A 144,179-nucleotide genomic window follows, 5' to 3' on the forward strand; every position below is an offset into this window, starting at 1 on the left:
TCCATCCGAAGAATTGTTTGAGATAAATCATCCCCGGTGGAAGCAAGGCTTCACGTTCAGAGGGTAATGCATGTTGGCCTGCCTTGTTATACTATTTCCCTGATTGCCTCATGTTCCAAACATAGTCATTTGACATTGTTGTGCCGTATCCCCACCTGAAGCAGAGTGACGGCGGATTTGCTTGATTTCTTAAAGACAAGAGTTCAATCATCCCTGCAATCCCACGGTGTCACATCAGATTTTATCACACGGGATATTCAAGGGTATGCTGTGTGATTATCTCCTGACAATACAGATAAAAGCCCTCTCTCTCTCTGTTCCCCAAACACATTGCTCAAAGATACACAGACACCCACGATACGCGGTCTTGAAGGTTCCCACGTGCTTACGTACTCACACACACACGCACAATGAAAACCCAGCCTTTAACAGGGAACAAACCACCCTCCCCCCCTCCAGGTCAACAGAGAATACGGGAGCCCACGGAGCAGCGATTGTTTCAATGCGGGACCCGTAGTGTGCCCATTGTGAGCCAAGGCCACCGCCATCAGAAAGACAGAGGAGAGAATCATCCCTGAAAGAATGCCACAGATCACTTCCCCTCCCTCAGCTTCCTCTCCCGGGAGACTGCCAAAGAACAAGGCGAATCCATCCGATCGAATGTCACGCAAATACACAGCCCCCACGTCCAGCAGTCCTGTGATTGCTGTTGGTATACCCTGGTTATTGACCCGTGCTGTGTGTGATGTGTGAGTCGCACCGAGACTGTGTATGTTCGGGGGCCGTGTGTGTGTGTGCGTGTGTGTATTGTTTGTATCAGAGACGGATTGGAAGGCCATCATTCGCTGAGCTGACCCTATCTCCAAGGCTCGGAGGCTGCATGGAGAGATCAGAGCGAAAGCCAAGCCCACTGTCTCCTACTGTGATGGAGGAAGGATCTGTGTGTGTGTCTGTGTGTGTGTGTGTGCGTGCGTGTGTGTGTGTGTTTAGAGACAAGATGACATAGCCCAGAGCCCCTCTGCAGCCGAATCCAAAAGATAAGAGAGAAAGAGAGATGGGCAGCTCCACAGATGGTGGAGGGCTCTGGTGAAAGTGTTGGCGTGTTTATATGTGTGAAGGATGACACTTGGTCACATGTATATGCATATTTAAGCACATAAATCTTGACAGAAACTTAAAGTCAAATGCAAAATAGGGCATGTAGTCACTTCAGGCTGACTTTAAGGTGATTTTGCATGTTATATAAATAATTTAAAGGCGGAGGCTGCCTTTATTGTACACTTTTCTCACAGTCATCAAATCCCATGAATAGACCAAAACCAATGTTGCATTTGTTGGTCTCTCTATACTTTGTGACTTCCTTATCATGTCTGTGGCACTCGGCCGCTAAGGAAGCCTGTTTGTTCCTGAAGATGGTTCATTTCTTTAAAAAAAAAATTAATATCCAAAAAGAGTGGGGCACTGTAGTTTTCAGCAAGAGTTACCAAAAATTAGAGCAGGGTTGTGCATATATTGGGGACTATTTTCAGCTGCAGGCCGGTGCGACAGAGTGGCTGATTTGCGTGTTTTTATTGGTTTTGTTCAAACAATAGAGGGTTATATCAGCCTGGTTCCAGACCACAGAACCACCACCCTCAATTCTGCTTTGGTCTACGATTGTTCGCCCCGCTTCGAGAAAAAGTCCCCCAGTCAGAGTCATGCTGCAGAGCAAGCTAGCCGCCAAGCTACATGCAAGATGGTGCAAGGATGAGTGTGATGCTGCTGTGTGGGTCCGCTTACAGAAATGACACTCCTATAGTAGCAACCGCTGCAGCAGCTTCCGCGCCAGCAGAAAAACGATGTCAGCGGGACGGATGCGTGGTTCGGGCAAAACAAAGCAGAACACCCCAACTCCCAACAAGAAATTAGCGATCATAAACACAATGTCAGGCTGAGTAAATGAAGCAAATCGAAATGGCAGTCTGAAAATCAGGCTAATCAGGCTTTAGCTACGCAGGCAATATTTGTCAGTAGAATGAATTCATTGTTGGTCTTTTCAGTCAAAAGAGTTTTACTTTAACGCAAATATTTACAGCTGCGCGGCAGCTAAATCCGCCTCGCTGGTGTGCTGCCCATGCACAACCACACACATATAACTGTATTTTATCTGTTAAGAGAAACACACAAACATCTTGCAGTGGAAAGTGACTGGCACCCTGGGCAACAGCTGCTGTAGGCCTGAGGCTCCCCTCACAGCGCTGTCTAATCCTTATGCAGGTTAATCCAACTCTGACCTCCTCTAGTCCTCCCTGACCGATCATATCTCCACCTCTTTCTCCTCCCCCCACACACACACACTCTGCTCATACAGTCATTTTCAGCCACCCTTGTCTCCCATCACTCGCAATCTTTCTCACCCTCCTCCCTCCATCCCTCATATATGGCCCTTATCTCTCCCTCTCTTCCTCTCTTCTGCTTTTGACCCCACCTCGCCGTCTCCCTTCCTCTCCCCACCTCAGAGTTGCCTTAAGGAGATTTCAAAGCCCATTCGGCAGCAGTTCTAACTGCCAAACTGATGGCCAGATAAAGTCCCCATTTACCTTGTCCTCAGTTTCCCATTAAAGCCCATTTTTGGGGACCGTAACTTTAGAGGAAATGGGAAGGAGCGTGGAGAAAAAAGAAATCAGCCACTCGGCCCCCCTTAAGCCCTTCTCGCTGTTTATTTGCAGCAGCATGAAGGAGGAAGGGAAGTTTTTAGAGGAGGAGAGGAAGGGGGAGAAGTAGAAATAGGACTGGAAAAGGTGACTTGAAGTGTCAGTGGCCCTGTCCCCATAGGAAGGCATTGCAGTGCGTAGCTGCACCCTCGGGCAAGGTAGCTTCATTGGCAGCAGAGATGGATGATCCGGAACACTGTACACTGTGTGCGTATAGAAGTTACAGTCGTTTTGCCTGCACAAGGGCATAAGGCACTCTAAGTAGCTCAATTAAAATGTATATTTTCCTCATTTACTGCCCTCCTGGGTGAGCTGGAGAGATGACAGTAAGGTTTTCTAAAGGTTGCACGGGCCGTTGTGCATCAGGGCGTTTTGGCAGGTGAGCGCATTTAAAGGGGCATATTTTAGGGCAAAGGCAGGGGGTGGGTTGCTTGTTGGCACAGATATATAACCGTGCAATGGTGCATGCCACATGTGGTCCCCAGAGAGGCTGGGCATGGTGCCAGCCCAAGTTGGCACTGTCACCTTCAGTGGCTGGGGCATCACTGCCACCACAGGGGCCCCTTTTTTTTTTTTTTTTGCCAACATACTTGATCCCAGGGGATTGGCACGTTTAAGTAATTAGGTGATATAGTAAATTATTTTTGCCCATGAAGTATTGGACATACATTTACTCTGAAAACTGCTAACCTGAAAGCATTGCTGAAACTTCATTAAATCTCACTCCACTCAATTGCAGCTCACCTTTAACCATATTTTAATTAACCCATACAGACAAGGCGGTGTACACGGAGCATTGTGCATTCTGCAGTGCAACCTCGCACCTATCTTGTATGTTCTACAACCTGAAATAATTAGACTGCACTGCATAGTTTGAGTAATGACATAAAAACATTGCCCGAAGCAAGCCTTGCAAATGAAGGCTTTGTTGAAAACATCTCTTTTCAACGTTTACATGAGGCAAAGCTTACAGCTAATCCATAACCCCAACCTGTTGCTGTCTGTCCGGCATGCTAATGGCCAAATGTGAGCTTTTGCCTCCCATGTCTTTATAAACAGACAGAGGCTTCCCATTCCAGCTGACACAGGTCAAGTAGCTTAGGGTGCCATAAATACTTGCCTCATGCACAACTACATGCACGTTGTGTAGTTTCACACGATTTCAGCTAATGCTAGTTTGCTCTCACTACCTGTCTTTGTGCAGGTCTATATGGGTGCTCCTGCTCAAGAGTACTTTGTTTTGGGAATTGGACTAGAAACCCTTTGGCTGCATGGCAGCCTTGAATCAGCCCATCAGCCTGTGACCCAAAGCCTTAAACTGAGTGGGAGGATTTTTATTCCGTTGAAAACGGAGATGTGGGTTGTATAAAAGGTGCTGCAACTCTGTGTAAGGAGGAGGTCGCTCATATTCTGTACAGTTTCACATGCTGGTTGGACAAAGATTTTCAAAAGAATATTGTTGAAAAGTGTGTGTGTCTGTGTGTGTGTGTGTGTGTGTGTGTGTGTGTGTGTGCTGGCTTTTATGTGAAATCAAAGCCTCCTCGCTCTGTCTGTTCAAGGTCTTTATACCTTATTATTCAGTGAGATTGTTATTGATGGCCAGGATTAAGGTGTGAACGAAAAACCCGATAACCACAAACAATAAAATCAACCTTTCCGTCACACCCTCTTTCTCTTTCCCTTCCCTCACCTCATGTATGCACATATGTAGTCATACCCACAAATATAAATCTTAGCTGGGTCCCTTGGTATCAAAGGGAGACTATATTTGTCCCCTTGGGCTGTTTTTCTGTGCTGTGCAGCAATCAAGGGCCAGAGAACTGGCTGTTAGTCCAGGATTAAAGCTAGCCCTCTCCACATCCATCAGGGGATAAGGCTACGCACAGCCCTGCTACTCAGGGGAAGACCGACTCTAGCTCCGTCTTCGGACCCAGATTGATCCTCCGCTAGCAATTTTACAGATTGTAGGAAGTGGAGAACCGGCTTTTTTGAAGGAATGCTACCCCTGCTTGTCGGGTCGCCCAAGAACGGAGACGGATTCTCTCCAAGAAGTGCAGGCCAGTTGCAAGTCTGGAGAGGTTTGGTGCAAAACATAATGATGACATACTATTTTTTAAGGGATTGGGAAACTTGTCTCGCTATAGCATCACATGAATGAGAGGTTCATAATGGACGTCACAGCAGACTTTCTGCCAATGAGGTGTTTGTCGAGAAGACTAAGATTAATTTGACCTTTTTGCCTCATTAACTAGAAACTAGATTTTTGTCTGAAATGCATCCATTTAACTAAAGTATCAATGAGGAAAATATTCCTTGCACCTGCCCAGCCCATATATCTGCTGCTGTCTGCCTTTTTTATTTCTTCTACAGTCTTTCTCCATGCTATCGCTCTGTCCCCTCCAGACCTGGGAAAGGGGGATTACCGCATGTTGTCACTGAGCGCCCTTTGCTAACCTGAAACAAGCTTGCTTTATGATAGACCTCCCCTTTTTTCCTTCCTCCTCTACATACTGCCACATTGCCCCTTTCAAATGGAGGGCAAGCAAAGCAGATAGCCCGGTCTTATCTTATCCTCATTCCCTCTCTTCCTCTGACAAGATGAAGAAAGAACAGAGCGTTGTGGTGAGGGAGGGAGAGGAGCGTCTGATGCTCTAACCCTGTCCTATAGTAGCTGAGGCTCAATGCGTGCACTGCTTGCATGTAAGCACTGCTAATTGCACACTGACTTGAACGTATGATGCATTATGCATTGTGTGCACAGATAACTGGAGCCTTTAAATATAGGAACCTTACATAGAAACTTGCACGCGCACAGTGCGTCATGACCATTCCATGTAACATCTCTCCCACATGCAAGAACCTGCTCCAGTTGAGGGATCTACGCCTCAGGGCGCTCAAAGCCAAGAAGACCTCTCTTCCCCCCTCTACTCCTCTTTCTGTTATCCCACTCTTCCACTGACTTTCTTGTGATACATGATTGATCTATGTGCTGCTGGACTCAGGTGGGCTGTTTTTATGCGGAGCATTTCTCAGAGAAGACTTGCTCTTTAAATGATTTATGGCTGCGTGCTCTTTGAGTGGGGGTATCTGTGTGCATTTGTGTGCCTTGGCATGGCTGCATGCGTGTTAGCTGGCATGTTTTCAGCACTTTTGCATCAGGGAACATCTGAAATATATAATGAAGGCCAACATGAACGGCACAAGCTTGAGGACCTGAAGCTTGCTCATGTAAACAAACACACACACACACACACACACACACACAATAGAGATGAGTCAGGATTTTAAATTTATTGCCACAAGAGTAAAAGGTAGGTCTAGTGAGGGATAAGGTCTATATGGAGTTCCCCAAGGCTCATTCGTAGGCCCAATCACAAACTACATGAATCCAATCTCAGAATAATAATAGAAATTTCCCTCAGCTTGACAAGCAATGTCCACCAAGCTTAAGGTTCAGAGAGCTGCTTTGATCTAGTGCAAAGGTCCTGATCCACATAGAACACTCCTATCCATTAAAAGCCTTGTCAAAAGACCACTTGGTTCCCTACAGAGCGAGCCAAAGTAGGGCATGGTTCTCACTTATACTGACCACCCGCTTTTTGACAGTCCGCCAAGGAGAGAGTGAGAGACCCTTTAATGTAACCCCCCAAGCCCTGTGAATGAGGTCAATCCATTTCCTAGGTGTGTCTACTGTATGTCTGCATGTGATGGAGGGAGGAGTGTATGTGGGAGGGTTTCCCCATAAGTGCCAATTAGCGGCCGGAGGTATGAGCATCAGTCACACTTGGACAGGTGGAGTGCTTTTGGAGATGCCTGGGTTAAATTTCACGTCTTAAGCATTTCGGTGAATTCTCAGCTTATGAGAATCCATAACTATTTGATGATCTTTTTTAAGGTTATTTTTATGGCATTTCAGCTTTATTGGGCAGTAGCGCAAAAGCAATAGCAAATCGGGGAGAGTCGGGGAACGGCTCACTGCAGAGAGTGAGAGCGAGGCTTTAACTTCAGATGCCAAACTCAGACTCATAACTACACTATATTAGCCTTATTATCCATTGCGGCATGGAGCTTTCCCACTGTGATGATGTGTTCCTTGAGCCTGCAGTCCCTTTATGCCTTTTCAAACCACGTTATCTCCGTGGCTCACTTTTCCCTCTCTCTGTTCACGTCTGTCTCGACATGCTACGTGGAACAATGAGTCTGGCTGAGCATTCAATCCTTCGTGACACTGCACTTCAGTCCTGTTTTGACACTCCACTCACTCAGCATGAGAGAATGGCCACTCCCTCTCACTCAGCCCTTCTTCCCCTCGTTCTGTTCCCCCCGTCACCGCGAATCTCACACCTGCAAACACACAGGCAGCTCGGCATGCACCACAAATAGGTGCGTCGGCACTGTATTTGTTGGTACGTTTGAGGAAGGAGGGAGAGGGGGAAACCTGGAGTGAAAAGTAGAGAACGCTCTGATCAAGTAGACACTAAAGACACACAGCTACATTCCAAGTAAATGTCAGCCTCTTTGATATTCTGATGGTTCACCCTGATTTCTCTAAGCAGATGATGCGTGGCCACTGCAAATGAGAACATGTAGTGAAAGCGTAGTGTTGTCTCCTGTATGTCCTGCACTTAGCTGGCCGACTTGTGGGACCTGCATGAAAAAAAGAAAAGCTCGCGGTAACACACAGCACATCACCCACATAACTGTGGAACCAAGGGCAGACGTCAGGTGCGAACGTTACGGTGTGATCATAAACTTGTTCACATAAATAACTAAAATTCCTCTTCCTTCTACCCTTTGACATTTTATTCACTCATTTTTTGTTTTTTCCTCACAATGTATTGATGTTGACAGCGCACATTAATAATTCATAAAAGTGTCACCATAGGCTTGTTTTTTTTTTTAAGATTATAACATTATGACATTTGATGTTTTCTAATTTGAGAGCGCTCATTAAAAGTTAATGTACCGCAGTTAATATTCTGTGTTCAACAGTAGATCAGTGTGTTCTGGTTTAAATTTTATGTCCACTTATTTATTTATTTATTTTACTTTGTTGGTTCTTGAGTCCTCTGGTGGTTAATAAGATGAATATTAACTATATAAAAGAATATAATGAAACTTGAAGCAGTCTTTCACTGAAAATAGAGATGAAAAAACCATAAGTAAAGATTGTGTATATTTTGGGATTCTTTTTACACATTGAACCCTGATGACTTCTTGCTTCACTTGACTTTGCTTTAAGTGGCTTCATAGAGTGTTTATCTCACTTTATTTTGAGTCACCACCTCATGAAATGTGTCCACACCCATTGCCAGAGGAAAATTACCGATAATTAGCCCCTCGTAAATGAGAACACGTCGTTTACCAGGCATATTTGTATGGAGATAGAATGCGACTCTTTTCATCAAGTTGAGAATCAGGTTAGACTCAAGTCAGCTCATATTCTGAGTGTAAATTTTTCCTAATCCCGATGTGCACGTTCAGAAAAAGATTATTTTATGAACTGCGAGAGAAAGAGAAGAATCGCAGCAGGCAGCTGATAATGCCATTGGAACTACTGCTTCCCTTTGCCCTAGTAGACGCTGCCAGGCCGCTCTCTGCACCCCCCCGTGTCCCTGTCCCTTGCCAAAGTGTCACATCACTCACTCCATGTGTTGCCAAATGTTTGCGTGCGCGTGTGAGTGCATGAGGAAGAGGGGGGGCGGGGTATTAATTCCACCACTGTGAGACAGTCCTCTCGCTGCCTTTTTCTTTCTCCCTCTTTCCCCACCTCTCGTCTCCGTCTGGCCTGGCTCTGCTGAGCTCAAGTGAGCCAAAGTTCAGCTGAAGGGCAAACTGACTTTACAGTAGTAGGCAAGAGAGTCATGTGTCTCACAGGGGCTGGCTTGCTACACTCCTAATTGACCCCCTCCTTCTTGTACACACACACACACACACACACACACACACACTCGGTGATTTTTTTTTTTTTATCTGATTCCATTCCACCAAAGCTGGTGTTGACAGCACAGAGGGGTTTATGGGAACAGCACGTCCATTCTTTCTAACGCCTCCTAATCACTGGCACTCCTCCTCTCTGCTAAACCTGAGAGGGGAGAAATGAGGAGAGACAGAGGGAGAGAATCAAGGAGTATGGAATGAGATAAAAAAAAAAAAGAAGCAAGGGTTGAGTGGCAGGGAATACCTGCAAAGGACAAAGACAGGAGACTGCGAGAGACAGAGGAGATAAAGAGGAAGGGAAATGAACATGTCCTATTTGTTTTTGTTTTTACTTCTGGCGGGGCGGGGGCGGGGGCGGGGTGGGGGTTATTGTGGAGTCATATTTAGGGGAGGGATAGCGTGGGTGATCAAGACCCTGTCTGTTTCTGTTATCTACCCCCTTCTCTGCCTCCCCATTCCCCGTTCTGAAGCCAAGAGGTAAAGCCAAACCACCAGTCAATCTAAACAGATACAATAGCTGCAGGCCAAAACAATGCACAGAGGAAAACAAAAAAAAAAGAGCAGCGTAAGTAGGCAGAGATTGGGACAATGCGCGAGGGAGGCTGCTGTGAATTGCAAATGCGGTTTGGATGCTGATATGCACGTGCATTGCTCAAACACACACACACACAAACGATGACGATGGGAAGGAGCTACACATGCTGGAGCTAAGCTGTGTGTGTGTGTGTGTGGATTTGTTCAGGTACATGTGACCATGCTCTCTGTCACCCAACACATAAACAAACGCATACGCTTCACATGCACGTTTCCCACGTCCCTGCATGTGGATGTCGCCACATGCAGGGACACTGCTCTTGTATCTGTATGTAAATGTGAAGCTACAGCCAGCAACCAATTGGCTTTGCATAAAGACTGGGAGCAAAGGGAGGCTAGGTAGTGACGAGTTAACTAGCTAGTCTGGCTCTGTCCAAAATACACCTCCCAGCACATCTAAAACTCACTAATTAACACATTGTATGGCATTCATTTTATTTATTCTATGCTAAGCTAATCAGCTGACGGCTGTAGCTGTCCAGCTTTCTAGCTGTAGCTTTTCAAAATTAAAAACAAGACAAAACTAAACGCTGAAGTCAAAACTGATATTGAAAATAATCATTGCAGCACTAATCAGATTGCACTTGATGCCTCTTTAGCCAGTTTAGTGATAGAACTCATCCAGTCCTCAATCAGCCCCTGATGGAAGGATGAACATTTGACCCAGCCCTTCAGCACACAGCACACGAGCATATGCTCTCTTTCCAATCCAGTCTACCTTTCAAAGTAACACGAAGACAACTGCACCATGCAGTGAGCCCATGCTGCATGCAAAAACAGTAACACAATGATGCAGGTAAAGAAATATGGCATGCGACTTTAAACACAGATGCTCCTGATTTAATTTCCAGAACACTCCCCGCTACCTCAAACTTTGTGACAGATTCATTAGGCTGTATACATGCACACTGATCTCATGCTGATGCCATGGCTCGCAATACAATGGTTTGCCATCGCTAATCTGGCATTAGAAGCCAGGCAGCATATTTTGCAGTCCTGCAACGCAGCTTATGTTCTCTCAACAGGGAGTCGTGGGGTTCTGGCTGTGCTTCCTCTCTGTTTCTCTGTATCTGTCTCTCTCTCTTTCTTTCTGTGTGTGTGTGTGTGTGTGTGTGTGTGTGTGTGTGTGTGTGTCTCCCACCCTCTGAATCGCACCAAAACAAACCAAGGCCAAGAATACTGCAGTCTTGCATTGTTCCTCCAACTAATTACAAGGCAATGCATGCTCAACCTTCATTTATTAGCGACAAAAATAACACCAAGATAGAGAATCACAGCACTCATTTGGAAAACATGGTGAGACAAAAGGAAGTTAATTAGGACATGAGAGAAAAGAAATGGAGAAAAAGTGAATGAAACAAAAGGCACTCATCAAAACTATCCCTTCCCTTGACTGTGCAGCATGAAAAGGGCATGTCAAGCAAATGAAGGCTTGTGGGGGGGAAATAACGAGTTTTGACTGATTTCAACATTTTGACAGTTTTGACTGGCTGATCATCCTTTGCTAAATAGAAAAGTTGTTTGTTTTTTTTTAGGGCTAGCGATATTCAAAGAGTGACAATATGAAAAGTGAGCATGTCATTAACGAAGCCTGTATTAACAAGAAACCGGCAGACAAGAATCTCATCTTCTCCTCCCTAACAAGCAGCAGTTAATTTGACTGGCTATCTCCCCAATTTAATCTCCATTTGCTTGTATCTTCACTCATTTCTATACGTCTCATAATTGATTAGTTGGACTAATGGTACATGGGTCTGTGTTTTTAGATGTTAATCTGAATGAAATTGAATGCATAATTCAGAGCATCACGTGGAATCGCACATGAAAACTGTGTGCGTGGCGCTTTAAAAAAAAAACCTGCATATGAATGTGAGCTGAAGTGCCGGCGTGTTTGCTCGTGTGACCATTCCCTGTATCAATTATTCAAACTGACAAATGGCCACAGGCCGCCTGGTGTTTTGGCCAATTACAAACGGGCATACTGCGGGGCTAAACAGGGCCAGTTTTCGCCTCGGGCATTTCTCCTGACGCCTCTCACACAGTGTGACAAGTCAGGACCCAAAACAGAGTCATCGCCACAGGTGGGGTTGCCGCCTGAAGTCAACCAAAACAAACAATCCCCAAATGTCAAAAGTAGTGTGTGTTCGTGCATGTGTGTGTGTCTGCGTGTGCCGTACATATGAACACAAAGCCTGCATTTCTCTTGTGTGTGTGTGTGTGTGTGTCTGCACGTGTGTGGGCATGTTTGTGTGTGTGTGTCACGCCGCGGTGCGAAGAAAACTATGGGCCATTTCCAGGTGATTTACTTTGTATGTGTGTGTGGCATGCTGGTGTTATGACAGGAGTATTGCTTTCTTCTTTTCTTCCATAACTGATATTTTCGCCATATCATGACATTTTCATGAGCGTACCTCAAGGCCTGTATTTATGTTCCAGGGCAGCTGCTTTGTATGGGTAACAAGGCATAGGCACATTGACATTCTAACACAAATAACAAAACACAACTGGGCAAACAGCTCAAGTTTCATCCAGGAGAGCAAAGAAAATACGCCGTCTCTTGAGCAGACAGTGCCGGTCTAATCTGATTGGCTGGGCACATTTGAAGCCGTTGTAAAATGTCCAGTAAATGCGCACCTTTGACCGCATAATAGTTGATTTAAATATTAATGCACAACCCAGAAATCATCTCTTATGCCAGTGCTATAACTATATTGCTCTGCGGGGACAATAATAGTTCATACAAATATGACAGATCAAAAATAAAAGATTATGCTCTTTTTATATTACATCACATTACCTTTGTTACTTTTGTTTTATGGAAGCTGTAAGCCACAAGAGGCCACATATGAAATTTATTTTAGGACTGCTGTAACTTATAGCTTCATTTCGATGTGGACTCTTCAGCGAGAACACATCTCTCTCACAGCGTCTTCACTCAGGCTGCATTAAGCACCTCTTTCCAGCCCACCAGCTTCAGCGTCAGGTTTCGCAGTTGGTCCCTTCTATCAGTAACGAACGGATTTGCAAATGAGCAGGGGGTGGGGTCGGTGCATGGCAAAGAAGGGGGGGGTGTGGAGGGGATCACTGATCTCACTTATTTGCATGATCTCACTTATTTGCATGAAGACCCCTTCTGATTCTCATCACCTCGGACCCTGCGAGAGGAGGAGACGGGAGGAGGGGAGGGAGGGAGGAAAGGAGGGATGGGGAGACGAAAGAGGAATCCATCAGTCGTTCTGTGAGGCGTGGGAGTGGGAAAGCGTGGCCTGTCATGAATCACCTCACATTTGGCATCACAATGGAGTGATAGGTCCAAAACAGCTGGCTCTATGATCAGTATTGATTTTTCTGTCCTCCTCACAGTGTGTGTGTGTGTGTGTCAAGGTTTGTGCAAGATGAAATTTCTGATGCGTGTGTGTAGTGAGAGAGAGAGAGATAAGTGAGCGAGTAGGCGGGGGAGGAGCGAGCGTGAATGATTTTCTTCCCTCTCACGTCCAGCGCTGTGTGATTGTGTAATTGGCTAGTATTACTCCACCTCCGTGTATGAGTGCGCTGTACGTATGTGTGCTCATCACTCCACTATACTGTTTGCATAAGCCTGGGACTGGTGACGTCTGTGGGAGGTTAGTTCTCCTGGCCAAACAGCCTGTTAGCCAATAATTCAAATGGACTAAGGCCACTGTGGACTTTTACCACAGGGACGCTCAACCCCTGACCACCGGCTCGCTCGCACACATGACGCTGCATAAATGAGCAACAACTCCCAAACTTCTACTGCACGCTCTACTTCTGGATTTTTTTCGCTCCTCATCAGTTGTGTGTTTTCTTTTGGATTTGATTGGACTGTGGAGAAATGTCTTGGGATTATTAAAAATAAATAGCAACACCTATTCTGGGTTTATGAATATTTAAGCTCTTTTATGTCCTGCAGTGCCTCAAACTGCTACAAACTCCTCCAAATAAGCCTCATTTATATGCATTTTATTTTTTTTAAGTTTGTCATTAATTTTCTTTTTAGCCGAAGCTAATGTAATTTTAACATTGCATGGTTGCACGCTATGGGTAAATGCGGTGCAAATGATAAATGGCTAATTGCTAATTCCTTTCTCAGTCCACTCAATGGCTTTCAATGGAGCCTATTGACTCGCCGAGTCTCAGTCTGCCGGCTGGTTGGAGCACAGTCCCATCCTGACAGTCCCACACACACAAACACATGCAGACACACACACGCATGCAGTAATGAGTAACCTCTGGAGGTCAAGGAGTCAAGAACCTTCTGTGTGTGGAAGATAAACTCAACATGAGGGTTAATGACTGCTGGAAAAGACAGAGGAAAGGCAAGAGAGGAGTGCAAATGGCATTCAATGTAGGAGTGTGAGTGGTTCTCTCGATTTGTGGGGGTCCATGGTGTGGGGTCCGACAACTTTGCGGACCAAAATGTTGAACCCCATAATGTATCCCCCCCGAATCAGTAAATTGCAGGGTGAAGACTTGGGTTACGGTTTGTCTTAGGTTAGGGTAAGGGGTGAGGGTGAGGTACAGTAATTCTACAGCAAAGGGATGGAAACAGACATGTTTGTGTTTGCTGGAGGTGTCAGAATAGTTGCCTTCACTCCCCTTTCAGAAAACAACGTCGCTCTGCTTGTCGTTCGGCTCATGACCAATTAATAAAACAGGCTAATTTATCATGATCTTCTGCAAGTAAGACGAACACAAATAGAGTTTAGTCTTTTTTTTTTATTTGCGAGAAACACACTCACGCACATAAACAAACCTTTTGTCAGGTCCCTGGAACCCAGCAGGGCTGGCGTAAAGAATAGCTGTCTTAATTATGGCCGAGGCGGGATGATAAGTGTGTGTTTTGGCCAGAGCAGATCAGAGCAGCTGTGTTTTTTTTCAGGAAGCAGAGAGAGGGTGGGTGGCGTGGGGGACCAGGTGAAGTGAACATCAGCACAGAGCCCAGAAATAAGGCTGAGACCACCTGCCCTCCCTCAGGCGACAGATGAACCAACATTGCGAGGAAATGTCTCTCCTGCGCTCGGAAAACAGCCCCAGTTTCTGGCAGCGGCCTCTTGCTTCTCCTTGGCGGCGCAGAATTATCAGTGTGATGCTGATGTGAAATTCTGCCCTTAAAAGTTCAAGCATATAAACCATCTATAATAGGATTACACTGTGTAGGTTCTTAAATCATTCTCCATGCCCAAGCAGGAGGGTATACTGTACATCCTCTTAATACATCAAACAGAGGAATATGTATTCTTTGGGACTACAAAGAGAACAATGCTATCCCTGCCACATCTAATAATAGCTCAATTACCATATCCTTCAGGGCTGTATCTATGGGGAGATGTGTGCTGGCGTGTGCAGTGAGATATAGCATGAAGCATTGCTTAGCGTCATTTGAAAAGCAGTCATCTAAATAACACCAGCGCAAACAGACCTGTGACGCTTAAGCCGTCCCAGCGCACACGCCGCTCGCACATTCCCTTCCCGGCCTCCTCACAGGGCCTGTGTGCAGTTCCTGCGACAATGGATGCGCTGTTAACCCGGAGCGCCTGACTAAAGGTTGAAGCCAACGCAGTCCGGGACAAAAAAAAAAAAAAAAAAGAAAGAAAGCCACTGACGTGACCGCCGCCGTGTTAGAGTGCAGACTGGGTTGAGACAGAGGCACAGAAAGAGCACCACTGTTTGTGAGTCGTGTCAACTTGGATTTGATGAGTTTGCCTTTGTTTTGCTCTTTCGGAGCAAACTGTGCAGCGTTTATCGGATAAAATGGGCTCAATCTGGGCTTATCTCCACGGCCGCTGAACAGCTTTGTCACATTTCAAGATGCCCCGTCCTGATGGAGTACTTTTCTCACCCGCTCCTCCATTTTTTTTTCTCCTTCTTCAAACAAATCAATACCCCCATAGTTTAGCCTTTCATAGGAAAGATTACAGAGAAATGGCTATTAAGGGCTTAGCCTCTATCACTTCTCCCATCTCAAAGCCACTTAAAGACTCTGGCAGTCTTGGTTTGGGATCCGGGACCCGGTGCCCTGTCACACTGCAAGGGTAGTGAGCGAACCTGAGGATCACACTGACTCCGGAGACGCGCTCCGTACTGCGTGCACACGACCAACTTCACCTCAGGCAAAGAGCTTTGATGGGACAAATTCTTAGACAACAACAAGGACAGACAGAACAAGAATATTACAGAAATTGGCTTTTTACTGTCATTGAAGTGTCTTTTTACTGAGTCACCACACACTTTTCACTCCACTCAGATTGACCACTCCTTCAAAATGGCTTCCTCCTCCAGCATGCCCCGGGTGAGCGTGTGACTGGAATGAACAGTAGGTCAAACAGTCGGCCTCAGCAACCGCGGAATCAAAATAGCCACGATAATCGGCACAAGTATGGACGGCAGGTTGCGGCCTGCCTTCAAGAGGAAGCACCCCAGATGAGTGAAACAAACAGGCAGCGAGTGCACGGAGCAGCACGAGGGCTACACAGCAACTGCTAAAGAGCTACAGCGGCACTAATGCTCAACGCTGCCCAGGCTCCTCTATCCTTGTGCTGAGTTTTATTTTATTTTTCCAGCACGCAGCAATAGCCTTCTGAGAGTTACTCATGCATTGGCAGCGCACGCTTTCGCTCACACAATTAGCCTGCCGCAAAACGGCTACATCAGCTCTCGTTTTCTCGCAAAGTGATGAGAGAGAACATGAATCGCATATAATTAGGGATGTTGGCATTGCTTCCCTGTCTTCGAACTGTGTTTGTTCTATAGTCTTCCTTTTCACGAGCCCGAAAACGAACGACGTTCATTTGAACAAAAAGAACAAGATTTGTGTTGTTTTGGAATAAATTGCTGTGGCTTATTTGCTCAGTATTTCTGGCACTTGTGATTGGAATAGCATTGTGCGCTCTCTCTCTCTCTCTCTCTCTCTCTCTCTCTCTCTCTCTTACTCTCTCACTCACTTACACACTTAATCCTCATGATTTAAAGTGCAGCAAATAGGTTTTTCTCCCTCTTTTTCTCATTTTCTCACATAGAAAATTTGTTGTCAGAAATGAAGCATAAATGATCACCACCAGAAAGCAGTGAGGGGTAAAATGAAGCTACTGAACCACACTCATGGGCGGGATTAGCATGCAGTCAATCATTCACTGATATAGTCCAATGAACACTCCTCAATCAATAAATGGCCCCGCTCCCTCCAGGTGAAAACTTTTAGGGCGACCACTTCCAGTGACCTCAGCGCCCGTTTAAGCCACTAACCCTCTCTGAAAGCAGCCCTTTGAAAAGCAATGTGGGATTATTTCTGCTCAGAAGAAGGTTCAAGTGTTCAGCACAGGCATCACAGACTCAGGTGGGGGACGTAGCCCTTACTTTTATTTTGAAATCATAAGAAATAATTCCACAAATGTGTCATCAGGGTACCTTCAGCATGTGCTGTTTGTGCACTCTGCGCCTAGCTGTAAGCGTAACATACCAGTCGCAAATACGTGTGCATGCTGTGTTATACGGCAGCCTGCACTGACCAAAATAGCTAATCAGTGGAAAATATTATGTAAATATTCTGAGTTGGCTTGATGGACCACCATTGATTTGTTTTCTGGTTGGTACATTTGATTGTTCCTTGAAATTCTTTGAATTTAAGATCGATTGATTTGGTCAACAGTGTTCTGGCCTGCGTGGACACAGCACAAAAAAAAGGGACTTGTTGGAGTTTCGAAAGTTTTACCTTCTGGGAAATATACGTATTTAGATTAGTTCGATGAGAAGATATTGACAAATATGAAGCTACAGCCAGCAGCCGGTTAGCTTAGCATAGCTCAGTACAAAGACTGGAAGCAGGGGGAAACAGCTAGCTTGCCTCTGTCGATACAAGAAGTTACTTGGTGATCTTTATAGGTGCTGGCTGGCAGATTATGTTGAACACAGCCGAGCTAGCTGTTACACCCTATTTCTCTGTGCTAAGCTAAGCTAGCTGGCTGCTATGGTGGCTTCACATGTTGCACACAGACGCCACAGTGGTAATCCAGAAGGATGTGACACTCCAGCATGCAGCACAGCATCTCAGTTGAAACAACACTTTGGTTTAGCGACATTTTTGGTGGACCACATGCTAATCACCTCATTGTCTTTCCTCTCTTGTCATTGGCATTTTAGATATGGAAAGTGTACGCATGGAAGGTTTCTGCAAATGTGTGATATTTAAAGGCATAACTGTACCATCGCTGTGACCTGAATACAATAGCTGGCTCAAACCAAAGCCAGATGATCATTTCTAGAGTAATATTCCAACTTCCCAGCTGAAACCATACCATTTTGATCCAGCGCTCTCAGGTGGCAATATAGAGCAAGTCTATGGAAAATTGGGCCCTAGAGCAGTACACCACACTGGTATTATGGCACCTGCATTTAAGATTGGTGTTTGTGTGCAGTTTCACAAAGAAAGTGAAAGGATGTCTTCTTTTGGACAGTTTTTTTTTTGAGTGAAGGCAATGTCACAGAGTGGTTGCAAGCTGGACCTGAGTTGTTATGATCCATGATATTGCCAGATTTAACGCTATTTCCAGGATGCTTAGGTCGCTGTTTTTCTGGCATTTTGCAATCCTGCCTCACCCCGACCTCTCAAGTGTGGGAGTGTGTATATGTGGGGGAGAGAGCAAGCAAGAGAGCCTGACTTTCATGACTAAATCTCGCGTGTGCATACATGTGAACGCTGCAAACATCCACGTACTTTCGAAGAGGTTTTGTTCTAGCAGGCAAAATCTCGAAGGTTTGCTCTTTTTCATTCTCTCCTTTTTGGCTCCCCCCAAATCTACCTCTCCCTCTGTCTCTCTCTCTCTCGCTCCATATCCCCCTCTCTGGCTGCCTGTGGCTCTCTCTGGCCGGGGGTAGCCAGGAACACGGGTGCTGTGATATGGACAGCTGGTCGCTCCATCTCTCAGGGCCCCAGAAGGTGTGAAATCTGGGATACCTTTCATAGCACATTACCCTCATTTTGGCAAAAAGAGAGAGACAGCACAAAGCCAGGAGAGCAAAACAGAAGGGAGGCAGTTATTTATACTGGAGTGAAATCTCTTACTTCTTTAAAGGACCCTGGATCATGGATCCTGTCATCGATAGTCCCTCATTGACTAGTTTTCTTAATTGATTGAGGGAGAGGAGAGCTAATATTTGTCATTTTGACACATCCATTATGGCAGTGGAGCCTTGTCCACTGGAGCTTCAGATGTGTCAATAGATGAGAATGAATTGCAAGTGATAGCGAGCTTTCGGCTGACAAGCATCTGAGGACCCAGTGTCTGGTAATAGGGTCGTTTTGAAATGCTAACACTATTCATTGCAATTGCTGTTGATGGTGCGGTTACATGGCTGATTTGCAAATCGCAGCTTTGGAATTGTTATTTCAGTTGTGCACAGCAACAATATAAAATGTCCTTTCTGCAGCTTTTTTTTTTAAATCTCTGACCTTCTGGACATCCGAGTCAAAAGCAGTCACTCATCTTCTGTCAAACATGACAGGAAGGTGAAGTTATTTACTGGCCCACTACCCTTTGAAGGCTGGTCGAGAATGGCATTTGTACGAGTGCCTGGCTCACATTCTATTTCAAATGCGCTTATTAAGTTCATCGGCTGTCAGAGCTTTGTTGAATGGAGAAACCCGGACACCGTGAGATGCAATGGCTGGTGCCGCTGTGGAAAACAAGCCAGCGCGATGGTACCGCTTTTGCGTGTGTTCACGCTACACATTTCATAATGAAGGCTTTTGCCTCTTGTGTTTTGAAAACCCAGATCAAATCTTCATTTCAACACATTTGCCACCCCGGGTGTGTCAACTTCCCCCGCTGAGAAAGAGAAATGTGTGGTCGCACACACCAGAGCCAGTGGAGAGGGCAAATGCAATCCAATTGCGAGCAAATAGATGAAGATGACTTACCCCCACTCCCACCGCCCCTCCGGCCCTCAGAGCTTGCTCATTACAAAAAAAGATATCAGAGACGACGTTGGTGGCAGAGAATGCCAAAAGGGGAAAGAAAAAAGGACCAAAGTTTGCTGATGTGTGAAAGCAGATAAAGTCGGGAACAGCGTTGCAACTTTCTCTTATCTGATGGCGGACCTTTCTAAATGTATCGGGAGGCTCCTCGGCTCAGTGGCCGTCCGGCTCGAGAGAAACTGCACAAAGATTCTCCCGTCGATACGGTCAGTCTTCATTCGATTAGCGCACCCCTCATCCTCCTCCTGTATTTGGATTAGTGGCCGGACTGGAGCGGGTGTCGCACATGTACCGGGGCTTCTGCGTGTTCCATCCGCAGCTTGTCAGTATGCACGGGCCACCGTGGATCAGTGTTTATTGAATCATTTTCCAAATAGGGGAAACGATAATTACAAGAAGTGGCGGCTCTGCACATTATGCAAGTGCTGTGCCATGACTTTGGAGCCAAACGGGCCTTCTTATTAAAGGCGGCTGGGCCAGCGAAGCTCCTAATCTATTTCCAGGATTTCCGAAGCTTCAGCAATCCAGGGATTAGACGTTTTCTCACAGATTTAGACCCCTCCCTTCCCCTCCGCCCCCCACCTCTTCCTCTCCTCCACCCTTTCTGCTCAGGGCCCCCGTCTCTCTCTATTGCTCTCTCACTCGCGTAGTGTTGGCGTCTGCAGTTTGTCAACTTGAACCCTTTCTATTCTAACACATTCACACACACACACACACACACACACACAGACCAAGACATATCCTTTAAATATGGAACACACACACTCTCGCATGCCCGCCCCGCTTTGTGTGTGGAGTCATGAAGGCGAACGAATATGGACTTTGTGATAGCAGTATCAAAGTCACTGAATGCTAACCTGCTACTTGACACAGGCACATGTCACTAAACTGACCCACCACTTTTTCCTTCACAGCCCACGACCAATACATGCATATGCAGATGAGCACACACTCACAGTTGTGTGTCGTAGACCGGCAGACGACAGGAAGTCACTGCATCCAGCCAAGAAACTGCCACATGCATAAACTTAAAACCACAATTTGTTTTTTTTTACATTTTGATTATGTACAAGTTACACAAATGAGATATAATGTGTTAATGAGAGAACTTTAGAAATTCCAGTAAGCAGATTTTATTACCTTTTGGTGGAGCCAAGACTGTTTCCCCCTGTTTCCAGTCTCTGTGCTAAGCTAAGCTAACACAGTTTTCATGAGCATTCCATAAATACAGTCAAACAGATTTGTGATGTTATTGCAGCATTAAAACAACACTTGTATTATGTAATCAGCTATATTGACCTCTGCAATTAGCCACCAGAGAGGATGAGCAGCGAGAGCTACTTATCTTCTTAATAAGGGCCAAAATGGGGATTGAAAAAAAAAAAAAATGGTTTAGTGTGGGTGTAGTGCTAATTTGCTTCTGAGGTCCTTTGTTTTGTTTTCAGTTGGAGCAGTCTTGTGGGGAAATGACTCCCCTGGATGTTTCTCTACATCGAAAGCTATCATATTATCACGGTTTGAATATCAAACACCAAAAAGGTGCAAACAAAATCTCAAAAATGTATCCGCAGGGAAACAAAAAATAAGTTTGCACTGTAAAGGTTGAAAAACAGATCATTCAAAACCCTTGTGCTGTCATTGAGAAACAGTGAATACATCTGATTAGCATTTTATCACACTCGCACTTCTATTCCCTTTTATGGTGATGTTTTATTGGTCTTTGAAGGCACCATTTTGCTGACTAGCCATTGGTGTTCATTAGATGATGCGTTCAGGAGTAAATCAAAAAAGTCACTTAACCAGGAGGTTGAAGAAAGCTTAATCCACAACAACACCAACACCAACACTGCTGTGGAATATAGTTTATGAGGCAGACAGCTGTACTCAGAGGGGAGAGGTCGAACTTTCGGGGTCAGAGAATGTGAAACATGGGGGACAACCGGCCTTGTGCTGGTTGCTAAGGTGGGATCGAGGTTTAGCACCGGTTGTAATCAGCTGCTCTGAAGCGACGGCCCGGATGTCACAGTGAGACAAGTGCATATAAATACGAACAGAGACATAAATATGAGCACACGTGCTGACACACAGGCACACATGCATGCAAGTGTCTGACAAAGATAGATGCATGTACACTGTCAGGCATGCCTGCTAGTACACATGTGCTGCATGTTTGTCAGAGATGATGTAAAACAATGCAAATCAGCGCGATTGCTGTCACATTCACATGCATGAATTGTCACACCACAGACTTATCCTCACTCCCTTTCTCTCTTTAATGGGGCGGTGCTTCGACCACCGTTCTTGTCTTTTTGTCCGTCACGTTCACTACGTCGTCTCCTGGTGACTACCTTACCTGGCGCCCACTAAGTCGTGATGGCGAGCGATGCAGCAGATTTCCTTTTTTTTTTTCCACTTGGGGGTCTTGAGTCACCACTGTCAGCAGGGTCGGGCTGTTCAAAGCGCTCTCACGCCTCACAGGGCTGGGGGAGGTGGGGTTGCAGAGGTTCCACTACCTACTGCCCCCAAAGCTAATCATGGAACAGCTAACCCATGCGGCTTCCCCGCTTGAATCACAGACACAGCTTCAGTGGAGGACTCCCAGAAATGGTTCAAATGAGATACTGGCTGCCGTAAAGGTTCTGCTTAAGTTGACATATTCATATTCTGGGCTATATAGAGGTTGGATGTTTCTAAATGGAGAAGGTACACAGTTTATTAAATGGAGAGTTGAGAACAAAAAAAATGTTGAATAAAGATGAGAAAATGTGGAGGAATACGGGAAATTGAGCTGTAGCTCTAAGCCTTTGGGGTGATAAGCTTATCTTGGTTTGAACCATTTTAATTTAACAGTCGAAGCAAACAAAAAGAATATTTGATAAAATATTGCAGGGGTAGGCTGACCACTTTAAAAGGAAGGCTTCGGCACAGTCAGACTTCATATAACAAGCCACTCCGGGGACGCAGACTGAATGTGACCAGATGAGACAGTTATACACACGCTTCCCCTTCGCAGAGTCCAACCCCCTGCGCGGCGCTCAGGTGGGACGTGGCCTCGGACGAGACGTGTCACGACTCGCCTGATGGGATCCACGGAGCGGAATAACCAGGTCCGACAAACAGTCCCCCACCTCCGCCTGCCAGTTTTTCCTGTTCCCCCCTGTTCTCCCGAGCAGCCCAGACTTGACTGGCCGTGGGACGCTGGGGAGGGACCGGGGAGGGGGACGTTTGGATTAGACCTGATCCCCTCAGCTTTCAGCACGAGCTGGAGGAAGGCTGGAAAAAGAGGCATTCTATCAGCGAATTAAACTAAGATTCATCCAGGGCTTATGTGATTAAAAGGGGAAGAGGACAGCATCAATTAACAAAATCCCTCCCCAACATTTTCGCCAATATTTGTTTGAGGACGTGCCGTCTGCGATGTAAGCCCCTTTTGATGCCATGCACAAATATTTGGAGTTTATTTCACTGGGACTTCTCATAGAAAATGAGCCCGTGACTTTTAATGGCCATGGGAATTTGAAAGAACACATTACTTGTGCACGTTGGGAAGCTGACATGTTTACGCCTCGACGAGAAATAGCGAGAAAACAAACACACTGTGCCAGTAAACTTGACAATTCTGTTTTCATGTCGGAGCAGCGTTCAAAAGATGTGCAGCGTTTGCTTCAAAAGAGGATCCTGGCTTATTCTTTCGGAGGCAGGGTTAACTCAGAAGACCTTGTCTTTGTGCGTCACCTCAATATGACCCCCGCTGAAATGTCACAGCGAGCGGGCCGAGCCATCTCAGAGAAAGGCTTTTACAACACCTTTGTGTACAGTGTGTCGCCATCTCATTAGCCCTACAATATGGTGATCTGACATCCCAGAGGGCTCTCGCCGCTCCGGGAGACGTTTGTAATCTCGGCTGACACCGCTCCCCCGTTCATTGTTTCTGGCGCCATTGTTCACCCGCCACATCATCGACTAGATAAACCACGGACATGTCAGTTACAATTGGCTGGCCCTGATTAGCTGAGCCGGGGAACGCACAAACGGCGCGCACGCGTGCATTAATAAAAGCGCGCTCAGAAGTCACACGCAAACAAGTGGCAGCTCATAACGGCGGCCTTATTGCTGTACAAGTGCATCCTTAAAAGTTGCTTCTTCGACTATTAAGCCTAATTAATGGGCCTGGTGTGGAGGGGCGATAACCGCTAAACAGCGATTATCGGCCAGCGTGACACTCAATAAAGAGCCACTCTGCACACAAAAGCCTCGGCTGCAGTCGACGGCTAGTAGCAGAGAGGAAAGGAGGAAGGGGAGATGAAAGGAGAAGGGGGGAGGAAGCGCGAGAGGAGGAGCAGTGAAGGAAGGAGTTAAAAATGAGTGATGGAGGCGGGCAGTTGTTAAAACATACGTGGTCGGGGTGATGCTGGGAAGGGAAGAGAGGAGGGAATAAAGCAAGGCTGAGTAGAGAAAAGGGTCCTTTATCCTTGATCCCCAGAGTGTGGACTAGAGTGTGAGCAGCCAGATCAGAGGGCTCTGCCAGCCATCAGGGGGTTCACGCTAGTGTGGCTGCAAAGCACAGCCTTCTAAGACACATGGAAGTGGCCCCTGGGTACATGCTGGAAATAAGACGTTACAAACAGGTTTTGGGTATAGCTGTGAAAGCCCCGAGCTTCAGCCAGCGACGACTTTGTCAATCTATCTTGTTTGCTGACACGCCGCAGCCTCTGTTCCTTCCACTGTGTATTAAGGCACAGACAGTTTCTATTTAATGGGCCTGTTTTTTATCTCTTTCTGTCTCCTGTGCACACTCGGCCCGTGTAACCGGGCAGCATTTTCAGAGACAAATCCTGACGCGGCCGCAGCAATTCCAAATTCATTTGGGTTCGATCAGTCTGTCCATTTGTTGCAGTGGAGGAGGTGTCAATATTGTCTGTTCTTGCCGGCGCCTTTGTGGAGGTGTTTGCCATGATAGAGGTGGATAGACAAAACAACAAGAAATAAAACAATCTCGGTAAGAATTTTATTTTCACCTGCAGGTCACTGCGACTGAATTTGATATTTCTCTGCTTACTTCAAGCACCGTCTGTTAATTCAAATGATACTACACAAGCTTTTCTAATATTAATGTTTGCTGGGTTCCATCATATCACCTCGCAACTGTAATTCACTTGAAAAACTGTTTACAAATCTGCTCTGGAAGCAAGGAGCTCCACAATTATGACAACGTGGATTAGCCGCAGACATTAAGGCCAGAATCGGTTTTGTTGGCAGGAGGGTTTTTCTCCAGGTTCTGGCGCGAAGATGAAATACGCTCTGGGAAGTCTAGTTTGAGTAACACATTCATGAATATTAAGGCACATCAGATGCAAAAGCAAAGTCACATTTCACATTACTGTGAGATGGGATTTTACAACTCTGGAAAGTCATCACAGTGACATCGATCGTTTTATCGTCTGTCTCAGCCTCAGTGAAGTAAACTATGCAGCTATAACATTAATGCTGCAATGGTTTAGTTTTAGTCTGATGCAGGTCATTAACAATGCAGTCATGGCTCTGCAGTGTGAGGCTACTGGTGTTGTTATTATCATCCGTGTCAAATCTTCACTGTCATTTAAAGTAGATTACCTCAGTAAGCTGGCGAACATGAAGAAAAGTAATTGTCATGTGTTCGCGATAATTAAAGTAACAGCAAACTTTGCTGTTTAATGACAGCTTCATAACATCCATTCTAAGTTAAGTTCCCACTGTTGTGACTGGAAGCAGTCTTACATTGCTGCAGTTGCACTGAAGTTGCAGAAACTGCACAGTTGGAACATCATTAAAGAAAAACCGCGTATGGTCTGTTCGCACTGTTACCGTCGACGTGGTCGCGCACAGGCACCAGAGGAGAGTCTGCCGTTCTGCCATTTGCAGTCGATTCGCACGTCTCGGCAGATCATCTCCTGCTTGTTCGTGGAGGATGTGGGAGTTTCTGTCAGTTCACTGATGTCGAAGAACCGCCGACACTGTTATAAAGTAATCACGGGCAGATGCCGTGCTCAACACGGTGGCAATAGCTGCTCATTACCGAGGGGGTTCCTGAAAGCACAAAAAAACAAGTCTCACTGATTGTCATTAACGGCGACAACATATACACACAGTGTATCCACAAAGTAAATCTCAACACACTGTATGTGTTACTTGATTTAAACAGTGGAATGTATTCCAGTGTGAGTGAGGAGGCTGCTTGTATTGTCTCTGAGACTATTATTATGAGTCACTGCTCGCAGCTTTTCCTCCAGTCATTCCACACCGAATGTGAGCAACCAGAAACAAATTCTTTTGGAAACACTCTCCAAAGCAGATTCGTGTAGAAGTGCCAGTGTTGCACGGTCTGACGGCAAACTTTCGGGAAAGGCTTCGGGAAGGCCTTGCCACACATCCTTGCAACAAATTTCAAATGTATCCGCATTGCTGTCGGCGTGGCATTAAGATAATGTGTGAAAACCGAGGGCAGGGGGTGACAGTACAAATGAGCTTGATGTTGGAGACTAGTTTGCATGTGAGAGGGTCATTAGGAGAGAAGGAGCTTCGTTCCTCGCAGGATGTCACGCTCCATCAACAAGCCGAGGTGTCGCCTTGGCCCAGGCATCCATTTTTCACGGGAGCCTCTCAAACGACATTCATCCCGTGAAGGTGTTTGTCTGGGACATATGGACCTTTCATCACCCTCATTCCCTCTGTTTTAGAGCTTTTTTCCACCGCTCAGTGTGAGACCACCTAGGAATCTGATTCAGGAGGGAGGAGGCTGTTGTTTCAAGGCACAATGTTCCTTTCTGTTGCTTTAATTTAATAAGCAGAGCGGGGACATACAGTGACTGGCTGCATGTTTGTGTGTGTGGGTTCAACCGCATTGCCAATGGTTGAACCCACACACACACACACACACACACACAGCCATGTTTGATCAGTGAACTGAGAGGAGTGAGATGGATTATTATGACGAATGAATGAAAAGGTGTTCTTTCACGTCAAGAAAAACTAGCCTACAATGCTAACTAATCAGAGCCATGACAAAAAGATGTGCTCATCTATTATTAAACCAGATGACATTTTCTGGTTGCGGTTGTGTGTGCGTGAGTATTTGCCGGCGGGGCGTGGGAGGTTGTTGGGGTGTTTCTGAACAAGACCAACGCCTCATAGCCCCCGGAATCGTTCCCCAGTTCGCGCAGTCCAAAGCGGCGCTAACGTGCGCGTGATGTGCTCCTTGACTTTGGGTTGCCAGTTCGGCAGCCACCTCCGGCCTCGCCTCGCCAGGCGAACCCGGTTTCCCCGGGCTCCATATTTATTAGCTCTGATGTGTGTGAGCTGGCGTGCAGCACGAGCAGCCAAGCGAAAGCGCAGCGGACGCAAACCATGCTTGACGTGGCCATCTCATGTGGAAGGCGAGAGTAAATAAGATTCCAGCAGGGAGGAAAATGCACAATCATTGCCTGGAAACTGGGGCCTCCCATCATGAGATTCATGCAAACCTAAGCAGGCTCCTGCTAAGACTCTTCACTGAGGCTGAGTTAAAGTCCTCACCCAGTTAACCATTCTTCAGTGGTTAAGAATTGACTTGAGGAATGTTCCTGGTCTCTTGCAGCAGCTAGCTTCGGCTGGACCTACGTATATTAGCTTACACCACCGCAGGTTGTGCTTGAGAAATCCCTCCTCCTCCCCCCTCCGTTTCTAAATGTCAATCTCCGCAATATCCTCCCCGTGCAGAAATGCTGCCCTTCAGCATGACTGAATTCTCTCGGGCAGATACGTGAAAAGACACAAGGAAATTCACTGCTATCAATAGAAAAGTGTCCTGTGTTATTACAACACTGGCTGCACTCAAGTACAGGCTATAACTTAATCTTCGTGAGGAAATGGTGTTTGGGGCCTGGGAAAGAAAGGTAATTTGCAAGTCAGAATAGTGGCTTTAATAGAGGACTTGAAACGAGGTTACTTGATGTCGAACAAGTCTAAAAATCTGGTTTCCCAGCTATCTCGCATGAAGACCACGCATTACTTAAAATAGCCAGCAGAAGGGCCAATCATAATACTTTATTTTGAGAATGTAATTTTCTCATGCCTTGCCAGTAATTAACCTCCACACAATAAGGTATTGGAAGCACCACAGACACAATTCCAGCCCCACAGTTTGTTTAAAAGACGGGGCTATATGATAGGCTGTGTGTGACAGGGGAAATGGAGGAAGAAGGAAAAAAGGAGCCAAGATTCGACTTTATCTTCTGCAGGGAGCCTTTTCTCTCGCATTCTCTGCCTGGTTTTATTCAAAACTGCTGTTTCTTCACTTCTGCTGAATTGGGTTTTGTTCCTGGCTAATTCCAGCCCGTCTCAGTCCAGGGCTCGTGGGAACTGCCGCGATCGCTTACAATCACTTCAGTCAAACACCTGGGAGATAATTGACTGGGCTTCGGTCAAACTTGTTTTTTTCCCCCCTCTCTCTCTCTCTCTCTCTCTCTCTCTCTCTTTTTCCCTGAGTCTTCACAATGGAGACAAAGAGCATAGGCACAAAAAAAAAAGATCAGAATCACTAAATCCATTCCCAGACAAGGCACTGTATAGATGGTCCGAGAGCCAAATTGCCTTGCCCCAGTCTGGGCTAACTGAATGTGAAAATGGTTGAGGAACAGTTGTGGTTTGAGCTTGGCAGTCCCTGAGGAGATGTAGTGTTGGAGAACATAATGGTGAAAAACACATAGACGAATGTATTATCTTTTTCATACCTCAACAAATGCTTCCAGACCTCAATTCCCAAACCCAGAACCTGTAACACAGCAGAACTGTGTCCAATAATTCCTCATTTGTGCAAAAATGTTGAACCCTGGCAGGCTGATGTTACAGCTGGCCGAGATGCAACAACATTTAAGTTTTGCCCTCTTTGTAACCAGCTGTGGTGTATAACACGGCCAGTGAATTTATGTTGGAAAACTGCTCACCGCTCTATGTGGGCCCTCCTTCATCTTTGGCCTGGACGCGCCTGCACCCAACACAACACGTGAACTATTAAATCCTTTCATGTCTCATTAGTTTAGCACTAGAAACCGAAAATGTCAAGGCTGAAAAGTGTGTTTCTCACAGATAGAAAACAACACATTAAGCATGAAAATGAAGCATCCTAATGTTTTGTTTCTTGGGATGTTAAACTGCGATCGCGGTCGAAGTCGAAGCCCTTGGAAAGCAGTGGAAGTGTCAATGAAAGCAGATGCACTGAAAGGCTCTGAAATGTCTGTTGAAGTGCAACTTCCAAAAGCATTTGAAAGATTGGTTTCAAGTTTACGCCCTGTGTGCAGTCAATTGTCAGTTTTTATGGAAGCACTAAAACTATCTTCAGTGAGGAAAAACAGATGAATGTTCCGTTGATGCCTCAGCCGGGGCCTCGGGGGGCTGTACGAACACCAACAGCATCTCCTTGAGTCTCCATAGCACTGGTGCTCGTCGGCCACTTCAATTATCCCACAGCAGTATCACGCTCGCTGCTCCCACATTTGATGGCACGCATTTCTATTCAAGAAAGAAAGGGAACTAACTAATCATTTTTGAATTAGTGCGCGGCAGCGGCAGGAGCGGCCATTAAAATCACACTGCTATTAGTCATCATACAGTATCTAGACTTTACAGTTTCACTGTTAAACATAATCATGTCCTCGTCTCATTATCCATGGGAAGTATTTATTATGAAACAATTCCGCAGCGAGCTCTTATCAGCGAATGCAACTGAGTGAATCTGTGTTATTGACTCGCTAATCTTATTCAAGGTCGTGATCCACTATAAATAAAATCCATATAAAGGAACCTCGTAAACAACAGTGGACTACTGAGTTGACTTCTTATCTTACACTTGGCAGCACAGTAGTTCTCATACATATAGAAACTGATTTATCTTCCATACCATGTGGCCACGTCCCGATGAGAAATCACATTGTAGCATGGAGGTGGTTATATCCTTGGCCTGTTTACTCCAGCTGCCTGTGGGGCAGAGGGTAAATTGAGGGTAATTATTATTAGGGGATGGAAATGTTGACAGCTTTACATAGCCGAGCCTGCCTTGCTCGCAAAATGGCTCACAAGAACACACAGTGACACAGTCTCTCACACCTGTTTATATGGGAGGCGCTCCAGCACGGATGAAGCCTCTGGAGTGATTTCACTGTGTTTGGGGGATCTGTCTTCCCGATACATCTGTTCCTTCTCATCGTCGGGCCGTAATGCTACTTTGTGAACGATGTAGCCTTTCGTTACAAGCGCGGCCTTTCTGCGGCCAACGCCGTTATCCCTTGTGACTTGGCATGCACATGAAACAATAATTGCTCATAGCTAATTCCGAGATGACCGTCACCACATGCTACAGCAATGCTCTGCCAGTAGCCATCCCTACCGCCTCTGACCACTGCTGCAGTAGTGCATTCTGAGGAAATGCATGTGTGGACCAAAAAACTATACCATTCACCACTGACAGCGATGGTGATAACATAGCATCTGCAACCAGGTTTTATTCAAACTATCTCAGCTTCACCCATGCTCCACCTCTTTGCCCATATTTGGAATCGCAGGGAGTTTGGCACTGCCGAGATGGCAACATGCCGAATCTCTGTCACTGAGCTTTACAATGGCTCAAATCCCAAAACCTATAGGTGACGTCACAAAGACTGCTTTCATTGTTTTATACAGTCTTGAGTTTTCATTGTTTCGATTGAGAGACCCCTCTAGTCAGAAATTACATCCTGTGCGTTTAAAAAACCAAAATGAGCAGCGTCTTTGTCATATATACATGTGTCTTGTTGAGCCGCCACCTTTAGATCTAAAAAGAAGGGGGGAAAAAAAGGAAAGTTGTTGCTAAGGAATGGGACGATGCAAGCTATTCTGTCCATCCCTTTGAGCGATCATCAAAGTCTTAAAGAGTCTCCACATGTGATCTCTCCAAGTTGTAACCTACTCGGGTTGCAGCTGAAAGCATGCGTCGATGGCTTGCATCTTTGCGCGTCTCCTTGACTCCTTGAACCCTCGGCTATAAGAGGTTCACACAGCAGCCATAATGATGTCATGACAGACTGAATGCCCCACACCTTGTACTGCACCGACAAGCATGTTACCAACAGAATGCAACTACACAAATACACTGCATTTTTATGTCGTGCATGCTGAATTAGTGATACTGTTGTATTATCACTGTGGCATTTGCCCCCACATATTAGTGTTACGTTGGTTTAAAGCGTGGCTTCCTTATACCTCATTTTGTAGTCTATATTAGGATGACTGATGTCTTGAAATAAGAACTGATACCTCAGAGATGATTATCTGCAACGCTGTAGATAGAACATTAACAGATTTTCTTTCCACTATCAGGCAGGAGAGATTAAATCGTGCCATCTCTCAGCTCCATATCTATCTTAGTGCTATGGACTACATCCTGGCTGTTCTCATATAGGCTTTGGCTGCTGGAGGAATTTTTCACGTTTCTGGCCCATTACGCTCGGGTGGGCCTTGATGAAGCCAAAAGTACCTGCTTTAATTGCTGCGTTTTATAGACTGTACACAAGGCTACCCTTGCTAAATACAGCATGCTTAGATTAATGGGAGCGTTCAGCGTTAGTGCATTTTTAATGAGGGCTGGAGGCTGCCAGACTACTTTTCTATATGATGAGGCACACTTTCCCCTTCGTTTGTGACACTGGCACGATACGTTGTGGCGCCCCAGTGGCCGCCAGCTGGTATCCAGTGCGAAGCCAGGAGAAAGCTGGTGTGCCTAGTAAAGTGCATCCCACCCAGCACTGACAAGCAAACAAACAAGGCTCTCTGTTTGGTACATTTTTTTTAAGGCGAGCAGAGCAGCTTGAAATGCACCGTCTGAGATGTAAATACCCACATTCACCGACACACCCACCCACACGAACACACACACACACACACAGAAAGAGCACTGTGCACGTGGACGGTTCGGTATTTTTCCACTTTCGCACACAAGAGCGCACCTGTTGTCGCTGCGAACACACACACACACATACACATCCGCATGCACGTACACACATATGCAGAGCTTATCAAAGCAAAACAAGAGTTTACAGGCTGATATGTTACAGGATACAGGGTGTGACCCTGATTTACATTTGCATGTGGAGTGCAATGGAGTACAGAGAGTAGAAACGGCAGTCAGCAGAGAAGATAACCCCAAACATTCACTCTAAATTTATGCCAGGATCCTATTCCCTCTCACTGAATTAATGCTTTAATCTCTCCCTCTTTGTTGCATGTGTACTTGGGCTCAGGGTGTGTGTGTGTGTTTGTGTGTGTGTGTGTGTGTGTCGGGCATTTGGAGGTTGGGGGTGGGGGATTATATTTCTCAGCAGCCACTGTTTTAGTAGTTCTTTCGGAATGAAAGAATTTAGCACCGAGGTCCGGAGCCTGAGAAATTGCACCTTTTGCCATTTCAGTCTTTCCTCTATTCAAAGTCACACCAGCAGTCCCCATCAGTTCTGCTGTCTTTGCATTTCTCCTCCACAAAGAAATCGCAAGTATTCTTTAATGGAAGATTACCTTCAAATGCAAGCTTAAAAGATTATGCGCTTTCATATATGTCTTTGAGGTCCATTATTCGATGTCATTTCTTGAACATTCAGTCCTGTCCCTCACTTTCCCCATCTCTCCCTCTCTTTTGGTTGTTCTCTCATTTTTCTGTGTATCTTTAATTCACCGCTCTATCTGTTCCAATAACACTCACCTGCTCGCACTGTGCACCACAACTTCCCCTCTTTCTTTCGCCAGACACCTGTGTTAAATCTGTGACACAGCGCACTCCATCTTTGATCCCACGGCTCGCTCTGCATGCAGTACCACCAACATGTCTGCTGACAGACCGTATTCATAATTTATTCCGCTCTAAAATGAAAAATCAAACGTATGCTTGGGAATATTCATTTCTTTTCCCACCGCCATCCTGCCACCTGATTCCTGGCTTTATGAATTATTTTGACGATTGGTAATGATGTCCTGTGTTGGTAGGCCATTACAGGAGAGGAACTTAATTCGCCCATTGTTAATTAATTGCTTCATTCTTGGCGGGAGTAATAAAAATGCTATTAAGTAAAATACCTCTATCATTAACCTAACTTTGTTAATATGGGTATCAGTGGGGCTTAATAAACAAAAGCTGTAGTGCCTACCGCCACACAGGGGTAATTAAAAATGCACTGTCATTAATTATATTGGATGGAAGATTGTCCAATGAGTTGGAGTCTTGTTGACTATTCCCTTCCAAAGCAAGAGCTCCATCAGGCGCTCGGTGAGTTTTTATCAGGCCCGGACTTCCTGCTGTTCATCTGCAGCGCACGGGTCGACGCACATAAACCAAATACATGCTGCACTTACACAAATTCAACAACTTTATGTACGTTCGAGCTGATTTTTCAGCACAATAGCGCATTTGCTTTTATAATTATATAGCCCCGCAGTTGGACGCTTTACCGGTGAGTCATAATGCTGAATAGCACACAGCTCGTCTTAAATTCTAACAGATGAAAGGCGGGAATTATGCAAACTGCTATAAAATGTGTTTGGTCAAGAAACCATAAAGCAATTGTGAGGTTAAATTGCTGCTATCTCAGCTCGTATAATCAGGCGTGTTTGCACCACAGATAAAACCTGGTGATAACTGCAACACCTTTTGGAATTCAGTTTTTTCCTTGTGGATCGGGTACTTTTCCTCAGAGGCTGGGCGCACGCACGGCGCCAGGAATGTAGCTGTAGGAGTGCAAGTTGTGTCGCTTTGCAGATTCGCAGTGGAAGAAAATCTCCATCTGTAAAACTTCCACAGGTAACAGATTGCAGTGACATTGATTATGTGAATGCCGTAGAACAGAGCTCCCTTGCGATGCACCAAACCATGACTGACAATAAGCACCTATGCTTCTGGGGAGCTGCAGTAAAAGGATAAGTAAGGTCAGCTTCACGTTTGTTCATTCCAACGACTTCCTTTAAGTCTCTGCAAACACACCGCAAAGAATCAACCGAATTGCCGGAAGAACTTGTGTGTTGCATCAGTAAATTGAGAAGTGAGCAATATTGTCAGTGAAGATATTAGCTTTGGAGATATTCTCATTTGTTTGTTCATGAGACAGCTATGACAGCGCTCATTCGCAGCAGGAACGGGCCCCGAGATTAACATTGCCAGCTTTATGTAGATCCGAGCTCGTTGTTTTCTCCCTCTTCCCTATCTCCGTCATCCCCTGCTTTTTCTTTTTTTTTTCTCTCCCCGTCTCCATCTTGTCACATTTCTGAAAAACTGGCGGCACAGGCGTGAAATTGATGTGATGAAAAACAACTGGGATATCTCTATGAGCCATTTGCTTTGCCGTTATGGCCACCCTCTCTCTCCTCAGCGTGGCTCGAGGCTTTCTGTTGCGATTGGGGGCATACTGCAAATTAGCCAGCAGCTATCTGAGGTTACCAGCCAAGTGCATCGCTGACCTCGCTCCCTGCCAAGTTCACCCCTCCCCGAACCAGCTCCACGCTCAGCTTCAGCCCAAACTTTGTTCCACTGAGGCCGGGCTTTCTTCAGCTTGCTTGCCGTGTTTGAAATTCTCCCAGAAACACGTATGAGCCATAATAATCATGTGGATTATGAATCATTTGGCACATCTTTAATATTCTTGAGTCAATTGAATTTATAGAGAGGAGGCGGTGCACGCTTAATGTTGCTTCTTAATGTAACTCAGAATTGCATTTACACTGACAAATGGCTGCAGATACTCTAAGTAACTATGAAATAATGATAATAAATCGGTGTGCGTCTATGCTATACGTGCTTACATAGAGCAGCACCCTAAAGCCTGCTAGTGAGTTGCTTTTTTATTACCGACTTCCCTAACAACCCAGGAAATATAAGGTGCAAGGGCAAATAAGAAAAGTCTCCCCTCAGTTATGTTCATCCTAACATCTCCCTCATGAGCCATGAAATCGGGTTCTGACTTATCCCGGAGCTTCACGTTTACAAGGAGAGATAAGGGCAGTTCAGACCTATTGTTGCAGCCGGCATGACCCTAAACATGAAAGGGCATCTCGGCCATCTCCCATTGTGTGCAGCTACAGTATATATTGAGCTGCATAAACCCGTCCTTTTGTGTGAAGTGAAAAGAGAGGGCCCTCTTAATTAAGCCAGCGAGGATGTAAGTGACTTCCCTACGTGCATAAATGAATACTCAAGAAAGTAACTGTGTCATCCTGCATGTGGATAAATGAACAAGTTGCTGAATGCAAGCGGCAGTAAGTGGGTTAGCATGTAAATAAATGAATAAGTTAGCAAATTAGTGTTTAAGTGTGTTAGCATGTAAATAAATGAATGAGCGAGTGAATTACAATGCGAGGGAGTTTGCAGGGTGAACAAAGGCGTTAAGGAAGCGAGAGTGTCAGCAGTGCGGGGGAAGTTGTCGCTCTGAAAGAAGCTTTTGAGGACACAGTTGTTCTTGTTGCGGGGCGGCGCAGCGGCTGCATCTGGCCCGCGCATGTCATATTTCCTCATGTACAGATGACATGCCAATTACTTCTTAATTACATGCGTCATCTGGACCAAAGTGCCCAATGCCAGCGCTGATTAATCCTGTTTATTGTGGCAGCGATGACAGTCCCGGTGGACACGGAGCACCACAAAACACACACAGCAGGGGATTATGGGAGGGACTGGGAGAAGGCTGCAGGGGACAGGACAGCCAGGGCAAGCAGGGGTTGACTGACTGAATGACTGCCTCACAGTTGATTCCTACAGCCGATGATCAGATATCATAAAAATAAATGATAGGAACCATTTTATTTCCAGGAAGTGGAAATGGCTGGAGGCAAAACAACATTTGACCGGGAAAAAAAACAACAACGAGCTGATGTTGCCGACTCACGAGGAAAAGCCAACATTATTGCTCAGCACAATCCGCAACATGCTTACACAGGCTTTCATGTTGATGGACGGCTGCCAAGTCATCTGAATATCATGTCCAGTTAAAATCCTGATTTTACACACATCAAAAACGATTATTTTCTGTCTTCTCAACCGCAACTCATTATTTACTCCAATTTGACGTTGCTAACAAGGGGGCGGGTGCATCCTGGACAGAGTTATATTTCCAAAACGGATACTCATGAGGGGGGCAATGAGGTCATGTTAGCAGTGTAAGAATCTGTGTGTGTGTGTGTGTGTGTGTGTGTGTGTGTGTGTGTGAAAATCTAGACCTTCCTGTAAATGAATACGTAGCACACGTGTGCCAGATATTCATCGTAAGCAGGAAGATTTCAGACCGTGACCGGAATGTGCGGGGGAGGGGAAGGTGGTAACCATTAGATTAACACTGAGATAGTGGATGCGGCAGGACAGGCACTGCTGGGAGGCCTTGGGGGACCGAGGGGGGGGCAGCGGGTGATGGAACAGCTTCGGAGCATGGCGAGGTGGTTGCCTGGCCTCCCATCGGTCTGACCCTTTGTTCAAGTCCGCACTTCCTGTCCCCAATCGCTCCTCCTTGTACTTCTTCCTTCCCCTCCCTCAATATCTGCCTTGAATTCATTCCCCGTCTTTGTCCAGATCTTTCTTTCGCTCACGGCGGCTCACTCCCTCTTGCTTTTGTTGCTCCCTGTCACCCTCTCTTTCACCATTAGCTCCATCTCCATCCATCTGCTCCTTTTGTCTCTTTGCGCTTTTTCACGAGGATGCCTTGGCAAAAAATGACTATTGACTGCGCCTTCCTCTCATCCCTGCTCCGCCTCCCTCTTTTTTTTTTTCTTCCATCACTGTGTACTCCAGCAGTACACGCTCCTTTTAGGAGGTGATGTGAAGAGTAGTAGAAATGCACCCTGTAAGGGGAAAAAAAGGTGATGATACAATCAGTTTTATTGTGCCGTAAGGATTTTTTCAGGCTTGTGGTTATACACCCCGTATGCAGGCTGTATGAAAGAATTGCAATTCGCATGCATTTTTTTCTCTCTCTCATTCCCCTTTTCCTTCTCTTTTCATTGCTCAAAATAATTAGACTGCAGTCTGGACTCAGGGGTGTAACGTTTCTGCTCACGTTTCCATGATACAAGAGTAAAAGGAGGGGGGGGGGGGAAACTGGTTGTGCTGCTCCAGAAATTTCTACCTGTGTGTCACCAAGCACACACACACACACACACACCTCCACCCCTCCTCTCTCCCCTGACGCTGTTTTAACGCGGAGTTCCACAAGGCACGATGCACTCCGGCTGACCTAATTCTTCCCTGGCGCTCTTCCAGTGCTAAGAGTACATAAGGACTGCGCTGTCAAGGTATTCAGCCCTGCCTCTCTATTATTTTAGAAATCAAGCAACATCTGTTGTGCTCTGGGCCCTCCTCGCGATTCACAGGAGGTTTTCCGCAGTTTGCAGAAAGATGCACCCAAATTCGCCCGTAGCCAGCGATGAGCTCTCATTAATATATTTCTCTCATTGCAGAGTTCATTTTAACTCCTGCTGCTGTTTAGTCTTTTAGTCAAAACAGGAATTTTGCTCCAGATATTTAAACATGCAGCACACAATCCAAACGTGATCTCGCAAGCATAAGCATGTCGGCGCGGAGGAAATTACTTTAATGCCTGTATATTACCTCCATCACCCTGCTGCACACATCATTGCTTTTACAGGCCTTGGCTTTTGACTCGCTGAGTTTAAAGTTTGTATTAAACTTCAAAAAGTGCCTTGCTGGATATTCAGCATGACAACAAGCGCTATTTTCATACGCCCTTTCAGTAGAAAAAGATTTAACTGCATCTCCTCCACACAAGCGCATCTCATTTCCTCTCGTTACATTGCCGGGCATGTGGCATCTGTTGGAATTTTACAGCAATTTCAAAGTTTGGGTTTGTAGCATTTTAAGCACGCGGGGAGCGCGCAACTCTTGTTTATGTATGTGTGTTTGCAACCCAAGCCCTCATGGTCCATAAATTTTAATATTCCTTGTGAGTGCTATACCCAAGCAAAACACAAAGTGCCTCACAAGTCCCTGCCCAGAGCGCTAGTTTAGCACAGTTCTCCACCAAGACGCATTACACACCAGGCCTGTGCTCACAGCTCACCCTCGCTCCGCCGCCACTTTCCACATGCATCTTGCATGACTCGCTGGTGATTTTAAACAAGCCCAATAACAGCCCTACAACACGCGGCTCCGACGGGAGGCTCCGGCTCGCGTCGCCATGTGACCGTGATATTATTCATCTGCGGCTGCCGCTTTTCCCCGGCTCCTCCAAAACAGAGCTGGAGCAGGGAAGGGGAGGGTGGAACCGTCCTGTGTTGCGCCCCAGGCTCCTTTTTGTGTTTACCTGCCCCTGCGTGGGACTGATGCTATTTTCAGTTCCAAGGCTCAGCCATGGCTAACTGGCCCTAGCCTCTTCATGCCATTTGCCTTAATAACGGGGGCTGGACTCTCTGCGGGGAAAGTAGCCGCCATCCTGAGAGTGGCTAAATGACACAGTGGAGTTCATTGATGGAAAGGATTACACGCTTGCACGCGGGGCGGCAAGGCGACGGGCTCTCTGAAGGGCACTACAAAGAGAGGCGATGTAAAATCTTCACAGGGGGAGAATGCACTGGCTTACTGTATGTCAGAGGGCGAGCGCTGGCATAATTTGTGGCGTCACACTGTTTATCTTGCTGTAATGCATGAGTTAGGAGCCTATGGAGGCAGAGGAAATGTATGCACCTTGTGCGAGGTCTTTCTATGGCACCGAAGCATAATCGAATTTAAAAAGATAAATATTTGAAATATTATGTCATAGTAGTTTATTAAAGGACACTTTTAAAGCTGTGTGCTCATTTGACACCACATTAGAACCTCATACTTGCACTGTGTATCCATTTATATTTCCTACAGACAGTTACATCCTATGTTATTGTTGACTGTTGGGAAATGCGACCACTTCCTCCTCTAATAAAGAGAAAACAGTATGACTTGTCACGTAGGGAAAGAAAAAAAAAAAGATCTGAAAGCACAACAAATGACGAAGCGGCGGAACAAAGCATAAGCTGCCTTTTAACAGTCGCGAACAATAAATGAGTCGACGTAGCACTCTGTTTTACCTCTGCCCTCAATTAATTCATATGAATCCAGCCACCATGTATTAAAATGGCCAGATGCTCGGATAGATTCTGTTGGGAGCAATGACATGCAACAAAGTGATATGAATCATCCCCCCACGCTGTGCAGCAGCACACTCTCAGAGGGCCAGTGACACAATTTATGGGAAAAGGAAAACAAGACACAGCCACTTGAGTATGGATGGACTGTCAAAACCGACACTGTTTAAAAAAAAAAAAAAAAAAAAACACTGTCTGACTGTGTTAGAATTAAACATGGAGCCATAATTTCCAGGATCAACACGCTTTCAGCTCTTTAGCAGAAATGTTAATATCAGATTCAGTCTGACGCCAGAAATGCAAATGGGGGACTCTGTACCATTAGTCAGGCCAGGTTGAATATTCAAACAAAGATAATTATCTGTGGATTAGCCTCATTTTGCCTTTGAGAGCTCCGCTTGTCAGCTAACTCGGAGGAGAAATTGTTTAATCATCAAGACGTTTCGCATTCGGGGAACTGCCAGCAGCGCAACCCCGATTCAAGTCAGCGTGACTGTAGTTTGTCCGCATGTTGAGGGGGGCATGTTCCACGCCCGCGCGGTAAAGTTGTCACACTGCGTTACACTTGAGCTGCGAGCCGAAAGTTAGCCATTAACCAACAGCCATTTCTAATCAATCTCGGTTTTAATGCTTGCTTTTGAGGTGTATTTCTCTGCAGGGCTCCGCTCTTCAAGTCGCCACATTCAAAGCCTCTGAGAGGTTTCGGGGAGTCAGGTCCATCGGATGACAACATGCAATGCATCAACGGGCGCGAACAACTTTTCACACTCCCTCCTATAGATCGCGTCCCCTCCAGACGTGATATCTATAAGAGCTGCAAAACGCGAGGCCGGTGTGAAAGCAAGACCCAAGGTCATACTTGGGAGCAGAGTGGTCGGACACGCGGCGATGATGGCCCCGTAGCCGCCAGTGCTTTGGCCCAAATATCTCCTCTGATGTGGGCTACTAAACATTAGAAGAGGGGGCCGAGTGTGTCCACATCCAGGCAGAAATATTCGCAAGATAAAAAACATGCATCACTGCAGGGCACGCAGGAGAAAGGTGTGCATCCTGTTAGGCTCCAAATAAATAGGCTAATAGAGCATTCAAGTTATTTCTTAGCTGCTAAGCATCACCTGCTGCGCCAGTCTGTGACAATCTCTCCATTCTTGCCGGTTCATTAGCAGCAACTGCAACAAAAGCTGTGGCGTTTCAAAGATTACCTGGATTTGAGCGGGGCTGCGGAGCCCCTTCCTCTCTCTTCTGAAATGATCCCGCTATCTACAAATCTCCACCGCTGCACACATAAATATCCAGCCTCGAGCAAGAGCGTGTTTGTCGCAAAAAAAAGAGAGAGAAAAGAATCAAGGGCCATTCAAGAAAGGAAATCGTGACATTATATCTATATTTAGCTTCCGTTGTCTTAATTGGCATGAAGAGTACAATCAGATAAGCCTTTTGACTGTGACTCACGTCATGCTGCTTCAGGAGAGGGAGAAATATCGTTTACCAGCATGTATCCCCTGCCAAGATGTTTTTTTTCTGGCAAATCCGTGTTCATCAAGGTGCTATTACTCAAGCTGTGAGGAATCTATTCGACCAGCAGCTACTGTACCTGCGGTTGCCTACATCTGTTGGACACCTCGCAGAGACTGAGAGGTGATACCAACGTCACTTTTTCATCGCTTGGGTGTTTAATCTCTGCCGCAGTCACAGAAGCCGGCTCCACGTCACTCCCATGCAGCCCCCTATATTACGGTCTCTGTGGTCCTGGTCCATCTGGGCTCTGTGAGGTCACTGCACACGCCACCTGCTCCGATCAGGTTTCGCCGTGGCTTCTGGGTAGCTTCTCTGGGCACGCGCGGGGAGGCAGATGTATAGATTTAGCGGTGCAAATGCCCTCAGATACCCATAAGCGTAAGGCAGACACACATCTAAAGTCTCACGGCACACACAGGGCGTTCGCTGGCATGCTCGCACTCAATCTGCATCATTTATATACCCAGGCCCGGAACCGTTTTACAGGTTTCTGTGCTATTTTGTGTTTAATGAGACTTACTGTACGTGCTCCACTAATTTAGGGAGACAATTGCTCCTTGCATGCTCAGGTGGACTTAACAGGCTCAGCATGTTCCATGGAGTGTTTCTTATTACAGAAATGTACCATCAGACGTTAACTTGGCTATTCCCTGAACATAATATCTAAACAGAAAACAGGTGATTTCACCTATTTTTCTTCACAAGTCACGTTTGTTAAAGATCTGAGTGCCATATTTTAGAATGATTCATAATTTTCCAGCTCAGACAAATCCCTGTGTGACAGCCACTCCTGGTCGTTTCCACGCAGACTGATGTGTCTGCTAATCAGAGGGAGACAAAAGCGTTCGGGATTGAGGAGAATTCCTCCCGCAGTCAGCCCAACAGAAAAACCACTTTGTTTGAAATGTCCACAGAGCTTTTGTTGTCATTTAACCGAAGCAGTGTTGCCTATACACGTCCTGTTGACACTGTATACATGCTTGATGCCGCCACCTGTCCTTTTTATTGCCTCTGAATGGACAAAGAAATACTTTGCAAAAGGCTGAATTACCGTCTTTGATACTCTACACGCCAAACACACACATTTTAGCTGACACTCTTGTCTGGAGTTAACTCGGGAGTGGCGCAAACACTGTAAGCAAATTATCTTGGTAAAGAGCAGGAATGGAATTAAACACAAATGAGAGCTTTTCATATTCGTGGTGATTTCAACTTTTTCTTTTTGCGTGACTATTCTTTTATTTCCTACATGATATGGTCTGTTTGTGCGCCAGGGATTATTGCGCACTCTTGCAGAGGAAACCCGACAGGTGCGCTGGCATTTTTATAGCGCCAGCTTTGAAAAACGGTTGCTGTCAGTGTTTTGGGTGGGGAGTTAGAAAAGATCAAGACGCGTCAATCCACCAAACTCCCGGGGTGCTGCGAAGTCCCTTCTGCCTCCTGAAGATCCGACCGAGGAACTCACCAGGGATGACTGATTGTGGGCATTAGAGGGAGCTCGCCAAGAAGAACACGCATCCTGAATGTCGATATTATAATCCTGACCTTTTTCTGGCTTAATGATTAAAAACTGCAACGCCAAATTGGCGCATATGCAAAAGATTTGCGACCATTTGACGTCTACGCTGAAAAAAAAGAAGAAAGAAAATGCAGGGAACACATTATTTTGTTTCTTAAAGCCTTTTCCAACAAAGCTGAGCTTGAGTTAAAGAATGAAATTTTCAGTATATTCAATATATCAGTCTGCTTGTTTAGTGAAATTCCAGAAACTCTCCTTTCACTCAGCCTGCAAGCAGAATTTGTTTGCTTTTATTTCTTTATTTTAGTCCATACAGCGCACTGTTGGCACACGTAGAGGCAGATAGATCGTGGTATGGTTTTGAGCTGGACATTTTTTGCAGTGCACGGAGAGGATTTTACTATGTGCGCAGCCAGACCCCGCCTGCTCACTGCGCGTCACTGGCGAGTAGTGTGGACGCGGAGTCACTCCCCTGCCTACTTTTAATAGCTTTGTCATGTGATGGAAAGCAGTTGTAAGACAGGTGCCCTCGGTTCATTCTCGGCGAGGGGCAGCAGTTGCCTGTGTGAGAGCGAGTGGGAAGCGTGTGTGGATTTCTTTTTTACTTGACTTCTTTCTTTTTTTTTTCTTTTTTCTTTTTTTACCATTTTCTTTCCTTTTTTTTTTTTTTTTTTTTTTTAAATAAATTTTCCGGACCGTCATTCAGTGGCTGGATGGCGTGGGACAGGTGTAACCAGGACTCGGTGTGGAGAGAATTAGAGGTGAGCGCATCTAAAAATCCGACTTCTTTCATCTTCCTAGCCCTCTGGACTTTCTTTTTTTCCCCTGGAACGATGGACAACACTGACTATCCGAGACAGCGATTTGCACATACGCTTTCCTCCTCTCCTCTGCTGCTGGCGCTGGTGGTGGCACGCCGGTGTAGCGCGCGTCTGGACGCAGCTGAGGATGCGGGGGATATACGACACGGGAATATATGACAAGTGGAGGGAATGTGCGGAATCTCCCTTTTCACCTCGGTTTAAGCTGTAGTTGGTGTAATGCGTGCAGAGGCTCGGGACCACCGCTTTCCCCATAGGATCTCTGTTCAGACGGAGCGAGCGCTTGCAAGCTGGCGGATATCTTTCCAGCCGCGCTACGGTGCCGAGAAGGCTTTCATGGCGAAATGACTGAAATGTCTCAAAGTCAGGTATTTCGCTGACGCCACTGACAATAACACCCCCCCTTTTGATGTGCCGTAGCGCATGTTATTTCAGAGGCAGGAGCAAAGGTTGGCCACACTGGCGGAGCGCTATCTGGCATTGCGCAGGAGCATCATAATACTAACGGTACCGGGCACGTCTGTATGCCACATCCCGGCCGGAGGAGCGTTGCACAGGCTGGAGTGTAGCATCGCATCCGGCCAGGCTTGTTCACCTCACGTTCGTTTTATCTCCTGCGTATTCTGTTTTCTGTCCAAGGAATTCGCTCCCATCCGCCCCCTTGTCTCTTTAATGTTGTTCTTGGTGGTTAAAGTGCACACAGATGATAGAGCACATCAAAAGGAGGCGCATTCACCTCCTTTTTTCCTAATTTAGCGACTCCGTCCAGCTTGTCGTGGACGCTCAGGTCTACCTGGCTATACTTGGGCACAGACTACTTGTCTGCATGCAGGTGCTGATGCTTCAGAAAGGTTTTCACAGCAACTACATGATGTAACTGCAGTCTGGCTGCCTGTCCGTGGTAATCTGGGCTGCGTTGGGAGAATGTGGGAAAGAGCACTGCCCGCACTTCGTAAAAAGTGAGGATCTGTGCTTTCCGAGCGATTTCGGGACCGCTTTCCATTCAGCGGCGCTTCCTGTGCACTTTAATCACCCGAGCAGACACATGCCCTGTCACTTCAGCCGGGCGGGCTTCGGGAGAGCGTCTTCCTCGCCGTTTCGACCGCGATCGCGCTCGTCTCTCAGCGTCGATCCAGCAAACGCACACGTTTCCTTGATGTTTCCCCTTTTTCTGCTTGAAACGTATGCGCTTCGACTTTACAACGTGGAGAATCTTGCTCTTCCTCTAATAATCTTCTCCTAGCAGGTGCTTTTATGTGCGGTGCGTGCGTAAATCACTGGAGCGCTGTGGTGGAGCGCCCCGATAGTCTGTCTGGCGGCGCTATTTCATTAGTTCACCAACAAGTCCATAAGATAATTGGGCATAGGACGTCCAGCCTCTGAATATCCTAACATCTTTGCAACATTTTTTTTTTCATTCCGTGCCTTGTCAGACTGGATCATCGCAGGGGGAAGCCTAAGACGCAGTGAATCTGTCCCCTTCGCAGTTGCGGCTGTAACATAACGGATTTGTCTCATCACAGTCTAAGTCACCGTGTATTCGCGTTGGTGCGAATCCGACGACAGATGAACTGTGACACCGGTGTCTGGGCGGTTTTTCCTACTTGGCACAGCATCCGTCTCCAAGCTTTGCCCTGAGCCGAACCCGGCTCTCATCCTTCCTCACTCTGCGGGCCAAATACCTCGCGGCCTCGCCAGGGGATATCTCTCACATATCTGCCTGAAGGCCGTCCTGTAGCGTTCATGCGACGGCTGACGTGTTGTCAACAAAATTAGGGAGCGTGCAGCCAGGAGACAGTAGACGTAAAGCTGTTTTCTCAGGCTTGGATTTGCATGTGCACAGTCGCAGCTCTGGTGTGTGTTTTTTTTGCCTTTTAACGATGTCTGACTGTGGATCTCAAAGTTTGCGCGGAGCACAGAGACAGGTTCGGCCGACTGTTGCTCATTTCAGCTGTTGGCTTCCTGCCTGAGGGTTTGCAAACTGGAATGAGTACATTATCCATGATGATGAGAATAATTTTGCTGGGGAAAAGCAATGAATACTTTGGAATTGGAATTCTACATATGTCTGTTATTTGAAGTGATCTTGCACAATCGGATAAGCTTTGAAAACGTGTTGCCTCCGTCTTCCTCGCCAGTAAAACACCAAGTTAATTTCCAGTCCAGAGCCCCTCACTTGCAGGCAGAGCTGGTTTGTGTTTAGCAGCAAGGAGGCCGGCACCAGTGTCAGAGCTGGGAGGGTGACGGTGGGAGGACACTGTGCACTGAGAAGCAGAGTGGAAACAGGTTGCAGGTTGTTGTGCAAAAAAACAACTGATCTGCAGCTGGTCAAAAAACAAAAGATCTGATAATAATCAATAGAGTCAAGAGGGTGTCACATGAAAGTGGCAGACATATCCAAAACAACCAGTGGTGGAAATTATCTAAGCACATTTACTCAAGTGCTGCACTCACTCTGCGACTTTCTTCTTCTTCTCCACTACATTTCTTTTTACTCCAGCATTACTCATTTTGATAAGACACTTTGCAGGTTCAGATTCATCCCTCAAAACATAATCAACCAAAACAATGTGATGTAACAATGAGGATAAGATAAGATGATGCCCAGGTCAAAATTCACAAGCCACCCAGCAGTGTATTTAGCAAAGAAAAAAATAGCCCCACCCTTACCAGCTGCAACATTGAAGTAATGCATGTATAAGTGCAGCAATAATTCACATTCAAGACTGTAATACACATTCTTCTGCACAATGAGAACTTCTTTTTGTTCTCTAAGTATGTATTGGTGATGACACTTTTGTACTTTCACTGAAGTGGAAATGTGAATGCAGGACTTTGACTTGCAGCAGAGTGATTGTACACAGTGGTTTTGTTCAGAGTACTTCTTCCACCACTGAAAATAACCAAATGAGTGCATTCAGAACTTCGTTTGTCATTGAGATGAGACGTTTAGGCTTGAATGGCTCTTTGTAAATGTCTGGATTTCCTTTGTTTCGGACCCAGCAGCAGGTTTTAAGAAGTCGTTGGACTCCTGTGCATATTTCGATTCCGCCATTGTTTTCAAACTTGGCTCAAAGAGTTCAGTGTCTGATTTGCATACGAAGGGGAAGTGATTTTTTTTTTCTTTTGGTCTGACTGTCCTTGTCGTCATTTTCTATTTCTCCAGTGTGCTGCCTTGGTTGGCGAAGACCAGCCCCTCTGCCCAGACCTCCCTGAACTCGACCTCTCAGAGCTGGATGTGAGCGACTTAGATGCAGACAGCTTCCTGGGGGGCCTAAAATGGTACAGTGACCAATCAGAGATCATTTCCGCTCAGTATGGCAACGAGGCATCCAATCTCTTTGAGGTAAGTAAAGCTTACACAAGTGCACAGCATCAAAGTATTTTTCTGTTCATCACCTTCATCAGTATCTGTTCTTTACTGCACGGCGAGTTGCTGTCTCTGAGCATTATGCTGCTATGGAACATCTTTGCATCCACAGTGATTTTCATTCCATGCTCTCCCAGGGGTCAGGACTGAGCTCGGATAATAACATGCCCCAGCAAACGCAACACGCCACCTCACTCTTGAACGCGAGCCAGACAAAATGTACAACTGTTACCAGTTTACAAACACGCTTTTGCATTGCTCCGAAGTACAAAACGGGAGATAACGTGAAGAACGATAAGCCCAGGAGGACCTTTGTCCCCTTGTTTGGATCCTGGCCGTGTCAGTAGGCTCCCTTATCAAAACTCTGAGCATTTATTTCTGCCCGGAGTCAGTAATGCGGCACACATCTGAAAGAACACTGGTAGTAAACTGTAGACATGGTGGCTGTGTTGCAAAACGCTTCTCAAAGGTTGGAGCGTAAAACTTTAATCTTTGCTCCCCCACCACCACCGCCGCCTCCCCTTTTTTCTCTCTCTGCCTCCTCCTATCCCTCTCCCCCCGTCTGACTCTCTCTTTCTGTTCTCACCCGGTGACAAACGAAGTCCACAGAGGGTGATGATCTGGCCAGGGCCATAAAGCCATCGGTCTTGGGACTGACTTCCAGTCCCCAGTTCATTATAAGCCTTTATCAGTGCCAGAGATAGACAAGAAAGACTGAGATTGGATGCTTTAGCCTCGCCTCAGGAGGAAAAACCCTGTCTGAGGGTGCGTGTGTGTGTGTGTGTGCGTGCTTACGGCCCTGTCATGTAGTCACGTTTTCAGGGTCTCTGTTGTGTGTGTGCGCACCTCCTCAGTGGTCTTGCAGGCAACAGTTGATAACAGACTAAATTCTTTCCACGTTTGACCTCCTCCCTACCACCACCACCACCTTTTTCAGAATCTTTTTATATCACCACACATTCTACCTCTGTGGACCACCCCAACACACACACACGGAAAGGGGGGCCTTAAGTACTAGCCAGTGTGACCGTGGCTCCTCTGTCGTCTGAGAGTGATATGGCTTGCAGCCACCGAGTGGCTCTGGGGATGGATAAAAATACCAATGAGAGTGTATGCATGTGCTTGTGTGTGTGTGTGTGTAATTTTAAAACACAATGGAACTTAGCACCCACTGAGGAACAAGCTCTGAGCAAGAAGCCATGTGTGACTTCTAATGTGTGAAAGAGGTTGTGTTTGTGTGCCTGCACGGGCACATGCTCCTGCACACCAGCGCACGTGTTTGCGTCCACACGCATACTGTACATCGCGGCGAGCGGGTGATGTTTTCACACACTCGACAAGCCAGCAGCTTTTGTATTATACTGAGGATATGGAAAGGCCTCTAATCAAGCGGTGAAAACTGGGGTTGCAAAGCAAGAAATACATTTCCCTGACCAGGGATTTTTTTTCCCCCATCTTTGGAAAGTTTCAAGTCAACATATGAAGTGCTCAGTTCGTCATACGGCAGGGCCCGGCTAATCCTACTTAATCTGACAGGGGAAAGTTTGCCGCTCGGCAAGGATCAGAAAGCTGGGGCTCCAGCTGCACTTCCTGCGCCCCCCTGATTGGCCTCTACACAGGGCAGAGAAGCATCCAATAACAGGCTGAAGATTAGAGAACATGCTAATTAATGTTAACTGGGCAGATTTAAAGCCTTTAAGCGTATTCTTTCTTTTCTTGCATTTTTCCTTCCTCTCTTGGATATACAGATGGGTGACAAATAAAAGGGAGACAAAAAAAAAGTGTCTCAGCAAGGTGTTGGGCCACCATAAGGCACCAGAAGAGCTTCAGCGTTTCCTTGGCAGAGATTTTCAAAGTCTCCGGAGGGATGAGCACTATCCCTCCAAAAGATTTCCCCTCATTTTCATTTTGATGATGCTGGCGGAGAGTGCTTTCCAAAATCTCCCATAGGTGTTTAATTGCGTTGAGATCTGATGACTGCAAAGGCCATAGCGTATGATTCACATCACTTTCACACTCATTAAACTCGTCAGTGAGCCCTCCTGCCCTGTGGAGGCAGGCGCGGTCGAAGCGGAGGAGAAATGTTTCATCCAAATATGAAGGCAATCACTCAGAATAACTTTCTATTGATTCGCAGCAACCCTCCCCTCTGAGGGGACAAGGGAAAGCCTTCACGCTTACATGAAAGCGTCTGCATTTGTCCTCTTTTTCCATTCATGTCATCAGGTTTTTCCTTTAATATGTCACCCATCTGTAGATCGCCTTAACAAACGTGTGTTTTAAGAAAGAGCAGGTAGCTGCCTTGAGTCACATGTGCAACAGCTGCATGCAGCTGTTGCACTGAGGCCCCCATCACACAACATGTTCCCTGGAAGTTTGAACTGGCTTCAATTAGTCCAAGTAAGTCAACTGTTGAAATGATTTGCAGCTCAGACAGGAAGACAAACACCTACTGTTTTTCTTGCCCTGGGGCTTTTATTCAGGTTACGGGTCCATGTGACAGACGGTAGCAAATGAGTAAACAGAGTTTGACTCGGTTATACAGTGCAGTTGGGAAAGTCTTATTTTGTAATTAAGGGGACACTGGAAATTGTTTACACTGTGTTTCAGAGGTGTAAGTGTGTGTATAAATGCGAATAAGCCCGTGTTTCTATTTGTGTGTGTGTGTGTTCTGTTCCGTCAGCAGCATACGGTCTTAGATCACAAGCTGTCCCCTGGCTGGCCTTTTGCTCCATTCCCTGCCACTGTCCCAACTGTCCCTGATACGAAATGTGGAGAATGATACACCGCAACCCCCCGCTTGTAACACACACACACACACACACACGCATTACAGCTATCGCTCCTGGCACAGCGTGTTTGACACCTCTTCAAAACGGGCCGACCGTGAAAGTCCACAGTCTATTTTGGGCTGCAGTTGTTAAGGGGTGGTTACTCCAATAAGTTCCCGATGTACTGCCAAAGATAACGGCATAGAAGCGTGACCCGATGTCTTTTTAACTGCAGGTCTCCACTTAGGTTCCATGTCGAGCTTCGACCGCTTGATTGATGGAAGCGCGTCTCGTTGGTTTTGCTTTCCCGTTATGGACGGCGCGCTGGGATGCGGCGCGGCGGCCACATCACACGTGCGCAGATGGAGGTATTTACAGTTGCTGTAGGGTGACTCGTGATGATGGAAGAAAACTGGCGCTGAGTTTCCCTTTCTGACATATCCACTGCTGTTGTGAGATACACTGATGACGGATGGACAGGTGGGGCAAAGGGACAAGGGCAGATAGAGAAAAGTGAAACAAAGGGAGGCGCAGAGACGGACAGGAAAGGCCAATAGCTGACAAGACAGACAGACGTGGCGACAGATGGGTGGCGAAGAAGACATACACAGAGACCAGGTGAAGCTTGAACTTCAGGTAGTGCAGGTAGTAAAATTAGATGTCGAGGCTTAAAGTATTACTCAAATATTGTATGAGGATATGCACGCATATGTGGGCCATGTCCCGTGCAAACTCCCGCTTTCTCCAACAGGATTTGGTGTACGATGGCGTCAGACTCTGCAAGGCATTGCAGCGCTTTGTCTTGCTTTGCATTTTTGGCCGGATGCTCAGGCGCTCGCTTTTCAGTGAAGGGTCATCTTCAGCAGGCTGTGATGAAGTGTTTTTTCCTCGAGCGCCCCCTTCCTGCGCCGCAAACACGTGTGAGCGTAGATTAGCTCACGCACTTGTTGGCGCTGGGCGCTCGTGATCGCTGCACACAAAGTCATAGAGAGGAATTGTCACGCCCACACACACACACTTAAACACACGCACACACAGGCAGCAGAGACCCTCATTGTCCCTGTTCCTACTCCCTGCTGAATGCCGGTTGCGTTTATTTTGCAAATTTATGCTGACATTTGAGAGTACACCACCCGCACCAGTTCACCGCTCCAGCAAAGGGTGTGTGAATTATCATATTCCACTGTATAATATGATTTTCTCAAGTGAGTCTTATTAGAATACACCATACTTTCCTCATCGCGATCTCCCTTCAGTTTTTACTGTGCTGATACATTGTTTGCACTGTCTGATGGAAGAAATCCTCCGTCACTGTCGAGCTGAAGGCGAACCGCGCTCTCAGACCCGTGGCTATGCTGTTTCAAGATGCACAAATGAGAGGGAGCGCAGACAAGTCGGCGCAGACGTATAGTAGAGAGATGCAGACCCAGGCTGTCCAAGCCTGTGTCATCTCGGAGCGTCTGTCAGATCCACTCCACAACAAGAGCTCTCAACCCGCCGCCCTGCAACACTGTGGGCTCCGCTCTCTGCCATCCCTCCCTCCCTCTGTCTTCTTCGCTCCCAAGGCGAGGCATTTGTTCCTGGCTGATGGGAAGTTGAAGCCGCAGCGGCTAAAGAAATATATTCTGGCCTCCGACAATCGCTTCTGGAAAGGAAGGCTGCAAGGAGGTAGGGAGCGGGGTTGGGGGTGGGGGGTGGGGGGTGGGGCATAGCCAAAAAAAAAAAAAAAGTCCCCTCAGGGAATGTTTGGAAAAAGAGCAAGGGAACATCCTTTGGTCTGGTGGTGGCTGCTTGGCTGCCTGTCTAGCTCTCTCCCTCACACACACACTAACACACACACACACTCAACTCATGTTCCCAGTGGGCCGCGGCTGCTGATTGAGGCACGGTTTGGTGTTCCTGCCCCAGCTGATCCCCAGCCCCCAGTGGATACCCATCTCTCTCATCACACCAGAGCCACCGATGTGTACGTGCGCATGTGTGTCTCTGTGTAATTGAGACACCCAACACAAAGATCAGATAGTGGTCTTTTCTGGCTAGACACAACACTTTCATCGCTTCCTGTTTAGTGCGTTCGTGTGTGAGACTATTTTTAGTACCTGGGGTAATCTCCACTAAGAGCCTTTCAGGGCTGTTTCACTTAAACCTGGCCAAAACACTAAGCCAATAATCCCCCCCCCCCCTCCAAGACTCATACTCTCTCGGCTACATGTTGCAGCGATGCCATGCGATAGGACCAACATTCTCTGTATTATTTAATAGTGTACACTTTGCAGAGGGTGAGGCATGGACAGTGGAGTGCTGGCATTCTTTGATGCTCTTCATCTCATGCAAGAAATAGAGACGGGGGAAGCGCAAGATAGTGTTTGCATAGAGATAAAATGAACTGATCAAAGAGTGACAGGTGCAAAGGAAGGAGTGAAAGCGATAGCCAGTGGTGAGAAAACAGTATGAATAACAGAGGAAAAGGGGAAACCTCGACAGAGAGAGAGAGAGAGAGGGAAGAGGATGGAGAGAGGCCTTCAATCAGTGAGTGCCGTGATTCATGGTGAAGCGCTATCAGTCTTGGGCGATAGGCTGCTTCCCCTCTCCAGGAAAGGCCAATCGATCTCAGGTGTGTGTGTGTATGTATCTATCCGGTGCCAGTGTGCCCAGCAGTGGCAGTAGCCTTGGCCGGCCCTCCTGCTCTGGTAGTTTGCCACACTCTGTCAATCTTTTTGCGTTTGGGACACAGCTCGAAGAGAAGTTTGTTGACTCTCAGCAGTAACTCATTCGGCCTTTAGCAGTGGATTCAAAAACAAGTGCAGATGTGGGAGGCGGTGAGGCGCTTAATGCCAGACTGAAAGGAAGTGTCTGACTGGCGTCAGGGGGCGAGGTTTTTCAGGGCGACGTCTTTGACCACACCCACCAGTGATGCTGGGCGTGGTTGGGTGTGGTCGCAGGTGCGTTGCTGCAGCAAGGTTGGAAGCTGAGCAGCTCGACAAGACAAAATCAGCTGGTGTAAACTGGTGTAGCTCCTCAAGTTAGCTCTGATTAGCTGTGTCTGTCGTGTTTGGACAGTAGCAGAAACCGTGTTAGTGCAGCACAGTCAAGGTGAGAGAGCCATGATGCCTCTCTTGGATGAGATTGCGAGGGAAAAGCATCTGTTAGGTACATCTAAGTATCTGTTTGTGTGATTTATTTCCCAATTTAAAGGTGTTTTGATTTGAACGCCTCTTTGGCCGTGTGCACAGCAATCTTGTACTGTACATGCGAACAACCAGTTTTTCCCTCGTCCTTTTTTTTTTCACAGCTTTGTCATCCATGCAGGAAAAAACCTCCCCCTTTCTAACTAAGCTTTATGATGTGCACTGCATGCTTATAGCTCCAGCTTATTTCCCCCCTGAAGCATTTAAGTCTGCACAGGCCTCAAATAGTTCAAGAGGCTCTCTCCGAGGCTCTGCTGATGCATGAGTGACTGGATGCTTGGATGACTCACTTGCTGCCCAATCAGTAGCTCCTGAGCCTAAACTGAAAGCAGGAGCTTTTACAGACATTTGGCCGCCGCAGATAGAAAACGGTCCTTCCGCTCTACTTTTTGTCAAACAAAAAACTTGCTTGTATGAAAATACTATTTGGTGCAGAATGCAACTAGCTGGCATAAGCACAGCGAAAGCAAGCATGGTTTTATCAGGTGAATTGTAAAATACGTGGATTGTGAAACTGTGAAGTGGTGTATCAGGGAGAAATCTGCTGCATTCATCCGCCATGACAGTGCTGTTGACCTCCGGAGGTCAACAGCTCTAAAATCGTCTGCTTGTTAATCAGCTCTCTCCAGAAAACCATTTTCAGGCTACACTGTGGCCGGCCAAACCTCTTTTCATATGTCTGTGGGCTGTGTTGTATAATAAGTTGACGGGCAGATTGGGAAGGGATTTCAAGTGTTGGACGCTTGTCATCAAGTGGTCAGTGACATTGATCATTCTGCATTTGGCAGACATTTCGCAGCCTAGAAGTGTGTGCAGGTGCGGAGGGTCCACTCAGCTGAATGTACGGCGTGAAAGCGAGGCGATCCAGACTCAAGGTAGCATGATCAGTATTCCACAGAGAATAGATCCCAGATTAAGATGAAGCACGGCTCAACATTCGATGTTGATGCTACAAAGAAAGAGTCTGAGAGCTTTCATGCCCCCCTCATCCTTTCTCATAGTATCCCTGAATCACATCAACGAGTTGGGATTGCATCGACTTAAGTGCGCCATTCTTTGATGTGTTTTCATTTCTTTGCTTGTAAAGACAGGCGCACCCCCACATCGCTCCCCCTCACACAACACGCAGAGGCTTGCGAAGCCCGCCGTGTTTGTCCGCTGCTGCTACACGTGCAGCCCATGCACATAAGGCACTTGAAAGTGCACAAGAACTGCTCAGATAACGCGCTCACAAAGTCACGACGCGGATAAGAGGCGCGCGCACTGCGGTGGCAGCCTCCTACCTGGATCCAGGAGCGACGGGGGCACACACTCAACCCGCGCAGAAGTCAAGGTAAAAGATAATGCGTTTATTTAGTAATCAGCAAATAGCTTTTATGCAGTTGGGTAAGTGGCGAGGCCTGTGAGGCCTTGATAAGATCGTTTGCTTTCAGGTGTTTCCCCGTCGCACCTCGTGTGCCGTTGAGCGCAAATTGAATAGGGTGACCTTTTTTTTGCAGCAGAATCAAATTGACTGCATTTCCACCAAAAGATTCCGCCATTTCAATTACCATAAATTTGTGATATTGCGTCCCCCGTCATATGCGCAAACACATGCGCGCAGAGATGTAGAATAGGACAATGACACAGGAGCACACCTTTTGTCTGAAGCACTGTAGACCACTATATCTTGTCCACTGTACCCTGGCTCTCCTTGCGCTGGCGTCTTTCCGAGGAAGACATTACGGTGACAAATGAAACGCCACAAACCCTCGATGGGCTTGGCAGGGCCTGAAAGGTCAGGAGCTGCATTTGTGTGCAGGTGTGCGCCTGTGTGTGTGGTTGGAAGTGTGTGAAGGTGGTGTCAGCAGCGGATAATAACGCTGAGTCCTCGGTGCGAAAAACAAGAAGTTCTGGTCCATTCTGCTCCCCTTGAAAATCTATGTAAATGTCAAAACCAAAGTGACCAGCCTTCTGTGTGTGTGTGTGTGTGTGTGTGTGTGTGTGTGTAATTGTTTTATGGATAGCTGCGCTTGGCTGCTGATGGCAGACTTACACTCCAGCCAGGAAATGTGGCAGCGTCCTTTTAGAAAGACGGACATTGGAAACAGTCTCCATGCTCCTTTTTTCTGTCTGTCTCTGCACTCGCTCTGTTCTCCTCCCTGTGTTCCTCCAACGCATTATCAACAGTGTTACAGTGTGTTCAAAGGCCCTTGCTTAGTGGTGCACACTCAGAGCTGCCGACTTAAGCAAATAGCTATTTGCATGCCATTAGGCGAAAAAAGCCGAGGGAAGCACCATTCTTCATCCCATCTCTGCATCTAGCTGAATATTCCTTCTTCGAGGCTCCAAATGTCTGTACCCCCTCCTCCCCCTCCTGCTGTGACCGTCAAAGCAAGTCAAAGTCGGAGTAATCACAGCAATCAGTGCTTCCTCGTGCCAAGCCGATTGGGAAGTAGCTGCCAAAACAAAAGGGTGAGTGTCCAATCATTATGATGGTGTGTGATTCTGTGGTGTTAGCAAACGGTTGCTTGGACCATCTGTTGGACGGCTGGAGTAGGAAAACAACAGCAGCTTGGGGCAGGACCGTAGATGGGGAGGCTCCACCAGGACGCCGCCGAACCCCCCCCCCCCACACACACACACACACACACACACACTCCCTCCTCTGCGATCCGATCGCTTGTTTGGACAGCTGTGTGAGGATGCGTGTGAGCTGATGTGAACAGGAGTGTGTATGCATTTTGTGCTGTGTTTGGCTGGAAACTTATCAGGTTATTTTTATGGATCAGTCATAAATGTAAGGGTGGGGGTTTACGGCTGCTGATCTCCGGGGTCCGTTGCAACACTGGACAGGAAGGGCCTGGTGGGTCTGAAGGCATGTGACAGCCTCAGCTGATCTCTGCAGATGTGTGACAGAGTTCAGGTGGTCGGTTTCAGCAGCAGCAGGGTTACCGGTCAAAGGATTTTTCCACAGAAAACTAGAAAGACCAGCACTGCTAACATCCCTTGGGTCAGTGTCTCAATCGGATCTGGCCTGTGTCAGAGTGTGTAACAACAGTTCTCTCCCTCTCTGTTACACACACACACACACACACACACACACACAGATATCTCCTCACTCTCTCTTCTCCTCTCTCTTTCCCTCATCAGCTCATCTGATAGTGCTCTAACAGTCTCAAATGGTTCCCAGGAGATGCATCATCTCTGCACACACACACACACACACACGCACACACACACATCCTGGTCCTCATTGATGGGTCCGCCCGTTTCCTCATTGACAACCCCTTCTTAACCGAGACTGACGTCCGGCGTGTAAACGGTCAGCCCCTGCAGCAGTGCTCCTTCTTCATTCCCAGAGCTGCCATTTTTGTTTAAATGGAGGCACGAAATAGTGAATTCCTGCCAGGGTGAGGGGATTATCACAAGGCCAGTTGTGGTATTATAGCTAAGTAGGATGGAGAAGCCTAAAATCAGCCGCCTGCTGCTTGGTCCGGACAATCTTGTCTGCATTTAGAGGGTACAAGATTTAGCAATTTACAGCTCAAACCGTCATGATAAACCAGAATATATACTGCACCCAGACCAGTGACAGTAGAGGAGAGTCAGACCATCCTTTCAGATCAATACATGGACACACTCTAAGCCACCAGTGCTGTGATTTTTGTCCTCTCTGCATGTCGACCCTTGATAATCTCGCCCGTTGGATCATTTGCTTGGGAAATTCAGTTTCAGAATAACAAGATGTTCTGTTGACAGGAGCCTTTCGCTCGCTGCTGCGCGTTCCAGAGCCGATCGCAGCCCCGTCCATGATGGAGGTCCAACATTTAGTTTTATGATTTGGAACGCCGTCAGACTGTGCCACCGCCGCCTCGCACACTCAGACGCACAGAGGGACTTAACAGTGTTATGTATGGTTTCATCGCTCCGTATAGGCCATAATCACCCTCTCTCCATCTCAGTAAGCTCATGCTAAATGACCAGACATCTCTGGCGGCTGCCATGATTTGTCTCTCCGCCGTGCATCGTGCCGTACCTCACCCTCCCTGCCTCTCCTTCCTCCCCCCTTCCCCGCTCCCATATGTTGTGCCTGTGTGACCGGCCGACGTGTCAGGCCTGACTAACGCCTTAACGGCAAGGCTGACGTTGATTTATTTCCTCTGAAATCTGGGGGCCGGGGGTAATAACACAGAATGACATTATTTGTTTATCAAATCCAAGGCTGCTTTTCTTGGCAGAGTCAAGATGTGACGACTTGATACGACCCCCCTCGCTCGTCGCGTGCGCGCATACCCCCCGCAATTTCTGATTGTGCCGTGATTAGAAGGTCTGGCGAGTCGCTTAACCTCATCCAAGGGAATGTTTTTGAAAGCTGACAGAGCAGAGAGCGGAGGGGGAAAAAAATAAAGATTGAGATGAAGCAGTGCAATTAAATTGTCAAGGCACAGATTTAACCCCGCCACGCAATTTGGGGGCCAATTTATTAAGAATGTTTTCTGTCTGAACTAACTGGATGCTATTCCTCTATCTGCAGAGAGCAAGAGGGAAAGAGTGAGCAAAAAGAGACAGTGAGAATAAACAGTACTTTAAATACCAGATGACCCATTTAATGGGAGATATTTTATCTTCCCACATCCAGAGTGTCTGCCACATGTTCTGCTCCTCATTTGAAGATAACGGCGGGGCTGGTGAAACTGCATCTCGGTGTTATTCAGCGATCACTTCTGTCGTTCTGGCACTTTCACAACACATTTGGTTCCTTTTAACATGTAAATGATGCATTGCCCCGAAAAGCTCGTTAAAATTTGATCCCTGGCAAATTTGCTCAGGAGCTTGGAATCCTCAAGAAGCAATTAGCAGATTTAATTTGGCTATTTGCCCCAGTGTTCAGAAGTGAGTGTTTGTTTAAAACAGCACCTTCACCTTCCCTTATCAGCTGTGTGAATAGTATCTCCTGGAACACAAATGCTGAGCCGTGGAGCTCAATAAAAGAGTTAAAGGCAAGGACAACCTCTAATACAGCCTGCCTGATAACAAAAGGGCCTCACCTAATAATGAACAACTGGAGTTGGCTTTCTTTTCTCCGACGTGGGGAAGCTGGGGGTGAAGGAGGGGGGGGGAGAAGCTCTGCCAGCACTTGCCAACATGTTTAATGGCTAATTGAAGCATTTGGAATAAAACAGCCACAAAATGGCACCCTTTAGAATTGGAGCGGGGTTAATATATTGTGATCCCACAATTAGCCCAGGATTGTTAAGATCTCTTTAATTCGGTGAGGTCCATTAAGCGGGATGGGCGAGAAAGTGCTCCCACCGAGACAATTTTTCTCCTCTCGCTTTGTTCTTCCTGCCCTCTTTTCCTCTCAGCAGCTGCTGGAGTAATCAATATAAGTGGACATGGCCGTCAGCGGGTTGCCAGGTTATCCTGGCGTCACCCCCTTTGGGTGCCATAGCTCCCGGAGTCCACCCACACAGAGATTTTGTTTATAAATATACAAGGGGCAAGCGAGCCATTGGTAGAAGATTGACTTTGGTGTGGTCCTTTAAGCTGGCATTGAAAAGCTCGCCCTGCTGGACAGGAGTATTAGATCGCGGTCTCACCAGGCTAGAAATGATCACTGAGGTTTGCTCTTTACCCCAGATTCTCAAATCCCCTCTTGGCCTATGAGTGCCTCCACTAGAGCCGCAGCAGCGGCTGCAGCATGATCATCACGACTCAGGGTTTTACAAGTGTCTCTTTCAGAATATGAGAGTCCCTTCTGGGTTATCTTCGGGGATACAGTGTGCCTGTGGGAGCTTGCCAATTGGTGGAGGTTTTTGAAACAGGATTGAAATCACTACATTTGAGCCCCGCCACAGCCTCAGAAATTCCCCAATCCTTTTCAAACCATGACATAACGAAGCTTGCACAGCCTCCCCTCAACTTTTAATGTAACGAGTGTCGCAGAGTGGCAAAGGCTGCAATTTCTACAGAATGCAAAGGTTTGAACTTAATCTAGAGAGGTGAGTAACGCCCCACCCAAGCACAGCCGTGCTTGGATATTCGGTGAGGTTGGACCTAAACAGATGGCTGGCTCATTAAAGACTCATTTGTGATAATCTAAAATGATCCCGCTTTCAATTTCTCATGCAAGGATGTATGTTTGGGCTAAGAAAAGGCTCCGGATTTATCAGCGGTTAATACCCACCCGCTTAGTGCTCAGGTAATAACTTGGGATGCTGGAAAATGGTGAACGTTTCAGTCGCGGAGGGTTCCAGCACAGTGGATTTGGAGCTTCATGCAAGTAATTAAACAGCATGCCACCTCATACAGAGCAATTTCCTGCAAGGCATTTGCTTGCCAATGCGGCGTGGCCCCGGTCTACGTCGTGTTATCTCTGTGAAATATGTCCCCTTTATCATTTTTTAATAATGACTGAGTGCTCGTGTTGTTCGGAGAAAATCTACTCAATGAGCATCAGATTAGCGCTTTCCTCACCGTTAGCTAGCTAACTGAACGTCCGAGATATCTGTGTCATCTATAAATGAAAATTGGAGGGGGGGGAGCATTAAGATGGCCGCTATCTCATTGGTGAATCTGAACCCGCTCCAAAAGTGGCATCCACAGCGGGCATGTAATTGTGTAAAATCAGCAGGGTAGAGGGGAACGAGTGGGTGGCTAAATTTCCTGCACGTAAGAACCCGAGCCTTCTGGGGCTGGTATCTAAGAGGTTGGCGGCCCCCTTGGCATAATGATGGCCACACACCGTCGCCGAGCGATGATAATCCTGCCATGTGCATAAAGGGATTTGTTCTTGTTGGGCTGGCCGCAGAACATCCCGGGGTGACGACGTTGTTTATCTTTCCGCTGTCTTAAAGTCCCCTGGGCTTTTATGGTCCTGGAACTTACAGTTCCTGTTGTCACTTGTCACTGCGCAAAGGCACAGCCATGCACACACACACACAAACACACACACACCCTTTTGTCAAGCAAGCTGCATTTCTCTCGCTCTTAATATGCATTTTCCTCCTGTCTTGTTTTTTTCTCTGCACGCCGTGTACGCGTGGTTACTGTGGCTCTCCCATGTCGACAGTTAGCAGCTCACGCCTCTTTCATCTCCGTGCCTCTCTGCGCAGTCACCTCTCTGTCTCTTTATTTCTCAAACACAGTTCTAATCTGTGCTATTAAACAGCCAGCTGCAGCAAACACACAGCCCCTCTGGTGCATCACAGAGGAGCTGAGCGGCGAGGACGGGCTTTATTTTTCATGAAATGTTGATGGTAACTTCCCGCCCGTCGTGCACATCAGCTGTCACACCAGAATTTAAATATATCACGTTTATTTAGCATTAACGGGTGGTAATTCGCCTTATCTGAGCAATGCTTGCAAACATCTTGACGGGAAGCCGATCGTGTCGCAATTCCACGGGGGGCAGGGGGAGATTGAGGGGAGTCAACTTCCACTCGTTGTTGTCCTTTACCCCCCACAAACCCCTCCATACCACAACGCACCCCGGCCCACCCCTGTCTTCCCTCGATACTTGCTACTTGTCAGCCCTGGTAATGGGTTTCTTGGGGGAGATATTATTTTGGTCCAGTAAGCTGCGTGCTTAAAATATGAGTGACAGGCTTGACTCACTTGCACAGGGAGAGAATTTTGTTTTGAAAAAGGCTGCCAGAATAGAGCCAGCTCTACTGCTGCAAAAAAAAAAAAAAAAAAAGAGGGAAAAGAGTCTTCCTACTCTATTAACAATGAAAGCCTGCATGCAACCACCCACCACCTTTACTTCCCTGGTAGAAAAAAAAGAGAGATGCAACTTCTCCTGACTAAAACGTCCTATTTTTCCCTGTCTCTCTGTTTTTCTGTCTCTGTCTTCCCCCTTTTCCCCCTCCTAAGAAGATAGATGAAGAAAATGAGGCCAACTTGCTGGCAGTGCTTACAGAGACCCTGGACAGCATCCCGGTGGATGAGGACGGATTGCCTTCGTTTGAGGCCCTGGCAGATGGGGACGTGACCAATGCCAGTGACCGGAGCTGTCCCTCCTCCCCTGACGGCTCGCCGCGCACCCCAGAGCCTGAGGAGCCTTCCCTGGTAAGACCACCAGCTCTTCCTTCGCGAGATTCCCCCATCGCCACCGCTCCAGGGTCAAAACTTGTGCCATTCCTGAGAAATGACCTCCAACCCTGCACACACTGTTGCTTTTTTTTAAATTATTTTTGCCAGTCTGTGGCAGACACCAGATAAGACTCTTCAACAAGACTGGGCACTAAAAGTGGCCATTTGTCTGTAAGACTTCAGTGTTTGGCAGTGCCCAATCCACACTCTGCCACATTCGCCACAATGTGTTCACCGCATGTGTCGTCAGAGCATTCAGAGATGCAGATGCAGGGAGGAGGGAAGTAAATGGAATGGATCAGTGCGTTTGCTGCTCAGTGCTAATTACATAACAGTGCTATTGTGGCGCCAATTCAATGATACGAACACTGTGGCGGGGCCAACTACGGTTGACACAGTGCCACGGGCCCTGAAATCAAGCCGGCACATAATGAAAGTAAGGGAAAAAAAGAAATCCATCTCATCTCGTCGACTCTCAGTGGGTCTCGACTAATCCCCCTGTGACCGAGTCATCTTTTTTGGCAAAAGAGACAGGCCTCTCGATGAGAAGTCAGCTTACCTTTGTGCTGTTATTTTTACACACAACCACACCATCTGGGCATTCCTCTCGCTTAAAGGCTTTGACCTGAAATGTTATGTTATGTTCGGTTATAGTCCATTTTATTCCATGCCGGTCCCTTCAAAATGACCTTTAGCCACATGCCCGAGAGTGTTTATTCAATCACATTACAGGAGCCTGGCTTTGTGTACACAAAAACACCTTCACAGGAACAAAGACTTGTCCTGTCGCGTACTATAAACCGCTGAAAAAACGTCTAATCTCTTAAATATCGAAGCGATTTCATCTTTTCCGACCGCGCCGTCGCTCTCTTTCGGTTCCACAAAGCGCAGGCTGTCTAATTGAAAGAAAATGGTCATTTGCATAACCCACACTCACTCCCCCCTCTCTCCTCCGCCACTTTCTCTTGTTCTGTTTGGGTCCGTTCGCAGCTGAAGAAGCTCCTTCTGGCACCCGCAAACTCCCAGCTCAGCTATAATCAATACACAGGTGGCAAGGCACAGAACCATGCAGCCAGCAGCAACCACCGGATCAGACCACCACCTGCCGTCGTCAAGGTAGGGACACACACACGCACGCACCAACACACACAAATACGCGCACTGCCATGCTGCGTATTTCACTCCCGAACACACATTTTCTGTTCGTGTTTGTTTATCTCTCACTCATTTCTTGCGCTGTCTTGTTTCTTGCTCTTTCTCCCTCCCTCTCACGCTCTTCTTGTTTTGGTGGCCGCCTTTAGAAGATGTTAGACTACTGCTCTAGTCTGCTATCCCAGGGGGCCATCTCGTAATGAAAACAGGCTGATTGCTGTTGGGCTTTCCAGGCGAGGCATCGGCACCGTTGTCTCATTAGCTCCACCACTTATCCGCCTTGGTATGGTGCCTGTTGGAAAAAAAAAAATGTGAAAAAAAAATACAGCGACAGGCGCTCTTGCGGCGAGATTGATGCCTTGAGACGTCAAGATCAAAATATCAGCCTTTATGCTCTCATTAGATGGCTCTCAAAAGGACTTTTTTTTCCAAAGGGGTTGGGCTTGAGATGAATTTTAGTCCGTGGAAGCTTCATATGTTTATGAATATGAATAAAAGAAGTGTGTCATTCCAGTAATGTGTTTGCATTTCATGTCAGAACCTGACGTAGTGTTTGTTCAGTGTCACATACAGCTTCCAGCCCTTGATCATTTGCTCTTGTTGGGGAAACGTGTCTGAAATCTCTATTTGTTCTGCTTTCCCTAGTGCTTAAAGTCCTCTGAATTTGAAAAGCATCTGTATGTGATCATATTGTGTGGTAAACACAACACACACACACACACAGACTTGTGTGAGTTGTGCATACTGTGTTTGCACATGGAGTGCGTCAACCTTCCTCACAGTTTCTATTTTCATACTGTGCCTTTGAGTCATCCATTTCTGGAGCACAGCGAATGAGGACTCCCGGAGGACATGGTGCGCGTACAGAGTGGCGCGGTGGTGCTCGGAGGGCCACGCAATTAAGATGATGGGCGGACCGCACTCCCACCATTGCCTCCCAGACAGTTGGGCTACCACTGTGCTCAGGCTGTCTGAGTCGCTCTTTCAGCCTCTCTCCGGCTCCCTCCCTCTCTGCTTTTATTTTTGTGCCCAATGAAGCACTTAACATTTCTCACAACTGGATCAACTGAGCTACACTAACAGGGGGGCGAAACTTTACTTTTTAAGCAAACTAAATGATGTTCTCTGTCTGTCTTGTTGTGTTGCACAGACGGAGAGCCCCTGGAATGGCAAAGCGAGAGGGGGCTCCAGCCAACAGAACCGCCCCGTGAGGCGGCCTTGCACTGAGCTGCTGAAATACCTAACGGCCACTGATGACATCCTGCTCCACACCAAAGCCAGTGAAGCCAAGAGCACCTGGGGGGGTGCCAGTAGCAGGGACAAGAGTGGCTTGGGTCTTGGCGCGTCTTCCTCCTCCTCTTCGCCGTCCTCGTCGTCCACCTCCTCGTTCTCCTCCCTCTCCTCCACCTCGTCTTCCTCTTCCTCCACCGCCTCCAAGAAGAAGTCAGCTGTACCATCTCAACAGCAGCAGCAGCAGCAGCAGCCGCCGCAGCAGCATCACCAGCGAGGTGAGAGCCGGGCTGCAGGCGAGTGTAGTGTGGCTGGTGTTGGGGCTGGGAAGTGGCAGCGTTGCAGTCACGATGACGGGTTTGAGGAGTCGGAGGGTGCTTCTATCCCTGTCGGCCACAGAACCTCCACCTGCGGCCATGCCCGCCCCAAACTGGAGCACGGGCCGCCCAGTGAAGAAGGAAGGCCGCCAGGCGATGTGGGCCGCCTGGCCGCCGCTAGGTTTATTAGGTATATGCATTCTTATTCCCTCCCTCCCCGAGAGGTGAGTCACAGCTGTGAGCATTGCCGAGAGGCTGCGGGCGCCACTCAGGCTAGTGAGGGCTTTGGCAGGCAAGGCCGTAGTAACAGTAACGGTGCCAGCCGTGCACCGCATAGGCACATCACAGTGACTATTAAGAAAAGAGACGAGAAGCTGGGGCACCCCTTACTTAGCCAGCTGCTCACCTCCAAACCGAGGCCCGCTCGCTATCGAGCCCACTTACTCCCACCCAAGATCACCCCTTTACACAGCACTTTGAGCAAATCAGCAGGTAAGAGGTCTGAGCGCCCAGCCCAGGCTGTTTCTGAGGTGGAGGAGGAAGAGTTGGGAGGGACCACTGATTGTAAAAACCGGGCAGAGAGTCAGGTTGAAGAGTCTGACTCAGGACCCCTGTTGTCACCTCTCGCCTTCGACCTAGAGAGCTGGGTTAGCCAGCCAGACTCGGGGCTAGACTTGGGCTTTGGACTAGAGCTGGGGTGGCTAAACCATGGGGAGGATGTTGACCATGATGATGATGATGATGGTGTTGATGATGATGATGATGATGACCGTGTCACGGGCAGCCCTGCAGCGGTGCTCTCACAAGGCCCACCAAGCCCACTCTTCCCAGATACTAGAATTGCAGAGCCCGCCCCTCCCTGCATCATACAAGGGCAAGGGTACCCACACAGGCAGGCACTCAGCGAGCACCCCGACGACCAGGGCCACCCGTTGTTAGGTAATCATGACTGCATCCCCCCCACTGGCCTTATCTCTGCTCTCTCTTCTCCCTCTCCTGCTCTAACCACTTCCCAGTTTGACTTCACAACTAACCCCTATTCTAATACGAATCTAACAGTCATTCTGAGGGCATAAACAACAATGACAACAAACAGCCTGCTAGCCAATGCTTTTTGCTAGTCCCGGAGGCCTTCTTTCAAATTTAAATCCATTGCAATTTTTTCAAAAGGAGGGGGTGGGAAAAGGGGCGAGCCTTGTCTTGCTTCTGTGCGTCTGGTATTCATAAAGTCGACCCTTGAACCACCTTTGGCTGATTGAGCTGAGTGTGCTGAATATGTACATTGGGACTCACAGCCCGGGCGTTGCTCTTTAGCGTCGTGCTACTAAAGCCACGTTCCCTTAGCTGGAGCGCAAGTCGGCCAGAGCCTCGGGCAACTGCACAAGCTTCCTTGACTCTCCTTTCTTCCTTCTTTTTTCCCCTCCTCTGCTGTTGGTGCATGCGATTATGACTTTATTGTCCAGGGAGGGGCTCACCCACTGTCATGTGTCTTGTTTGTGGCATCGTCTCTCTGTGTCTTTATTCCATTTCGATCTATTTGTTGTCTTGAGCGGGGTATGTCTGTGTCTAGACACCTGTGAAATGCACACCATCACTCCATCCTGCCTCACAGAGTGAACAGTCTATCCTAAGAGAATAAATTGTTAAAACGGGGTCAATCTAAAAAGATATGCTTCGTGCAATAGTGTCCACAGAAAGACTTTCTAATGGGTGTTTTTTCTTAGTAATAATTGCATTTAACGAGCCAATTTGAGATTAATTGTTGCAGAATGTGGACCTGTTCTCTTCTGCCATGAGTGTTATACCTAGATCAATAATTACCCATGCTCCTTTGTGTTCTGCAGCCAAACCAACCACCTTGCCACTTCCTTTGACCCCAGAGTCTCCAAAGTAAGTGTGAGAAGTTTTTCCACATTATTCCAGGCAAAAAGCACCAACAAACTACAGAAAAAAAGCCAAAGCCAAAGAAAGCTATATAGACTAGAAACCAAATTGAGGCATTTTTTGTGACTCATTTCCATTTCTTAGATCACAAAAGCATTCAACGTCCCACCTTCACCCTGGAAGTAAATTGTTGCGCTTTTCTTTTTGTCTTCCAGTGACCACAAGGGATCACCATTTGAGAACAAAACCATTGAACGCACATTAAGTGTGGAGATTGCTGGAACCCCAGGTAAGCACGCGCTTCAGATTATTTCAGACACACGTAGTTGTTGTTTCGGTGGGATTTCTCGCCTCCCCGTTGGAGCTAATAACGGGTTAACTCTGGCTCCCACATCTCGATAGTTCCATCACAGTTCAGAGTTCAAGGTGAAGGCAAAGGAGAACATTTTTATGTCCCTGAGTATTGATTAGGCTTTCCAATCTCTTCAGGGGTTTATTAGCGAACCCCTCCCGTCCTTCACCACCTCCCCCTCCCCCTGTTACCAAAGAGTTAATATGCTTTTCCTCTGTCAGATCTTAATGCTCTCTGATGGACAGCTTACTTAGCCTGCACATCATAGGAAAATTGAAATGACAGTGTTACTGTTTTAATTGGTTTTGCAGTGTAATTCACTCGTGCCTTCCTTTCCCTCGATCCCGAGACATGCGGGCAATTAGATCACCTGACTTGGGCGCACTTTTCCAGTGCTAAGACCTGTATGCAAAGGACGCCGTTTTGTAAATGGAGTCAGTGCGAGGGTTCCTTACATTATTATTGACGCCATCCTTTCTGTGTTATTGCGTTATAATTAACTAAATCAGATGAAAGCTATAGGCGAAAGGTAATTATGGGAGAAAAGTGAAGAGAATGTCAGCGAACGCTGCAGAATTGGGGGTTATGTCTCTCTGTTCTTCTCTGTGCGAATGATGCCTGTAATTACCCCCCGTCTCCCTCAGATTAATCATCTAAGGTCAATAAAAACAAAATGGCTGTCCTTTAGTCTCTCACACTGTGTACTGGGCCCTTCAGGTATTCATTTACCAGCAAGGGAAATGCTCCTCATTCATACCTCATGTCTGCCCTCTGCACCGTCTGTGTAGCTCTCATGGGGGATGGAAATTTGCAGCACATCAGACCGCAAGAGGTCTCCGTCTGTCCCTCTGACCTTGGTCGCAGCGCTGTTTAACCCTTTTGTGTAGATAAGCTTTCGGGGTCAAAGGGGACGCCCGCTGAGACCTAAAGAAGGGAAAGAGCAGGGCTGCTTAAGCTCTGGGGCAATCAAGCACGGTTAATATTTCTTCCTGTTTTACTGCACGCGGGTGAGTCCATTGACCTGTGGCCAAAGCCGGGCGTCCGTTCTGTTCCGCCGCGTCCATTTTACAAGCGCGGTCGAATAAAGCCCTTCACCTGACTTCACCGTGCTGCGCAAATTCAGGATTGAATATTAGCAGGAAAGTCATTAGTCCAGAAAGCTCCAGGTTACTGAGCCCCCTTTGTAGGGATTAGCTTTTGTGTCATGCGTCGTATGAGGCAGATGGATATAGATCCCAGTAAGTTGAGGCGAATCCTTTTAGGCCTGGAGTTACACGGCCTTTGCAGATATTAGAGTAACATTCCACTACAGTAGAGATTACGGTGACGTTGCTGATAACCAGAGGGAAGTTATCCAGGTGGGCGGCTCCACGTCAGCAACTCACTGATGGAACTTTCCATGAATTGCTGCCAGTGAGGCATTATTTTATGCCTTTATGACAAGTTGTAGTAGTAATGGTTACTGTATCAGAGAGAGCTGCGTTTAATTATCAGCCGAGTCGTGCATATTTTGAGCCAATTGGTGTTGAATGCCAAATAATAGCAACATGTGTGACTGCTGGCTGCATGTTTTCATGACACTTCTCAGAGAGGTGCTGTGAAAGCTACAACAGGCAGCGCGGCCCCCTGGGATCTGACTGTTCTGGCCTAATCTCCACCAAGCTAATAGATTTACCCTGCGCTGCCGTGTTGTCTTTAATTACTGTATCTCATGACACTGGGGTGGTCTGTGTGTTGCTATTTGCATGGCTTACCGCCGGATCAACTCTTTAAGCGCGGAGTTGTTATTCGCTCTGAGGTCTCCTCTCAATTTACAGCTGGACGAGAAAAAAAAAAAGAAAAGAAAAGACGATAAAACCCTCCTCTTTCTTCTCTGTCTTGCTCGCCGGCTCCATCGTTTTCTCTCCGGTGGCTTCATGATTGGTGTTTGTGTCTGCGGATCATCCATCACTTGCAAGTTTGACTGAGAGGCACATATTTATCTAATTCTGATTTATTTCAGCCCCATCGCTAATGGCTCCTACTTTATGACCCCACGCGCACATTGTTTTGGACAGATGGTGCTTCATTGGTGAAACAGAAGTTCCTCAGGCATTGTGTAGCACCCCCTCTCCCTCTCTCCCTTCTCCTTTTCATAGCTCATTTCATTGGCATAGTGCATATATCAGTATGTCTATGCTGCATCACGATCAGAACTGAGGGAAGGAAGAGAAAGAGGGGAGAAAAGAGGGGGATGGAGGGGAGTGGGGGCTTGCAGACCTCCTTACAGACACATCCAGATAATAAGTAGGATGATAAGCCGTTGGATCAGGCATTCCAAACACAGCAAGTGGCTTCAGAAACTTGCATATTTATGTATCAGGCTCCCACACTCTCTTTGCCAAGCTGTCTTCCCCGTGCATACTCTAACACTGGATTTGATACTAATAGCTGTCATTTGGTGCAATTCACCAGCAAGGGAAGAATGATGTGCATTATAAGAAAGGCAAAGAAGAGGGGAGAGCGTAGGTGTTTCAAAGTGCCTGAGTTTGACTCCAGCGAGAGATGGTTAGTGACGAGTGTGTGTGTGTGTGTGTGTGTGTGTGGGCACATTTGTTCTGTGCGAGACAGAAGCGGGATAGGAAAGGAGACGGAAAGGGAGAAATAGAGATTGATCCGGGGAAGATGGCAGACAGGAAGAGAGAAAAAGCGAGAATGCGGGACTAAAGGAGGGGAGGAAAGCGAGAATGAGAGTAATGGCGGCGGCTGTTTGTGTGAGTGCATTAACAATGCCATAAAGTGGGCTCATCTCAGGACTTCCCATATAACTGCCATCTGTCTGGTTGTAAATCTGTAGGAGGCGGAGGGGGAAAGATGGGGCGGGGGTGGGTGGTGTGGGGGGGGTGGAAGGCACGAGCAGGAGGGACATGCCATCTGAGAAGACTGACAGCCCGTTCGCCATTACTTCCTGTGCTTCTCTGACATGGCAGACATCTCGCCATGGCAACATCACCAGGCATGATAACATGAATATTAAGAGTAGTGACATAGCTACCGAAAAGGGAGATGGTGCTGGATAATCCTGAAACGCGTGCGCCGTCATGTCGGTGATTTTTCTTTCAGGCCGATAAAAAAAAAAAAGGTCTTTGGTTTTATTCAGATGAATTGGCTGCTGTCCAGCGCAGACATTTATGTGAAGTAGGCAGAGATATGATACACGTACTTTAATTTTTTTCATCCGATGCATTAGGTTTGTCCTCTCCGAGGTTTTGTGCTGTGGTTTTTTTTTTTCTTCATGAAAAGGGATCTTTTCAAGGTCAGAGAGGAAGGGGACGGCAAGTCATCCGTATTACAGCACCACCATATTAAGTTACACCAAGCATTACATTAATCTGTCAAGATTGCAATAAAATAGAGATCAGGATTAGGCCAAGTGAAAGTGAATATTTTAATCAGGCATGTATCTGTGTCCACTGTCCATAAACTGACCTGGGAGTTTATAGATGAGTGAGGGACCGGTGGAGGGGGGGGGTATTTGGGGAGGTTTGCATTATGATTCCATTTTCATTTTATTGCCCCCACCTACCCCTCTGTCTTCTCCTTCCTCTGCAGGTCTGACACCACCTACCACGCCCCCACACAAAGCCAGTCAAGAGAATCCTTTCAAAGCATCGCTCAAAACCAAGTTGTCTTCATGTTCCTCCTCAGCCTTGGCATGCAAAAGAGCCAGGCTGAGCGAGTTGGGCCCCGGCGCTCTGGCCCCGGCCCCAGGTGCCTCAGGCGGGGGCCCCACAAGGAAGGGTCCCGAACAGACTGAGCTTTATGCCCAGCTGAGCAAAGCGTCCACCGCCCTCCCTTACTCCGTCACCCAACACACAGTGGGGGGTGGCCTTGAGGAGCATCGCAGCACTAGCAACAATAAGCGGGCGGCGCCCCGTGGCTACAGCGACCATGACTATTGCCAGGCTAGCGCTAAGAAGGACGGCGGCACAGCCACTGTTACCATGACTACAGCAGCGATGACGGCTACCTCAGGTGCCGCTGCTGCTCCCCTGCCTACTGCAGGCAAACAGGAGGACAGGCATGTCGAATGTAAGGACTCAGCCATGCCACCGTCCTCTTCATCATCTTCATCTTCTTGTTCTCCATTATCAGCTTCATCTGGTCTTTTGGCTAAGCAGCAGAATTTTGCCCCTGTGGATGGAGAAGCAGCCCAGGTCCAGGGGTTGGGGAAGCAGACCCTCACGCAAACCACCCAGATCCCATTACAAGAGGCCACTACCGACGGGGACCAACAGCACCCTTCTGCCACCTGCCGGAAGCTCCTGTGCGACAAGGAGATCAGAGCAGAACTCAACAAGCACTTTGGCCACCCCTTACAAGCCCTTTATAGCCAGGGTGGCCAGGAGAGAGAACCAGGCAGCAAACCAGATAAGGCTGCAGCCACTCAGTCCCTTGAGGCGGGAGAGGACAGCTACTACTACTACTACTCCCAGAGGCTGCCTGGCTCCAGCTACCTGCACCCAGGGTTCCTGCCCTTCCACGAAGAGCTCGAGCTGGGTGAGGGCCGCGAGAGTCGCTTCCTCTACCCGTGGGAGGGCACCCCTCTGGACCTACTCTTTTACTGCCCCCCATGCTCTCCCTCCTGTTCCCCACCATCCAGCTGCTCCCCTTCACGAGGCTCCGTCTCCCCACCTTCCTCCCTCCTCCTCTCGCCCAGCAGGCCTTTCTGCTGGACCAGCAGCGGGTCCCGCTCCCGTTCTCGCTCCCACTCCGGCTCCCGCAGCTCCTCCTCGCACTACCGGAGGCGCTCCCTCTCCAGCTCACCTGACAGGCGCCCCTCCTCCTGGTAAGTCACCTCTCACACACACACACAAACACACACCTCCCGCCCCTTTTGGCTGCGCCCCGGTTGCTCCCCACCCATGCAGTTTAAACAGGGCTCGGAGCTGGCAGGGGATCCAGCTTAGGAGTGTAAAAGAGGCCTGATCAGTCGTCAGAGCCGGTGTCAGACAGGATCGACCCTGGAGACTCTTAGCGTGGGTTCTTGACCCCCTGCTAGTCTTCGCCTTGCCGGCCTAAATACAGGATAGATTTGGCATGCCTTACACGGAGAGATTTAACAGGTGAAAGAGAGGTGGAATGGATTCTAACCAAATTGTCAGCAACTCACTAAATGCCGCCTATTAAAGCAGGTGGCACTTCAGGGGGGAAAAAAGCAGCGGCTAAATGGTGCGATCTCCATGAAACGACACGCAATGAACAAAAAAGAAAAAAACGGGACATGAAACGTGCCACAGGCGCTGGACTTTTGAACAGTATGAGTTTTAATCTCTAGGCAGGGAGTTTTATTTGAGTGTCTTCCTAACTCTCACCCCCCCTCTCCCTCCTCACCCGCTCCCTCGCATGCTCCTGTTTTTTGTTTGATGCCGGGGCTATTGTTTTAAGCGGCAGCTGTTGTTTTTACTGAGTGGCAAACCCTCCTCTTTTACATCCCCAGAGATGAAAGCCAAATCCAGGCTGTGGGAATGTAGTCTCAAAACCCCTCTCAAAAGAGACTCGTATCATCATAGCTCTGTGTGAGAACTACATTTCCCATGCTTCCCTTTGATCAGAGCCAAGGGATTTTCTGTTGGGTTCTTTTTTTTTTTTGGTGGAAGAACAGAGGGAAGCTGTAGTTACTGAGAAGGATGTGAGGAAATTCAGTTTGTCAGTAGTAGTTCATTGAGTACTCACAGTGTAGGACTCCACTGCAGTGACTCAGTCTGTTTGCCTGATTACTTAAAGGTCAGTTTACTCCACAGAGCCAATAGAATCGCTTCAGTCTGTTCGGGCCCTTGTTCTTTACTCTGCGCCAACTTGCTCACAAATTATACAGTAATAGTCTCAAGGCATTCGATCAGAATCTGACACTGACATGCTTTCGGAAAACGCTGGCTGGGGAGCGGAGTTTTGAAAGGAGCACAACGAGAGGCTGGTTACATTTTCATGCAAGAAAAGATAAACAGAATTTCAGCAAAGTAATTCTCAAAATCCCTCCTCTCCGCTTCGAGTTTCACCGCGTATGATCCTCGATCTTTTCCGAACTGGCATTCCTTTGCTTCTCTGAGCTTCCCAAACTTCTCTCCCTCCATAATTCAGGTCTTCCTTCTTCAGCAGCGCGTTAATAATTAAGCGTCAGAAGCTTAAGGTGTGCAGGGGTACAAGCTCTCCAGTCAGGCCGCTAGAGCTTACAGTATTGACCATTTCCTCATACAACATAGATGGCATGTGCATGTATATGCGAGCTCAGGTGCGTCCAAAAGTTCTGCAGAAAACCATGCACACTTTCTGTGGTCATGGGTTGCATTAGGACAAGGCTAGGGGGATACAGAATTATTTTATCTGGAATTAACCCAGTTTAGAACATCTAAATGGGTCTTGTGAATATCAAAGAAGTTAATTTGGTTCCCAAAGCAAGAACAAATTAACCAGGGTGTCACAAGTTTGCAGGAGGCAACAGTGTGTCAGCGGATTTTTTAAAAAACGCGTGAGATGAGCTGCATTCCCAGGTGTTGCCCGAAATAATATTTTGAACATTTTCTGTTTTTCCCACAGGTCTCGTCACAACACAGATTCAAGCACTATTCGTTCCAGGACTCACAAGAGCCCCCACCCTCAGTCTCGATCTCCTCTCAGCCGCAGGCCAAGGTGATTATTCTCAGTGAATTATTTAACCTCCAATTTTATATGTCATTAAGCTTTGTTTAGTAGGGTACTCCAGGTTAGGACGAGTGTTTATTCTCAGCGGCTGCCTGGCAAAAATTCAAAAGACCTTATTATGGTATGCATGCAAGGACGGCTGGAATACAGAAGTCGCTGCAGACAAATACAGTGAAAGTAACTTTTCCCTGTCAGCACTCAGAGATAGTTTGATCTTTCTGTGATTCCCTTTTCACATCAACTTTTTGTCTGTCCCATCCGCCTGCCCCCCCCCCCCCGACAAACATTCAGGGCAAACATGTTTAATTGATCATGCTTCATTGGACTGGTGACAAAAGAATCTTAAATCACACTGATGCACATGCATGCTTCACTCATGAGTTGACGCTCCCAGCTGTATAATGACGCTTATTCAACTTAGTGCCTCTGTAGTTTTCCATGAGCCACTGCAGAGGGGACCATTTCATATGCAGAGAAGTACTGACACAGTGCAGGAAGAGAGACGGAGAGAGGGGGAGACTGACACCATCTCAGCGCTCCGAGCTGATTTGGCACCCACGGGCCTAATGACACCCGACAAGCCCTAGAGTCGCTCATCAGTCGAAAACTTAACGGACACGTCTTGTGCTCGTCCGGGGTGGGGGAGAAAGTTGCACTTTCCTTCTTGATGAAGCCCTAACTAAGCAGAAAGTAATGACATGTGAAGTTGTGCTGACAGTTGCAGCTGCCTGGCTCCCCGACCGCGCTGCTCGCCGGCACTCCCGCGGGCCTACCCTGCGGTCTCCGTAATCATAGCGGTGGCGAAGAGACGTCTTATTAACATGTCTATTTCCTTTCCCTTGCAAACCCCCTTCTCAAGCCATCAGTGGCGAGAAAACTGCGGGCTCGGTCCTTGGTGAATACCGGCAATTGTTCTTCACAGGCGTCAACAGGAAGGGTGAATTTTAGAGGACGAGCTAGGACAGTCATGCGTATCCTTGCCTCCGCAGGTATGACAGCTACGAGGAGTACCAGCACGAGAGGCTGAAGAGGGAGGAGTACCGCCGGGACTACGAGAAGCGGGAGTTCGAAAGGGCCGAGCAGAGAGAGAGGCAAAGGCAAAAGGCAATAGTGAGTCAACTGACACAAACGCCATCTAATTTCCTCCATCCTCCTTTTTTTTCTCTCTCTGCTTGATAAGAGACTGCATGCAGTCACTGCTGTGGCATATGTACAGATTCCTGCAGAAACCTCCCACACACACACACACACACACACACACACATTGCTAAGGATGAGACAGCCTCCAGCCCAGTGCCATGTGCCACAGTGTCTCCCGACTGAAAGAATACATACAAAGTGAGTTCCTGAATGATTCAGGCGACAGGCCCTTCCTCTTTATCTCCGGGTTGTGTATTTTTAACGTCTCTGTCGTCTGGAAACACTGTCGACTCTTATTAATCACACCACAGGGGTAAAATGCTAAAATAGTGGAAAACAGAAACTAGGAGAGCGAGACGAGGAAAGGACAAAAAAAAAGGGGGGGGAAACGGCCACTGATTTTCTTTTCTGTATCTGTTTCAAAATTCAGCCCGATGCAGTGAATATCGCGTTTCTCCCATATCTCCGCTCTCCAAGTCTCAGTGTGAAAATACTCAGGTATCCAGCGGGGTAGCGCTGCTACCGCCCGTTGATAAAGCGCACATGAAAGGATGCAGTAATGCAAACCTGGCTTGGCATGCATACACTTCCAGAGATGGAAAGACAAACAATTACGAGCAGTCTAGCTCAAGCTGTCACACGAGGTTTGGGAGGCCAGGGATGTGAAAGCATCTCCTTCTGTCTGTCTGTCTGTCTCCCTCTCTCTCACTCTGTTTTTGCCTCATTCTCTCACTCACTCTCACACCCACACACACACTGACAGCCCTCAGGGTGCCATCAAGAAAAGGCCGCCTATTTATCAGTTGTCAGCAACTAAACCCCTAATTCAGCAAACACTTTTTTTTTGTCTCAAACAGTATGTAAGCATTAAAGAGAGTGGAAGAAGCATAAACACAGTAATCTGTAGTTAATTTGTATTTTTCTTGGCTACTTAATATGAGTCTAACGGGGCAAAGGTGAACTTTGAGTTTAGCACCAGGCAACTGATTTACATACATGTGAGTGCCACCCTCCACACGGCATTCAGCATTTCAGCGGGCCTCAGTGGACTTGCTCCAGTAATGGCAAGTAAATGAATGAATAAATAAATAATACTCGTGATACGCTATAGCCCCAGGCTTGTGCTGTATTATATGATTAGCAGATGCAATTAAATTACTCAAAAGCTGTAACTGCAGCCTGGTGCAGTTTGTTCCTAAATTATTCCACTATGACCCCCACGTCCTCTGAGGTTCAAGGAAATCCATGTTTTTTTGCCCTGTGGCTCGCTGCTGCTGCTCTTAATGCTCCCTGTCTCTCGGAAATGAATATCCTTCCAATATTAACAGGCCTCTCATTTGGATGTAGCGACCGTGCCGTGCTTGCTGCGCGTAGTGAGTTTGACGCCCAAGTCGGAAAGGAAAGAAACAGGCTTTTTCTGCCGCTGCGGCTGAGTCACCCCTCGGCTTTATTTTTAGACGCCGCAAAAGAAGAAGCAGCCCCAAACTTAAGACATGGCATCATTTGATAAAAATCACTCTGCCTCTGGTTGATGAGCTGCAGAGAGAAAAAGGAATTGTTGTGCCAAGGCAGACTGAGGGCACTCTATCTGCAACTCCATCAGATAACAGGAAGCGAGCTGAACCAATCACAGAGGGGAGCGCAGGCAGACAGAGAAGAGGGACAAAAAAACGGGGGCCTAAAGTCAGCTGCAGTATCCACAGGAGTGATCAAGACCAATTCATTAGGGCTCAGTGAAGAGAGAGAAGGGGAAAGGAAAAAACAGACTCCCCCTTTTAATCTCCTTCCTCCACTCTGTCTTTCCTATTAACGAGCAGGAGGAGAGACGGGTGGTGTACGTGGGGCGACTGAGGTCCGACTGCACCCGGACAGAGTTGAAGCGCCGCTTTGAAGTCTTTGGCGAAATTGAAGAATGTGCAGTGAACCTGAGGGACGATGGGTAAGGCCCCAGGACTTTCTGTGCATGTGTGTGCATCTGCATGGCGGCGCGGTTTCGGTGTAGCTCGACAGGAAACTGCTGTAACTGTTGAACTTAAAGCAAAGGAAAGTGTTGAAGGTCTAAGACAAAGACGGAGCTTTTGCAGTCTCAGAGCGTCTCCCGATCCATCTAGTTCCAGGCCCGTGGAGCCCCAAAGATACACTTTTATTGATTCTCTTTTGCATATAAATAGCGTGATCGTCATCTAAGACAAGGCTCCATGTTCAGTTATTATTACCCCACAGCACCACTCTGACGCATCGTTTTCTATTCTTGACCAGGGACAATTTTGGCTTCATCACGTACCGCTACACTTGTGACGCCTTTGCCGCCCTTGAGAACGGACACACCTTACGCAGGTCAAACGAGCCTCAGTTCGAGCTGTGCTTTGGCGGGCAAAAGCAGTTCTGCAAATCACATTACACAGACTTGGGTAAGTGCAGCTTTGTTGTTCTCTCCATCAGCCCCCTGCAGTCATGTGGTGTATTTGTGTAGCTGGGAGGACTGTCAGAGAAAAGGGGGAAAAAAATCAGACAGCGAAAAAAAAAAAAATGCTTGAGTGATGTTTCCAGATCAAAAAAGACCCATCTCTGCGCTTGCAACAATCCCTGCAGCCCTGAATGCGACCACGAGGCATTTGTGGCTCAAAAGGGCAAAGAGAGTTCAGGGGTCAGCCAGTGAACATGCCGAGAATAGAGCTCCATTTCCTCCGTGCTCCTAGCTGTAGTATCTTAAGGAAAACAAGGCTCCATTACTCATGCGGGCACGGGGCGCTCGTTTCTGCTTTGTCGAAATGAAACGCGCGACATTAGGCAGAAAGACGGCACTTAAAAGCATGTGCGCAGCTGCACGGGGGATGAGTCTTCATCTGCCGGTGGATGTACGTGCGTGGGTGTGGGAATCGCTTTTAAGAGCATGCAGAAGAGGAGGGAGGAGCGGCGATGAAATTACGGGGAGAAAGATGCGAGAGAAGGTGAAAACACGGAAGGCACGGGGGCAAGGTTAGGTCCCAGCAACCCCCTCCTACCTCTAGAGTGAGGTTCCATCTGTTGTGAGCTGTTGAGGCTCCGAAAGGAGGTGCAGCCTTGATGTGGCATGTAGAGGGAGGGCCCACTGTTGGAGCATACCCACAAGTCAGAGGTTTGTGGCAGCCTGCACTTTCGTATCTATAGTATCTAGTTATCTACCGCAAGTGATTCCTCAGAGTAAACATGCATGAATGTAGAGGATGTAAGTCCATAGCTTCTACCACCATCCATAAATCTCCGATATACATCTGGACTCACGCAGATGCAGCTGAAGGTTGAATGACGCATTCGATAAATAATGTAAGATATCAGTGAAATCAAGGCTTTTTCCTCTGGCATGATGCCCCACTTTTGACATGTGAGGAAAAAAACTGTTTTTTTTCCCCTCTCCTGTCAGTTGCAGTTGTTAGGCGGCGGTAATTGAGCAGCCATGTTGAAAGTTCAGCGAAAGGGGCCGCGTCATGTCGTGTTGCACAGCCACAGAATATCATCTCCTCCGTTTGACGATGACACATGTAAGATCGTTATTGACTCGAGGGGTGGACAATCAGGCCCTAAAATAATACCACCATGTTTTTAGGCCATTTCTGTGATAATGATGTGACAAGATATTGCAAAGCTGTGGCTGTTGAGCTCTCCTCTCCTCGAGGTGGTGAAATCGGTTCATTTTATTACACTCTTCTTGCGTTTCTTCCATATTACCATGGTTTGTTGTACTTCTGATCTTTTCCAAACCACCTCCACGATACAGAAGTCGCTCCTAACTCCTCCATCATGGAGCAGGTAGCAATGTTACTTTACCGTATGATTATTGCCATAATCATATGATTTTTTAAAAATCATGAGGGATCTGATATAGCACACCCCTACTTGACCCTTGGCCGTTTTTTCTCTGACATTTATTTACCAGCAAAATATGAGGTCACAGAGGTATAATGCACTGCGACATAAGGGTCAATGGGTCCCTACAGAGAAAAGGAGCACTTTCCTCCATAAATGCAGCGGTTACGATACATTTTCAAAGCACATGCTTGAAGCCATCAGCTTTTAAAGAGAGGACATGATGAGAAATTGACACACAGAGAAACAGTTGCTAATCCCAAAGCCTTGAGGATAGACATTATGCCGAGATTGGCTAATCAGTCTACTGAAATGGAAAGGCCTTCATTCGGCCGCCTCTTTGTCAGGAACAGACTATTTTGGTCGTCTCCGCACTGATAGCTGGGATAAAGCAATCGAGAGGAGGGGGAGACTCGCATAATAGTGTGGTATCCAAACCTCTCCCCGTCTTCTCAGTCTCACAGGCGCTCGCTCCTTCTTCTTCTTCTTCTTCTTCTTTTTTTTTTTGTGTTTTCGGAGACACTGTCCATTAGTTTTAAGTAGAGCACAGGGGTATTTTTCATCCCTCAAGGTGCACAGTGTGACACAATGCAGCCCTTGGCCACTGCATTAGATCACGACTGGCGTCTTCCAGCTGCCATGGTCATAGCCATTTCTCAAAGCTCTCCGAGTGTGCTGCTGGGCCCTTTGGGGGCCCCATTTGTGAAGCTGTCTGTCGGCAGAGATAAGATACTCTTTATGTATTATCGGATTGATCGGGAAAAATAGGACATAGGAGAGATGGATAGACAGGACATCTGTTGCCTCAGTGTAAAAGACAGGCACTTTTTTCCACGCTCACCTTTTGAATTCTCTGGTCGCAGGTTTTGTTTTGCACACGTGCAGTTATGGATCGATCGATTGCAGATCGGAAAACTCTCAAGCTCAACCACGTAGGAGATTAAAACGTGGCGGAGCAGTGAGGCCGTAAAGGCGGAATATACTTTGGATGTTTTCTGGGAAGGCTAAAGTGACCCTCTTGCTTTATGTGCATTTTCAAAGACGCCCCGCTCTGCTCAGAACTGACCGCAGTCCTTTGTTGCACCTTTCAGACTCCCATTCGGACGACTTTGATCCAGCCTCCACAAAAAGCAAGTATGACTCCATGGATTTTGACAGCTTGCTGAGGGAGGCCCAGCGCAGCCTGAGAAGGTAACCAGTTCAGTGGCACCTGCTGTTTGTCACAAAGAGGGACTTCTGATACCTCACTGTTGTTTCTCGCTCCTTTGATGACGAGACTACCAGAAGTTTTACACTCTATGTCATAGAGTATATAAGAATAAGTCTATAGACCTATATCAATATAAATGAATATATCAAAAATAAAGTTTACATGAACATAGCTGCTGAAGAGCTGGGAAGAGACAATGCATTCTGGGAAAGCCAGTGAACCCTCAGAACCCGGTGCACCGGTTTGGTGCGCCCTACTGCTGTACAACCACCGGTGAAAGAAGAAAAGAAAAACTTTGATTTTCTCCAAGCACTACAATGCCCACAATTCTTTGGGAGTGAAAACATGCAGCTTGTTCAGCCAGATTTGTTTTCTTTTGCTGTTGATTTTCCTTTCTTTTTGTTTTCCCTTCAAATCTGGTGTTTGGATCTAGTGTTACATTACACGCAAGAGTATAGGGAATTGTATCTTGGAGGTAAAATTCTCAAGGTAACATTGTTGTCTACATTTTAAGGAGAAATGTAGCCGTGTATTTACAAATACTATAAAAAGGAATATTTTTATTTTATGTACATATCGGATAAAGTTCTTTATTTGTTACAGCTATGCACTGTAAAATGCAGCCTTTTTTAAAGATGAGGAGAAAATTTCTTAATTCAGAATGTCGATCTGTAGTAATTACAATACTGTAAAACATATTGTACACCTACATGATGTTTAGAAGACATGATATGATTGTAAAAAAAAAAAGAAAAAAAAAGAGGTGTCCGATTGCTCATTTTGAGGGAGCATGTGAACAAACGTCCTTTTTTAAGTTATTTTGTCGGGGAAAAAAACAGTCAACCATGTAAAGTTTTATCTGTTTATAAAGTTTCTCAATCAGTGTTTTTGCTTATACAACCAGTGTAAAATGCATTTTTAACGTGTTTTTCATGATTGTAAAAAAAAGGTACCCCATTTTTTTATTAATTATTTCTGAAGCAATCAGTATATATATATATATATACATATATACAGTCTCTCTCTCTCTCTCTCCATATATATATATATATATATATACATATATATATAACGGTTTGATTTTATTGCTTTGTATGGTTCTCGTTTTGATTACCCTCAGTGAAAGAGAATACTGCATTCAGATCTTTTCAATCAGTACAAACGCATATTTATCTATTTATTTTAATATTTGAATCAAGAATATTTATGGGCTCCATTTCACATGGCGGACCTCATGAAATTTATTGACTGTATATGTTGTCCTTTGATTTGTGTTATTTAACTTACAATCACGAGACAGGGTGTACAATAAATGGTTCGGTGGGGATAATATTACCTTCTATGCCTTTCCAAAACAATCAGAACATTCAGCGAATCACTCCAGCCGTCAGCCCCCGCGTCATTTTACTGATTTCTGTCTCCTCGATCGGTCTCGATCTGCAGCATGTCGCCTTTGTTTTCCTTTCCGAACACACGAGCAGAACATGAAGCAATAAAATGATTTTGCAGGAATTTTGTTGTACCACTGTAAACACGTGCTGTCATCGCTCCACTCACGCTTGATTATGTGAATGCCAAACAAAAGTTTACAATTTCCTTTTCCTGAATTTTTTAAAGATCTTGTATTTGATGTACAATATATATATATACAATGATGATACTACTAATATTATTCACAATAATTACAAGATGATTAATAATAATAATAACAATGATAATAATATAAATGAAAGAAAAAACTATATAAAAAGCAATAAATTATTTTTCAGAGTTGTATTTTAGCTCCTATTGTTGTGTGATTTTTGGACTTGACCCATTACCCAGTCGCTGGTAGCTAGGATGACCCCATTCCAGGATCTTGGCATTTCATCACCGTAACATTACCCAGTGCGGTAAACACTTGATTGTCCCCGCTCCCACCTCCTGCTCTTCCCTTTAAGATGTAATTGAGTCTATGTGATTGTAATGCACGCATTACCTTGTGACATCTGTGCAAACGTGACTGACTCTTAACTTCACCCTGTGTGTAAAATGTGTCCAGTTGAAACTGTTTGTTGTGTAGTGCATGGCTATTACAGGATGACAGTCGGCAACGCATATACCACTTTGGATATCTGCCTCTCAGCTGTCTTAACTGGCAGATTTTAAATGACATTCTATAAGCCTAGAGAAAACTACTCAACAATGTATTCGCATGCCGCACCACTTTCACCACCCCGCCCCTCCGCCCACCCCCTCCAACTCACAGTCCAGATATCACAGCGCCGTCGACATGACATAAAAGGTAACCTTGCGGTTTCTGGTTCAATTAATATCCCGTTTCGAGCGCGAGCCAAGTAATGAGAGAACCGGCTTCCATCACAGGAAGGGAAAATCATTTGTATGAAAGCTTTGCTGATCACAGGCTTCCTTTCATAGAGTTTGACTGTGGAGACAAGAAACGGCTAATTTTTATGATGCAAAGAGGCATAAATTGGTCGAGGGACGGACTAAAAAAAACCCTTTACCTGTGTTTTAACATTGTTTTACTTTTTTGCTGTCTGTATAGCGTTTGGGTAATGGTGTCGTGTCCCATTTGATAGATGTGGCTTTAATCATTGTAATAAAAAAAAAAAAAGCTTTGTAAATTGCCTAGAGTAGCAATATATTATAACACCTTATGGTTCAAATTTCAACTGTGGCGGACTTTTTAATAATGTGACCTATTGAGGACTTTGCCACTGCTTAAACGTTTGTTGGGTAATCATGTTTCTTTTGGAAGGACAATATGTGTACGAGCAAATGTATGTATGTATGTATGTGTGTTTGTGATTTTAGGCAGGCGTGTGTGTGTGTTTCTGGAGGTGTGTGTGCGTGTTCGGGGGGAGGGGGGCCCGCTGTGGGTTGTTACCTGTTTGTGTCCTATCCACGTTGCCTTCTGCCAAGTCCTTACCAATGCCTTTGTGGTTCTACCTATTGTACGACTTTCTTGTGAATTTCATTTTTTATGTGCAATTCTCATCAGCCTCACCATGCCAATAAAGGGAAATGTGTTTGAAAAAAAAAAAAAGAAAAACTTCCTTTCTTTTAGTGGCTTCCCCATTATCTCCCTTTCCCTGTGATGAATGTCCCTTCATCAAGCACCGTTGTACCACTTTCAGTCAGCGCTGCGGAACGATTATGATTTGTGCTCTCTCTGATTACTATCAAGGAGACCACCTTGAAGTTTTTTTTTTTTAAGATTTAAAAGTTCGGAAAACAATGCACGCTGTAAATTCGCAATAAATTCATCACCCCTCCTCCCTGCGCTTATATATATCAAAGTGCCGAATGGGAGCTGACTGACGCAGGAGGAATGACACAAGCCCATCCTCAGCACATCTGCCTCTCTCTGAAGTTTCTCCCCTAATAAAGAAACTCAGCTTAATTCAGAGCAACTTCCCTCTTTGATATTCATATCACCTGGGAGAGAACACTGTAGTCTTTGTCTGTGTCCACAACTTGACTCCACACCATGAGTCTGCAAGTTAATTAAAAAGTTGGGGGGAACAATTTCATTAGCGCGATGGAGAGCTATAGTGAGTTGATGGTGTGCTTGATATTCAATGGGGCTTCATTATGATTGTAACAACCCCCTCTTATTCTTTAACACACACACCCACACACACACACGCACGCACACACACACATCTGAACCTGGGAGCTGGGATCACACTGGGAGCTTCCACCATGTCCTTCTTTTTACTGGTGCAAAGAGAAATATGGGAAGAATGTGCATTAAACTTTAAGGTTGGGGGTCTGATTGTGTTTTTTATTAAGGCCGCTGTTTAGCCCCGGAGAAGAGAGCGGCCGGCTTTCATTTCGGCTTGGCTGCCGCATTACAACGGGAGGTCTCCTTCTGCTTGCCCTTTCCACAGAATGAAACTGTCCCTGGAAATCTCTCCGCTCCCCGTCGGCTTTTTCTCTCCCACCTCTCTCTTTCCATCACGATAGGATGGCTTTTTTATCTGTTATGTGTCTTTTTTATTATTAACCAGCAGATAAGCAGCTATCTCTACTCCAGTTGGAAGTAAGTGGTAGCCTTGGAGATAATGGGGTTTGATGGGGCTGGGCTCTCTGTGGGACAAACACTGAGATGTTGCCGCTGAGTTGTGTAGCTCTGTATTTTATTTGGCATCTAGCTGCGGCTGCTGTGTCGGATGCTGTTGAAACCCTGAAAATGGCACTCACTATTCAGCCTTTGTTTCCAGCGGTGTGACAGGAATGTGTAAACGGCGAGCGTTTTGCGGCCGAAGCGGCCGAGAGAAACTCCGAAAGCGGTAACCCTGCACAATTTTGGCAGCGCTTTTATGAGGATCTCATCCTCCGACCGCCTGCCTCAGTGGCATGTAAGCAGGTTAGGGTGTGGAGAAAGCAGTCTCCGATAATAAGATTAGACTACCTGAGACTAGTTAATTAAAGCCTGTGGGGTGGAACATGAGCAATCCTACTGGTAATTTACCATCAAGAACTCCCTTTTTTTAAATGCTCAACATAGCACAAGCTATATCGAGAGCACAAATTTCCCTTCTGTATCAACAGAGAACAAGTGACATTGAAGCAGCAACATTTATCTTGATTCTATCGCAATAATTAAAGTTAGGTGACACTGATTATCTCTGACTACAAGGCTGGCAGGGAGAATAAAAACAAGATTATAGGGTGTCATAGACGCTGGATTAGGGAGCTGTTGGCGATGACAAAATAGCATCAAAGAAGTGATGCCAGGATGTGATGCTGTGTCGCTGGGTTCTTGCCTCCAGTGTCCCTTTAAGGTTTCTCTTTGCTCAATCCCCCAAACTCCTCTTCCCCCTCTTGTTTTTAGAGGATTTCATACAAGCTGAATAACATCAATCTGTTGCCAGGCAGAATTCACGAGGCAAAACCAGCAAGATTATGCCAGAAGTGGAGAAAGAGGCGAAATCTTGAAACATCATGATATGACTGCCATAGCTGCCAATCAGGTTGCACGTACAAACCGTGGCCACCTGCCACGTTGGCTCTCATTTGATCAGAAGGAAAATAAACGCGTCATGCTGCGGTTCCTGGAACCATCAACTTAAATGAAGCGGAATTTTTGTCCCCATCAACTCTGAAAGTGGTCTTTGACGGATCAGAGCAGACCGGACCACGAGATGCCGCCTGGCTTCCGTTTACTGAACCGCTTATTTGTCAGCGCCATTTTTTTTTTCCCCGACAAGCCTTCCATCGTATGCCACCTTATGGGAGGAGATAATGACAGTGCTATTAAAATCGCAGTCTCCCCATTCGGCGTTCTAGTTTCAGCAGTTTCTGCTGTTAAAGAGTAATGAGGAACAGAAGGACAGTATTCTTCTTCCCCCCAAACTATCAACTTTGGGGACTAAATGTATTCTTCGCTAGATAATTAATGGCTACAGACAAATGGTGGTTGATTGAGCGACTCATCCCTCTATTTTCAATCACCATCTGCTGTGTGTTGCTGGCAAAAAACAATGTTAATTACCTCAAGTGTGCCCAAGACGTGCCGTATTAATTAGAACAACAAAAAAGGGAAACCTAAAAGATTCCAGTGTTTTAATATCTGTGGTGTGTGTGTGTGTGGGTGTGTGTGCATATAGATTCTGTTGATGGATTAGCATAGGAATCAGATCCAGATGGCAATCATTTGGTAATTTGGCCTTTTGATCATTTGCTAACCGATCTGCGTTGCCTTGACGTACCTACGTTTACCTGCTTCCTGTGCCTCGAGGCCACGGCGGGCCTTTAAGAATGCTGGGGCCGGCAAGTCCCCGGAACACAGAGGGGACGTCAGCAGAAAGACGGAGCTCTGCTGTGACCGCAGGGACAGCCAGCTGACAGAGAGCGTTAGGCCTCCGGATGCAGACGGCCGGGCTTTTTCTGTGCACGCACCACCTGACCGAAAAAAGGAAGGCAGAGAGGGGAAAGAGACGAAGCGGGACTGACTCGACGTGACAAGGCTGCGACGGCGCTCTTTGGACTCGAGCTCTGGTGGCGCCCTGCAGACGCTCCGTCCCCTTCGCTCCCAGACTGCAAGTGTGCAGGTGGTGAGAGCGGATCCCGACGGGCCCGGCATCGCGGCGCCGTCGCTAACGAGCCGATGTGGAGAGCAACATGTAAATGTGATGATGTGAGCAGCATATCATCGGTTATTATTTGGCAATCATGGAGTAGCATCAATAACAATTAGCATAATTTCCATGACTTCAGTACTTAATGACTTCATTCGAAATACTGACAAATCAAATATGCTTATTTCCCTCATACAAATGGGTCGTTTACAGTCTGTTAGAGACTGGATTAAGGACATAAAGTATTGCACTTACAAAGTAGCATGAGATCTGAATTACTAAGTGACTTCAGCTTCAGCACACGCAGACGTAAACGCCTCTCCAGTGCTCCACCGTCGCCTTCATTCTTCAGATCAGCGGGTCTCAGCCTTTTTTGCTTGTAACCTCTTTAAGATGAAGCAATGTCTGAGTTGTTAGTTTAATTGAAGAGTTATTTCCTCCTCTCCGACATTTATATTTCATTTTAATCTTTTTTTAGAGGCCCGAGGAGGTAAAACCAGACAGTATTTCACAGGAACAAGAAAAAGATTATTGAAAAGTCCAAAAAAATAATCAGAATTATGTGTTGCAGGAGTTTTATCGTTTCTTATTTCCCACCCTAGAAATTATCTCATGACCCCTTGAATTCAGCTCACGATCACTCATGGGGGTCCCAACCCCCAGTTTGGAAACCACTGCTTCAGAAAGAATAACGCCAGCTGTCTCTTTTTTATTCTTGTTATTTAAACTGTCCCATACTAGTTGGATCTGGGCTTCATAATGGCTCCATTCAAGCATTCTTGACAAGATGGCTTGGAAAGAAAGGCTGAGTGCTCTCCCTGTCTCTGTGTATACTCTCTCACTGTCTCTCTCCCTCTCTCTCTTATCTGCTCGTATTTTTTTTCCAGAGTGGTCCTGGCGGATCACGGAGTTGTGTCTAAATCCAGTTCCCAGCTACTTAGCCCCCACCAAACCCACTCACTCTGACACAAGGGCCATCGCGAGCATCGCTCCCGCTCTCTCAGACCCCAGCTTGAACCCATGTATCACGAAGCGAGCTATCACAATACAGTAGAATGGGCACATGGACAGTTATTGTTGGTTTGCACTATTTATGTCAGTGTACAGTCTGCAGCAAATGGCTCCGTAATGCAATCATTCATTCTTGCCATCCTGCGCTCCCGTCCATTAGGCTAATGATATTCTGAAACCGTCCCGGGTTCCCTGGCTGTTGAAATCACGAATGTGAGAAGTACAAGAAAGTAGGGAGGCCACTGCTTAATTGGAAGGCCGTGATCAAATTCCAGTGTCTGGAAGCATCTGTCCTGTAGTACCCTTGAGCAACAGACAGAATTCCCAGCAGCTCCACAGAGGCTGCTGTGTAGCCGTTCTTGTGATCAGACCAGCATATGGCGCGTAGGAAGTGGATAGCAACGGGAGATCAATAAAGCATCAGAAGAAGGGGTTTCATGTTGTCTGTGCTCCTTATCATTTCAAAGCTCAGATACATTTTCAGTGACGTTAACTCTTCATTTAAACGCCTCAGACTCTCTGAAAACAGTCCATCTAAGAAATACAATGCTGACTTACGATCAAGGTTCATGCAAATAAGTCACTTTTCTAATTGATCTAGATCCCTCTGCATGGACAGCAATGGCTCCAACCTAATTCCATCTTCTCAATTACATGTGAGCAAAAAATGCAGTAAAATAAATGATGTCAAAGTCTCCCAGCTGTTCAGGTGAATTTTCCCATGTGGAAAAGTAATTTTTCTGATACCGCATGAATGCTGCATTAGGCACAGTGGTGCTTTGAGCTAAATGCTAACATGCTAAGAAGCTCACAGTGACAGTACTAACACACTGATGTCTATTAGGTAGATTCACTATCTTAACCTAGCATGCTAGCATGCTGACATTTGCCAATTCTCACAAAACATAAATACATAAATACAGCTGAGGCTCAAGCCATTACTTTTGCAGGTATTTGGTGAAATACCAAAGTATCGGGGGATTACAATATTGAACTGACAGCACTAAATGAGGTCAGGTGATAACCAAAATCATTATCATTCATCATCTGAGCACCATGGATGTTTTTACCATGCCATGCCACTAGCATGCTTGTCCTGTAACCAAGAGTATATTTGGCTGCTGAGGAATGAATGAAGATTTTTACATTTTTACATTTGGAGATAAATGTTGCAGAGTTTCTGTGGCTGACACAAAATGACCACAGCATGCTGAGTCTCTTTGATTTCGGTGCCTCAGATTCTCTCCCCTGATACATAAATAGCACCAAATCAAGGCGATGTCCTGTCAAATTAATTACTCATTATCACCATGTATCCTTTTAATCCTTATTTTGTGGGCACCATTACAGCTGAAATGCCAGTGTTATCCCAAAGCATTACAGACACATTTTGTAATGGAACTTTCCTCTGTTTGGACTGTCAAAAATCTCAGCCCGAATCATCCTGACTAAAGTGCATTAAAATGCACGGACAGTCAAGCTATAATTACTGGGCAAAAATACCCCATGCCTTAATCCACATGGTAATAACGCAATTAAAGTGGTGTTTCTTGGACTTGGTAATCTTCTGTGACAAGGCTTACAATTCAATTAACCCCGTTTTAACACTTTGTTTCAACTTCCTGTGAGGCTAATTTGCTTTAAACTTACTTCAGTTGTTATAATTATGCCTTAAGAAATGTCCAATTTCTGAATTATCAGTTGTTTATGTCAGTGAAGCCCTGATTTTCAGTGGATGGGATCTGCTCTTATCCAGCGGGATGCCTGAAAGAGAATTTCTGAAGTCTGGCTCCTAACAGAATGATAGCTTTGTCATTTATTATAATGCTGGGCTGGCTTTATTGATCGCCACTGATGTGTTGGACTTGTTGCACTCATGCAAATTGAACTGAATACAGAAAACAATGCTCAGTCACCCCAAAGATGAGGAGGGATATATTTTGGGAATTAGAAATACTCTCTTATTCCTCTTTTCTCTTCACTCTCTGCTCTGTAAAGTTGGATGCATACTTGATGAGAGAGTTTCAGCGTGATACAATTTCTGATAATCTCATAGTACAACCAGAGCTGCACTCCTCCTGACATCTACCAAAGCCAGCCACGGATCTAACCCATTTAATCACTCCTTTCTTGTTCTCTTTCTAAGCTCATGCTGGCTGTGACATATTGAGCCGGCAAACTTTCCATGTTCTCTCAGAGAAGGTCATTGGGCCAGGCCCAATCTAGCCTCTGAAACTGAGCCAAGATTTCCACTGCTGTCGTTCAGATTAGTATTAGACGTGAGCGCCTTTCCTAAGCAAATCAGACAGTGTGAAGGACAGAACCGTTCTTCCATTCAAGCACGCCTGCTTCTTGTTAAAGAGAGACAGGGCAATAAGTTGTAGGACAAAGGGAAGTTTGTGGGAAGTCTTCACATTTCATGAACGCTCATTTTTAAATGTGACAAGCTACTTCGTCATGTTGGACGAGACGTTGCACAGAAGTGCAGGAGATGTCCACGGATGCAGTGTTTGTCAGTGCGTCTAAAGTGGCGACACACAGCCAGTATTCCTATCGCCGAGTATTTAAAGAAAGCTTTTAATGTTTAATCATCTCAAAAAGTTCTGATGACATGCTTGTTCCAGGAAGTGCCTTTTTATTCAGAAGTGCTGACTGAGGTTTGCTGATATTTAGTTTTAGGACAATAATACAGAAGTATCACAGCATGCAGGAATTGTTCTGGGTGACACCGGCGCAGCCAGGCACACACTCTACTGAATGCTGACACATGATACAAGGACAACAGGATCCAGCATTCAGTGCTAAAGGACAACGCAGGACACACAGTGTACAGGACAGATATGTGAACACTGCGTCTGCAATGTGAATTTGACACCGCTTGGATATGAAACGCGACATACTGTAATTCAAGAGTTTGGTTGTGAGCGCGAAACATATTTGGTGGGTGAATTGGGATCGATTCAGCTCCGTAGCACTTGGAAGGACAAACCTGCACCTGGACCCAATCAGCGCTGATTGGAGAGTGGCAGCATGCCCACATGCGCAGCACACAGATGATGGGACACACTTTTCAGATCTGCACAGGAGAAGTTAATAATCAAACTTCGCTCTTCCAGACTCGCAACTAATCCTCTCCCCTCATAATTTCACATTTAACTTGCAAATATCCAGAAGCAAGATAATGTCTTATCTCATGCTGTAGCTGGAAGCCCTGACATGATCAAGACCTTTCAGTAAGTTCTGCATTTATGTGATTTTGCCACAGTGGGTAGCCTCAAACAGGGCTAGGCACGGGTTTGCAGATTTGTGTGGCTTAATTGGAAATCCTGCATCAGTTCTTCAAGTTCCCTGTTTGTTTCTTTGGTCTTGAATTACATTACTGTTTCCCCTTATTTCACTGAGGGGTTCAATTCAAAGTTTTGCTTTTATTTTATTCATTTTTTTTTTTACAAAACCCCCCTCGTGTGTTTGCTCTTGCATTATTATACCCTCAGTCTAAAAATGCTAAGCAGCACAAAGAGTGAGGACAAACATTTGGGTTGCAGTGGTTCAGCAAGACAAGTTGGTTTTAGCCCTGTTTGGTAAACAAGATTTCTGTATTGTCACTACAGTAGTACAATGAGACCAAGTTTGGAGCAATCAGGAGCTAATGGCAAATATATTTAGCATAAACAGTTGTTGTTGTTGTTGTTTTGCATGCTTTTCCCACATTGTGAAGCTGCCATCGTCAGCCAAAACTTTGCCTTCCTGAACTAAAAACTTTTAACTAACAATTACTCTCCTCCTTTCTCTGCTTGTTTGCCCGGTTGTTGCACACTCCCGTTTTAGATCCCTTGTCTGCGGACTTGTTGGCATGCCGACCGGATGGCTCAGTTTTGGGATTATGTCAACGCCTTCAGCAGATGCTATTGCATTACATAAAGAGATATGCCATGCTGGAGAGCTTCCACTCACTCCTAATGTGTGCATTCTGGCCACGGGCAACAACTTCACATCCAGTCCTATCACTGACATGGCAACCAAGGATTCTGGGAGCGTTCCCAAAGCTGCATTGCATCACTTGTCAAAGGTAAATTCTGATTGTGTTACTTTAAGTTGTATTAAGTGATCTGTGACAACTGGGGGCAGAAAGACTCCTAAACAAACTCTAAGAAACAAGCTTTGATACACATCACCTTATCAGCTGCTTGGGGCTAACATGTTAACAAGAAGACATCTGGAAGGTTCTTACTACATGTCAAATTTTTGGAAGTTTCTATTCTAAGCTGGAGCTCTGCTATCCACTATGCGTGCTTGTACTAAAGATCCCACTAAGGATCTGACAGTCAACCAAACCGCAGTTTAGTGCAGCTTTGTAAACTTTCAGCTCACTGGTCTGATTTGCTTGTCGGAGCCCCAACAACTCATAAATCAGTTGGCAGGCCAAAGAATTGCCAGGGCCTCCTTAACAAAAAAGCAATAAGATTCAGTGGTTTAAGGTGACTTTTAGAACAGCTAAGGGGCAAGACATGCAGCCCTCCCTTAGTTGTTGTAAAATCACTATAAACCACGGCCTCGCGTGGCTTATTGCTTTCATAAAACGGCAACTACATATGCTTGGCAAGGTTTCATAAAATAAACACACAGCAACAAAAAAAGCAACATTATTAGTAATAAATTAGTGACAGCAAATAATCACTCTTCTGTCAGGCAATGCAGTGACAAGTTGCCAAGCAACGCACAGACGCAGCGGAGAGCATGCTGGAGGATTGTGGTAATTTTTTTTTTCGCGCATAGCATTCACTTATGTTCGCAGTGCTCTTTGCTGACTCTGCACGCTTCCAGAAGCAGGGATGTTGCACCTGAAAGTCAACCAAAGGGTTCGTCTTTCCTGTTTTTTCACAGTAGCATAAGAGAGCCTGGTTTAGCTGCATTATGGTGCTCGTTTTAAAATCAACAGCAAGATCTTAGCAGATCGCAGTATAACGGTCTTTGTTTCTTGACTTTCCCGGCACTTCAGTCTCTCTCTTAATAATTTTAGCACGTCTCCTCCCTGTTTTGTCCTGCCGATCCGTTTCCACCACTCATCCACGTTTAACCAACCCAGTAGGTTAAAATTCACAACAAAATCTGATATTTTTAAACAATTTCTTTGCTGCAGGAAGAACAGGTGATAGATGCATTGATAGTTCGCGGCAAGCTAATGTTAACAAGCTTACATTATTTTGTAGCATTTTACAAAGATGACAAACCTTAATCCACATATTTTCCATGCTGTGAAATCCAAAATGCTACTGCACATCACATGGTTTTATGATTAGCTGTGCAGTACGGCTCGCCGGCTTTCTCCATTTTTGGTTAGCAGAAAGACACAAAGCCGTGCAGCCGGAGTCAGGCACGTATACACTGTGAGGTTCAAATCTGAACAGGTCATTAAAAATGGAACATTTACTTCTTCCCTTGTTTAAACCGCACTTCATATTTCTAATAAGGAGTGACAGTTCTAATGTATGCACTCTCCTAAAATCCCAAATTCTCCCGTGCATTGTATTCTGTGACACATGGAGTCTCAATAAAATCAATTTTGCCCGGGTCTGATATCCCAGCGGAGGCCCAGCAGGTTGTGTGACGGCAGACAGGAACAGGGTGCAGCAGCTATTTTTACCTGAAGCCCAGGAGTGAGCTCAACACAGAAGGTGAAGCGGGAGGAGAGTGGAATTTGGGCAACGTTTGGGAATGTGAGCCCTGCAACGTTAATCATCTGGACAGCAGAGACATTAACTGTGCATGAAGCTTGGTCTCTGGACATTGCATCTACTGTTCAAATACTGACAGAGGGCGTGTGTGTGTGTGTGAATATATGTGTGTGTGTGAGAACTGAAAGCAAAGAGAGGAAGGGCAGGGCGTATTTCTGTGTGAATCTGTGAGGAAGAGAGGACACGCTGGAGTGTGTTTGTGTGTGAGGACAGTGTGCCTGTGCTGAGGTGATATACAGTGCCCTGACTTACTCTTGTAGATGAAGTGCACTTTGCTCAAAGCTGCACACCCCCAAAGGAATAGACTGTGTTTTCCAACTCACTTTTCGGGTTGGGAAAACACACTGATGAAAAAGGATGAGGCTATAGCGGCACACTCGGTCTTCGCGGCAGCCCCCGTCACACACTAACATCATTGCAATTTCAACTCCAGTGCCTCCTAACAAAACTCTGCATATTTACAATGTGTGTGTGTGTATCCACTATTGTCTTGTTAAAATTTTACAATGGCTGCTGAGCGCCTTTCGCATGCCGAATGCAATATTGTGCCTTAATATGCCCAAGTATAATGCCTGCAGATTTGGAGAGTGCTGATACGGCACATTTCGCAGTGGAGGCATCTGAGTCGCACGAAAGCGGAGCGTTCACCCCTGAGAGAGCGAGGGGGCTCACCTTTTGTTATTATTTTCGGAGGCGCCGATTCGTGCTGACCTACTTTGGGAGCAGGGATTGTTGAGGCGCGGAGCACCAATGCAAATGAAATCTGTTGCTTCCTGCCTGTTGGATTTCAAGGATTTCCAAGCACATGATGCAACCGGGGAAAAAAAAAAATGACTCGATGTCATATACTTGCTGCAGTTTCATGTGTACTGTCGCCTTTTTATCTGCTATTTTGAAGCTTATCTGGACTCAAAATTATTCGAACTTTCTCCGGTGGTTGTTCTCTTGGAAAGATTCTTGAATCGGTGTCCTTGCCTCAGTTTGAATTCTTGACAGCAGCCTGCTTGGTTTACCTACAAAACCTTACATAAACCTGCTCAGCATTGCAAATGACAGTGATCACACTGTGACTCGAGTGCGACACTCCACCTACCTGACAGGTAGCTGTCAAAAAGACCTGTCATTCTGTCAGCCGCATAGCCTAGCCACTACTGTTGACTGCATGTTTTCCTATAAGGCATTTTGGTCTTGCAGCAAAGGAAGATGAGGATAATGGTGTCATCAGAATAGCATGTTTTTAAGAGGAAGACCCTTCATGCAGTGCTGAAGAGGCTGTGACCAAAAAATATCAATAGGAGTCACAAAAAAGACTTGAAAGACCCCATACTTACAGGGCTAGTTCAGTTTTTATACAACTAACTATGGTGCATTTTACGATTTCACACTGAAGTACACTGTGGACCTGCAAAGGGAAAAGTGGGTAAAACTTTAAGTTCAAGTGGGTTTGTCCCCACAGTATGTATAACACGGACTGCTCAGACTTTTCTATCACCTTTTTATATACATGCAAATGCAGTTCCTTTTGAATTAGTGGCGGCGGCCACATGCAAAAGTAGTTGTAGCTTGACAATGTCTTTTATTACACACTGTAAATGTAGACACACGGTTAGCGAGTGGCCATTTTTCGGTAAGAAGGAGAATCAGACGCCGGAGTGCCGCCGCCGTCCCTGCAGGGCATGGAGTGCTCTAAATGTGGTGTGGCCTTTGTAGCCACGTGTGAAATATGATTTGGTGAAGGATGTCATTTGAAGGGGCCCGGTTCTGCAGTTATGACAGCCCCCGAGCACTCTCTTACACAGCCTCACTGTCTTTTCCGCCGCCTATGTATCGCCGCATCTCTCCGCTATCTTATCTATCCTTCACACATTCTCTCACACCTTTTTCCTCCCGCTCACTCCTCGCCTCCCAGTGGCTCGTTTTTATTGGGCTGCTTTAAAGCCAGATGTTCCTGTGCGGCGAGGACGAGGAGGGGGGCGAGGGGGGACGGCGGCGAAGGGGAGGGACAGCCAAATGACTTGTAGCTTCAGAGTAGCTCATTCCCTATGCAATAGATTCACTTTCTCTCCAACCCCTCTCCCTATTGCTTTACTCCGTGTCTCCATTTTTCATACCCTCATTTTATTTTCCTATTTCTTTCCCAGGATCTTGCTCGCATTATACACCCAAAACACACCCACATAATCAAACTAACTTCCTCCACCTCCCCTCCGCCTGTCATGTTATGCAAGCGACCTAGTTCTAAGTTGAACCAACCACTTGATATGAATTGGGAAAAGAGGCTGGAGCTGTGATTCAGGCTGCCTTCAATACCGCCACACCGCACGCAGGAGATAAGAGGTGTGATCTCAGTGGCCTGGCCCTGTTTTCAAACCCAGATAATACTCTCTCAAAATCAGATTCCCACAACGGCACACTGGCCCCTGTAATTGTCTGCACTTGAGCTGCAGCGGATTTCTCCCATACTGAACTTTTCAACAGTGTAGGGGAATGAATAATTCCATTCTGATAACTGAAAACTGTCTCAGGCACAATGTGCTCCCTTTTTTTATTTTTATTCACCAGAAATTCTAAGTTGGAAATGTCAATTTGCCCAGTCCTTTCTCTCTCCTCAGCTATAATCAACGACAGCTCCTATTTTTGCAGATTATACAGACATCGGTGTAAAGAGAGGAATAAGAATTGCCACCATGCTGAGTTTACGCCTGACAAACAACATCCACGCGGAGATCTGACACTGCAATTTGCACTTACACACAGAGGCAAATCCTAGCCTTATTCAGATACATTTCCAGTACAGGCCTATTTTGTAAATCAATCATGCAGCACAAAATCGCGGCGCAGAGACTTATATTTTCCAACTGCCCAGAGTCGGAAAGCAGCAACAAAAAGCCGAGATGTGGCAGGGTGTTTATGGAGAATATGAATGAAGGTAGCATGCAGCTTTTATGCCTCCTAATAAGCCCCCAAGGCTGGGGAACATTACGACTCTACAGTTTTACAACCACTGATGGTCTGCTCAGAGATGTACATTGTGCCTCTCTTGGGTGTGTGTGCATGTGTGCGTGGGTTGGGGGTTGGATGAGACCCATAGTTGTCGACTAAAACGATCCCCGTGAATATCTGGCCATGAATCAGGCTGCCAGACTTCCTCTCACATGATACTCCTCGCATGACACGCTTGATAAATACAGAAAAGTGCGCGGGTGCTTGTGCACACGTGAGTGTGTATGCAGGCTTTTGGGGTTCATCACTGCAAATGGATTGGGCTCTGACAGGCATTCCAATGAGCTGCTACGATGGCGTGATGAAATCATTACCCCTCACGAAAACTGTGTTCACATTAAGAAGACGTCTCGCGGTTTTGGTTTGTGTGTGCGTGCAAACGTGCACCCTAATCGCGCCACAACCGAGCGTTGCGTGGCGTTTTTGTTGTGAGTGCACGACGTGTAGGTGTGTCTGCACAAGCGTGCGTGCCTGGCATGGTGAGGGTGCAGTCCATCAGCAAGCCAACGAGGGAGAACTGACGCAAGTGCATGAGAAAAAAGGTGGAGAAATGATTTCTCCGACACAGATCTGAGATGAGGTTTGGAGCCATAACCAAACGGCACCGCAGGAGCTAATTCAAAGTTACCGACATATGGTTGCCCTGTATCTTGCGCTGCATCTTCTTATGTCGTGTTTGGCTTCCGGATTTTACAGCTGTTTATTTTTCATATCCCCTCCTAGCTCAGAACATTGGGTTTATATATATAATAGACCAACATGAAATTAAACTCTAATTCAGACCATTTTACATTTGTCTGTTTGGATAGCGCCGTCGCCGACTGCTGGAGAGCTCTGTGTGATGAGCGGCCAAGGAATTAGTGTTTTCACCAGGTCAGGCCAGAGAGCGGCACAGTAAATTCCAGTCATGTCGTCTTTGGGAAGCAGTTGGTGCTGCCTCTCATTCAGCAGAGCAATGTTGGATAATACTGGATTGTGTGACACAGCAATTATAATTTCCTCTCATTCTAATTAGAGGAGGAAATCACGAATCCCTTTACTGAGTTGCTGAGTTTGAAGACTCATAGTCAGCAATTATGTAGTTCGTTCTGGTAAGTGGTCCCCTCACCCTTCAAATGTGCATCAGTATATGTAACAGTAAGTGAACGCATCACTGTTTTTTTACTGCTGCTACGTTCAGCTCTGATTCGCTGTCAGTAGTCAGTTCAGTGTGTTGCAAATCCAAGCTGTCAAGTTCTGTTCAATACAAAACTAACCTATATGAGCATTGTACATAAGCTTAATAGCTCAAGAGCGTCTGTCCAGACAGTTTGCAGCCGGTCAGCGGTGCTAATTCACGCGTCACCCGAGCTGAACTCTGGGCGAAAGCGTTCCACAAATTTGCTTTTTCCTCTGCAAGCAGTTCCACTTAAATGAACTGGCTTGGCCATTATAAATAACAGTGTGGCTGAGCCCTAACAGGGTGATCATCTGCATGAGGCTAACCAGCTATGCTTGCTGGTCGGTTCATAAATTGAAAAGAAAACATCGGCCATCTGAATGACTTTTTTTTTCCGACTTTATGAAGACTATTTGGAATTCACAAACTGTTATGACGGGCTGGGATGAATGATTTTAACACTTCATCCCTTTGGTTGTAAACAGGCAATGGAAAGTGTCCTCATCAGTCTCCATAGTCTCTGAAACCATGGGCTTGTTTCACCAAGACGAGGCTAAATAGTCTGTGTGCGCTGTCAAAGCGTTTTATACTCGCTGAATTTTTACATTTTTATTTGGGTGAGAACAGCATTATGTTTGGTGTATTGATGAAGTAGACTCTGGAGAGGAAGCAACAAAACGGGCATTAGAAATACTCCGTCCTGGACTTGGAAAAATCCTTATCTAAACAGCTTTGTATAGCTAGCACACTTCAAAGATGCTGAATACATTAGTTTTAGGGGGTGTTATTCAAATTTGTTGATCCCTTTTGGCCCTTCATAAGCATATTAATAGTATTTTGTCACACAAATGGCTTCTGGTCATTGAGGCATAATCAAACAATGAATTGCAGTGTGCCACCATAAACGGTTTAAAGCCAGGACAAAACAATGTAATATTTATGTATTATAGCCATTGTTCTGTATTGCATTATACTATATGCCTGGTTTTTACTGTGTTGAGCTTATGAATGCATAACTGTGGCTGTTAATGACAGTTCTAAGGCTTAATTTTTGAGATATATGCAATCTGTATCACAAAATGAAAATGTGGTGTGTTTTTATTTTTATTTTGGGCCATTAGTTTTACATAAGAGTTCCAGTAGCTCTGTGATAAAAATGAAAATCTTGTGTTTTTTCTTTTTTTTTTCCTTCAAAGTAAATACTTTGATGTTTTAAAACTCATTGAATATGAACCACTTTGATTTTAGGTACAAAACTCGCCTGCAGTACGATTAGCCGTGGCAACGCATATCTCCGAGGATATCTGCTAAATCGGCACCCAGCAATTTTCCAGAAAGATTACACACAACACACGCTATGCTATCAGTTAAATCTGTGCAATTAGAACCCGAGCGTTTCCTCTTTGGTGGATTCTAGAAGTGAATCCATTATTTATGCATTTTAATGCCGGGTAGTGCTAATTTGCAATAGTTTCATTAAAAAGGCAACAATAGATTAACCACACAGAGAGATCAATTTCTTAAAGCATCTATTTGCAGTATTTAGAAAAACTGGAGGGTGTTGTTAATGCTGTGTGTGTGTGTAGGTGTGTGTGCGCGTTCACATTTGTCCACAGTGTGAGCGAGATTGTTTAAACCCACTGTGTGTACTCTGTCTTGCGGCGTGCAGAAATATGGACTGTGGCGTGCTGGCTTTTTGATTTGGCTCGCCGCTGTGACACCTCCTATAGGACCAGCGGGCCTCCACCACTGAAACGAACAGCCAATCAGAGGAACTTGTGATGATTTAACCTTGCAAATTACACAGGTGCGGGTATATTTCGAAAGATTGAATGAGAACGCACACACAGGAGGCAGATCAATATGCAGGGGCTGCTTTATGTTTTTAGCTTTGTTTGGAGCTCATTTTATAACACCGTCACGTTTTATCCCCATGTTGCAGCCTGACGCAGACATTTATTGTATATTTTCACAAATGTATAAACACTCAGACAAAGTCACATTTCACTGTTAGTGCTTCCCAGAACATGGCGGCCAATACAATCGATGGCTTTCTAAAAATATTTAGACTAGAAAGGATCAATGCAAGAGATCATTCCCATTCTACTCCGATATGTATACACAAATAGACCATTGATGGTATTGAGTGCCCTCAGGGCTCTATAGTTCTGTTGCCTCGCTGTCGAGGTGATGCTGCTGCCAGAATCAGAGCGCGTAGCCGCCACTACTATATCTGGCTCCTCTCCCCTCGCGCACACAGAGCTTTTTGCATTTCATAATGCAAGGTTGAGCTTGTCTCGCAGAATATAAAGCCTCAAGCCTGGAATAATGCCTGTGAAAGGCGGCGCGTGCCCTGTCAGAGACACTTTTCTTTGCGATGCGATTATGTCGGGAGATTTTTCCCTGTTGCAACTTTCAGCAGAGGATGTACTTTTCGATCTGCGCTCTCGAAGGCGAACTTTCCAACCCAGCTGTTCTGCCATTTGCATTAGGCTCTCTCGTGAAGACATTTGATGGCTATCTGACCACTGCTGCACATAGGGATGTGAAAGCAGTCTGGAAGTGGCAAAGCAAATGACACAAGGCCCTCCTCCACATAATTAAGTGTGTGTGTTTTTTTCTATTATTTATCCTTTGTCTGTTAAATGATCAATTTCAGTCCAATGTTTCAGTTAATCTGATAAATTCCCAGCCAGGTTATATTAATAACACACGCTTGTTTCATTTGTTTGTCTTCCTTTGGTGATGCAGGGTTATGATCTGTTGAAAAGGTTCCACTCTGTCTGTGTGTGATGGGTTTTTTTTTCTGTCATTCTGTCTGTGATGTCGGGTGGAGCCGCTGCTCAGTCAGAGATAGTGAAAACAGGCTTGCATCATTATGTCCTCTGAGCAGTGGGGGGCTGGGCACTGTTTCGATGTCGGAGGATAAATAAATGACATTAAATTTGGTGCGCTCATCGGTGTGTATGCATGTGTGCCCAGAATCAGAATCAATCGGTTTATTGCCATGTAGGTTTTCACATGCAAGGAATTCACCTTGGTGTTTTTGTGCATAGCAAGCAGAAAATTATGAAAAAAAAAATAAAAGTACTGTAAGTCGAGAAGCAGAGATAGGAAAAAAAAATGACTATGATTGGAAGAAATATCTGAAAATCAATATATACAATATGATTGTTTAAATGAAGAGCTGCACAGTTCTGTTCAGTCGGCAGAATAAGACTGTTTAAAATGTGCAAAATAGCAATCAAGAATCAATCAACTGAGAAACCTCACATAAATTTTATTCAAAATTTTGTACTCACCCTGAACTTACCTGGTCAGGTGGCGGGCTGAGAAAGTAAACTGCCATTCTTGAAAGCAGGGGGGGAGAGGAGGGGGCAGCTTGCTGTGAGGCTCGCATTAGTGTTTTCTTTCATTTTGTTCTTCAGCCTGAGCTCTGTTGAATTTCCTGGGGTAAATTTTGCCTCTGTTCCACCTTTTTTTTGCCCTCCCGCTTATTGAGCTGCTTCTTCAACATCCCCTGAAAAGTTTTCCCGTGCCGAGCAACATCACCTGCCCTGCTGTACAGGGTGGCGACGTACTTTGAAAGAAAACTGCTGCTTCTCCTTCTGTGGTCTCAAAACCTTGAGAAAAGTTAAGTGTTGCTTGATAGACTTAACGCGACTACGGCGAGTCCCACTCCTTTATTTTTCTGTTTGACTTTCCGCTCACTTTCTTGTCACGCATACACACTTTAGTGAGTCGTTACTCCCTGTGCAACATCCACTATCACACCAGCACTCTCCCAGGACTCATTATTCCATCAATGGTGTAAAAATAACCGTGAAAAGAACAGTGTCTTTGTGAAGGTATGTGCCGAACTGGCCACCATGCATTCTTCAACAAAGATAAGCAGGCAAACATAATTGGCCGTTTTTACTCCGGCTCAGTGTGGCCATAGCCTGGAAACCATGACAGAAGGCAAGTAACAGCCAATCACCTGCTTGCTAGAACCCCAACATTCCCATTGCCCCTGTTGAAGCTCTCGCTGTCATGAATGAGTGCCTGTGTTGTTGATGTCTGGCATGTTTTACCAGCAACACATATGACACACATGCAAACCATTCGCACTTGGAGTGATGCACATTCAGTTAGATGCAACCTGATGTGATATGATGATTTGACATGTCAACACATTCAGACCAGTTGGTATGTTTGTGCTGCTATGCTAAATGCTAAATAGTGTGGCTGGTGTATGTTGTTCAATCATGACTGCTCGTATTCTTTTCTTAGGCAGTGTAGCTGACACAGGTAGCGTAGCATTATTCTTACTCCGTTTCTGTGAACGCAGGTGGAGCTGGCTAACTCAGCCCTGCAATCGCACTTGGCGCTGAGCCTGAGACGGATGCAGCGGTTAGTCTGGCAGCGGCGCTCTGCTCATATAACGCTCGGGATCAAATCTGAGCGAGCTTGACACAGACCTTTTCTTGAGCTCACGAACCCCCCCGGCAGAGAGGCACAACATTTGAATGAACGTGAACGGATACTGGGGACAAACATTCTGAATTCACATAAATCTAAATACTGATGCAGGCGGAGGCTGAGGGGGCGGATGAAGCTGTGGTGTAGCGGCAAGGACGCAGCGCTGGGCATTTGCGTATTGCACATGGAACGAGAACCAAATTGTTTACATTCTGCGGACCACCTGGTTGCTCGAGATAGGTCATGGTCACATGTGATTTAACAGTATCTGAAACATGTGACTATAAAACTTCCATGCCTGCCTGAACTAGGACAGGACTCCATTTGATCTCCTTCATCTTCATCATCTCGACTTCATCCCGCCGCTCGCGTCCCTCTAACAGGATTTGTCCAGCGGGACATTGCCGTGCGACTCAAATGTGCTCTCATCAGCAGGTTGGGAACTTAAAGATCACGCCTGTTGACAGGGGATATATGGAGGGTATTACAGCATGGAATTAACCAGCTCCACAACATCGCTCATGACTTAGCTTGCTATCAGGGTGCATTGCTCTGGCTGAGCCGTCCTTCCTGTGGAGCTCCTTAAGCCAACAGGCAGTTTGGGCAGAGAAGCCCTTTCATTCTTTGACGCCCTCCTGACCCGCTTCTTCCCCCATTCTACCGCCTAAAGGGAATGCTGCAGTTACTAGGCAACAAGAAGAGGAGGGGCTGGAGCCATTAGAGAGGGCAGTTGTGTTGTGTCCAGTTATTATGAAAGCATTCATGATGTAGATATGCTCAAGTCCTGTCGAGAGCTTGAGGAGTCTCAGTCGAGGAATAATGTAATTCTGTAAACTCTCTCTTTTAATATTTCCATAATATCGTTAGGAGAACACTAGTCAACCATTTCTATAGTGGAGGGTTATCCCAAAGTGCATGTTATTGTGAAAAAAGCATTAAATGAAAATTATGTTTTGGCACACCCCATTGCTCCATTTGCTTCCCCCATTAAATTCACTCAAATTCACTCATGTAGGACAAGATTTCTAATTGCCGTATTTAATGTGTTAATGATTTAATTATTCTTTTAATTAATTTGTTACGACTAAATGATTGACTTAATTCAAGGGTTCTTGGCTTGTCTTTGGGGAGGGCGGGGGCATAGGGCTCTGCAGATGACTTACTGATGCTTTTCCATATCAAACATAAGAGCAGGCAAAACAGGAGAGCGAGGGAGTGATGCAACAAATGCATGCACATATTTTCTCCAGAAACAAAATTAATAGGGCACATATTTTTCTTTGTACGAGGGAGTCCTCGGCAGCAAGTTTGCAAAACAGTCCTGTTTATTACAAGACTGACAGAGAAAGCGACTCTATTTTCCCTCCCCAGTGAGAAATGACTGTGGGCCTAATCTGAAGTAAACAGGCTCTCAAGCCCTTTCGGGGAGGGGGGCGTTGTGCCTGAGAAGCCACATCAACCACCCAGGCCTCAGCATCAAAGGGATCACCATTTTTAATTGAAATGCCTTTTAATGTATAATGTAGTTCATTTATTTAATTTAGATTCGATAGCCACGGAAAAGGAATTGAGCTGGAAAGGTCAGACAAAATATAAGCATTCCAGAGCGCACCAGCTCTATTAGTTTTTCAAACAAATCTACCTTCGCAGACGATGAAAATGTGGCGTGAACTTTTTTTAGGCAGCTGCAAATTGCCTCAAAGTTTTATTGATGATAGAGTAAAAACCTCAGTTGATGGATAAAGAGGCTGCTTTTCAGTATGCGGTGGATACAGTGTACTGTCGAAGGGATGCTTTTATCTCCCTCCTTGCAGCTGAGACCCTCCATTTTCTTTATATGTGCAGCTTGTCAGCAGATGTAAATCATTGTTTTACTGTCAATCCACAACACTTACTGTCCCATCCTTTAGAGCCAGGCTGCATGCCATTTGCATGATATTTTGATGCCCGCTGATCAGCAGTGCATTTTCAATGTGGCAGTGTGAAGGTGGAAAAGGGAGATCGTAAACGTAGCAGGGTGGTACTTTATCATAAGCGGTAGGATCTCAGTGCCTGGAAGAGGTTTAGCCTAGCTTAGCACAAAGACTGGCATCAGGGGGAAGAGCTAGCCTGGCTCTCACCACAGGCCAAAAATGCACCTACAAATTTGACATGAACATTTTCTTTTAATGCAATGCAAAACTGACAGCTGGTTCCAGAAAAGCTACAGCATGTACTCTAATTACCTTTGTTCCATTAGTTTACATTAGTTTTAGCTGTTAATCTCTGGTTCTAGTCTTTATGCTGTAGGCTAATTGCCTCCTGTGATATCAATATTCTCATTTAACTCTTGTACCAGAAGCAAATATGTCCATCACCAATGATTTCTTAAGGGAACTCCTGCCTCTTCTTTGTGTGAGCGTTCTCTAAGGATTTGGAACACCAGATTTTCCTCTGCATCTGGATGGGAAGCCTCTTCATTGTAGGATCCCTAACAAATCATTACTTGCAATACAATTACTTGCAAACTTCCTTGCAACCAAAGACCACTCAAGTGTCCTTGTATTGGCCTTGCGTTCCTGTGTTTCTCACAACCTGGTGAGCCTTTCTGCACACTGTAGCTAACTCGCTTGATGGAGAGGCACAGGATGTAATCTGGGATTAATTACTGGAATTCACCGCACCGCACCGCTCCTCTCTTCTCCTGGCGGCGCCGAGGCATCTGGCGGTGTCCAGGCTAATCTGGATGATGGTGGATTTAGATGGCAGCTGGAGGGCGCAGGTATCACTTAGCATACGTGGCACCATTCTGAACTCAAGAATGCGAGTGCATGACGCCTTGTGGCACAATTGCGACATGTATATTAGCGACGTGTGCAGGTTTTTTTTCACGCATGTGTGTTTTTGTTTTCATGCAAGCAGATTTTTGGTCATGCGAGAGAGTAGGTGAGTAAGTAGCAAGTGGAAAAGCCTGACAGGAGGCCCACGCAGGCTGTCGAGCCACGGTGTTTACAGTTAAAATATTTGCCTGTCTAGGGGATCTGAGAGGCAGGAGATAAGGCAGAGACAGGCCCTGTCATGAACAGAACTGTCTGTCTCACTCCCACCCAAGTTCTCTTTATTAAAAGAACATTGATTTCTCTTAGCCTTTGATAATCCCCCCCACCGGAGTCTAATCAAAACACATCAAATGTTTGCCACCAAGGACAACCACGTCAAAAAAATTCCTCGCTCACTGGCTGCCTTGTTCTGCAGCATTGCCTTACTGCAGCACGTGTCGATGCGGCGCGAGGAACAGTGCGAGCAAGTGCTTTTTTTTGTTTTTCGAATAGCCTGAAGTGACAAATCAGCAATCTTGTGTTTAAACTCACCTATTTGTTTGAAAGTAATTGCATCTCCACAAAAAAACTTTCTTCTCGCTGCTCCGTTCCTGCACAAGCTGCTTTTTTTTGCTTTCTCCAGTGGAGCCTCTCGCCTGAAGGTGTGTGTGTGTGTGTGTGTGTGTATTAGCTGGTGCGCACATGTTTGTGCACACAGACCCATTCTTACTTGCTACCGCCACAGGTTTTGTTATTTTGCCGCGTTCCCATGGTGACAGGGTGGTCCACATCAGGAGTGCCGGGTGGGTTAGAGCTCTAGCCTAAGCAGACATCTGGGCTTGTCTCCCAGTGGCTGGGTTGGGCCCCTCCTGGGCCTGGCGATGAGCGAAATTATTTTTAATGGATCTTCATAAAACCATCTGTATGAGCGCACCTGCACACTGGAAGGCTATCGACAAAATGATTATGACCGCGGGACCCAGAAATTGCTCTAAAATGTGTAATCATTTTGTTTGCTGTATCCACAGCCTCCCTTCTCCTTCATGCGTCTGTATTCTTTGGGCCCAGTTCAACAAAGCAAGGTTATTTTCCTCCTCTTAGGTCTATGGTCGGCACGATTTCCATTTAGATTTGAGGCCCTGTTTTTAACATAAAACAGGTCCCTGCTCTGCATTCAAGGATGCCTTATATTAAATGTCATGCAAATGGCTTGTGTGACCTGGCCAGGGGTGCATTGTCCGCAATAAATAAAGGTTAATTGTGGATGTTAATTTCCACAGATTGTGGATATAATGAAGCTGATTTGCCATCCAACTTCCATAATGTCCCACTATCTTTCAAAACAGTGTTGACAGTGGTTGGCAGGCATTTTGGCCGCCTGACAAAGTCTCCAATGCTGAGTGTGTATACTATTGAACAAAAAATACACTTCACCCAGTTTATTGTTATAACTGGCACTGCTGGGATAGAGAAAAAAAAATAGCCCATTAACCTGTCTCAGATTTGCAATCATGCATTTTGCATGTTTTTCTTTTTCATCTTCAACTCAAATCATAGATCAATCTACCACTGTGCCCCTTTTTATATCATAATTTCAAATGCTGAAGGGACCCGACACAATCTTTGCTGACAGGTTCAACTGTTCCTACCACACATTCCCCTGTTACTTCTCATCAAATTTGATTTGTATGAAGATATAGCTGATGTTTTATTTATTTCTGCCCTCAGAAACAACTCGCAGGTACCCTCTGGGTGTCATGATTTATACGTGCTGAACAAAAACCAGGAAAAAAAAAAAGACAGCCACTGTCCTTGCACCTGCTAGCGTATACTTTAATGAAATTCAATGAGATGAAATTTAGCACAACCTCTATTGGGGTTGGCCATATCATTTTGAAGTGCTTCATTACAGCAGTGGTGGTGGCCTGTGGGATATCTTCATTTGGGACGTGGCATGCCTCATTCATCACCATAAGATATGGAACCAAAGGCCACAGTGTCTGCCGCAAAACACTGGCAAATTTTGTTTTTATTTCGTCGCACTAGTTGCATTACTCCTTGGGTTCAGAACTAAACTCCACACGATGATTTGATGAACAGTGCTAAATACAATAATGCTCATTTAAAGCTCTATCACTGATGCAGAATCAGTACAAACAGTTACCATTGTGTGTTAAAAACAATGCTGTGCCATTACAGCTGCGCGCGGCTGTTTGCGCCGACTCCCGTGGGTCCCTTTCGATGAAGGTGTGTGTGCTCATGTGTGTGTCAGATCTATGAATGCCCCGCCAGATTATTATTCTTTTGAGCCAGATGTTCCTCTGATTGGAGGATGAGGAAGGAGCGATGAAGAGGGGAAGACAAGTGAATGATGAGGTTCACTGCGTCAGAGTCGCCCCTCTCTCGTGCTGTTTCACTCGCTCCACAGTGCAGTTCGCCACCACGACTTTTTACTGTTTCTGTTACTCTACTGCGCCTCTTATCTCCCTCCAAGATTTATCCGTTCCCCTGCATACTCTCTCTGTCTCCATCTTCTTCCACTCAGTGTGTCTCTGCACACCCCCCCCCCCCCCCCCCCCCCCACTCGTACTGATGTGGAGGCAGATGCTTCGGGCCCCCAGAAGGAGAGCATCTCTGATATAAAAAGGCCTAATGAATGGGAGCCGCCTGTTTGTGTGCCCGCCGCCAAGTAGTGCAGCTGCACAGACGCTGGATGGCACAAACAAAAGCCTCCACGTCCCCTTCTGCAAATCCGCTGCAAAAAGCCAGGATGTTGCACGTGTGCGGCCTCAGATTGAGGCAAATGAGTTAATCCATAACAAGACCTAACACAAAAACAAACAAGTGGGCTTTACTCATTTGTAACTCCAGTCCAAAGGGCTTTGTCCCAACATAAGGCGCGGTTATTGACGAGAAAGGCCACTAGATCATTTCCACAACCTCAGTGTCTGCGTGCCGTAACCTCACACTGCGGTGCTGAATCCTCTCACTACTTCCCACCTGTGTTCTGCAGCTATTTTCGGTTAATTACTCCTAATGAATTTGTGTATCCTTATTGTCCTCCAGAGCACTGAAGAGTGGTCTCTTGTCAGATGGTGTGGAAAAAAATCCAAAAGATGTTTTGTCAGTCTCTAATCAATCTCCCAGGTTTTGATTGATGTCTGTCTGGTCTACTTTTTCTCTTTTGTGCGTGTGTGGCGAGGGAAGTATTGTTTTTTCCCCCTTTTGTTTATTCCATTATCTTAAAGCTTTGTTGGGGGTGTAATGGAAGCTTAGAGGAACAGGTGATGGGGCTAATTAGTCATTAGCAAAGAGATTAGGGTCCCAAATGACAAGTGCATGCTTTACAAGGTCATAATTTGATTAAAGTCACTGCCAGTTGATGTGAGAAGCTACTCTGAGATGATTAACTTGTCCCCCCCCCCATTCCTCTGTCTCTTCCTCTACACATGCCACCAGGATGATCTCTAATTTTATCATACATTTAGAAGCGGGTACATGTTTGTCAGTTCATGTGTGACGGACTGACGTGCCATCGACTGGGCTCAGTGTATTTAGCCGGCTAAATAGACTAGAGCCCTTTTTCATTTGAGATGATGAGCTAGACAGTCTGTGTCTACGTGCTGGATCATTTAAACACACCGTATCCAGCACAATAAAGGCTTGCTCTAGATAACTCTTTAGCCTCGTGTTTCAAGTGTTCATGCAAAGTTAAGCAAACCATCTCCTTGATTACTACTATCATCTAAAACTCAGATGATGCTGAACCTCTGTGTCTCCTGGTTTGCACCTGTCTGGGATTTTCACTGGTTTTGCTCCAGAACAAAGTCATGTTGGCGTTGGTTTCAGGAATTGGAAGCAACTGGTTGCAAGCGTGACATTTAAACATTAAAGAGCAGCACACAACGCGCAGCCACAATGCGTAGCGCTGCCTCGTTTGATGCCCCACCAGGCGCAAAGTACAGACAGAAGAAGCTGTCAAGGTACAGTAACTGGGATGTGCTAATCTGGAGAGCAAATGTTATAAAACCGCTGCTTTTCTGAAGACAACACCATGACTGACTGCATCAAGATACACAGCTGTCCACAATGCGGAGGATGAAGGTTTACACTGAAAACAATGGGATGCTTTGACACGTGTAATAAGCCGCCGGTGTGCATTGCCCTTAACAGTCATGCCTTTGATGATGTATGTTCCTGACGTGTGGATGAAGTTAACTGCAAGTAATACTGCGCGCCTGGGCACAGTTGCATGCATCGAAGCAAATGGCTCTCGCATTTGCTCATAAAAGAATGTGACATCATCAATTATACTTGGGTCACAGGGTCAGAGCAGCCTTGAGGCGCTGCACTCTCCTCCAGAGAGATGCCTTCAATTGGTGTTTTGAAGCTTTCGGGCAACAAGCGAACCACAATCGTCCCCGAGCCAGAGCAATGTTCAACACCTCTTGTGATTTCTTTTCTCTTACGAGGACCAAAACAGAAGACTGTGGCACCCGTCCGATCGATTGGCGAGTTCGTAGGGAGGGTCCTCTCTTCAGCGACCCCTCATTTTTATTTCATGGCAACCACCACTGAGCTCGAAACTGTCACAAACTGTCATGCTTGACTGGCATGCGGTGGTGCATCAAGCACAAACACTTTCCAAGCGTGCACTACTTTGGGCTTCATGCATGTGCCCTGCCCTTCACCTTTCCCCCGAATCACCTTCTCTCTCCATTGTTTACTAGTTGCTGTTCTCTACGATCAAATATTGATAGAGGTCAGGAGCAGAGCAAAGTCACCCCATCTCAATTTTTAATGTATAATATAGTACCGCAAATGGTGTTCCCTCCACTTTAATGCTTTCGAAGGCAAATACTTCCCGAGCAGTCCCATTGGTTCGGTTTATAAATATGTTCCCCTCAGGTCCATTGAAAGCCACACTGCAGCTTCATATGTAGTGAACCATGCCACCAGCGAATTAGAAATACACTCAAACCCCTTCAAAAATCGAAGAGAGTCAACACATTTCCACTGCGCATCCTAAGTGGCCTTTTGGAGAAAGTAATAACCTTGAATAATCTTTGAAAAGAATGAAAAAAAACTGGAGCGGGGCAGAAATGGGCTAAGGAGGCTCAGAGAGGCAGGTTGTGGTGGTGGTGGCTAAGTGTCAAAGAAGCCATGAGTGAGATATTGAGTCCATCTCATTTATGTTTAATACACACATGGATGAGGAGTCAACGTGGAGATGTGGGGTCAGTTCAGACGTGTCACTGAGCATTGGATCCCGCAAGAAAAACCGTGGAAAGAGAGACAGAGTGTGCATGTTTACTGTATGTTTGCATGCATGTGTGAGTAAACAGATTTATGGGCTCATCCGCCCCCTCCTCAGTTGTATATCTTTGCATGTCCATGCGCTGTCCATATTCTGCCCATTTAACCACAATTTCTCCTTTTCTCCTGCAACAACATACGCCAGCGGTGTATTTTTAGGAACGCGCCAGTGAAGGGGTCTATATGTCTGCTTTTGCTGCTTTTCTCTCTCTATCCTCTGGCACGGCCTCGTTTATTTTGCTACCCCCTCGGTGAAGAAGCAATGGCTCCTTGAGGGTGTCAGTCGCCGCGGCTTTAACAAATGAGCGTATCTGGAATGAGCTATGGGGCCAGGGCCACTCCGACAGATGTGGCTTAAGCATTTTAATTCCCCGCCACCTCCTCCTCCTCGCGCACATGTGGGCACGCGCGAACACACATGTTCAAACGGTGACACTGTCTCAGAGAGACTCAGCCAGCGCTCAGTCGCCAGGCCCGTATGCTGATATTGGACAATTTGGAAAAACCCTCAATGTCAGCCTTATTGACATCCAGTGCTGATACTTTATTAGAGAAAACATGTTTATGGAAAATAAGGAACTTTTAAGGACATTTTATGTCTTTTCATTTGATGGCAATCGGAGAGATGACGCAACAAAGGTCCCCTGCTTGTCTCCAACTGGGGATGTTCTGATTCATGGCATCTTAACTCCTCAGCCAGGAGTCAGACCTTCTAATAAACACAAAATTTAACTCAATTTGGGCTAATTAACCTATTGCTGTTTCATATTTTCACTTTCTTACAAAATTAATGTTATGTTTATGAGCCCTCAATCATAGAGAACCGTGCTTTCGGTATGCTTAAAGGTTTCTGCAACAAAAACACTCGGTTAAAGAGACATTAACACATTTTACGACATTAAAATATATACAAAAACTTTCAATTATTTTGTTGAATTCTTAAAATTACAGAATCTACAAGTAAGTCAATATTGTTCATTTCAAAAGTTTAACTGCTGGACACAATGTCTTGTGCTTGACTGAGAAGTCAGCTCACTGACTCAGTGAACTCAGTCTTACCTTTGAAAGCCTCTCTATGCCGGACAGAGTATCAATGTGAAGAGATCACCGAGGGGACTCGGGTCTCCTGTGGCTTTCTGACGGCAATACCACAATTGCTTATTTTAGACGCAGCTTGCCTCTAAAGCACAACGTGGGGTCGCTTTACATGCAGGACCGAGCCATGAAACTCTACCCGGCACTCATGAAATAAGAATGCAGTTAAGTGAATTGACTCTTTTCCTGAAAGTGGCCTTTTGAAAGGGTTCGTGCCTCTGCCCCCGGAGGAAGCACTTGACATGGTGCACTGTAGAGGGGAAGGGTTAAACACAGCACTGTCATTTGGAGTTCTTAGACAGGGGTCATAGCTCGGCACCAAATGCAGTATGAAAACATCTCTTGGATCATACATGCCTCATTGCATTTGTTTCCCCTCAAAGTGCATTCTTTTTCTGACTAAGCTGCATAGGAAAGGCAATATCTAGCAGATGGATGGTGTTATTGGCTCTAACAAAATGTTTATTGTGTTTTATTGACTTGAAGCACATAATGAAGGTGCTTTCAGAGCTTCTTACTTACGACATTAGACTTGGGATAGGACGTATAGAAACATGAGGTAGGAAGCAAATTTATGCCACTACAGCAACTGATAAAATGCCTTATTTTGAATCATGGTTAAGAAGTTACTTAATCTGTTAAATTGATAGTTGATGAGCTCTTTTCTAATCTGCTGCTAAATGCTTCATTAAATGTGCAAGACGGCACAATGCAAAACAAGTTGATGAGCATTGCCAATGAAGTGAGAGAATCTGTTTTTTGTTGTTTGCTGCACAAAAAACAACATAACGTGATAAAAAGGTTTAAGTCAACGGAACAAACCCCTGGATTTGGAAGTGCAGAGAAATCATGTAATGCTCCAAGAACTGGGCCCTCATGTTGAGAAATAAACAAAGAGCTGCACCGAAAGATGACAAGAAAATGAAGAAGGAACAACTGAAATAGTTAGACACTCCCAATTTCAACCATTTCTCGTGAGAAAATAGAATAGGAAAAAACAGCCTCTATTTCTATCTATTGGACCAGCCAAAGGCACATCAACTATTTTCTCTCCCCTCTCCCCATCGTCACTGAAAGCAATCATTTTAGAATTGATTTTCATGGCTCAGAGAGAAATAATGGGAATTCTTTCTAATGTAGAAATGTATGTGTTCCTTTTGGTTAACCAGAATAGACCATATTTCAAGCTTGTCAGTTAGAGGAGTAAAAATACCTCTCATATTTTGCTCAACTTTTTCTCTCCTCCTATTCCCACTGTCTAAAGTGACAACTCATCATCTCTAAAAATCAATCATATAATTTTATATTCTTCAGGCTTCTCGAATGATGGAAGAAGTTTGGGTCTTTTTAACACCTCGGGTCCACATTTGTCTATGTTTTGAGGAGATGAAATGGCACGGCAACCAGCAAATCATTCTTCACTCTGGCGATGGGGGGGTGGGGGGGGTGACAATTGCCTTAACATGCCCCAGTTAGCACTCACCGAGTATTCTCATTCATCCCCACTCACGCACATACTCGTGGCTCGTTGCTATGCAGCCGAAGTGAATCTACATGTCCGTCCGCGGCGCCCTTCTGAAAAGCTCACTTCCACGTGCCGCCTCCCATTCTCCAGCAATTTGCACGGGCCCTTTGCAGCCACTACAGCTCACAAAAACAGAGTCAATCCAAAAGCAGCAGCTCCTCTCCCCTGGATGAGCCCAAATCCATTTACCTAGGGTTTATCCATCAGCAGCTGTCGAGTGCGTAACACCCTGCCCAGGTGCCATTACTGTACCATTACATACCAGATTCCCCCAGTTTATTACCACTATAGGAGCGTGTCAGCTATTATTAATGATCGCTCAACCCCTGCCGATGAAAGAGACTATTGATTGACAGAGAAGGTGAGGAGGTTGAGGATTGCCCAGACATTACCTGTATTTTTTTTTTTTCGTGATTTTAAAATACTGCAGCTCTTCAGCAGCGTTTTGCAAACTGGGACAAAGTGTGCTCTATAACTCACACAGTCGCTGCTATTTCAAAAGTAGATTTGCAGCTGAGATTCAGGTCAGCAACATCTAACGCAAGGCTCCTCGCATCTCTGAAAAATAAGACCGTACAGATGTGGAAGCAGATTGGGAAACCCGATCTAGTGGAACTGTAAAAGTGGCGAATTTGATCAGATATGTACGTAAACACAGAGCAGGCTGCCAGTCATTTAATCTGTTGCTCTAACAGTGTGCAATCAACGACTAATCTTCATTTCATTTTAAAGGGTCATTCCAGTGATTTAGTATTGATCTTCCATGAACTTGGCAGACTTACAAGAGAAGCGTTTTTAAAAGACTTGCCAAAATCGAAGCAGTGGAAGCAGAGACATCCCTACTTTCAGTCTTAAGTATGGGTCAAGCTCCAGGAACACTGGATCCTACGTTTCCCATAATGCAACTCAATAGTGCATTGAGTGCTGCTAAACTCTTTCACAGTCAGAATATTTTTTTTTTTTTACTGATAAGCTGAACTTGTGTTCCTTTAACTTCCACTTGTCCACACTAGCTGGTCCTCAGCAGCCTCTGTTGTTGTTAACATGATAGTGTACGTGTTTATGGCAACGCTACATTTTGATTAATGTCAATCTAAAAGCAAAGGGGGAGATAAAGCGGGTTTGAAATGATACCAAGCTGCCATGACACTTGCACAATAAACCAAGATGTCAAAAGCAATTAGTGTCGGACATGATGTGAGAGGAGTGGAAAAACTCATCCCAACTCATGAGCCTTTTCATCAGTGCCATGCTTTGTTAAATTATCATCAGCCGGTGTCAGGAGCAATCTGCAAGTGGCCACTCCCGAATCCTGATGGGGAAAAAAAGTCCATTGGTCCTCATCTTGACCGGCGGAATATCAATGAGCACTTAACTACCCAAAGTGGATGAAAGAGAAAAGGAGAGTAAATGGGGTACAGAGATGAGCAAAGAAAATACCCAGGAGGTTTCTGAAGAGAGCGTTTGCATTTCCTTTCGCTGACAGAGGAGAGAGATGACTGAAAAAGTAAACAGACTTTGTCTCGCAGCAGCAAGAGAAGTTTGGTGACAACCCTAACCTTTATCTGACAAGCACCCCCGAAAAAAAATCCTTCCCGATAAGGAGGAGAGGTAGTTATTAAATTGTAAAAGCAGCAGAAAAGCAGTGCGCTGAGGACAGCAAAGAGGGAAAAGCACCATTTCTCCATTAAAAGGACACAAGAGATGGAGAATGTGCCGTTTCTATCCCGTTGTCTCCGCTTTGCTTATTTGCTGTTGTGGAGGATCAATGATAGTGTACAGGCGTAACCTGGCAAGGTTATTTCCTCAGTATTACTGTCTTATCAAACTGAGTGAAAACTTGTTGGTTCTGTCTGCAAGCTCAGCCAAGCACTGGGCTTATGAATGCTGACGACTGTGATTGCTCGTCTGTCGAGAGGTCACCTCGCAACACGGGGAACATTCGGTCCTCGAATAGAAGACATCTTTCGCAGGCAAAATTGTCACCAGCAACTTTAGAGGATGCACAGCAATTTGAAAAAACGAAATATTACTCTCATACCACTGCTGTCCTCACAGAGGCTTTTTTCTTCGTCTTCCTCTTCTTTTAAACTGGCAACACAGTCATGAACAGATTAGTGAGCAGCCCTCTTTGCCGTTTTCAAAGTAATAAGTAACTACAGGCAAGTTTCCATTTTTAAATTGAATGTGCAGACATTTTTGGAGAAAAGTTTTTAATTTACATAAACAAATCCATCCTGTTAAACAGAAAGCCCGAAATAGGAATGGGGCCTTGATCAAATTAGATTCTAAGGAACTAAATCCCAAAGAATCTGGACCTTAAATGGAGCTTTGAGAGTCTGGAAATTCAAATAAAGCAGAATCTAAATACAGACAAATACAGAAAACGATACTGTTCCCTTTGATCGTTGGATTGTATGGATGCGACATGCAGTATGGATATACACTTGGATAAAAGGTCACCATAAATGAACCCAGGCGATTTGGTGTCATGTCAGTTTGCCATACTTGGTGTAACAGGCACTTACTTTTTGGGCATGTATCAATATTAATATGCTCTGTATTATAATTCACTATGGGTATGTAAGTCTATGTTTACATGGGACTTCCTGACGAGGAATAGAGGTGTGTACTGTACTCGATGGCCATAGTTGTACGCATGTTTGACAGTTTGTTTGATATGTAGGAATGTATGTAGCAATACGCTCTGCATAGTTTAGTTTTGCAGTCTTCTGAGAGCTCCATCTTTGAACTTTCTCTCCAAGAAATTCAGTTTCTATCCGACTGTATTTTTTTGCCAATGACATATTGGGGGGAAACTGAAGTTGCTGCTGGGATTATGTTCTCTGGCCACGTCCCTGGCACCAAAAGCACTTTTGTTAAGGTTAAGGAGAAACCGTGATCACTGTTGAAACAGTAAAACACATTGTGTTGCGTGCCTCAAGTCTCCTGTGGAGTTTAATACTCTGCAGTTCCTACTGTGCTGGTAAATATTGTATTCCAAGACTTTATGTTGTCGGAAGACATATTAAATACAGCCAGTAAGTGTTTTGCAGTTACTTTCAGTGTCAGCATTTTGTGACATGGCAGATACGTTGATTTATTTCCACGCTGATAAAAAAAACTAAATCTGAGCAGCTTTACATTTTCTTCAAAAACATCCTTGGGGTTACAAGTTGATATACAAACATTTCCATAAGAATTCCTTTAGATGCAGACATGCATAACCTGTATATGGGCGTACTTGTGTAGCATATGTGTGCACACATCATTTAAGTTAAAAAGCATATATTTATGCATGTGTGTGTACATGTACAGAAAAACATTGTGTGCAGTCGCCTTTTGTGCAACTTTGCGTTCGTCTGAGACTTCAACATCTGAGTTTTTGCAGCACCTTTTACGGAGGCTGCCTCCATTGGTTCACCAAGGCTAATCCTGATTGAACGAGCCAGTACGATGATAAATGTATGCGCTGCATTGAGCTCTGTTAGACTGACGCCTGGGCAAAATACAAGCCCTCAGTTCTTTAAAAAGCATTTCTCGTTGATTATTGAATATATTGCAGCAGCCTGCCAAGAGGTGCAGGCTGCTTGGCGGCTGTGCTGACACGGAGATGTACTATCGCTCTCCGCTGCGGTCATGTTGAGGCGTCCTGTAGTGTTACTTAAACATACATCTTTGCCCTGACAGACTTTTTGTTGTGCCAAGGCCTCCATGTGGGAATATGCCGGTGGCCTGATCTGAAATTCAAATCTGAATCAATTATTCATTTATGACTAATGCTGACTAATTGTGGCCCTTTTTTTCTCCCTGTTACTAAGAAAGTGTGAAAGGATGAGCAACGAACACCATTTAACTTCTGGAAGCATAAAAGTGCCACTTTCAGCGAACTCTCCTGAGGAGCCCGAGCAGAGTTTTCATTCTGTGGCTCTGTGGACTGTCCATCTCAGAGTGACTTGCCTTCTGAAATGATTTGCCTCATACTGAAGTCTCGGCTTATCGTGCTTTGTACCTGACAGTGAGCTCTAATTTGAGTTGAGTCTTAACTTTTATGCTCATCAGATGATCTCAAGTCTTGACATTTTTCTCAGAAAGTGGAACAGGTGTTTTACTAATGGCCTGTCATTCAGCACTTGGCTTCTATGGCTCAGCTTCCCACTGAGTTAAATGCCACTCATTGTGCTCTGTATTTTCGGGGGGTTTCTTGTCTTCAACACATCCGACTGCCCTGTAAACTATGAAAATGTAAGACACATAGCTTGTTCATTCGCCATTAACACATTAGTGTCACATATACTGATTCTGATATGATTTTAACAAGCTGATTGTGTTGTTTTCATAGAAATAGATTCAGCTGTCTGTGGCGATAAAGTTTCTAAATGTTCCCATGATTCGAACTCTGTTGAAGTGGTGTCATTTTAAAGTGTGTCATTCAGTCACATTTGAACCGCATGACAGATGTTCGAGCGGCATGCTCCTGCCCGAATGGAAGGATTAAAGCAGTTGTTTTTGGAGGAGTGCCATCCAAGACCCAGTTGGGATGAATCAACTGGAGGAAATCTGTACAAGTGTGTGAACTGAGCGCAACTGGACGCAGTCAGTTTCAATCCAAGAACTGAAACATTTAAACTTTTGACTTTCTTCTCATTAAACATCTTCAGTCGCCGATGGAAACGTTTTAAACAAATCCCAAAAGAGGGCCTGCATTCATTCAGAATCTACAACTCGTCTGACTTCTTTCACAACTCTCTTTTTTCTGTTTTGTATATACTGTCTTACTTTTCAGGAAGCAGCCAGTACATGTGTGGTGACAGGCTCTGTTGGTAAGCAGATGGCTGAAGGAGAAGCAGGGAGATGCTTCAACAGGCCTGGGCTGGGGGGAGGCAGGTATTGGTGAGGGGACACTTGTGTTGCACAGGAGGAACGGAGGGCAATGCTCTGCGGACCGCAGTCATTACTTCATAGCTAATGAGGAAAGAGGTGGCCGTCTCCCTGTGGCATGTGTGCCCCGTGTGGATGGAAGCATGGGCCGTGGAAGGTAATGACACAGTAGGACCGTGGCCTGAGGCAGTCCCATTGTGCTCTCGTGGTCACAGTCCAGGAAGCAGGTGTATCTGAGAGAAACATTAAAAAAAAGGGAGCAAGTTCCTATCTGCAACCTTTAGACTGCTGAGTTTCCAAGAAATGGATGACTTAGTAACAGGACAAAGTCTTTCAGCTGACAACTTTGGCCTGCCCTTCAGGATGCAGGCTGACCACAGTGAACATACACATGCTGTATGTCTGGAGGTATAGGCGGTGTGTGTGGTTGCATGCCGCCTCCGTGCGTCAAACAGCTCTATTTGAGGTGGCAGGCACAGGTGCGCTAACGGCATGGCAGGCTCCAGCAGGTTATTGGCCGACAGATGGAGCGGAAGGCGGGGTGCGCTGGGGGGACAGGGGCGACGGTAGGTTGGAGGAGGGGGGGCATAGCCACTGTTGGGTGGGGATCTGCCAGGAGTGTCAACTGGCATCGTCTAAGCTTTTCATACAGTCTGCACGACCTGAGCTGTGTCGCACCCAATGAAAACCTGTTCTGTCTGTCAGAGATGGCCAACAAACAAAGCTAAATACGTTCCCACTGCTGGGAAAAACACGAATTAATTCTAACTCACAGGTGACACAATTATTTTCACTTTTGTCACTAATTTAGTGTCATCAGTCAGTATCTTGAACGTGAGAGTTTTTTCCAGTTTTCTTAGTCCTGTGTCTAATTTCTGTACACATTAAAACCTGAGTGAGAAATGCCAGAAAATACAGAGAAGGAAAGTTTTTACTGTTGGCTGAGGTGGAAAATTTTTTCAAATGCATCTTAATGTTGTGGTGGCAGCGTCTGCATCATCTAGGCAAACGCATTCATGAATTGGTCTTGGTTCATCATAAGTGAGAAGCAGCAATGAAACGCCATGTCATGTCTCTCATGTCATGCCCCCTGGGATATATTAGTAGAAACAGAGTAGAAACATGCACTGATATGATTTCTGTTTATCAGAAATTGCAAAAATCCACCTAGAACTTGCACGACATTGTCATGGTAACAAAGTGAATGCACTGGTTAGGATGGATTTACTATATACTTAAAGCAAGGAGTTAACAAGTGTCCTATTTTAGATATTAAGCACTTCTATCTATCTTTTGTATCCTATGTGATCAGGCCATATTGTGCTTTTAATTATATTCCCACAGTTCACACAGTTGGAGTTGGGCTGGCTTTGCTAGATTTTGCATCTTTCTTCAACTTCAACAGTCTTTCCCTGCTCTGCAAACCTGTACACTAAACTGTAAATCCACCGTCACTGGGATACCAACTCTAATGCAGCATACCAACAGGCAGCTACTATGCTCGCAGTAGATTAGCAGGAGAAACATTAAGACTTTATCATGAAGCATCACCACCGTTTAAGAATATTAAGTTCAGTGCTTACTGTTTGCTCCACTGTCAGCGTTCTGCATGACGAGCGATGTTAGGTCCCCTGGTTGACAATTAATCACGTCTTTGCCAATCACAGCCGTGGCAGCTGGGTGACTGACAAAACCCTGCGATCTGACAGCACTGTGCCTTCAAATGGAAAAATATGATCATTAATATTAATACAGAAAAGAGTAGAAATAGGGTGTAGGAAAACAGGGATGTCGGAGGTTGGGCAAATCAGCTCTTATCGAGTTTAATACTACGGCCCCTCTGTAGGGCTCATATTTTCCATTAATCTGCACCGCATGAATACTAATGGCCCCGGTGGCTTAATGGCCCTGCCCAAATCCCTGTATTTGATTTCTACTCCTCAAAGTGACCTTTTCCCCATGCTAATGGGCTTACCTGTGCTAGATCATGTTGGAGCATGAGAAGGTATGGGTCGACTTCGCCATTTCAGCTCATTCCGTTTAAAGGAGACGTCCACGTTTTGGCCCGACACTCGAGCGATCACGCACACAAACACACACACACAAACACAGGTCTGACACTGAGTCACCGAGCGCCCCACTTTTTCATCTCATTTAGCAGTATATTATGAAAAGCCAGGAAGCAGCCAAGCCTTAATGACCTGCTACATTCCATTTCTGGCGCGCTGGCCAGGAGTGACATTGGGTAGCTTTTGTTCTCTTAGTTGGAAATGATCACCTTGTCAGGAGAGGTTTCAGTTCATTTCAAGTTTTGCAAACACAACAACTATTTCAAAAAGACACTCAAAACACAGGACGAAGCAGCTTCTCTTCATGATCTCGCTGCAGACTGCTCTGCATGGATTTTTATGGTGCACGCTGGCTCCGTGCTTCCCGCTGGCAGCTCTGATGGACTGGATTGTTTATCGTTCGGTTTTAATAAATGGCTCACGATGCGTCCTACTTTGTTTCTTGTTGTGTTTGCCACTGATATATCGCTGTTCTCTGCATATTCAATTAGTTGATTTATTTGTGTAGCACACAAACAGACATGCGATGCCTTACAAGGTTATGCGCAAACAAGCTCTAGATGCACTTTACAATGCTAATTAGCTTTTTCTCTTCCAAAACCTATACCGTATGAATCGGCAGCTTGGGCTTTTGACCCGCATCATAATTGATACAGTATTTACTGCAGTCCTCTGCTAATACATACATCATGATGAGAATTCATATATTTTGCTGGCTAGCAAAATAATGGATGTATTGGGTCACGGATTCACTCAAAACAATTTATGAAACAATGTCATCTTAGCATTAAATCACATCATGTTATTAAAATGTAATGCAGATTTTATTGGCCTTCATGGACGTCAACAAATAACCCATGTTGTCCATGGACGACACAAACGTTCGCAGCATCTTAAGTCATCCTCTGCAGGAGTAATTGAGCTCCAGTTTTAGGATTTAGGTTGGATGTCATTACTTTATCTTTTTGTAGAGTATAGAGTGAGTTTACTGTATCCTCTAAGACTGCAGAAACAATAAAACTGCCTCCCAGCCATTACTGGTGTGGGTTGGATGGGATTATCCACAGATTAAGGTTGGCAGTTGGCGGATGATGGGAGGAAGGTGAGGGGAAGGGGGGGGTTGGGGGACCTCTGTGATGAAGGCAAACAGGGCTCTCGGGGTCCAGATAGGATTGGACAGGTCAGCTCCAGTTGGGTGCTGGGGTGAAAGCCCGGGGGAAGAGGCCTGTCGCCACTGATAGATGTTTGCTCAGAGCTAAGTCTACACGGGCTTTAGCGAGAGCTGATGGAAATGCCGACATGCACAGGCGCACAAACACACAATTGGATGTCTCGGATAAACTGGCCAACTGGTTTAACGTCACAACGTGCTACGGTGATTGAACTCAACTGTCATGAGTCATTTTAAGGAGGCAGATGAACTGCAATTTAGGCAGTTTGATCAGTTTTGGAGTGAATATATTTTTAGGTTTTACATAAATCCTACACCTACAAGTGATGTGACTGTTTTTGTGGCATCAAAGTCTCTCGTTCAGTCTTTTGATTGTTTTGAATACACAGCGTTAAGTAAAGGAAAAAATATAGCATGTCATCCTTTTATTTTAATTTTACTGCTGCGTGTCTTAAAGTAGTAAACAGAGCAAAAGATCTTCTACTCCTCGTTGAGAGTGTGCGTTAGAAGTTTCATCAAAGTTTTAATCCCAGTCAAACTGGAAGCACAGTTATCCCAAACTGCTTGACAAATACAGGCCCTGGGGCCTCATTTATATCACATACTTTGAGTTAAGCAGAAAACCACGTGGAAGTAGTTGTTTATAAAACCTCGTGGAAATGATCTCTCGAAGCAAAGTCTAGACTTGTCATAAGTGGTTGTCCTGCTGGTTGTGTGGGGGTATTGCAGTTTAGGACACATGTGCATCCAAGCGTGTGGTGAGCTTTGCATGAGCTTTGAGCTTGAGGCCTACTGTCTTTTTTTTTTTTTTTTTTTTGGACACACTGCACCAATTAATCTTTTCATATTGAGATCTTAAGCAACTTCAACCCCCGACCCCCTTCTGCGGTGTGTGCATTTTTGCTTGTTTTAAATGCTCTGACCATTATTGATTCGCAATGTGTTCTTTTCCCTCTTTTGTTTTCCCTTGTAGTTTAAGGTCAGACCATTTCTTTTTAATATCAGCCAATGTTCTGTCTTTCTGCATCACCCTGTTCGCTGCAGCAGCGACACACTCATGGACGGCGTCTTTGGCTTTTGCCTACTCGTCCACTGAATGATATGTGTTGCCTGGCTTCAGTCTCCTCCGCCCCTTGCCTAATTGTGTGTCCCACCAACTCTTGAATGGTTCCAACCATTTTTGTACAGCATTTCTTCACCATCTACCCTATTTTTGACCCATGTCACCTGTCTCGGAGCTGCGGGACTCTGTCACCAGGAACCTACTCTTAGCCTCCTCTGTCTCTGGTTGTCAGGTCGCAGAGCCGTGCCGGTGTCAGGACCCCAGGGCTCTGTCAGTGACAGAGCTATGTGAGCCCCCACAGTCCCCACAGGCTTCGAGACGGGTGAAAGGGGTCAAAAATCTCCCAGCGCGCCACTCCCCTCCTCTTCTAAATGGATCGCCTTTAGGGTGTCTCAAGGGATCCGTCATTTCCTTGCCTGGTAATAGAATGTAAGGAGGAAGTTGGATGGCTGGGCTACGTCGTTGACAGGATGGGATGTGGCGTATTTATGATGCTAGTCGAAAATCACGGGCCTTTACAATTCAGCTATCATCTCAAGATCCCTGCATTTATGTGTAGGATGCAATAGGATGTAAAGATATATAGCTGAGTCAAACAGATTTCATTCAATATTAAAGCATATTCTCCATGATTGTGCATTGTACATATGAGATGATATTCTTTTATATCGGATGTCCCTAGTTCTCCGAGAAGCTGTGCCTTGCAACGGTGCGTGTGCTTCCTTTTTGTGCGTTTTAATCCACATGTATGATCGAAATTTTGATACTTACATCCAATTTTCAGGCAGTTTTTTTTAGATTTGAGATGGTTTGTGTTCATCATGATGGGTCAAGTAGTCACAATGCACAATAGTCTCTCATCCTGCGCCGTTACTAGTGCTGTGACTGGAGCATCGTGTTTAATTTATCATATCAAAAATGAACAAGATCGGATCGTACCATAACCTACTTATCATAACCTAAAGGCGAGGGTCATGTGACAGATGGGGTTTACCGAGCTAGCACTACAGCTAGCAGGCTAATTTATTAACATGTCCACTGCCTGCTGATGACTTTTGACTGTGGAATCTGCTTTCCAGTGTCATCTTGTGGTTATGATGGCTTCGGCTGTTGTCTCACTTGCAAAATGAAGCAGGCCCTCTTATCTCCTGTATCCAATGAGTGAGCAACTCAAAACCGGGGAAGGGGAACAGGGACAAATGGATCTCTCCTAATTGTATAATTTTAAAATTTAATGGAGATTGTGCACCCGCACATCAACATGCAATCGAGATCACAAAGTGTCTTTTTGTAAAGTCGTGGACTTGTAGAAGGCACAAGTCGTCTGTGCAGCTTGGTCTTTGCAGGATGCAGCCTTCACAATTCCATCTCATCTCATCAGATGGTGTTGGATCGGCCCAGGACTTGATCTAAGGCGCAGCCCCAGGCACAGGGCAGGGTCAGTACAACCCCCTAACCTTAACCACAGAGCCCTCAAGCCGACACCCGTCATCTTCATCCGCTTCTTCTCCACTCTTCTTCCAATTTTCTCCCCGTCTTGTGCTCTTTGTCTCCACCTTTTGCTGCTTCTCTCAGTCCTTCTGTCTGCATGCCCTGCTTTTCCCTTTCTTTCATGTTGCCCCCCACACACACACCTCTCACTCTCACTTTCTCCCCTCCAAGGCCAGTCTTCATCACAGCCCCTCTCACAGCCCACTCATCCATAGGACCCATCCATCACCATCATGCAGAAAGAAGAAAGAGGGAGGGGGGGTAGACACACGAGCAAAGGCGAGAGAAGAAGGAAAAGAGATGCACAACATCCGCAAAGGTGAAAAGTCAGATGTTGGCATCAAACAGAAAGACACTGCAAATGGAGAAACAAATCTTCGCAGAAAAGGAGAAAAGAATATTGGAGGAGATGACAGAGGGGGTGTATGAAACTGGGACACCAGGTGAGAAGGGGATAGAGAGGTAAAGATGCACTTTTGGCAAGACAAAAATGGAAATCACAAGAATACACAAGAGAATTTGATCAGTCTGTTCAGGTTCCAAGATCTTAAAACCAAGAAATAGTTTGGTCTGGAAAAAATCACTCCCCAGTGTTGAAGATTTTGACTCGTACGTCTCGCTTTGTCTTCTTGTTTGTGCTCAGGGGCTGACCTTTTGACAGGGTGCTCCCTCTTTCGTCGAACACGCTATAGGCAAGGCTAGCGAGCTCAGCCCGACACCACGAGTGATAAAGATGTTACACATACACCGGCAGACACTTTCTGAAAGACGTGCGATCATTTTCAAGCCCTCCCACCTTGAGACAAACATGCAACAAAGTCGGTCGATGGGCAAAAGAATAAAAAATAAATAAAAAATTGTCTGGGAAGAGAGAGCAAGTCGGTTGAGGTGGAATCAAAGCCAGGCAACGGGTCCCAGCAACATCCTCCAGCAATGCCTGGAGGCCTGAATGTCTAGCTGACAATGTCTATATCCGTCAGTCAGAAAATAATGGGCTTTAGAAATCGACCCCTGCACCTTGAAACCTCAATCAGCACAGAAGGAATTTATGCAGACTGACAAAAATTGATCAGTAATAGAGTAGCCAGCCTTGATTTTTGAATCCGAGCATAGTCTGTGCTGCATGTACTCATCGCTTCATACGTTGTATATCTTTTGTGTAACCTGCACATTACATGTCTCAGTGTTTACATCAGGGTAGGATTATTATACCTTTATAATACGACTTAAATCTTCATGCCAGTGATCATATGCTTACTTACAGTGGTCGTAAAAATATGTCAATAACGCAACGCTATCTTGATGATGTGATGAATTGCAGTGTAATCAGTATGTTTATTAAAAGTGCCATCTGCCTTTTGGTCGGTGGCTGCCTCTATCTCGTGGAGCCCCCTTTCCCTTTTATTTTTTTTTTGCCTCTGTTTTCAATCTCTTCTTCTTTTCAGCACCACAAATATAATTAATGGCAGAGCGCAAGGAAGCATGTTACTGGTTTATGGATTTTTGATGGTAATCTTCTGGATTAATTATGTGATATATGTGCCTTGTTAAGGTAATCGGGCTCGGGTAAATACAATGCATGAACTTTGATAGCGAACTGGCAGGCGTTTCTCCCCTGCCTCCCTAAATCAATTTGCGCCGTTCCCCGAGTCATTCCTGCATCGCTTCACACAGAGATACTGCCAGGTATGAAGGTTGCACGTTCACTGAAATGGCCAAAAGAGGGTCAAATGATTACAGTGATTACAATGATAATAGCATGGTAAAATCCGTGCAATCACTCATCAGCTGTATTATAATAGGCACCTCGCACACCAGTATGTTTAGATGCATTTATACTGTAAATTCACAGTTTCATCAACATGGAAATTGGATCCAGGGGTGGGATAGATATCATGCATGTGTGGAACAGCCAATTCATTTGGATGAAAATGGGCTGGAGTGTGTGTGTGTGTGTGTGTGTGTGTGTGTGTGTGTGTGTGTGTGTGTGTGTGTGTGTGTGTGTGTGTGTGTGTGTGTGTGTGTGTGGTGGGGGGGGGGGGGGGGGGGGGGATGCATGAGTATTTGCATATGTGTATGTAAGCTCACAGATGAGCACACAAATGGCATCCGTGTGTTTCTGCCTGTGAGGTGAGCTGGTATGTAATGGGAGGCGAGCAAGCTGGCAGAGATAGTAAAGAATGCATCGGGACTGTGGACACCCAACCAGCGCCGGCAGACAGTCAATCTTCCTCGCCGCATCACTGAAAATGCCACTCAGCTACCAAGGTTGTTTAGCAAGTAAACAAGCCTCTGGCCACCATGCATCCAAAGGCGTATATTTCCCAAGGAATAATGGCCAGGCAGAGGGGGAGAAGGTGAATCGGGCATCCTGCCGATCTCCCACGTAGCCAGCTGATAGGTTTCGCCCATCTTTTCACACATTTCTCACACCTTCACTCACACACACACACACACACAAACAGATATTTGCACTCACACCAACTCGTCTCCACACACAGGTCATGGCGAGAAGGAAAAGCAAGGAGATATTTTTTGATTCCTCCCTTCCTCCAGGGTCCCTGTTGACAGCTTTGATTTAAGTGCTGTGGTGGCAGAGGTACTCCCAGGGCCTCATCTGTACTCGTAAATCACCAAAGCACACGCGTGTATGTGCGCGCGCCTGTGTCATGCAAGCGAGCACAAGACAGGAAATTTAACTGTGTGGCTGAACATGTGTTTTAACGGTTTAGCGTGTCAGTTGGGGCGCAGTGCGTCAGTGGTCTGTTGTCTGTTGGTTTGCATAGTTTCCGTCCGTATTCTAATGTAATCTCGAAGGAAAAAGAAGCACGGAGCTCCCAGAAACTGATCAATGACTCTCTGCATGCGCGTTCACGTTTTCACACATATGTAGATTTCACAGAATTTGCACAGACCTCGTGATAAAAATGATTTACCTCCTTCCTTTTAACCAAATTAAGCAAGGGCAAAAGTGACACAGTAGCGCGTCATCATCTAATAGCAACACATCGGTGTAGATACACAAAATGGATTGAACTGACAAAGCCTATTTAGGCCAAAACAAGCCCTTGCTGATGACTGAACGTGGCTGCACGGTCTTTCTCAACCGGGTGTGACAGGCCCATAAATAAGCACAGACGACGTTAAAACCAGCACGGACTTCAAGAAAATTGAGTCGTGTTTTGTGTTTTATGGGTGTTTCTTTGAGGATGACTTTATTATATGCATATTGCATATTCTGTCCTTTGTTGCATTTGCATTGCTACATTTCTGCATTTCAGTTTCAAGTAACATTGTTTTCATTTATGTTGCAGTTTCCATTAACTATGCTTCCATTAAAACACGCTAATTAGAGTGCACATGCACTTTATGCATGTACCCGAATCTTAAGGATCAAATTTGTTTTTGTGCGAAACTGTCCTTACACCCACAAACCATGAAAAGGCACGTTCTCTGTCTTTTCACTCATGTTCCCAGGAAAAAGGCAGCATTGTTAGCAATGGACCTTGTTTCTCTCCTTTGTTCTTTCTCTCTCTCGCCCTCTATCTGGTCTGGTAGTCACTTATTGGGACTTCTGGGGTTGAAAACAGTCCAAGCTCAAACACACACACACGCACATACACACACACACACACACACACAAGAAGCATCCTCTGCCCCAGCGGAGCTCAAGGCCATTCACACAGCCACTGGGCGTGCTAGAGACTCCGACATGGCCTAGTGGTGTGAGCCACACGTGGCTAGCACCATTGTCCCATATTAATACACTATCGACCCACCCAGACACGCTTTGTCAATGGAAGGTGCCGCCACACCAGATTTTCTCTGGGCCGTATTGATGCGGGGGCACCAGAGGAAAGCTGTAATGGATACATAGTCGGCAATAAGAACCTCAGCCAAGCTTGGAGAACAGACGAAGAGGGTATTTTTGTTTTTTTCCTCATCCCATAATCTTTGAGCAGCTCAAGGGTCCTATAGAAAGCATCCGTGCAGTCTTGTTCTCAGGCCAGAAGACACAGCCTGAGATGTCCACAGAGGTTTAGGGTTGCTATTTCAGTTTCTGGGCATGATGGATTATTTCTCGCGTCTCCTCCTCCTGTCGCCAGCCATGCATCTCAGCCGACATACCGATTTGGCAAATATGAATGTATATGTTTATATTTATGGGTTGAGATATAAAAATGGGTGGGGGCGAGGGGAGGTTTATCTCAGCACTTTGCCGTCCCCTGACGCCTTCTCTATCTGTAAATATCTCCCGACAGCCACGTCAGGGATTTATGTGAAGGTGACAATGCCAGAACTAGCTGTCCGACTGTTTCAGTCAGCTCCATATCAGAACTGTGTGGAAATAAATTAAATGGATCACATTCAAATACTGAAAAGAATGCATATTGTCGCAATAGCAAGACATATAGCAGCTGTAGTACATTTGGATGCATGCTAATTGACAACTGTATCGTAAAAAAGTGTTACTTTATCATGATTAAAGCTTGCTGTATTTGACAAGTAGCCAGATTATGATTTGGAGATATTTACTGACAATCTACAGATATCTTAACGTTGGCCCTAGCGACTGCATGCAGCACCCCAGAAATCCCATCCTTATACTTAAGCTACAGGGTTCACACACCTTTCAAGCTTTCAAGTCTTTTATCTGGCAACATAAAAAGACCCAATATACAAACTGTGGAGTGGCTTGAAATGGTATTCTCCTCTTTTGGATGTGGCTAGCGAGAGGTGGCACTGATATCAACCCACTCCTGACATCAAAAAGACCTTGTTGTGTTGATGAGATTTTACTTAAATTGTCATTAGCCATTCCTGAAAAAGTAATGACATTAGGCTACTGCAACAGGCTCCTCAGTAATGTGTTACTGCTCAACCTGCAGAGAATTATCAGCAACTTTTGCACGTCCTCTTGGTTCTTACCTTTTTGTATCTTACTTAGTTGTTACAGCCTGCAGATTCAGATCTCATCAACCGTCAGCAGTTGGTTTCACTGAAAAAGCTCCAAAATAAACATCTGTTTGCGCACTGCCCAACACCAAACAGCAGACAACGTCAGCAGCAAGCTGATGAAAATGTGTAAGCATCTCACAAGAGAAAGATGCAGATTGCCAGGAGTGGAAATGACCAAAAAAGAGCTTAAAGTTTGGTCAGTTGGCTAGAAATATGTCTCCAGATGAATGGAAGTTTTGCTCTGTTTGTGCAGGATGTGTAATTTGGAAAGTGTTTGCGAACATGCTCACTAGAATAACCCCTAATTTCTACCGGGCATGTAAAGTCCACAACACCTATGACAGAGCTGATCACTGCCATTCAAGTCAATGAGTGCAGCAGCATTTTCACTTTTACAAGCATTTGTTCCTTCCTCAGTCACCCATAGTGTCTGTTTTATGAACTGCAAGTGAAGCATAGGAGAAATAAGAACAGCTGCCTTGCAGGTTAGCATGCAGCTCTGAGAGACAAGCACCCATGTTGGCCCACAAGTTACAAGCATCAGAGAGTTGCTTCATGCATTCGCAAGCAGAGACATGGCTGTCCGGCATATGATAGTTGCAGTGTGTGCAGCACACTGACAAAGAGAGGTCAGCCGCTCTGCCAGGTTAGGACTCTGAAACTGAGTCACAGTCTTCAGGGATGCAGGGTGATGTCCCGTGAGAGCTGACCTAAAAGCTTCAGGTGGCTCGCATTCCCAACTCTGCTTTTTCTGCTGCTGGAGGACAGATCACTAGATGGATGGATGGGCGAACAGATAGAGGGACACAGCGGAAAGAGCCGACAATTTCATTTCCCATCTGCCACGTTAGTGCAGCATCAGCAAGCGTTTCATTCCCTAACCTATTTTGGTCTGTATTCAAACTTTTTTTTTTTCCGGCTGGGTATCTCCCATATCAGCATGTTTCAATCAGCGTAAACAGAGGTTAGGTAGGTTTTGAGATGGGGCGGTTGGCGTTTAGACCCCATGCGGCGTCACCCGCCAGACCTTTCTCTTCATCTGAAAGGCCGAGTGATGAGTCAGCATGAGGAGTGTGAGGCGCCGCAGTGAGAGGTCTGGCTTATCGGGGTGTCAGCCAGCAGCTGGAGCCTCCATGCTGAGAGAGACCCTAACTGGCATTGGGGAAAAGCATTGGCTTCATTAAAACATCCTAGGATTGGGTGACATCACTGGTTCGGCTGATAAACCAGCTGAGGCCGACTGTGGAGATGTGATAAATGTCCCATATAACAACTCCAGAGTAAAGAGGGGCTCTTTAAAGATTGCAGGTGGGGGATGGTATGCGATGAAATTTTGTCTTCACCATGCAAAACGGTGGCTGAAGCCGGCCGTGTGCATGTTTATTCCAAAAAGGATTGAACAGTTCTGGTTGTGCACCTATCCCAGGAGGACGCAGTGCCCAGCAGAACTCTCCTTTTTCACAACCGAAATCAATCCACCCGCTTTAATGCAATAATTTCCAGCACTGAAGCATCATTACCGTAAAGGCAGATTGATACACTGTCCAGGCAAAATGGTGGAGATACAAGGGGAATAAAGTCACACAAACAGACAGCTCATTAATTTCCCCCGCCTGTGCTCGGGCCTAGCGACCTGAGTTTTTCACGCGGCGCAGGGAAATTTACTGCTTTGACAGACTAACCAAGCGCGCTCCTCCTAATTTGTATCAGCTCAGATTTGTTTTTGTTTTGGCGTCATCTTTATTTTTTATTGCAAATTACAGAGTGCCCCGAGTAATCTGGTGGGTCCGCTGAATGCTAATGAGCTTCGCAGAGGACTTACTGCTCTGGGAATACAAGCCGGATGTTTATGATTATTGGAACTTTTCCTCTCTGTCAATGTTTTCTTCTCTTTTTTTCTTCCCCCCCACCGCTCCTTCGCCTATCTCCCTCTGATGAGCTTCCTGATCATCATAAATCTTGAGACAGTAGTGTCCCCCGAGCAGAGCTACTGATCTTGTATGCTATTGTACCTCCCATGCAACCAGTTTTTAGTGTAAAAGGGGGGATGCTTCTGTGGAGAGTGTCAGAGAAAGGTCAGGATGTTTTCAGTGGATATAAATCTGCCACAAACCTAACAAAAGGAAATTAAATATATGTTGCTGCACAATATAGTTGACTTGAGCTAAAGAGCAATCCACTGTGTCCTCACAATGCTGTCAGGTTGTGATGAAATGCTGTTGACTAGTTATAAAAGATTGTGGTTTGACGTTCCTCCTCATCTGAATGGGATTTGTTGTTTGAACTAACTTCACTGAATCCTCTCCTGTGCGTTAAGTGTCACAGTCCTTCATAAAGCCACTATCCTCTTGCATCGTATGCATGATCGCATGGGCGGTAACTTCAGGTAAGGCTGGTTTTTAAACAGGAACACTAATGTCATTAAATCAGTAGACCAATTTTAGGTGGTGGGGGACTAATCAAATGATTCCAAAAACTTGTCAAGGTTACGTGGACAGATGCAACGCTAAATTAAATTTCACATGGCTGCTCGAAGGAAGATTGAAAAGCACTAAATGGAGTTCACCTCACATGCAGCTGCTGTAATCACGTCGGTTAATGCCTGCGAGAAATACGTCACGCCTGTCTTCCGGCCTTTCTGATATTGTCCATCTCTATCTGAAATAAAAACATTCCATTTTAATTTTAATGCATTTGTAATGATAGACTCCATTTTAAAGCCAGTTTAATGTGATTCAGTTCAGCTGCGATAAAGCATCAGCTCAGATTTCATGTTTTTACTTCTCCACAAATTAATTAGTGATTAAATTGAAAAATCTGAAATGGCCCAGATGTGTCTACTGCCACACCAACAACTGCAAACATGGGCAGTGGGTGACTCTCGTCCCAAAGGAGGATTAGCTTATATTTTTTTACCTAAGTTCTGCAGATGAGGTGTTTTATGGCATGATTCTTGGGTAATGTCCTTCATCTGGTACCATCAACAAAACTTTACAGTTGATTCCTTATCAGTAAAACCATTGAAGGTGTCAGTAATTTCCTTTGACGCAGGAGTTAGCCTTCAAAGTGCCTTAAAGAGGTAGCCCTAGCTGCTAATGTTAGCTGTGCTCGCTTAAGTTGGCGCCTACCTTACACACATCACGTGCAGAGGCGCTTGTGGTGGTGTTTTTTTTTAGAAGGTGGCTTGCTTGACGTAACTTGAGTATATGGCGTTTGCAGAGAGTGAGACATATGGACACACACTAGAGACTGGAACGACTGGTTCATGGCAACTGTCTCGTTTTTTGCTGAATTTCACAGAGAACCTTGGTAGGAGCCGCTTGTGTATCAATTTTGCCGTATCTGTGATGCTGGAGGTTCTTCGCATTAGCTCGTTAAATGGCTGAAGGCTACTGGTTGTGCTGCGTTTAAGATAGCGGACAAATTAAATGAGTTTTTCTAAATGTAGCTATATAATAACAAATTCAGATCGCCAAACTGATAACGTTTGCTGGGTGAAATTGCTGCCTTCAGATTCAGTCACCGGTTTGTTATAAAAATACTGCTTGAGTTTGCATAGTGATCGATCTATTATTGTTCAAATTGTAGTCTGAAGAGTCTAAGTAGGACAGATCATAAAATTTGCAAACAGTGAGGAACTAATGTTAGTTTTGCAAAGCACCATGTGCCAGTAAGTTAGCTTAGCTCCCACTGATTCTTTTTCCCTTTTCCACTGAAGTCATTTTGGCATAACAGCAGGAAAAGCACAGGTGTAAATACAATAAAATAAATGACGGTTGAATTTCATTTTCGGATCCTGGTCGTGTACATGCTGGCTCACTGTCATCCTGCCATGGCTTACTGGGACACTTGAATGTGGCACCATTGTTAATACTATTAGTAACACCTGAGCTTTTCTTACTGTGACAAGTCAAAATGTAAAAAAGTTCGAACCTGTTTGGAGCAAAAGCAGCAAATGAATAAGAGTCCAGTTTTCTCACTATAATGTGAGCGTACAGCTTGGCTGTTTTCTGATTTGTATCAATTGTTAATCTTTACACTCCTCCACAACAGTACAGTCAGTACTAAAACTTCTGTCTCACATCCTTGACTTTTTCTCTTTACTTCAAATGGGAAGTTAGGTATGACTTGCATTCAAATCCTCCCTGAGGCATGTTGCAGCCAATAATACTGTATTTGTTGTGTTCACACAGTGAAAAAAGGTACAGCTTATCACACACCAGGTGACATCACCAAACAAAGCAGGTGACAGATTCGTCTGAGATTAGGCGTTTCCAAAATGTTAATCTGTGGAAAAACAAACAAGAGTCACCCTGTTCGTCACGTGGGGAAGGCATCACGCTGCGAGTGAGCCGGAGTTTGTTTGAACGAGATACAGAAGTCTGATTTTAAGAACGGGAAAAAGCCGCGCTGTGTTGCATGACGGGCACGCGTGTGTAAATGTGTGTGAGATGTTTGTGCATATCATTGCACTCGCACACGTCATTAGTATGCATAGGGATGTGACTGATGACTTTCATTAACGGGAGTGAACAAGGATTAGGCCCCCTTCAGTGTTGCCTGCTTTCACCTTTACTTCACTCTAATGGTTTCCTCCCGATATTCTTTCCTCAAGGTTGACCCTGTCACTCCGATGGCCGACTCTCTCTTTCTTTTCCTTCCGCTCTCCCTTCCTCGTTCACTCAAACGCACAACTCTCCTCACCTCCGCAGATGTACACAGGCACACATCCGCTATGCATGCCAGCAGGGATCCGAGTCAGGCATGCTGCGTGTATGCGTGTGTGTGTGTGTGTGTGTGTGCTTTGTTAAGTAAACAAAGCTTGGCTCCTTTTATTATCAATGAAGCATAACCAAATCAATTTATAAACAGCCTTATCTGCTCACAGGAACGCGGATAGCCCAGGAGCGATTAACTCCAACAGCCGTTAACTCTTTGCATACAAAACTACCATCGCTAAGCTATTTAAGCGATAGGGAGAGGTGGGACGGAGTAGAGGGGGGGTGAGGACTGAACTTCATTTGTCCTCAAGTGTGTGTGTGTGCGTGTGTGCGTGTGCGTGTGCGCGATTACGCCCGTGTGTGTATGCGTGCGCAGTTGTTGGGGAAAATTGTCCGTGATGACAAGTAGGTAAATGCAAAGAGGTATATGCAGCGAGAGAGGGAGAGAAGAAGAGTGAGCAAGAGTGGAGGAGGGGTTGGAGGGGGGAGTGAATTTCGACATGTCATTTCTGAAATTGAGTTTTGATAACTGACAATTTGTTCAGCTAGTGAAATGTCAAGAGTCCAAAAAGATTGATGAAGTGCATAATAGATGTCTCAGATTGACTCTCCGCTGTGGGCTTGAGTCCCACGCACGCATCAGACCACCGAAACGATACAGAAATGAGATCTCGCACATGCACACAAAGACACACAGACAAACACACACAAACAGATACACACATACTTGACTGGCGGAGAGCACCTCTGATATGGAAAACTGGTCCACGTCAATTTAGCCGGGGTAGATGTGATTTCTGCCTGAACACGGAAGTGTCATTCAAATGATGGTGGCCGCTGACTGAGGGCTTGTAGATTTATTAGGAAGCTGAGCTGCTGTAATGGTGCATGTAGCTATATAAATGAGATCATATTAAGGTAAGCTGTATTTTACCGCTGGAGTGTTGTGCGTAATGCTCATGCACCCAAACACTGATCTGCCACTGGTCTTCCAGTTGTATCCTTGTGCACAAGTCAAAGCATCGGGAGTCTCTTTTGCTCCCAGATTTGGCAGGTTTTTTTTAGCAGAAAACAGCCATCACTGAGTTCCCCCCCTCCGACTGACAGTACAGACGTTTTCTGTATCAACACACACAGACTCTGTGTGTGTACAGTGTGTCTGTGTACTGTATGTGTGACAGCTCAGACAGACTGATCTCCAAACTTATAGGAACTCTTGTGGTTTCTCTCCTCTGCTTTTCACTCCTGTTTCCTGTCTGTGCATAATGAAGTGGAGGCACATAAACTGGAATAACCCCATTATTTTGCTCATGTTGAAACACCTCAATTTGAGCCACCTATACACTCAATCTGTTTCAGGTTTGTCTTTCTACAGGCTTTGTGTGCATTCTTGCAGCATTTGCCCTACCCCAAAAGTCAAGTGCATTTGGGTACAGTATACAGCCTGTACTTCTGGTAACACATTTCATGTGGCAGCAAGATGAGATAAGATGCAAGAAAAAATGCAAATATAAAGGATACCTTTGTGTGATGCAGTAATAGTAACACTAAAATAATAATCTTATCCAAGTCAGCTAGATACGCTGCTGATCCATTCATCAAAGCTTTAAATCAAAAGGATCAGATTTCCTATTTGAAACCAAGTTAGACGGTTTACTGTGCATGTTCAAAGAGTTAAGTGTTGCAAGGGGCAGTCTCAGCTTTGTTTTGTCGGATTTTTGGAAAAGGCGTAATGCCTCACTTTGACTGTGAGAGTAGCTGAAAGAATTGTATTGAAGCGAATAGCTGTGTGTCATCTGCATAAGTTTAATTAGTTGTGTGGCTCCTGTTTGATGACTGATGTGTTGCATGTTTTGATGTAGGATGGGCTCCAACAGAACCTGCAGGACAACACAATGAACTTCATATTTCACTGAGATAGTGAGAAAGAAAATGAGCGCTAGACAGGTGGAACCATGTCAGCTTTATGTCCACATTAAGGACTGTACAGTGTGTGTACATATCGGCCATTTGTTTCAGATGTGGATGTGGGGGTTTTTTTTATTGAAATGGGGCAAGCCAAACCTTTGAGGTTTATTAGCAGACCTTAATTAATTATCCACTTGGAAAAAATACAAAGATCTCTTCTAATTAGAACTTTTGAATCTATGGGTTTTGCAAGTGGGAGTTGTCATTGGTTAAAATTCTTGGGCCTGCAGTCAGACAAAGGGAGAAGGGAGAGTATGTAGAAGTAGCAATGAAGTAGCATACATTTAATAGAGGCAGATAGCTAAAAACAGAGACTTCTTATTTAAAGAAGAATGAGATTTTATGAAACATCACTAAATGAACAGACTTATTTTTGGCAGTGCTCGGGCTTATAACATATTTTGCAGAAGTATAATTTGTTTCCCTCAGCCACACATTTGCGCCCCTAAACCCCTTATCTTTGTTTTTATGGTGACAACCACACATCATATTAAAAGCCTCTTATGCTTATGCAAAGACACATTATATCATGTGTTGGAAGGATGCTCGTCTCGTGATGATAAACATAAATGATGCTGCATAGGATAAGCATCACTAGTGGAGTGGCTCTCAAGCTCTCTTCTCACATTTATCACTGTTGACAACATCATGTTTCACAGTATTCTGCAACTGGTAATTCAGGTAGACACAACTCTTCATTTAAAATTTTCAGAAATTTGAATGCAGCCAGACGGCAGTGGATGTAAAAAATACTGTGGAAGCAAAAAGGTACTGTGGGAGGTTTTCCACATTCAATACCCCTGAGCTCACAGGAATGAGCCAAGGCATCTCTGTCCTGTATTTGTGTAGCTCAAGGGTGTGACTCACAAAGGTCATGTGTGTCATTAAAATTAAGGCATCAATAGATGAGATATTTTCACAAAGGTGACACTCTCCCATTCCAGCGTAATTAGCCTCATTTTTATAGCGAGCAGGTCACTTAAAAGTCAATTCCAATGATCACGCCAATGAATCTTTACACCAGGTGATATAAACCTGTTATGCTGTGGGTACGAATCCCCAGTGCAAAGCACGGCTAGCCTCAGTAATACCTGACTTTAGGAAGAGGTCCAACTTTTCCTGTTATCTTTGGGTGTCCTCTGTGAGTTGTGTGGATGCAGCGCTCCAATAAGCCTTAAGGATATTGGGAGCCATCCAGAAAATATATATGACATAACAAAGGAGCTTTGAAGAGCAAAAGCAAACAGCCTTGACGGCATTGAACTTTATTTAGTGCATATTTTGTATTACTTATGGAGTCACACCGTATGTATACAAGTCAGTTTAGCTGTCATTACTGTATTATGGCACGTCACCACAAGATGTCAAATGTACATTATCATATCAGCGTGCAACAAGCAGTAATTTAAATCTCATCTCAACAAATAGTCAATCCCTTGCCAAAGATGGCACCAAAGCTGGATTTTTAATGATTTAAATGAGAACTTAAATGATGGTGAAACTCCATTTTGCACTTGGTTTAGCTTTCTCTGCTGTGACGATCCAATATGTTTGCATCATGTGAGCATGTGGGGGCTGCAGCAGCTCTCTGCAGTCATTGCAACTGTTCCTCAAGTGTGTAATTTCCAAACTAAATTCTGCTCAGAGCAACTCGGCAACATGTTGCCAATTTCACCTGATTTACACAGAGTAACCAGTTAAAACTTTTTGAAATAGGGTGCCTGGATATTTGATCTATGACAGTGGCTCCCAACCTTTCTTTGCTTATGACCTTTAAAAGGCATAGTTAAATATTTTTTTCTGCTCATTGCCAGGCAACCTCAAGGTGAGAAATGGTCTTGCACATAACCACCCGTAAACCCACGACGTGTAATTTTTACACTGCTGATTTTGTACATACTAAACTAAGAGCTATAAGGTGTGAATAGAGTGCTGCAGGGGTGACAGATTTTTGTAGGCCAGTCCATAAGTTAGCATCGCCCTGGTTCTCTCGACAAGGAGCCAATGGGATTTTTCCATTGGATTTTGGGGTTACTGCAGAAAATAAACTCTATGGGAAACAAAAGTTTAGGACACTTGCACGTTTTGTAAGAGTAAGATAAAAAAAATGATGATGATCCCTTTTATTTTATTTGAAGCGTAATTGCAATGGATGCAAGTAAAAAGCTAACATGAGGCTATAAATGAAGCACACCGCGGTAGCATGACTTGAACATCATCACCACTAAGCTTCCTACGACACTTTGCTACTCTCATTTAAACTACAAGTTGGAAAGTTTTCGAGAGCGCAAGCATAAACACAGCAAAGCTATGAAGGCGGACTAGAGAGCAGATGAGTGAATGTGTTCTGCGTGATGACGTTTAACATCCGAGACAACCTCTGTAGTCTCATTTAGCCACCTGTTCGTAACCGCCTTTTTGTAGACACATAAAAGCTTCAATTCAATCCGTTGGTTTTTATTGATGGATTTTACGCTGCAGAGCAAAACATGAAAATCTCTCTTCAGCTTGTGTTACCTACAAACGGTATTTCAGGCATTTAACCAAGACAAGGGAAGTGCAACAATGCTAACTCATCTTTAGGTTTTAGGAATCATTCCTGCCAGGCTAGCTGTTTGCCTCTATTTCCAGTCTTTGCGCTTAACTAAGCTAACCAGCTCCTGGCGATAGCTCCTTGTTTACTGGACAGACATACAGTGTTCTCATATTATTCTCGGCAAGAAGGCAAATTTCTCAAAGAGTTGCACAATTACCGAATAAAAAGCAACATGTATTTTTGACCATCTCTACGAGTTGTCAGAGAAACGATGCAGCATGTCACAAGAAAGAAGCAAAGATAATAGGATTGAATTCACTTTACTGCTAGCCTGGCAATCCTCTAGCGACCCCCTTAGGTTAACCTTATGACCCCATGTGAGGGGTTTCCTGAGTGGGGAACCACTGATCTGTACTGCCAAACCTTGACTGATACTAGTCTATTGTAAGCCAAATTGAAAATGCTTCCTATCAGATAAAAAAAGAATATAATTCAAAGTACGACTTACATTGGTGCGTTCTCATTGAGTCCTAATTCTGTAGTGTTTAAACATTAAACATACGCAAGTTTCCCTTTTGAGTGGGCCAGTGAGAACTGAGCTTTTGTGTTAGGCCTCAGTGTAGCTCCGATTTGTTCTACTGTATGCAGAGTGTATCTCCTGCGTAAACACACTATTAGAGTTTGGAGCACAGGGGCTTGTGCAGCTCCTCTTATCTGCCAAGGATGCCTTTGATGGCTCCTGATTGAAATGCCAGCTCTGAAGTTCTGTGCTCAGCCACACGTGTAAACGCCGCAACAGAATGTAACTTATTCCCTCAAAGCGCTTGTTTTCTCTCCCAAGGCAACTGGAGATTAGTTAGTTCAAATTCTGGACGGGTGCTTTTTGAAGAAAGCCGTTTTCGGGGAGATGCGCATGAAAAATTGGCAAGCAAGCATTAATATGTATAATTAATTTTGTTGTTATCCACATATTTGAGCAACGGAGGGAGAGGAGCAGACTGAATTCTGAGCCTGTGCTCATAGGAACCCAGGGACAGCATGTGGATCATTTTTAACATTTACATTCCAATTCAATTTGCTCAACTGGAATTATCTGGCTCCCGTTCTTGGTGGAGATTAATTCAGTTTCCTTGTTGTTCATTTCTAAGTTTAATAACATAACCCAAAGGTAGTTCTTTTTTCAATGAACACAGAAAATTTTGTGAGCCCTCTTTGCATTCTCTGCTATATTTGTCTCCTTGTAGATTTCAAATTCTGCATTCCCTATACATGAATATATTAGAAATTCTCACTGAGATTATCAATATGTTCACATCTGAGCCGGCAGCTAGAACTTGACAAGATAATCAGCCTCTGCAGCGAGGAAGAATTATGTTCACACAGTTCTTCATCACTGTTCTTAAAGTGCACATGTATATAAATGCAGCCATACTGTATGCACACACACGCTAAACCATACAAGTGCTCACAAGAGGGAGAAATTACCAACGACATCTCGTGCATCTGCTCTTCCTTGTCTTCTCAATCAGGATCAGTTTGACACCTGCTCGTTCCACCGTGTTGCCACAAAGGAATTCACAGACACGCACACAAACCCCGGTTTCCAGGTGTCTCGAGGTCTCAACGCCAGCCGTCGTTTGTCTCATAGGTGGTTTGGAACGTGCCGGGGTCGCTGGTCCCTTCTCTGCCACCCTCTCATCAGGATAATTAAGCTTTCTCAGCCTGCTGCACACGCAAATGGGGAATTTCGCCAGCCCCTCCAAGTTGTAGCGATAGTTTGCAAATTGCCTCTGATTCGCCACCTGATTGTGCTATGATTATGTTGTCACTGGATGCTGTGATTATGATGGCCCATAATTGCTGGTGTGCATTAGCTGCTGCACGACGCCCCCCGATCCCTCCGTCTACCTGTCTATGTATCTATCGACCTCCTCTCTGTCTATAAGTCTCGGGTTTTTTTCCCCTCGCCGTGTCACCACTCGGCCTCAATTTCTTTCTTTTTCTTCGCTAATTCAGACAAGCACACAGTGTAGCATTGAGGCTTACTCTGCCAGTGCTATCTTGAGAGCAAAGATTCCACATTACCACCTGAGAAAATTGAACTCAGCCACACGCAGCATCTTCCCAGGACACCTGGGTTATTTAACGATTCAGCCAAGGTGTGTGTCTGTGTGTGTTGTTGGGATGAGATTGCATTTGGGGGGGGGGGTATTGTTTTACAAGATGTACAAACACACTTGTCCAACATGCATGCATACGACTTGTCTCATCGTGGCGCAGGATTCTCATTTTCATGAATAGCATCAAGTCACCTGCGGCAAGCCAGCAGCATGTGCCACGTCTTGGCGCAGGGAAGCCATTTGTTTGCGTGGTAAAACAGAAAAGTGTTTATTTGGGCTTGTTGGACTGACAGTGTCCCCTGTCAAAGCGACGCTTCAGCTGTCAGCATTTGAGCAAATGGGGACTAATTTGCATCTCATTAATCCCACCTCTCCTCCCAGCTCCTCTTGAAGAATTCGACTTTCTTTCCCCTCCTCCTCTCTGGATTCCCTTGCTGTTTCATGCCACGTTACTGTCTTAAGCCAAGCTCATTAAAAGACTGCGCTTTTCTTGAAGTCCAGAATCAGTCTAGCTGTTCTCACTGAATGACTGACAGACATGTGTTTTCACTCTTTTCAGGTCTGGAGTGCTTGATTAAAAAGGCATGACTTGGACCCTTGATGAGCATATGGATTAAAAGCGCTCAGTGATTGCCTGGCTATTCCCCCCACTTTAATTGAAAGCCTAATGTGCACCAACCGCATATTAATTAAAACCAGAGGTTAGAGGCCCTTGGGGCGCACCATTTAGGTCTCTCATTAAAAATTAATAACCTCAATTAATTATTGTTATCGTGTTGTGAATCACGTCAGCAAATAAATAAGACAATGGGGCTGTCCCCCCAACAGAATGAGCGTTTGGTGGGAGGGGGTAAACACAATCCAGAATTGTTTTCAGTCAGAGAACAATCAATTTATGTTTAGCTCGTCCTTTGACAGTGGCCATCACGCATTTGGCTCATAATGAATTACACAAACTACAGGCTGAATTAGGAAATTCATCCAGTGTGCAATGCAGAAAACTAAACCATAATCCATAATGCAGTCTGAATATTAAAGTGCTCTGTGTACAGGACACACAGTTATACAAGGGGCCTGGGACTGCAGCCTTTCAGGTGCCTGCAAATGACAAACAACTGTCCTCTGTGCAAAATATCATGCAGCATTGCTCTCCTTCAGATGTAAATTGTAGGCCAGAACATCAGGCCCTCATAAAAACACTAATAATCACCCCAACAGGAGATTTCTATGTACTCTATTACTTGTAATGACTGCAAAGATTCATGAAGGAGGGAAAGTGTTATGGTTGTAATTCTTCCTGTCCTGGTTAATTTGGTGACACAGGGGTTACCAGTGGAAACAACAAGTGCTTTTTCACACTACAGGTCCTAGAATTTTGGAGGCAGCAAACACTCAGTGAGCAGCTACTCTGTCAGGAAAACAACAAGCAACCAGTGTATCAGTTTACAGTGCAGCCAAAGAGACTCATTGTTTTAATGAAACTTTTCCCATCATGCTACGAGTGCCCGCAATCTGATTTCATGGTGCACACTGTGCAAGTCATTTCCACATAACTGCAAGACACTATACAGTTACCTGTCTGAGGATTTGGAGGTGTGCCTCGCCTGCAACTCTGCATCAAACACCTCAGTGTGGCTGCTCCGTCTTGTTCCATTCCTGCCTTGCAAAAATGAAAAGGAATTATCTGTCTAAAACTTGCCACTGTCGACCACAGTTAGTAGTTAGTTAGTGAGAAGAGGGATGTTCCTTTTTGCATTTTGCCTTTTACAGCAATGTCATACAACTCTGATATGACAAAGTGAATAGTAAACAGTGACGCTGATACATACATGCTTCACTTCCTGTAAATCCCGAAATGTGTGTGAAGGAAATTTGAATCCAGTGCAGGAATGGCGGACTCCGCCACTAACAATAAAAACTACTAAATAGTGAGATAATGACTGAATTTAAATACATTGAATGTCTATTGCTGAAGAAATGCAGACCATAAATTGTATCAAAAGTGGAGTATGATGTCATGAAAGATAGGGCATCATCTTTTGAAATGCCTAAAGAGGTTGTTGACAAGCCAGTTAGGACGGTGACGCTAGTCTGCCGACACACTTTTAGGTCCTCAGATGAGTTGTGTACTTTTTTTAAACTTCTCTTCTTTAAACCTGACAATTTCCTTTAAACCCCCAAATGACTTCTGGAGGTTGCTCAGAAGCATCCTTTTTCTGGCCACGTTTGTGGTTGCGCTCACTGAAACTTAGCTGGAAACTTTCCCCAAAACTCTTAAAGTCATTCATTCCTAACAAGGTCTACCAAAAGATCAATGCACACAAAGCACACAAGCATGCTGTTGGATTGACCCCCCCCAACAGGTCTCCAAGGAGCATCTTAATGTGTCAGTGTTGTGTTGAGCTGGTCACAGTTTAACCTGAATTATGTTGTTTGTATCTCAAATTCATCAGTTCATCATGAATTACTTGAGCATCAGACACACACCGACAAATCAACATGCATCCATTGTGACACAGCGACCACGTGGAACGTGAACACAACACAATGGCATCTTTTAGGGGATGCCTTGCAAACATGTCATGATGTCTGCAACTTGCAGATTCTTAAATTGCCACGAGTCTGCATTGTAATTCTGAGAAGCGACTCAAATAGATCGATTTTCCCATATCACTGAGCATTGATATTTTATTAATGTAGTTTCTGGATTTATGTTGGAGCAAACTGTCTTTTTTTAATTCTGTGGGAATTGCATTAGATCTTAGTGGAAAGAGCCTCTTTTCACCCCAGTTATTTTATTCCTTGCCACCTGAGCGTAACCTATGGCGGGGCGCCTAGATGATTTCCATGCATATATATTTGATTAATGACATGCCAGCATCACTGTCAAGTCCAATGCCATTCAGCACTGCCAGCTACAAAAGAGTGCTATCACCTTGCAACAGATAATAGAACAGAGGAAAAGAGAGAAGCTGTTAGTCGTGCCTCATATAGTGATTTTCTGCATTGTTTTTATAGTTGTTAATTTCCCCTTTGAAGTGAGTAATGATCACCTTTCTTCACAACATTATCATCATCATACCTGTCAGCCTTTTTGCAGCCTAAGATGTTCAGAATGAGCAAACACAAAGCATCTGTTTACATTGTTTTTGTCTGGAGATCAAAGACGCCTCTGACTGCAAACAAGTTCTGCAGATGACACGAGGTGCCAAATGTTTCCTCAACATCAGATGGCTTCTCCCGCGATCCATATTGCATTCTAGGCCAAACCTCCCAAACACCATCACAAGTATTTCCCCCGAGGGCCCTCTCTCTCCATTCACAGTCGAGAAACATCCCCCGGCCGAGGGGGCACCACATGAAGTTAAACGATTTTGAAGAATTCCAATCATAACATCGGAGTTTTGTGCAACAGCAATCCTAGAAACAAGACAGAAGAATGGGCAAGAGCGGGATAAAAAAAAAAAAAAAACAGGATATGATGGAGGGAATCGAGGAGAGGATACAAATAACAGCACAAAGGCGGAGCTGCTTTTGGATTCCTCATAAGAATTATTCAAGAAGAAATGGCACCTGGCCTGGGGGAAATCAGCGCTGCCCTCAGCCGGATTACTCCTGGCACAATCCGGACACAGTCTTGTTTGATGTCCCCCACCCATCCGTCTTGTATGTAGTCTTTTATCTCACTCTAAAGTAATATAGTCTTCACTGCAATTCAATAATGGCCCAGCCGAGCCTGTCAGGCTGCGTTTGCCCGTTATCTCACAAAGGCCTGTCCACTCCAGCAACGAGCCACCCGATATTTGTGCGTGTTTGTGTGTGTGTGTAAGTGATTTCATCCCCAAGGGAGAGACTTCATGCTTGTGTTTGTGTGTGTGTGTGTGTGTGTTTGTGTGTATGAAAGAGAGAGAGAGAGAGAGGGAGACGGGAAGAGAGATGCCGAATCAATTGATGTGTGTCTGCACCATGTGGCAGACAGAGGGGGAAGTGGGGAGACAGACGGTCTATTTATCCCTCAGTGTGTTTGTATGTGTGTTTTGACCGGTTATCCTACTTGAGATCTAAATTAAGAAATAGCATGGGTGATGGGGCAGATGCTGTGGCCAGCACCTGTGTGTGTGTTTGTGAGTGTGTGTGTGTGTGTGTGTGTCTGTCTGTCAGCTTGTCCTAGCACAAGTGAAGGGTTTTAACTCATTTCCTAATTGGATGAAAGAGGCAGATATGGCCGAGTCTGACCCGGGCTTTGCAGCAGGACAGTGGGAACCTCAGTAATTTACCCACAGAGTGACAGCAACACTGATGCGTTCAGGTCCCTCTGCTGGATTCAGGACAACAACAGGTCAGCTCTCCTGCATATACCAAATTAGATGGTTGCTAGATAGGATTTACTGACTTAGACTGAAAAAAAAAGACTTCAGGAAGATCATTGCACAGACTGATAGTGAAGGATGTGTCATTACACAAGATGGAGGGAAGGATTGATGGATAAATCACAAATGCACCAAATATATATGGATATCTACACGGCACTACATCTCTGCATAATGTTCAAGGCTATTTTCAGTTCATGTCGGGCTGTAAATGCATCTGCATAAGCAAGCAGCTTTCATTTACCTCACAGTCACCGGGCATCATGTCCCACAGCTCATTCAGCGCATGCTAATATATGGTTGCACAGGCCTCCCCATCATAATCACCCATAACACTAAAATGAGACGCATGACAGTAAATAGCAGTCAAGCCTTACAAAGACTATTTGGCATGGGAATGATTTTTGTTGCTAGCAAACACTTCAGATGCCAATAAATCAGACAGATTTTTGATATATTAAGCTGCTTCTTTTATTGTCATGCCCCAGTGCAGTCTGTGCATGCAAATAAAGAGATATATTCACTGTACATATGGACGAGAGAGAGAGAGAGAGAGAGAGAGAGAGAGAGAGAGAGAGAGAGAGAGAGAGAGAGAGAGAGAGAGAGAGAGAGAGAGAGAGAGAGAGAGAGAGAGAGAGAGAGAGAGAGAGAGAGAGAGAGAGAGAGAGAGAGAGAGAGAGAGAGAGAGAGAGAGAGAGAGAGAGAGAGAGAGAGAGAGAGAGGTGCTGGTCCAGGAGTCAGATTGCAAATGGTGAGTGATTTGTTTTTTTCAATCAAAAAGGAGAATTTGATTTAGGAGCTGTAAGTGAACAAAGCACCTTTTTGCCATGCACAGCCAAACAGACAAACAGAAGAGTGAACGTGCACAACATCTCTCAGCCCTGTCCTTTGTAATATATTACAGCACCGTCTCCATTCTCATGCACAATGCAAAGCCCGAACACCAAAGCCTAACAGCTTTATTTGTCATACGGATGGTCAATTTAGTCGAAGTCTCCTGCAGCCTTAATGTTGTCTCCTAAAACATGTCAGCATTATTAAACATGCTGAACACGGAGCAGCCATATGTGCACAGTTTGACACGCGTAGCGAGGGTTTGCACATAGAACACGCTGGTGCTAGCATCTGCATGGAGGAACGCGACGGAAACACCCCGCTGATGCAGGGGGCTCTGAGGGGTCAGCTAGACTTAATTGCACTGAGGGAACATGTGTGCTAGTCCAAGCTGGTGGAGTCACTCTGCGAGGGGGCCGGCCATCTGCCACCCTGTACCTCTAAAGCCTAAGGACCAATTTGGGCTTAGTAAAGGAAGCGACAACACTGTCAAAGGACACTATTTCAGCACATGGCTGATCCTCGGAGGCTGCAGAGCTGGTGTAGGCAACAGGGTACTTTACTCCCAAGATCTAGAATGCAGTTTGCTTACTAATAAGTGAGAGTTTTCAACTGGCCAGCATTCACCTACATTTCGACATACATATGTTCTTGCAGTTAGATTGTGAGGCTGAGGTAGGGTTATGATGGATGTACAATTTCTTGTTGCACAGATATTCGAAGCAGCTTTTGGCTTCTTGGTTTGGCTTGAACTAAATTTAAGGCCTTTGCCTCTTCTTTAAGATTCATCTTTGTAACAGAATGTCCGCAGGCTTGAATGTCTTTGCTCCGGTGCTGTTGTTTTTCATTCATTGCAAACAAAATTTGGGAGTATCAGTGATTCTGATTAAAGCTACCCCGCTGAAGTTTTCTTGCAAAGAAGTATTTTGAAACCTGTGTATTTGTGCATTACTGCCACCGGCTGCAGATGAGTGCAGTGGCCTGAAATCAGCAGCAGGAAACGAGTGTTGCGTCGCCGCGCGCTCATGAATGCACGTGTGTCCTTGTGCAAATCTAGAACCTGCTCACAAAAGCACTGCTCCGTGGTACTGCAAGTCACTCAAAAACTCCACAGGGAGTTACCTCTTACAGAGCGACGTAACAGGCTCTGAATTTTTTTGTTTTTGCTTTTCCTCTATGGTTTAACATCTCACAATGCTGCCGTGATGTAGAAGTGTACTGTGGGCTGTGTCAAGACACCGTGACATCCCCATCCATGATGCTGGGTATGCCTGGTAAGAAGTTCATCCTTTCATTTGAGAGTGTTTCTGTTGACGGGTTGTGATCCCACAAGGGCACAGAAACCGGCATAAAGTCACGTGCACACATGTTGCACACAATCGAAACACAAACCGCACGTATTCCGAAATGCCCTGGAACATAAGTAGATGGTCAGAGAGCTTCTGTGTGCTGTGTGTGATCTCACATCGCTGACATGGGAGAGTTATGGTGTGCGTCACGCTACTTGTGTGTCACCGCATACAGAATTCACTTACATATGAGATAAAAATAAAAGCAATGCCTAAAGAGTGCTGAGTAAAACAGAGCAAAGCTGGACCAAGCCTTCTAATTTCAGCTCTGTCAGAAGAAAAGACTGAGTGAGGACGGACTATAAAGAGACGATGTCCTGAACTTTACTGTGTGTGTCCTGGTGTTTGTCACTCTGCATGCAGAAAAAGACAGTTACTAAAATAACCATCAACAAACTAAAGATAAGTGTTTCGGACATGAGCAGACGCAGCTATGTGGACTGATAATGAGGAGCGCGAGTTGCCAAGTGTCAATGCCACCGTTGCCTGTGAGAGCTCACATTCTGACCGCGTGTCTTTGTGTCTATTTTTACACTGCACCCTATTCATTAAGGCTGATGACTGATAGGCTACTTTGTTGGCAGCCAGCGTCCATCGCGTGATGCAACGACCTTGGGTCTGAACCAGTGAGACGGGGCTCTAAATAAAGAGCAGGTTGCCACTGAGTCGAAGCGGCTGTTCCGCAGGCCCGAGGAAGCGGCGTTTAAGCAGTGGCAGCACATGAACGCTTTTACAGGTGTTCATGTGGAGAGGTGACACGTGTGATGGATGTGAGTTAAACTGCTTTGACTTTAAAAACTCACCGAAGTGCCGTGGCAGCACGCTGTCATTAGCACATGCAAACAGGAAAACTGCCGCCGAGCAAAACGCTAGTTTGAGACTGAACTTCCAAGACGACAAACAGCAGCGTGTGCATCAGTGGAAAAGTCCTCTTGCAGTCATAGGAATCATGACTCACGTCTGTCAGGAGGAAAGGAGGAGGTAGCATTGCTTGTGGTTGTTAAAGAGCCCCAAAGTCT

The 144,179-nt window shown here is 45.5% G+C and overlaps 1 protein-coding gene across 3 annotated transcripts; it reads left to right on the forward strand.

The window, feature by feature from the left end:
• The first annotated feature begins 42,095 nt into the window (after window positions 1-42,095).
• Window positions 42,096-78,221, forward strand: ppargc1a (peroxisome proliferator-activated receptor gamma, coactivator 1 alpha). 3 transcript variants are annotated; one of them, XM_041964940.1, is made up of 13 exons: window positions 42,096-42,159; window positions 45,386-45,565; window positions 59,406-59,600; window positions 60,615-60,740; window positions 61,927-63,262; window positions 64,168-64,213; window positions 64,423-64,496; window positions 68,151-69,387; window positions 71,136-71,228; window positions 72,230-72,350; window positions 74,198-74,319; window positions 74,640-74,791; window positions 77,318-78,221. In XM_041964940.1, the coding sequence occupies exons 1-13, from the start codon at window positions 42,112-42,114 to the stop codon at window positions 77,419-77,421; spliced, it is 3,834 nt and encodes a 1,277-aa protein (XP_041820874.1). In that variant the 5' UTR covers window positions 42,096-42,111; the 3' UTR covers window positions 77,422-78,221. The 3 variants fall into 3 exon arrangements, with proteins under 3 accessions (XP_041820874.1, XP_041820875.1, XP_041820876.1); XM_041964941.1 differs by having other exon boundaries at window positions 61,927-62,284; XM_041964942.1 differs by having other exon boundaries at window positions 59,409-59,600; window positions 61,927-62,284.
• Window positions 78,222-144,179: the final 65,958 nt, after the last annotated feature.

This window comes from Chelmon rostratus, chromosome 23 (genome assembly GCF_017976325.1).
Source record: "Chelmon rostratus isolate fCheRos1 chromosome 23, fCheRos1.pri, whole genome shotgun sequence".
In the NCBI taxonomy this organism is placed as follows: domain Eukaryota; kingdom Metazoa; phylum Chordata; class Actinopteri; order Chaetodontiformes; family Chaetodontidae; genus Chelmon; species Chelmon rostratus.

Coding starts and splice junctions, on each gene's coding strand:
- ppargc1a (XM_041964940.1), top strand. CDS start 42,112: ATGGCGTGGGACAGGTGTAACCAGGACTCGGTGTGGAGAGAATTAGAG. Junction 64,214..64,422: donor TTGACCCCAGAGTCTCCAAA/GTAAGTGTGAGA, acceptor TTTGTCTTCCAG/TGACCACAAGGGATCACCAT. Junction 74,792..77,317: donor ATCACATTACACAGACTTGG/GTAAGTGCAGCT, acceptor TGCACCTTTCAG/ACTCCCATTCGGACGACTTT.